Here is a 144,179-nt window from a genome sequence, read left to right as displayed (position 1 = left end):
AGCTAGAGTTTTGTTAGTTTTGTTTATTTTTCAAAGAATCAGCTTTTGTTTCATTGATCTTTTCCATTGTTTTTTAAATCTATAATTTATTTATTTCTGTTCTGATATTTATTATTTTCTTCCTTCTAGTAATCTTTGGGTTTGTTTGTTCTTCTTTTTCTAGGTGTTTTAGGTATAAAGTTAAATTTTTGAGATGTATCTTATTTCTTAAGACAGCCATGTATTGCTACAAACTTCCCTCTTAAAACTGCTTATGTTGCATCCCATAGAATTTGGAATTTGTATTTCCACTTCAAAACACTCAGGGATTTTTGATTTTTAATTACTAATTCTCCCTTTGATTTGTTTGTCCACTCATCGGTTGTTCTGCAGCATATTGTTTACTTTGCATACATTTGTTATTTTTCCAGTTTACTTCTTATAACTGACTTCTAGTTTTATACCATTGTGGTTGCAAAAGATTGTTGTTATTATTTCAATCTAAATTCACTGAGACTTTTCCTTGACCTGATATGGTCTATCAACCCAGGCAAATGTTCCATGTGTACTTAAAAATGTATATTTGGGGCACCTGGGTGGCTCAGTCAGTTAAGCATCCGACTTTGGCTCAGGTCATGATCTCACAATTTATAGGGTCGAGCCCCGCATCAGGCTCTGTGCTGACAGCTAGCTCAGAGCCTGAGGCCTGTTTCAGATTCTGTGTCTCCCTCTCTCTCTGACCCTCCCCTGTTCATGCTGTCATTCTCTCTCAGAAATAAATAAAAAATATTTTTATGAAACGTATATTTTGCTGCCTTTGAATGGAATATTCTGATCAAGTACATATGATCACATTTGTCATTTAAAGCCATGGTTTCATTATTGATTTTCTGTTTATATGATTTATTAATTAGTGTACATGGGGAATAAAAGTTCCATAATATTATTGTATTGCTGTCAATTTTCCCCATTAGTTCTGTTCATATTTGCTTTATATAATTAAGTGCTCTTATGTTGGATGCATAAATATTTACAAATGTTATATCTTCATGTTGGATTGACCCTTTCATCATTATGTAATGATAAAATGCCCTTGTTTGTTTTTTATTAAAGTCTTTGCATTAAAGTCTATTTTGTCTGATATAAATAGATTTGCTTCAGTTTTCTTGTTATTTTCATTGCCTAATATATAATTTTCCATCTTTTCACTTTTAATCTACATGTGTCCTTAGATCTTAATTGAGTTTCTTGTAGGCAATATATCATTGCATACTTTTTGATTCCTATGGGCACTCTATGTCTTTTGATTGGAGTTTTTAGTTCATTTATATTTAAAAAATTTTTAAATTGTTTTTATTTTTGAGAGAGACAGAGAGACAGAGAAAGAGGGGGCATGAGTGGTGGATTGGCAGAGAGAGTGGCAGGAGACACAAAATTCGAAGCAGGCTGCAGGCTCCGAGCAGTCAGCATAGAGCCCAACACAGGGCTCAAACTCACAAACCATCAGATCATGACCTAAGCAAAAGTCAGATACCTAACTGAGTGAACCACCCTGGTGTCCCAAGTTCATTTATATTAAAGTAATTATTGATAGGCACCTACTTATTGCCACTTCGTTGACTATTTTCTGGCTCTTTTTGAAGTTTATCTCTGTTCTTTTCCTCTTTTGCTCTCTTCACTTTTGACGACTTTTTTTAGTTTTATGTTTATATTCCTTTTGCATTATCTTTTGTAGATCTACTATACATTTTTAGGTAGTAAAGCTTTTTGAATAATATACTGAAGGAAATGAAAATATGTTGCTTCTCTTCACAATATTTTACTTAGTTCAACTAATTTTAAGCTAAAAGAAATTTTAAACCAAAAGCTTCTGTGAGAAAGACTGTCTGTTTGTGTATGTGAACAGTTCAGTATATAGAGACGTACTTTGTGGAGACTACTTTCCTGGACTCACTTTGTACAACATATTCCATCTTCTTTTTTTCCCCTTAAAAAAAGTTTTCTGTAATAAAAGTCAGGGCAGAAATAAACAATATAGAAACCAAAAAATCAGTTGAACAGGTCAATGAAACCAAGAGTTGGTTTTTTGAAAAAATAAACAAAATTGACAAACCTCTAGTCAGACTTCTCAAAAAGAAAAGAGAGAACACCCGAATAGACAAAATGATGAATGAATGAAATTATTACAACCAATCCCTCAAAAATACAGGCAATCATCAGGGAATATTATGAAAAATTATATTCCAAAAAATGGACAACTTAGAAGAAATGGTCAAATTCTTAAGCACACATTCACTACCAAAACTCACACAGGAAGAGATAGAAAATCTGAGCAGATCCATAACTAGTGAAAAAAATGAATCAGTTATCAAAAAAATCTCCCAACAAATAAGAGTGCTGGACCAGATGGCTTCATTGAGGAATTCTACCAGATATTTAAATCAGAGTTAATACCCATTCATCTCAAGCTATTCCAAAAAATAGAAATGGAAGGAAAACTTCCGGACTCATTATATGAAGCCAATATCACTTTGATTCCCAAGCCAGACAGAGCCCCACCAAAAAAAGAGAACTACAGGCCAATATCCTTAATGAATACGGATGCAAAAGTCCTCAACAGGATACTTGTGAACCGAATGCAACAGCACATAGGAAGAATTATCCACCATGATCAAGTGGGATTCATTCCTGGGTTACCGGGCTGGTTCAATATTCACAAATCAATCAATGTGATACATCACATCAACAAAAGAAAAGATAAAAACCATATGATCCTGTCGATAGATGCAGAAAAACCATTTGACAAAATACAGCATCCCTTCTTAATAAAGACCCTTGAGAAAGTCTGGATAGAAGGAACTTACTTAAACATCATAAAAGCCATTTATGAGAAGCCCTCAGCTAATATCATCCTCAATGGGGAAAAACTAAGAGCTTTCCACCTGAGATCAGGGACATGACAGGGATGTCCACTCTCACCACTGTTGAACGTAGTGCTGGAAGTCCTAGCGTCAGCCATCAGACAACAAAAGGAAATAAAAGGCATTAGAATTGGCAAAGAAGAAGTAAAACTTTCACTTTTCACAGAAGACATGATACTCCACATAGAAAACCCAACAGACTCCACCAGAAGCCTACTTGAATGGATCCATGAATTCAGCAAAGTTGCAGGATACAAAATCAATGTACAGAAATCAGTTGCATTTTTACACACCAATAATGAAGTAACAGAAAGAGAAATCAAGAAACTGATCCCATTCACAATTGCACTCAAAAAAACCATAAAATACCTAGGAATAAGCCTAACCAGACATATAAAAGATCTGTATGATTTTAACTATAGAGAACTTATAAAGGAAATTGTAGACGACACAAAGAAATGGAAAAACATTCCATGCTCATGGATTGGAGGAATAAATATAGTTAAAATGTCATTACTACCCAAAGCAATCTACACATTCAATGCAATCCCAGTCAAAACTGCACCAGCATTCTTCTCCAAGATAGAACAAATTATCCTTAAATTTGTATGGAACCACAAAAGACCCTGAATAGCCAAAGTAATACTGAAGAAGGAAACCAAAATGGGAGGCATCATCATCCCAGACTTTAGCCTCCACTACAAAGTGGATCATTAAGACAGTATGGTATTGACACAAAAACAGACACATAGACCAGCGGAACAGAATGGAGAACTAGGAATTGGACCCACAAATGTACAGCCAACTAATCTTTGACAAAGCAGGAAAGAGTATCCAATGGAAAAAAGACAGACTCTTTAACAGATGGTGCTGAGAGAACTGGACAACAACATGCAGAAGAATGAAACTGGATCACTGACTCACACCATTATAAAAATAAACTCAAAATGGATAAAGGACCTGAATGCGAGATGGGGAAATTATCAAAACCCTAGAGGAGAAAGCAGGAAACAACCTCCTTGAACTCAACCGCAGCAACTTCTTAATTGACACAGCCCCAAAAGCAAGGGAATCAAGAGAAAAGTGAACTACTGGGACCTCATCAAGATAAAAAGCTTCTGCATATCAAAGGAAACAATCCATAAAACTAATAGGCATTTGACGGAATGGGAAAAGATAGTTGCATATGACATATCAGAAAAAGGGCTAGTATCCAAAATCTATAAGGAACCCACCAAACTCCACACCTGAAAAATAAATAATCCAGTGAATAAATGGGCAGAAGACATGAACAGACACTTCTCCAAAGAGGACATCCAGATGGCCAACAGACACATGAAACAATGCTCAGCGTAACTGATCATCAGGCAAATACAAATCAAAACCACACTGAGATACCACCTCATGCCAGTCAGAGTGGCTAAAATGAGTAAATCAGAGTACTCTAGATGCTGGTGAGGATGTGGAGAAACGGGCACCCTCCTACACTGTTGGTGGGAATGTAAACTGGTACAGCCCCTCTGGAAAACAGTGTGGAGGTTCCTCAGGAAACTAACAATAGAACTCCCCTATGACCCAGCAATAGCACTGCTAGGAATTTACCCAAGGGATATAGAAGTGCTGATGCATAGGGGCACATGTACCCCTATGTTCATAGCAGCACTCTCAACAATAGCCAAATCATGGAAAGAGCCTAAGTGTCCATCCACTTGATCCACTTCTTGAATGGATCAAGAAGATGTGGTTTAACTATACAATAGAATACTACATGGCAATGAGAAAGAATGAAATCTGGCCATGTGTAGCAACATGGATGGAACTTGAGGGTGTTATGCTGAGCGAAGTAAGTCAGGCTGATAAAGACACATACCATATGCTTCCACTTATTGGAGGATTAGGAGAAACATAACAGAGGGCCATGGTGGAGAAGACGGGGAGAAATGGTTGTGGAGAGGGAGGGAAGCAAACCATGAGAGACTCTTGAATACTGAGAACAAACTGAGGGCTGATAGAGGCAGGGAGAGAGGACTGGGGTGATGGGCATGGAGAAAGGCACTTGTTGGGATGAGGACTGGGTGTTATATGGAATCCAACTTGACAGTAAAGTATGAAAGAAAAACAATAAAGGGATACCATAAACAATTGTATGCCAATGGGAAAAAAAAGTTTTCAGTCACTCTTTCTGCTGACTCCCCCACTTTGATATGATGAGCTTCATTTTCTTTTCAAGTAGTTTTTGCTATGTCTGTCACTGCATTTTATCAGCTTTATACGACTTCACCTTTGTAAATGAAAGAAGAGAGGATAAGAGGAGAAAGCATAAAGTCCATAATATTCTTCTCAGTGTACATTTGTTTATATAATCACAATACTTATTTACGGTAGTAATTAGCAGTCTTGAAATAGTATTTCTTTAATTCTTATTATTTGACTTGAATGCTGGAAGCTATAATACTTTCTTTTTAAAAATCAGTGAAAAGTAAGAAAAGTATAAATACTCCTTTTGGTCTTTTTTCATAATGCTTAAGTCAAAGTTTTATTTTGCTTTTTATAACTCCAAATATTTTTTGTTTAATATACAAAACATTGAATTTTAATAAAAACATGAGAAACTCTAAGTATTCATAGAAAGATTTACCTTTTTTTCCCCTTTCTCTTTACAATATGCATGATTTGGTTTACCCTCATTCCCAGCATCATACATACATGTATTCTACTTAAAATAATCAAATAATGGAGTCTATCACACTAGTTTGTAAACCAAATTCCCCCTTCATTTTTTTTAAGTTTTTATTTAAATTCCAGTTAGTTAACATGCAGTGTAATATTCATTTCAGTTGTATCTAATTTTTTTTTAACTTTTCCCCTTACAAGTGTTGTTAATGTTAAGGCTCATTTTTATGAGGATAAAGTTTATAAAGGCAGCTTTTATTTCATTGTAATTTATTTTTTAAATATTTTTATTTATTTCTAGGAGATAGAGACAGAGAGAGAGAGAGAGAGAGAAAGACAGCGTGATCAGGGGAGGGTCAGAGAGAGAGGGAGACACAGACTGAAATAGGCTCCAGGCTCCGAGCTGGCAGTCAGCACAGAGCCCGACGCGGGGCTTGAACCCACGAACCGTGAGATCATGACCTAAGCGAAAGTTAGACGCTTAACGGACTAAGCCACCCAGGCGCCCCTATTTCATTGTAATTTAAAATATAATTTGTTCCTTCAATTCTGATGAGAGAGATGCTTTATAGGGGAAAAATGGGTAATCTCATTTTTTGTAAATCTCTTTACAAAAGACTCAATATTCTCATCTGTAATATAATTAAAAATGACATCCTCCTCAAAACATTATTTCTCAAGTTTATATATCATAATGTCTGTAATATAATTTTATATATGATAAATCGATTTTGATTCAAGTTGGACACTATCTCAATCACTGAGAAGGAAATTGCACTTGAAAAATGCAAAATAGACATTTGAAAAATCAGGGTAAAGATCTAACAAAATATTGTCTGGACTGTCTGTGTATTTTAAGTTTCAATAACTTTATGAGTAAGTAGGGATAAAATAAAACTCAATTTATGAGGCTAGTTTTAGGATTTAATGGGATAATGTATCCAACAATTATAGCACGGAGATTAGCACATGATAAGCATTCAATACAGTTAAACTATTTTTGTTGTTGTTGTTTCATAAATTATGTATGTTCAGCCTATGTTCCCTGCCAATCAACAGATAGAAGAATATTGGAGATCCAGGAATGTCACGGTCATGACTATAAAACCAATAATTACTGTATTTATAGTTGTTACTATATTCCCCAAGATCTAATTTTCTGTGTAAGATATTAGCATATGGAAGCAGCTATAATATTGTGATAATCTAGGTAATTGAATATATTAGAAACCATAGAAATCTCAAATACTTGTAATAATTGTTCCTTAATGATGAAAGTTGGCTACATTATAATTCTAAAAGGAATTTGGTTATATTATCCTCAGTCACCTGCAATGATGTTAGGTTAACACCATTGTCCAAGAACTTGTTATGAGGACTTATGATTCTATAATAAGTTGGTATTTAGTGACTTAAAACAAGTTTAAGTATGTTTTATTTTTTTAAATTTTAAATGTTTTTTAGATTTATTTTGAGAGAGAGAGCAAAAGAGTGGGAGAGGGACAGAGAGAAAGGAGAGAGGGAATCCCAAGAATGGAGGTTGATCAGGGGTTCAAACTCAGAACCCTGAGATCATCACCTGAGCTGAAATCTGGAGTCTGTTGTTTAAGAGACTGAGCCACAAGTATATTTTTAATTAGTATATCAATGGTACATGCATGTCAAGTGCTGGAAAACAGTTGTTAATTTAAATATTTTAAGTACTTTTCCTAAAATATCATTTATACATTTAATTTTAAAAGTTTTGATAATGAATAAGATACACAAACATGTGCCCATATAATTGTTCATGATATGGAAATGGTAAAACAAAAAATATTACATCTCAATTACTTAGAATAAAGATTTTAATTCTTTTTCAAATGGAATTTTCCCAGTAATATTCTAAATTTCTAATGTGGCAAAGTAACAATTAAAAAGCAGTAGTTTAATTAACTTGAGGTTATATATATGGAATTGTAGGTTTTTATTTAGAATTCAGAGGTGCTTGGATCTGTTTGGTTTTGGCAGGTTATAAAGTGGCAATAAAGTCAGTTATCATGTAAATTGCTTATTACTCTTAATTTTTTTCTATTTTTGCACTAGTCTAACCATGAGCTAAAAGTGTACTGAAAAGCCTTCTTTCTTAGCTCTAAAAAATTCCAATTAGCAAATGATATTTTCACTGGGCAGCCTAACATATCATGTTAATAATGGACTATGAGAGTAAATTTAGTCAATTTTCATCCTCATGTTGTGTATATTGGGATTGATTAGGACACCTTGTAACATCTTTCACCTAAATCAAAGTGAATTATAAAAATCAAAACTTTCTGATTAATTTCCAATTGTTTTAAGTATATAATTTGATCAAGTCAGAATTGCGCTATTATCTTATTTGACAAACTGATATTGTTGCCATGCAATACTTTCAGTTAGGAGACAGGTATCCTTAATTAGATCAATCATCTTTTATTACTAGGTATTTTCTGTAATACTAGTTTTATGTTAGAGATAAAGCCCACAATATTTTAGTTGATTGGATTTGTACATAATAGCAATTAAGCATAATATTGTAAGAAAAATATTACTATCTGAACAGTAATATTTTGCCCTAGCTTGAGAGATGACTGATGATTTGACACTTGATCAAATTTCTTGCAAATCCAAATCAAGGATCTAGAAGGAATATATTAGATTTAAGGTAAATGAGAGTCCAATTCCATTTGTTACATATTATATATTAGAACCCACGCATGGTGAGTCTACTTCTGGAGAATGTTTATGTGTAACTATAAAAGCGGGCTCAAATTCATATGTAGTTCTGTACCATGTATTAGCCAACATCCCTCTTGATTCTGTTTCCTAGGTCTAGACTAGACCGAAATGACTGAACATATGATCGTCTGCCCTTCCCACGCACTTCCACTCTATCAGATTATCATTTGATTTACTAAATGTGACAAGAGGCTTCCTTCACATCAGAACTCCTCAGGGATGAAGTGGGGACTGTGTGTGGGAGATTATTTTGGAGTGAGATATAATTATGTTCCAAAATTTTCATTTCTTATCAATTACTGCTTCACTCCATATATTCTGACAACAAAGAAACAGAATTTCTTCCCTAGTGTGAGCTTTTACCCTTAGGATAAATTAGCTTAAAGACTCAGTGCAAAAAATTAAATCACAATTAAAACACTGTGTATAAGCAAAATTATTTCTCTGTAAGTTGAAAATCGTTTATAAAAGAAGACAAAGCTATTGATTTTACAATTAGAATAAAACTTAAACTTCACATGTAGGAGATAAGATGAATAAGATCTTTCACACTTGAGAGGAGAGATGTGAGTATTATTAACTATTTTATTAACTGTTTTGTTAATGTATTATTTTATCATTATCTTTTTATTATTATTATTATAAGTTCAATTTGTTCTCAATTGAATATAGATGTGGTATTTTCCACATATTCCGTGGTGTAGTTACTTTTATGCCCATTTCATATTTATTAGGTTATTCCTCAATGACATTGATACCTTTTAACTCTTATGAAAAGACTGACAAAAATTGAACTAACCAAAGTGTAGCTCAAATTACTGATATCCTCACTAACAAATTACTTATGGTTAAAAAAAATTCAGAGTTTTGGAAATAGGTTGCTGTAATCTTATATTATCTTGTGCTTATGCCCCAAACACACCTTTTGTTTGTGAGTTTGTATGAGGGAGATGACTGGTTGTCTTAAAGGAAGGACAAAATTGTCAAAGCCCATCAACCTAGAAAAGTTTAATCCTAGGACGGTAAATGAAGGGAGATTCATGTTACAAATATGTGAGGACAAACTCCATCCTCTCTGTGACATAGACTATGAGGTCCTGAAGTGCTTTGTACTATGTGTTTGGAAGTGGGCAGGAGAAATGGAGGGTGCAGCTCAGTAAGAACCCTGATTTGGGTGGACCAATACAACATTTAGAAGTTAACACATTGTTGCCATTCTTTTCCTTTTAATCTAATCCACAGAATTGTGATTTGTATGTATGATCTTTGCAGTGCTGTGGAGAATAAAAGCAAAAGGTCTTGTTCAACAGAGGACAATGTGTATAGAGAGGAGCCATTCTCTGTTTTCAAAGTTTAGTAGACTGGAAACAGTTGTGATCGGGGCTTCAGGAGACAGACACCTTGCCAAGTAATACCATCAAGAGATTTGGGTGGCTGATTTAGCATTCCAGCAGAAGGGGAGGCAGCTGGATCAAGAGGATTACTTAAGCCTTTTCCTGAGCAGGTCAATCAGAAGCTTGGGGAACTAGTAGAAGGGGCTGAAAAGGCTTATTGAAAAAAGTTAACTTCTGTCAGTAAAGCTCATTGAGAGTAAGAAATTATAATTTAGGTTACATACAGATTAGGACACCAAGGCTCAGAGAGGTTAAATAATCTCCCTAAAGTTATAGAAAACAAATTACGAAATGATTATTTCAAGAGTGTGCTAAGACTTTTCACTCTCACATAATCTTCAAATTTTATAAATTATGATAATTCAAAAGTTGATGTTAACGGAATCAACTATTACTTATGGCAATGCAGTAACATTTATAGATACTGGTATTATATACTTGAGACCATTTTTTAGAAGGTTGAGGTAGTATTGAGAAATTAGGAAGTAGTCAGGTAAAGTCCAGAAATAACCTGAACTTATTTTGCAGTTTTGTTTGCACTGGTTGTCTTATATAATGACTTTGAGAAATCTATGGTTTTAATTGGTCCTGGTGATTAACTCAGTTTTAATGAAGTTTAACTCAGTTTAAAATGAAGATCATTTAAAGAAAATATATGATCTTTGTAAATTAATCCGATTTACGGTTTTTATCCCAATCACCACTCACAAAGGTCATCTTACATAGAGAATAATTTATGCGCACAGAAGAGACAATTTATAAAAAGGAAAATGTCAACAGTTATTTTCTTATTTATTAATGTCTTATTTTCAATATTAAACTTGTCATCACTGTACTTTAGAATAATTTTGTATTGGTAAAGTCTTTTCTTCTTCTCATCTCATAAATAAATTGTTTCTCATGAATATGTATGAAAGAAATTAACCAGGGTTCCGCCAGAGAAACGGAACCAGTAGGGTAGACAATCAAACCTTGCTTTTTTACAGGTTCCGTAGTTGCACATTTGCCTACTCATTAAAAAGAATTTGTCACCCCAAAATAAATACTCCCAGTGCTTTCCTGGCCGTGCATGGACTGTCCAAATAATACATGAAAATAAATATCAGGAATTTTACAACGTTTCAACTTACTTTAATATTGAAATTTTAAAATTAATTGGTCTAGAAAGGTTTTTATCCAGGAGTAATTTTTCCCATGCTTGGGCATCTTTGACAATGTCTGGAGACATTTTTGAATGGAGTTCACGTGCTAATAACACCTAGTAACGGCTATAAAGGATGGTACTTGAAAGAGTAAACTATTGATTATGAAAACAAAATAGTGAACCTAAGAATTTGTCACGTATGTTGGCAAGATTTGTATATTGTGAAATGATTTTACAGATAAATAGTGGGAAGAGAACTAGTCAATAAATAGCACAAAAAGGCATGTGGTTACCCTTTACAAAATAATAAAATTTGCAATTTTGCTTCTTCATACGTACCAAAAATTTCTAGGTATATAAAATGGCTAAATATGAAAAACAAAATGATAAAACCTTACAAGAAAACATGAGAAAAATTAAATAGCAATAAGATAAGGCTTTTAAAATCATTTTAAAAGAAGGAAGGTAATTAATTCCACTAAATAAAACATTAAAAAATGTCTCTATGCCTAAATAACAACATGAGAAAATGGAAAGAAAAGCAAAAAATAGGGGAATTAGTTACTTGAAGAAACATATGACTGAAAAAGGATTAGACTTCAGAATATATAAAGAGCTTTTAGGAATCCATGAGGAAAAGAAAATCCAGTAGAACAATAACTCTTGGAAGCCATACACAAAGCTGATTAACAAAGTAAAAGAGGTTTAAACATGATCAGAGGAATGCAACTTAAAATACAGAGAGGCCATTTCATACACTTACATTGACCAAAAACAAAACAAAAAACTGGCACCAAATATGTTTATAAATTAAGAAGCATAAATGGTCTCAGTGTGGTTGCTTAGTTTATTAATTTAACTTTTCCTACTTTTTTTTTCTAATATAAGTTTGAAATTTTACCAGTGTGAAATAAGCAGGAAAGAAGTCAATGCAGACACTTGGATTTGAGGCCTTGATACTTGGGGCACTGGCATTAAGCTAAGCTTTGCCTCCTGAATACTACCTTTGCTGATACCTCAAGTTTTGATATTTTCCTATTGAAATTATAGCTTGCTTCTAATTAAAAAAAATCTACCTGAAATTTTATCATGAGATTGTTATAAATACATTATGATATTTAGAAATGTAACAAATGTAAATAACTATTTGTTATTTTGATCTCTCACATAAGCATCTTGTTTTCAGAATAGACATCAATTATTTAAAACATCTTGAGGGCTGCTAGTGCCTTTTCTAAAACTCTTGGCTACATCAGTGTTTATATTCATCTTTTCTCATAAAGAAGCTATAAACAAGCATACCTCTATTTCTGATAAATGTTTCTTTTATTGCACTTTGCTGTTACTGCATTGAGGAGTCTACCAGTGCCATTTTTCTATTCTTTTTTTTTAATGTTTATTTATTCTGAGAGATGGAGACAGACAGAACATGAATGGGGGAGGGGTACTGGAGACCAAAACTGCACAGGTCATCCCTGATGGCAAGGCCCAGGGAAAAACCTGTGGGAAAAGACTGCAAGGCAGTCAGAAGAACCCCCTGAAGAATTCTTCTTCTCTACTTAGTCTGTACCTTTTACTCTCACTTCTGCTGTTAGTCTATTCTAGGGTTAATATGAAACCAGAATCGCCCAAAGTTCCCACCCCACCCCCGCTTCCTCCAAAATGGAATATACCTAAATATCATGCCCGCCCCCTCAATCAGATGTTGTCCAATAAATATTGTAGCAATTAGCAAAATTGGAGACAGTCCGGTATGCATGGGGTCTATAAGAGACCGAGAATTCATTTTCCTTGTATGAGTCTAATTGCCAGTAAGAACATATATTATGCCATAAGCAGAGACAAAAACAAGACTTACTAGTTGTGGAGGACTTTCTCGGAAAAGTGTTAGAGAAATATTTGCCTGCTGACCTCAAGCCTGTGAGGCAACTTGTGGATTGTTCTGGCCAGAGAATGAGATTGGTAAATGCAGAGACCAAATTCTAGTTGATCCACGTAAAACATTTCCATACGTCATCTATGATAAATGTTGACATTGTTCTTTCTTAGTAAGGGGTTGTGAGAGTCTGCTACCTACACCACGGGTACAAGTATATCCTGTTTTTGCATGCCCACTGAATTTAAACAAAGGGCGCTGTGATCTCATGTATCCTGGCAATATGCTTCACTTATCCTTAGATACCCTGCCATACGTAGTAAAGAATATGTAAAACTTTGTTATGACTACCTGGTTAAATTTTATTGGTTGAAGTGGAAATTATGTAGTGGAAATCACTGTTGCCAAGAAAACTTAGAAGTGTTAAGTCCTATGACTGTACTCAAAAAATGTAAATTGTTTAAGCATGATTGTTTGAATTTGCTATATAAAAACCCTAAGCTGAAAAATATATTTGAGCAGTCCACCTGAAGAGGCTGGCTCTGTTTCTTCTTTCGCCGACGCCAACCATCACTCTCCGGGGCAACCCTGGCCTGCAGAGGCTGGACCCCTGCAGAGGGGCAGAGAGAAAGACACAGAATCTGAAGCAGATTCCAGGCTTTGAGCTGTCAGCACAGAGCCTGATGCAGGGCTCGAACCCACCAACCATGAGGTCATGACCTGAGCCAAAATTGGACGCTTAACCCACTGAGCCACCCAGGTGCCACACTGTGCCATTTTTCTAGCAACATTTGCTAACTTTGTGTCTCTATGTTACCTTTTGGTATTTCTTATAATATTTCAAAATTTTTCATTAATATTATATTTGATTACATTTCATCTCATATTTGTTTTGTGATCAGGGATTTTTGAGGTTATTATTGTAATTGTTTTAGGGTATCACAAAGCAAGACATTATAAAATGAAAAACTTAATCAGTAAATATTATATTTTCTGACTTCTCTATTAAGTGACTATTCCTCTCTCTGTCTCCTCAGGTCTCCCTAATCCCTGAGACATAATAATATAGAAACTAGGCCTAATAAGAACTCTAAAATGGCCTCTGTGTTGAAGTGAAAGGAAGAGTCAAACATCTCTTGCTTTATTTTTTTTATTTTTTATTTTTTATTTTTTATTTTTTTTTTACAAATAGTTAATTGTCAAGTTGGTTTTCATATAACAAACATCTCTTGTTTTAAATCAAAAGATAGAAATGATTAAGCTTAATGAGAAGGTATGTCAAAAGCTGAGACAGGCCAAAAGCTAGGCCACCTGCACCAAATAGTTAGCCAAGTTGTGACTGCCAGGGAAAAGTTCTGGAAGAAAATTGTTACTCCAGTGAACACACAAATGATAAGAAATCCAAACAGTCTTATTGCTGATAGGGAGAAAGTTTCAATGGTCTGAATAGACGATAAATCAGCCACAACATTCCCATAAACCAAAGCCTATCCAAAGCAAGGCCAACTGTCTCCAATCCTATGAAGGCTGTGAGAGGTCAGGAAACTGTAAAAGAAAAGCTGGAAGCTCGCAAAGCTTTATTCATGAGGTTTAAGGAAAGAAACCATCTCCATAACAAGAAAATGCAAGGTAAAATGGCAAGTGCTGATGGAGAAGCTACAGCAATTTCTACAGAAGACTCAGCTCAGATCATCAATGGAGGTGGCTACATTAAACAGCAGGTTTTAAACGTAGATGAAATAGTTGTATATTGGAAGAAAATGCCATGTAGGAATTTGCCAGGTACAGAGGAAAGTCAGTGCCTGTCTTCAAAGGACAGGCTGACTCTCTTGTCAGGGGCTAATGCAGCTGATGACTTCAGGTTGAAGCCAGTGCTCATCCACCATTCTGAAAATCCCAGATCTCTTAAGAATTATGCTAAATATATCCTGCCTTTGTTCTATAAATGAAACAGCAAAGGCTGAATAACAACACATCAGTTGTCAACATGGTTTACTGAATATTTTAATCCCACTACTGGGATGTACTGCTGAGAATAAAAGACACTTAAAAATATGACTGCTCATTTACAATGCACTTAGTCACCCAAGAATTCTGATGGAGATGGATAATGAGATTAATGTTGTTTATACGTTAAAACAAAATCCATCCAGCATCCCATGAATCAAGGAGTAATTTTAACTTTCACATTTTATTATATAAGAAACACATTCTGTAGGGTTACAGCTGCCATAGGCAATGATTCCTCTGATAGATTTTGACAAAATAAATTGAAAACGTCTGGAAAGGATTCACCATTCTAGACAACATGAAGAAAATTAGTGATTCATGAGAAGAGATCAAAATATGAACATTAACAAGAGTTTGGAAGTAGTTGATTCTAACCTTTGTGGATGATTTTGAGGGGTTAAAGACTTGAAGTAACTGCAGATATGATGGAAATATCAAGAGATCTCGAATTAGAGGTGGAGCCTGAAGTTGCTCGAATTACTACAAGCTCATGATAAAACTTGAACGAATAAGGAGCTGCTTCTTATGGATGAGCAAAGGAAGTGTTTTCTTGAGGTGGAATTTACTCCTGCTGAAGATATGGTGAAGATTGTTGAAATGACAACACATATTTAGAATATTCCATAAACTTAGATTGATAAAAGCAGTGGCAGGGTGTGAGACGATTGACTCCAATTTTGGAAGATGTTTCACTGTCGGTAAAAAAACTATCAAACAACATTGTAAGCTGCAGATAAATCCTCCACGAAAGGAAGAATCAGTCACTAAGGCAAACTTGATTGTTATCTTCTTTTAAGAAATTGCCGCAGTCACCCCAATCTTCAGCAACCACCATCCTAATCAACCAGGGAAAGGCCTTCCACCAGCAAAAAGAATATGACTTGCTGAAAACTCTGGTGATGGTTAGCAAATTTTCGCAATAAAGTATTTTTTAAATTTTTAATATTTTTTAAATTTATTTTTGAGAGAGAGACAGAGCACAAGAGGTGGAGGGGCAGAGAGAGGAGACACAGAATCCAAAGCAGACTCCAGGCTCCGAGCTGTCAGCACAGAGCCAGACATGGGGCTCGAACTCACGGACCAGGATCATGACACTAGCTGAAGTCGGTCGCTCAACCGACTGAGCCACCCAGGTGCCCCACAATAAAGTATTTTTTAATCAAGGTATGCACATTGCTTTAAACATAATGGTGTGGCACACTTAATAGACTACAATGTAGTCAAACATAGCTTTATTTTGTACCAGAAAAACAAAATGTTCATTTGAGTTGCTTTATTGTGATTCATTATTAACTAAATAAACCCACAATACCTCCAATGTATGCCTGTATTGTATGTATATGCATTTCCCATCTCAAATCTGCTCCTGTTGTAGGCCTCCTCATTGTCCTCAAAGTTATCACTATTCACCCAAATAAAAAGGCCTGAAATTCAAGTGTCATTATTAAGTCCTCTTTTTACATACTTAACATTGACAAAATCTGTTAGAACTACATTTAAAATAAATCCAAATTCAAACACATCTTACTGCCTGTCCATATATTCCTCACCATTATCGTCTCTTTTTCTAAACTGATGACAGAATCTACTAGTTGCTTCCATTCTTACCCCACTTTCTGAAAGGTACTTGTTTTAGCTTGCTTGTAGAAAATCCTTCAGCTGGGGCGCCTGGGTGGCTTAGTCGGTTAAGCGTCTGACTTTCGCTTGGGTCATGATCTCGCGGTTCGTGGGTTCGAGCCCCGCGTCGGGCTCTGTGCTGACTGCCAGCTCGGAGCCTGGAGCCTGTTTCAGTCTGTGACTCCCTCTCTCTCTGACCCTCCCCTGCTCACGCTGTCTNAAAAAAAAAAATTTAAAAAAAAAAAAAAAAAAAAAAAAGAAAATCCTTCAGTAGACCATCACAGATTATGGGCTCTACAGAGATAGTCTTAGCTCTTTTCCATCAATATCACTTTCTAATTTTTCTCCCCACACATTCTGCTGTATCATACTGCCCTTGTCATTCCTTCAGCAAGTCCAGTTCATTTCACAACAGAATTTTGTACTTGCCATCAGGGTATAGTCTCCCTTTTCATATTTACATGGCTCTGTTCCTTATTTTCTTAGATCTTTAAACAAATGTCACTTCCTAAGTGAATCATTCTCTCACTGGGTCTCACTAACCCATGTCACTCTTAGCCATTATTTTGTCTTCATGCAGTGCTTTATTCCAACTAAAATTATATCTTTTTAAAAAAATTTATAATCTGTGTAGCGTCTATTTTCCTCATTAAGATATAAGCCTCTCAGGGGGTAAGACTTGATCCTCCTTGTTCACAGGCACTAGAAAATTCCCTAGTGCCTGCTAAGCATTTGTTACATTTTTTGAAATAACAAATAAATAGTGCTCAATTTACATGACAGTAATGGAGTGGCAAACAATTTACTCATACGGTGTTTAGTAAAACATTAAAAACATTTAAACTATACTTTAAAGATTCCCCAGGGGAAATTTTTAAAAAATAATCCCATTTTGAGAAGTGCCCTTTTAACTTCAGTTTGCAAATTTCAAGCTGAGTTAAACTTGGATTGGTATTACTGCTATATGTGATGGGACTTTTGACCAATTTTGAGCACCACTGATTCAGAGTGTAGTTTAACTAAGTCTGAGGAAGCAAAATACAGTTACTTTGTGCATGACCAATGTATTCCTTGGCAGTAATTCATCTACACTAGGCAAAGCCACCTACTGCTTCAAGAGCACAACCATTTCATTCTATTACTGCAATCACATTATTCCAGAGCTTGGCAGTGATGGATAAGTATATCAAAAGATTGAGAATTTTGTGCAATGGTGATATTGCAGACCGGTCTGTCAAATAGCCACCTGTCTTTTTCTGATAGGAACTTGTAATTTTGGTACTGGTCAGGGAACAAATAAAGAATAAGGAGATCCATTTTTTTTGTTTATTGATGTGTTATTTTTAAATAAGAGTAATAGCTAATACATTTACTGCAGACTTACTAAAGGAATTAATTTATAGGTTAAGACTGCAACTCAGAATCAAACATTCTAATTAATTGCTAATCATGATGTTATTAATTAATTTTACTGTGTATTCTCTTCCTTTACAAATCTTGTGCCATAATGTCATAGGAAAAAAGCTGACACAAGTGAGTAATGGAGCACAAGAGTAGGATCATTAACTGACTCCATGGACCATCTCCAAGGCAGTGAGATGCAGAACTTGTCCTAATTCCTGGCCATACCACCCTGGCCCTTTTCATGCCTCATCTAATCTGTACATTCTTAAACAGATGAAATCAGGAAAACTGGAACAGCATTAATAATATTGAAAGAGAAAACCTCAAAAAGCCCATATATATACATTAGTGGTTTATACAGCAGATAGGTTCACTTGTTTATCTTGGTGCAGGAGGGAGATATAATCATTTAATTTGATGCAAATATCTGAGCTTCATTCACTGGGTCTTTTTTTGTTTTGTCTTTATATTTCAATTTGAATGTTTTTTTTTTCTTTTGAGCATTTACGGAGAGTACATTTTCTTCTCATTTTCTGTTTTCCTCTCTAAGCTATTCCCCTCTTGTCATCACTGAAAGGTAGGAGGGCACTTGAGATACAAAGTCTATTCATTCATTCATTCATTCATTCATTCATAATTACTTATTTATTCATATAACTAACATTTGATGAGCTCTATGTAATGTCATGAACTGGTCTGACATCTCAAGTTATAGCTTGAAATAGAAAGGTAAGATTCTTGTCCTGAGGATATTCTTTGCACATTTAAGCAAGCTATTTCTTACTGTGATAAGGTTTAGATAGGAAACAGAGTGATATGATTGAGAGCAAAGTAGTTTATGTGTTTTTAGGAGGTTGCTACTTTATATAGGATGCTTGGAATCTGAAGTGATTACCTTAATTTGTCTCATTTTATAGTAGGAGCTATAAATGAGAATACTCATGGATTCATGTTTATTTTCTTTCAAGTACCATTCAATAAATATTTATTGAGTGACTACTTTTTGTGAAGCATTATTCTAAGTGATGAGAATGCAGCTACAAATAAAAAGGCAAACTTTTTTTCTCATAAGGCATAGATTTGAAAGGAGGAAAAATATATTTATACAAGGTAAATAAAATATATAGTTTTAAAAATTGTTTTACAGTCTAATGAGAAAATTATAGCAGAGCAAGGGAATAGCAAGTACAAGGTTGAGGTCCTATAATATAAGGTAGGTAAGATCTTACTGAGAAGATGACCCAAGTAAAGACCTGAGGGAAGTGAGATACCATGTCATGTTGTTTTCAGAAGACCAGTCCAGTCAGAGAGAATAACACATACAAATGCCCTGTGGTGGGGCCATCCCTGTTGTGCTCAAGGAGGAACAAGGAAGACAAAATGTCCTGCTAACTGATAATGGAGATCAGTAAGAGGTGAAGTCAGAGAGTTAATATTGGCTTGGTCCCTTTGTACACAATATCAAGGACTTGGGCTTTTATTCTGAGTATGATGGGAAGTCATGGGGAGGGATGTCATGATCTGATTCATGTTTTAGTGTTTTTATTTTGACATCTTTGTGGAAAATATGTATAAAAGTAAATATGGGCAGAAGCAAAGTGACCAACCAAGAGGCTTTCCCAACCGTATAGCAAACAATGATGATGGCTTAGACCAATGATTGTGGAAGTGGTAAGAAATTTTTCAACTCTGGATAAACATTCAAGGAAGGAGTGGACAGGATATTAGGGGGGGAACAGTTGATAAGATATTTTTGTAAGACGTTTCTAATTATAAGAGGATAATAGCTATTATTGTCATGCATTATAAATGTTAAAATTTATCCTGAATTTGTTTGACCATTTAAAATCTTCACATTCCATCCCCCCATCAATTTTTAAAATAGGTAGTAAAGACGCGAAGTCTATAATTTTATAAGGAAACTGAAGCACAAAGTAGTTTTTCTTTAAAAGAGAAATAGTAGACATTGCAAGGATCGCCCATAAGAACAGGGAATTGGTTCCCTCTCCAGACATCATTTTTACCTAAGTGAAATGATCTGTCCTTAGAAGATGCTTAATAACTGAAATAACTTACTGTAGATCATGAATTTCTATTTGTATAGTTTAAATTCTCATTTTTGATTTTTAACCTTATAAATTCCTTTAAATCTGGAATATTTAAATTTAAACATTCTGTGTTTACCTCAATCCATTGTTAAATACAGAATATTTAAATTCACCAGCACTTGAACCAAGCAAAAATTTAGCATTAAATAATTGCAATACAAGCAAACTAAAGTGACCAAATCTACCTCTTCTTTGAAATAAAGGTAGCACTTATACATTCTTATTCTTCTTTTGGTTCTCTTCTCACATCTACACACCTTGCTTTCCTATTCTATCCTACTGAGTACTTATGGACTGTTATTTTTCATATACTGATTATTGTTAGTATCTTTGGCCTATTTTATCAACTATATTTTAGAGACTTCCAAAAATAGACTACCACCTCTCACCTTTGGAATCATTTGGCATGTTAGAAGGTCTCGATCTTCTCATATCAAAATGGCATCTACACTGCATATGATTCTGTGAGCCTCTCATTCATAAAAACACACCTCAGTGAATTCTTGGTAGAAAGGATGGTCAACACTAGTATTCCAGGCAGATTTGGATTGTTTTGGAATATTTAAAAAAAAACTTTTCTTAGCTTTAATAGCTTCAGATATTTGAAATAAAAATTTGTACTTAGAACATTAAAAGATGAAAATGCCACAAGAGACGAGAAAGGCAAGAAGAAAGAGGTATGCCATAAAGAGTATCAGGGAAGCCAGCACATAAAAATATATCAATACCAGCTCTGTGGGTGTCATGCTCTATCTTCTGGTTAGATTCTGTACTGAACAAATTTTACTCTTGCTTTTATAATTTGTCTTCTTTTTTTTTTTTTTTTAAGTTTATTTATTTTGAGAGAGAGAAACAGCAAGAGTGGGGAAGGGGAAGAGAGAGAAGGAGAGAGAAAGAATCCCAAGCATACTCCATACTGTCCCACAGAGCCTGATGTGGGGCTGGAACTCATAAACTCTGAGATCATGACCTGAGCTGAAATCAAGAGTCTGCAAAGCAGCAAAGCTACCCAGGCGCCCTATAGTTGGTCTTCTAATGTATATTCATCATAGCATCAACAACAACTATCATGACAACATATTAATACTGTTAAAAGGTTTCCTCTTTTGGAGTATATATTCACAAGCATTGTGGTAGGCAAAATAATGACACTCCCCCCACCCCAAAGAGAGTCATTTCCTAATCCTAGGAACCTGTGGATATAGTACTTAGATTGGAAAAGAGATCCCGAAGATAAGGAAGTTGTCCTGAATTATCAGGGTGGGCTTAATCTAATTACTTGAGCCCCTAGAAGTGTGAACTCTTTTCCAGATGAAGTAAGACAGATGAGACTAAAGAAAAGGAAGGATAGATTCAAATCATGAGAGGAACTAGCACTTTTGCTAGCAAGGAGGACAGATTAGGAGGCCACAGACAAGAAATGCAGCAGCCTCCAGAAGCTGAAAATGGCTTTCTGTTTATTTATTTTGCTGTTTATTGTCAGCAAATAAATGACAGGTTGGTCCTACAAGAAACTGAATTCTGCCAACAATCTGAAAGAAGAGGAAACAATCCCTTTTCCGAAGCACCCAGAAAGAGCCGTAACCCTGCCAACACCTTGATTTTAGCTCACTGAGATCCATTCTGAACTTTGGTTCTATAAAACCGTAAGACAATAAATTTTTGTGTTGTTTTAGCCCACTAAGTCTATGGTAACATATCGTAGCAACAACAGAAAGATAGTACAGGGAGCAACTACTTTTTTCTTGCCCACTCTATCCATACCACTGATTTAAAAAATGGTGTGAGAAAGAGTCTGGAGGTGAGAATCAACTGCAGATAAATTTAGAAAATGAGACAATACTTCCATGATTGGGAATTGTGTTTAGTAGTAAATTACTAGCTCCATTAGGTAAAGGTCTTTTCACAGAGTTTAGAGACTCTGTGAAATGGAGAAATGGAGATCAGATTCTAATATATTTTGTTTTAGCTTTCAGAAATTTGCTGTTTGCTTCAAACAGCAATTTCAGAAAATCCAGGGGGAAAAAAAACAACTTCCTATGGATTCAACAAAAGTTTCTTCACTTCCTGGGGCATTACTCCAGGGTGGCTCAGTCGTTTGAGTGTCCAACTTTGGCTCAGGTCATGATCTCATGGTTCATGAGTTTCAGCCCACATGGGTTTCTGTGTTGATGGGTCAGAGCCTGGGGCCTGCTTCGGATTCTGTGTCTCCTTCTCTCTGTTCCTCCCCCACTCACACTCTGTCTCTCTCTTTCTCTTTCAAAAATAAATAAATATATTTTAAAAATTAAGTTTCTTCACTTCCTATAATGGAGATCAAAGGCATAAAAGATTTCTCAAATGAAGATTCAAAAGAAATGCATGTATTCCCTTGAAATGAAGTTAATCTCCAACCTGTTTCTAAATAGGCAGTTAAATATCAAGAGTAAATACTGACATGAGTTTATATACCACTTCCTTAGCCATTTGAATACCTTTGTGAAATTTGGTCATTTGTTTCTCTGATTCCTGCTTGTGTCAATCTACTTCATTTTATTAGTATACATGATTTGCTTTATCCCTCTGCAACTGAGCTGAACAATTGTTTTTAATTCTTGAGCATTCATCTAGGCACAGAATCTGTCTTCCAAACCTCTTAGGACTTGTATCCAAGGGTGAATTCTTACCCCTCTATCTCTTGTCCATCACCAGACACACTATTATTTGCAATGTTTTAACCATAATTATTTAGAAGTTATTAATGAGCCACTGCTTAGGCAGATACCAGATGGAAATAGAAATGCCATTCATCTCTTACAGTAGAATTTTTATACATTATTCTCTTGGAAGGTAAAAGATTTTCTGCTTCTTACAATAGGGAGATGTGAGGGAAGAGAACATATTTGATTCAATTACCCTGATCCTTCAGAAACTCACCCTTTCTCTTCTCAGACTTCCCAGATTTAAATTGACTATTGTGAAGATGTGGGGTAGACCAGTTCTACAAACCTGTGCTTTTTTTTTTTGTTTTGTTTTGTTTTGTTTTGTTTTGTTTTGTTTTGTTTCAAATAAGTTTTACAAGATGTGATACATGTTATTCATAAGGAGAAATTTTATTTTAATGTTGGATTATTTATTATCTTTTGTTATTAATTGTGAGAATCAGACCATTTCCAGAACGAGAGCTAAATCTCACTTGCCTCTGATTTCTGCCTCCTATAACTCTAAAAGAGCACACTGTGAGAGTGTAAATCTGACAGAGATCTTACAAGTTTTATTGGAAAATTATAGGACTTAAATATCTTCAAAGACAGATGTGGGAGTAGGGAGCTTACAGAAGACTGGATATAGAAGAGCACAGCGTGTTTTGCAGGAACAACGAAAACAAAAGCTGTGGTTTGATACACAAAGGATATAAGGGTGGGGGAGTAGAGAAGATAAAGACTGGAAAACAGGATGAATTGTAAAACACTTTTATTTCTTTTTTGAGCAAAGCAACATTTAAGAGAAATAACTGATTGGTATAAAAGTTTTCTATAAAAAGATATTGGCTTATAGATTGTTGTTAACTTAAATGTTAATTAATTACCTGATTACAGGTAAAGACTCATTTAATAAATTTTTATATCATGTAAACTATTGCTTATTATGATCAATCTCCATTTGGTATGAAAGTACATTGATTCTACTGCTTTGCTCAATTGATTGTGCTTGGTTAGAAAGTTCATGAAGCATGGAAACCAAGTCACTTAAATGAATATGTTGGTTCTTGTGACTTGAGATTTTAATTCTTGAGATTGATGCCCTGAGCATTAGAGAACTTATTAGTGGTTTCTGCAATGCAGCTTTGTTTTTCACAATAATAAATTACCACTAATTTAGAGTTGTGACAAACTTAATCTGCTGCAAAAGCCAGGTCATAGATTTGATGTAAATGATTATTTGCCTCATTCTTTTGTTGCTGTGCTTGACATTTGTTTTCTTTCAGAATATTTGAGTCAATTCCTCTGTTATTGATTATTATAAGTAATATTATTTTAGACCTACATTTCTTTATTCCTTGAATAATAGTATGTAGTTTATTCTATAATGAATTTTAAGTGCTAATCTCAATGAAATTAGCCACAGTCATATAGTATGATTATTTTAAATAAACATATTATTTAAAGGGAAGTTAAACAAATAAATATGACCTGTGGCCAGAAGAATTGTTTCACAGCCCTTTTAATATATTAAATATTAAATAAAAATACAAGACAATGTTTATCATGTATGTGGGATCATAAATAGTATTTATTATCAGTTTGATGTTTTCTATAAACCAAATAAGTTTAAAAGTTGAGAGTAAAATTATTATACTGAGGGGATTTATTCCAACATAAGAAATGTGGATTTTTATTATCTTTGTGTTTCTAAGGTTGATGTTTTAAACACTTTTGTCTAATAACCTAGCACTACTGCAGAGTGGCTTTTATAGGTAAACAAGGATTAAGGATCCTTTAACACCAAAAAATATAAGAAAAAAATCTTGTGTTAATTACATAAATAAAAAGATGACTGAAATGGAAATAACTGTTCAGTTCTCTACTCTTCACTGCATGCATCAGAAAAGGATAACTTTTTATCAGAAGGAGTGTATCCTTGGGTGCCTCGATGGTAATGGCTTCTGGTGGAACATGGCTCAGCTTTGTGAAAGCCAGGGAAAACAGGAAAAGTTAGTATCTAGAATTCTTCTCTGGGGTGGGTACAGTACTACCTATAGTAACCCCATCTTATATAAATAGCATTTCTGGGAAGGTAGGTACCCTCATTATCCCTAATGAATGATAAATAGTGGATTGGTTATAAAAGGAGCAAGATTGCCTATATGTTAATATTTTGGGGGCTAAATAATAGGTACATGAGAATTCCTTATACTTGTATATATCTCTAAAAACTCTACATAATAAAGTGTTTGAAATGTAAGAATTTTTAAAAAATATACTTCATATTCTACTGTGCTGATGTTTCAAAAGTTATTCAAGCAAGTCTGTTAATAATTCTATGTTGTACTCAGGTAAGGGGAAAAACTGTATAATATCTGTTTTTGAGAATCTGTTGAGACTTACCTGTTTTTAATAATTCAAAGCTGTTTAAGTGATATGCATAATTTTGTTGGATAAAAAGTTATCTGTTCAGTTTTAATATTTGTCTTTGTTAATTTTATTTTGTTTTTTTTTACATTTAAAAAAATTTTTAATTTTTTTAAAATTTATTTCTGAGAGAGACAGAGAGAGACAGCGTGATCAGGGGAGGGCCAGAGAGAGAGGGAGATAAAGAATCTGAAACAAGCTCCAGGCTCTGAGCTAGTTGTCAGCACAAGGCCCGATGCGGAGCTCGAGCCCATGAACCATGAGATCATGACTTGAGCCGAAGTAGGACACTTAACTGACTGAGCCACCCAGGCACCCCGTTAATTTATTTTGAATGATTGAGGTAGGCTGGCTGAATCTGATGACTCAGAGGAGTTCCTCCACTACCAACCTAGAGGGTCCTTGGCCTTGGGCAGAATAGAAATCAAGCATGAGCCAAGAGAAAGTGAGACAGAGTTTATTGAAGATTTAGAGTGCAGATACAGACAGTGTCTAAGAGACTCAGAAAGGAAAAGAAAGTGAGTCTCATCTTTACTTCAGGTCCGGGGTTTTACTGAAGAGTGTGGTCTGGTGCATGTTTCTCTTAGGCATCCAGAAACTGGTCAAAACAAGAATGAGTGTTCAGGTGTTCTCCATAAGTCACTTATGCCCTGGATCCAAGGGCCTTGGTGTCAAAATATCTGGAGACTGGTCTTGGAAAACATGCATGATGACCTTACCTTACCACTTCTTAGTTGTTATCTAATGTGTTGGAAGGCTCCAAAGAAGCTGTTAACTCCTTGACCCTTACAAGGAGGACAGGACATACTTATCTGTTCTATAAGGCATGTATAAGTTGGTTGCAGTTCCTAGCAGGAATGGAATCAGAAAAAGAGGAAAAAAAAGGAATTCTTTGTGGAGTCTCTTCAGTTTCACTCTCTCATGATCACATGAGGTATTCTGGGTCAAAACCTGATTTATTCTGAAATACTTCACTGTAAATAGTTCATTGACCCTCTACTTGCTCTAGGCCTTATCCCTAGGGCAATGGGATAAGTGCCAGTTCAATTGTTTTATATGATACTTGGATGCCCCATAAGCAAAAGCTGAAGAAAAAATATTATTCTCTGCTTATAAAAAGGAAAGGGACAGCTGTCTTTCTCCCTTCCTGGAAAGGTGTCCTTGTAAATATAAGGGACTTTAGTCTTAGCAATAATCATCTAGTTAAATAAAATCTATCCAGCAGTCATATAATCTCTTTGTGTAATCTTTTCTTACTTAAAGATGTTTTCTGTTCTAGGCCTTTCTTTTTTCTATTTTTTCTTTTCTTTTCTTTTCTTTTTTTTTGGGGGGGGGGTGGTGGTTATGTCAATATGTAGAAAAATAATGTTCCAGTCTCCCTGGCACTTTAGGGTTTACCTTAAGAACTGAATCTGGGCTGTAATAATTCAGCTCTCTCTGGGAGATAAGTTTCACTATCCTTTTCAATAAAATCAGTAAACTAGACAACCAGCCACCAATCTAATGCTAATAGCATATGATGAGTGAAGTATTTCTGGGAGAAATGAAAGCAAACATTCTCTGTCTTTATATCATATACATATCAGGAGGCCAGCACTTCTTGCAGAAATACTGAGAAATTCAGAAAACTTTATCTTCCTCTGTCTCTCTAATCTGTTTTGTCATCCATTAGGTCAAGCTTATTTACGTTCCTAGAATTTAAGCTTGGTCAAAGTCGAGATTTTGTCTTTATTACTTTTGTTTTTGTTTTAATATTTTATTTATTTTTGAGAGAGAGATAGAGACAGCATGAGCAGGGGAGGGTGATAGAGAGAGAGAGAGACAGAATCCGAAGCGGACTCCAGGCCCTGAGCCAGCTGTCAGCACAGAGTCCGATGTGGGGCTCGAACCCACGAACCGTGAGATCATGACCTGAGCCGAAGTCAGCCACTCAACCGACTGAACCACCCAGGAGCCCCAACTTTTAAAGTGAAGTTTTAAATGTCGTCTTCAAACTCTATAATATTTCTTTTTTGTTGATTTCTTTGCCAGGTTTTGTAGATCAAAATAGTCAAATAGGGGTGATTTCATATGTTTCAATAAAGTATTTCATGGCAGAGATGTAGTTCAAATTCTGCACTTTCATTTTGTATGTGTAAATTTCTCATTTAATTTATGGTTTTTCTAGTAAAACAATTGAGAAATATGAGATGAGATACAATAATGACTATTCATTTTTAACAATGGATTAAATCTTAACCAATGTAAAATATAATTCTTGATTTTTTTCTACTACGAAATGTGTATACCTGAAGGTATTGAGGCCTAGAGTTTTATTCTTTCTTAGACCTAATTTTTGTTTTGCTGTAGTTTATTCAGATTATTTTAGAAACAGATTGTTGATTGTAAGCCTACTGTCTCCTTAGGTTTTTTGTAGTTGACATATATTAATCTTATCTGTATATCTTATTAAGAATTTTCTCTTTGTCTTCAGAGCCTTGAATTTCCTTCCACAAAGCTATATCAAATATTGGGGTTTAATATTTAATAAGAATTAAAATCAATAGTGTTAATACTATAATTTTATGAGCATATAAATTAATATTCAGTGCTAATACTAGTATAAAATAATAATATAATTATTAAGATAACATCATCACTGTGATTTTCATTAATAGTATTGATATTTTACATTTGGAGAACAATCTACATTTTACATTTTCTCTTTTGACTGATCATACTTACCCATATGTCTTTGAATCATATACCATTAGGTTAGTGACACTTGAATAGATGCTTTAGATAAAACCACCTCTGTGCTTCAGGCTAAACCATCAACTACTTAAGTGATCTCTCCATCTTAGTACTATAAATACTTCTTAAATTATGAGTAAAATTGAGCTCTTCCCTTTGCCAAAACTATTCCACTTACAGGCTTCTTGTCTTAGCAAGTAGTCTAATGGCTCATGTCAGAGGTGAGAAGCCTATCATCTTTGATTCTTTCTTTTCCTTAATTCCCCTTCATCTAATTGTGTCAGCAAATTTGCCCCTTCCACCTCAAGACTGCATCTCAAATCCATCCCTTCTTTCCATATAATCTGTATCACTACTATGCAGGCCAGTATCACCACTCACTTGGACTTGTATCAAACTTGTAACTTCCCTCTCTGCCGCCACTCTTGCATACATAGAGGTGGAAGATGTTACAAGGAAAATCTTATTTTTTTCCAAGTAGTCTGTTTGAGGCTTTGTTTTTCTTAATCCAGTTCCATACAACCTCTTCTTGTGCAGCATAGACATTGTCAAAGTGAAAAAGAAATCAGTAATTGGATGAGCATAGATAAACAATTTGAAGGATAACATTTACTGTTAAACCAACACCATAATAAACCAGACCCAGCACCAGGTTTCTTATGTGTAAAACCAAGATGTTGGACTAGGCCACTTAAAACTATGTATCATTTTATTTTTTATTTTTTAAAGGTTATTTATTTATTTATTTATTTTGAGAAAGATAGAGACAGTGTGAGTGGGAGGGGCAGAGAATCTCAAGAAGGCCCTGTGCTGCCAGTGTAGGGTTAGAACTCAGGAAACCACGAAATCATGACCTGGGCCAAATCCAAGAGTCAGATGCTTAACTGACTGAGCCACCCAGATGCCCCCAAAATATGCACCATTTAAAAAATCTTCTGTTTCAATCTTCAACCTTTTAAATATCCTCTTGGCTTTTTTTTTTATTCTCCATCACTACCATATTAATGCCAGTATTGTTATGATGGTGCTCATGTGAAATGGATTTTCATAGCTCTGTACTTGATTTCTTTTCTCATATTTTGATGGTTTTCCAAACTCAGTGTCATTTCTTGAAATATATAAAATAGATACTATACACACAACACAAAATAAGAATAGAAAAAATTTTTTTCTCTAAAAATTTTTTTCCCTAAAAAATTATTTTTTTCCTCTAAAGTATCTCTTCCTTCTTAAAACAAATGTAATTCAAATCTTAGAATAACTGAATAAAAACATTTTTACTTTTAAACAAGGTAATTTAACTATGACACATTAATTAAATTAGCAATTGTCAAAATTAATATTTTGTACTGCTGATATACTAAGCTAATACAACTTCGTGAAATATTATGATGAAAGTTATATTCAATTCTAATTACCTAATTGTACATGAGGGAAACTTTTTTTTAATTTTTTATTTTTTCCTACAAATAGTTTATTACATGAGAGAAAAATTTTAAGGCCCTCAAAAAGATTGCTGTGTAGATTTCCATATTCACTGGAAATTGGTGAAAAAATAAATTTTAGGTAAGTTTAAATACTAAACGTAAGAAAAAATTGAAGACGCACCTAGGTGACTCATTTGCTTAAAGTGTCTGCCTTCAGCTCAGGTCATGATCTGACCTGGCTCATAAATTTGAACCCTGCATCTGGCTCTGTGTTGACAGCTCAGAGCTTGGAAACTGCTTTGGATTCTGTGTCTCCCTCTCTCTCTGCTTAACCCCCACTTGCACTCTGGTCTCTCCCTCTCTCAAAAATAAATGGATATTAAAAATAACATTAAAATTATATATATTTGTTTTTTTAAGGTCTACATATCTGTAATGAAATACAATGGTAACTTGTAGTCACTCTAGGTTCACAAGTTAGAAATAAACAAGAGAACACTATTTTTTCAGGTACATTGTAAAATACACGTAAAATATAATATTTTATATATATTATTCTGGCTATGTCTTTAAAATGCAACAAAATTATTATGAATAATAATGATCATAAATAATAATTATTATAAATAATAAAAATTATTATAGATAGCAATAGTAATTTTGTTGTATTTTTTAAGGATATAGTATATATGGACATGTATATACATATAAATTTGTATATATAAATATAGAAAAATAAGAAATGATTATTTTCTTGAAATTCATAGTTTTATTTGAAAATCTTAACAATTGCCTTTTTTATTATAAAGAGAATGGTTTTCAAATTTGACAATTTTTGCTACACTTCTGTTTCATTGATGGGTTAAATACATGTAATAATCTCCATTTGTGTTGATTTCTCAGAATTTTGTATTTTACTCCAATGAGAATGGTTGTGCTGTGTAGTATGATATGGTAATGATTTAAATTCATATATAATTATGTTTTCCTGATTTATAATTTAAATGATTTAAGATTTTAGTAAAGTTACATACAAAAGATTCAATGTGCTGCTCAAAAATATGAGCTCTGTAGCAAACAAATTCCACTTCATAATAGCTATGTGACTTTTTGTCATTACATTTTTTGTGCCTCAGTTTCCTAACCTGCACAATAGAGATAATAGCACCATAAAGAGCACTTAGAAGAACCTCTAGCATTTAATAAGCACCTAATAATTGTAACCATTTTACTATAAAATGAGAAAAATAAAGCAATCTACTCACATTTATATCTCTATTCTTTGATCTAGATTACACTATAGAATAAAGAAAGTAAAAATACTGAAAAAACACTGTTCAGGAATATACATTCTCTGATAATGTCTTCATTTGACAAGGGTATAATTTTGAATAAAACTATTTATTCAATGTAGGTTATATGAAAACAACCTGGCTTATATTTAAGTTTAATAACATTAATAGTTAATGTTTATTAGTAGCTGATATTTGCTGAGTGTTTTCTACATACCAGTAACTTGTCTAAGGGATTTATACATATTATCTTATTTATATATAATTATAAATCATTTGGGGGTGTTTTTATCTTCATGTTTTCAGATTAGGCAGTGAATGAAGGAAAATTTAAGGATTTTCCTCAACGTCATTCTGATAGGAGACAAATATTCTACCAAATACTTAGCCAATATGATTCAAGAACTCAAAACTTCAGTTCTGTTACTCTGGTTCCTCCTAGTAACTAGTGACTAATATAGTTGTGAAGATATCATTCTCTTTACATTATAAAATTTTAAGGATGAGTGTTCCTATAGCAAAAGATTCATAACTAGGGACCATATAAATGTTAAGAAGGCCTTCACAAAATTGTGAATTTGTAAGTCAAAAACTCTAAAATAATTAAGTTGCTTAGAGATTTTTAGAGCAATGAGTTAATAATATTTTATAATACACAATCTAAACACTTAAATGAATGTTGTGATTCTTCTTAAGTTTATTTATTTTGAGAGAGAGAGAGAAAAAGACCAAGTTGGGGAGGGTCAGAGAGAGAGGGAGAGAGAGAATCCCAAGCAAGCTCTGCACTTTCCCGATGTGGGGCTTGAACTCATTAACTGTGAGAGCATGACCTGAGCTGAAATTAAGAGTCAGATGCTTAACCTACTGAGCCACCCAAATGCCTCTGAATATTGTGATTCTTAAAAAAGTAATTACCAAATAATACATTTTTCAAGTAATGTTGTCATATCTCAAGCCATTTTGAAAAATTCTGTATTTGATATTGCTTCATAGACATGTTCCCACTTTATTCTCTGTGTCAATACATCAGATTTACATCTGAATAACATTTTCACATACACATGCACATAGACAAGCACACACACTTGCCTGCAAATTAGCTGGATTTGGCAAGTCGGATGAAAATGATTCTAGACAACGTGAACTAGTCAGACTTTTCCTTATTTCCCTAGTTAGTGGAGCTAAAAATCCTAGAAACTATATATACAAAATAAATATGAAGATTCTGAAATGTGGAGAGGAGGCAGGCTGTTAGAAACTGGGGTAATCAAGAATGACACAGCAGTGACTTTCCTGAGTTTCCTTTTTTGCCTTATTTATCCCAGACTTGATGATGAAGTCAGTAACCTGGAAATGTCAATGCCCATAAGCCAAAATGCCCATGAAAATCTTACTTTCTCCAGCTCAATGACCAGGAAAGTGATGGCCAAGGAAGATATAAAGCTTTCAGGCAGCGACCATACTATTCCAGAAAAATACCAAAGAAAAATACTATAGTGTTACTCCCACTCCCATCAGCAAAGACTGTGGGGAGACTAGACTTCCGTCCTTACCAGACTATTATAAGAAACTCCTAACCACCTACTCTCTGGCAGAGTGGTGTCAGAGAAGGCTAAATGCAGTGGGAATTCAGGATATTTATCCCTTCTTGGAAGTAATATGCTCCTCCCTTCTGGTGCCAGTGGAGAATCTGTGAGGAACCTAGTCTTTACCGCCACCGAATAGCAACAGAGCATCCCTTCTCCTCATTGGAGGTGTCAGAGAAGGTTCAGAGGAGATTCCGGACTTTTATCTATTCCCTGTCATGTCAGTGGAGGCCACATGGGGAACAATGACACATTCCTCTCCCTCCTAGTTTAGATGATGTCAGTGGATATTTATTGCAAAGCCTGAAATTCCAGCAGTAATGGGGAACCCTCTATCCCCCTGTGGTATCAAAGGAGGCTGAATGAAGGCTCTGGACTCTCACCTCTGCTTGTCATTTCCCTCCATGGAACACTATCCTAGGAGAATTGCTCAAACAGATTTTAATAAGACCCAATTTTTCAACCATAATACCCCAAATATCCAGAACATGGAAGAATCATTCATCAAACTATAAATCAGGAAAGTCTCTATTTGAATGAGAAAGTATGGCCAATATATGCCAACTTGGAAACAACTCAGGTGTCAGAATTATCTGAAAAACATTTTAAATCAACTATCATATCAAATGCTTCAATGTGCAATTATAACCATTTTTGAAATAAATATAAAATGGAAAGTCTCAGGAAAGAAATTGAAGATAGAAAAAGCAATTTTAGAACTGAAAAATACTGTAATCAAATAAAAATCTCAAGGGATAGGTTCAATAGCAGAAGAAAGAAGGCAAAGAAAATAATCTGTAAACTTGAAGAAGAACAATAGAAATTAACCAAGTCAGTGCTCACTTTGGCAGTACATATACTAAAAGTAGAATGATACAGAGAAGAATAGCCTGGCCCCTGCACAGGGATGACACACAAATTCAGGAAGCATTCCATATTTTTATGTATAGACAAACATGGTTGGACTGAAGAACTAAAGGACCACAGCAGTGTGAGTTGACAGGGTGGAAACGCCTTTGGATGAGCCACCTGAGTGATGTTTTCAAAAAGTAAACAGGATGAAGATGTAGGAGATGAAAAGTATGAAGAACGAACCAACACAGATAAACTCACTGTTAACAGTGACCATGAACTGCAATCTGTCCGTATCTGTACAGGCCAGTCTGAGGAGCCAAGGAAGGTCACAGTAAAAGCTGTCCAATGCATTAGTACCACAGAAGGGTAAATTAACAATAAATGCTAGTTGGAACTGTGAGTGACTGACACCAAGGGCCCAGGCAGCAGCCAGAAACAAAATACGCATTCGTGGGTTTTCACTGGTCAAGTAGTGGAGAGGCTTACAAATGGCACCATATCTGTCAAAGGCCATGGCAATGAGCAGCACCATCTCCACACCACCAATGACGTGGATGAAGAAGATCTGGACAATGCAGCCTCTAAAGGAGATGACTTAGCACTTTCTGAAAAGGTCATAAATCATCATGGGTGAAGTGGCAGAGTAGGCTCCCAAGTCAATGAAAGAGAGACTGGCCAGTAGGAAGTACTTGAGGGAATGTAAGTGAAGATCAATGGTTACTGAAAACACAATGAGGATGTCTCTAGTCATGCTTGCCATATAGACCACAGAGGAGAACACCAGGAGGAAAAGCTGGATCTCCCATGAATGAGTGAGTCCCAGAAACACAAAGTCAAGCACGCTCAAACATAATCAAGTGATTCCCTCCATCCATTGATCCAGCTAACGGAGCTGCCACTGAAATGATAAGAACTAAGAACAGGAGGAGAAAATGTGATTATAGAGATGATAGTATGTCATAGAATTACCAAAGCTTCAATATTCTTATTATGAATAAAAAGTAGAGAGTTATCTACTTCCTCACACATATAAAAAAAGAAACAGAAATCAACACATTATCATCACATGTATGAGTTAAGACATAATTTGAGCCTATCACTAACACTCTGACTGCAACGTTCTATTCTCAAATTAACAGATTGGCCATGAACATGGACACATGAGTATCCATGACATCACTTCTGAGGGGCACCAGAGTGGCTCAGTCAGTTGAGCATCTGACTTTGCCTCCAGTCATGGTCTCACAGTTCATGAGTTTGAGTACCACATTGGGCTTTGTGCTGACAGCTCAGAACCTGGAGCCTGCTCCTGATTCTTTGTCTCCCCCTGTGCCCCCCTCCACTCAGACCCTGTCTCTCTCTGTTGGAAATACATTTTAAAAAATAAAAAGAAATTAAAAAAAGAAATTAACCAGCCCAAATAACACAGAAAATAGACTTTATAAAAGAATAAACAGGCTTCAGTGGCCCAGAAGACTATCTCAAAAGATCTAATATTTGTATTATGGATGTCCGAGAAGGAGAAGATGAGATTAGGCTGAAAATTTCCTAAATTTACCAGCAGACATAAACTTACAGATTTGAGAGCTTATGAAACTCACATAGGATAATTCCGATGAAATCCACATCAAGATTTATCACAATTAATCTGAAAACAAATGGCACATACAAAATTTGAGAAAGCGGTGAGGAAGAAATAGTATCTTTCTGAGAGGGGAAAATGTAATTCAAATGGCAGCAGATAATTTCATCAGAAACCATGTCAATCAGAAAAAAATGACATGGTGCTGTACAAATGCTGTAATAAAATAATTATCATTCCAGTATTCATTTTTAAACATTTTTTAACATTTTATTTTATTTTTTGAGAGACAGAAGCAGAGCACAAGCAGGGGAGGGGCAGAGAAAGAGAGACAGAATCAGAAGCAGGCTCCAGGCTCTGAGCTGTCAGCAAAGGGCCCAATGTTGGGCTTGAACCCACAAATGCAAGATCATGATATGAGCCAAAGTCCGATGCTCAACTGACTGAGCCATCCAGGTGCCTTTCATTCCAGAATTCTATCTCTAGTAAAGATATTCTTTAAGAATATCCTTTAAGGATATCCTTTAAAGATATCCTTTAAGAAGAGGAAAGCAAGACATTCTCAGATAAATGAAAAGTAAGAAAATCTGTTAGTACATATACCCTAAATAAATGGCTTGGCACAGAATGCACCCATTGAAAATACAAAACAGAATACAATAAAACAAATTTGGAAAACCAGGAAAGGAGAAAAATATAGGTAAATAAAATAGATTGATCTAAAAAGAAACACATGAGTTGGCCCAGTGGTATGGTATGGGTCATATTAACTATGACTATTAGTCAATATTAACTATTAACAATGGGATCTCCATTGGTTGGAGACCCTTGATTTGCAGCATTTGACAATTTATTTCTGAGGTATATATACTCCTACAAATGCGAATTTTAAGCTCCCAATATGGAGTATTCACAAACACAGAGTTGGAAAGTGGTGAATGCAAATAACTTGAGCTAGTGCCAGCCAGCTCCCATATACCACTGGGTAGACATTAAAGGTAATACTAAAAATAATGTTTTTAGCAACTGTAGTATAAGTGGAATGGCAACAAAGTTGTTTTATAATATAAATATTTTTGATGAAGTTTTTGTTAATTTGTATTATTTCATAGTTACTTCAAACAAAAGTCCACATAATAGTGGGTCCCTTTATTTAAACAAATATACACATCATCCATGTAAATTATGTTTGGCGTTATGAGTTCTTGATATACCCTACAGAAAGATCATGACATTGGCAAATAAGAGAGAAGCATGTCTTAAGGTATCCATTAGGTCTTACTTTTTCCATGAGATAATACATTCAACCAAAGGCTTTTTCCCTAGGAAAAATGAGCCAAAGTTGGGGAGCTATCTATTCTATCAAAATTAGTTATAATTTTAGTCACTGTGAATAATCAGAATAAACCTTGGTATTAGTGTCTTTCTCAATATGGAAGAGAAAAATTAAATCGACTGAAGTATTTCCCATTAACACCAAGATTATCATATAAACTGAAATTTAATGACTGTGTATGGATCATAAGGTATAATAATCACAGTGCTAAGTGTTATTACTGACTACGAATTTAACTGGGCCAATTCTCAGCTTGTGAGAGCAGCTTGACATTATTTCCAGTTGAGAAAATACAGGTACCATTATAGAAATTTACAGAACTACCAGATTTAGAATCACAGTGTTAAAAAAAAAAAAAAAAAGTCAGTTTATCAAAGAGAATTACATAACTCCTCTTTCTCTTTCTCCCTCTTTCTCTACATACACGAACACACAAACAAAAATACACACTATCACTAAAGAATAGATGTAGACAGTAATCCCTCTATCATAGAAATTGTTTATGATTTTTTTAAAAGATGATAGTTTCTGAATGCTTTGGTTGCATTCAGAAATGACTAGTTAGGCTTTTAGAAACAAATAAAGATTTCAGATTAAATAGTTTTCTATGCTCTCTTCTAAGATAATTTTTAGAGTAATTTCCTCTGTGAAAGCTAATAATCTGGAATTATGTCCTATTTATGTGATTTATAGCACAGCTCTTTTTCCCAAATATATTATGATTATTTTTCAAAATATGTGCCAGAAACGTGTCTTTCCAAATTCAACATTTATAGAATATTTATAAAATTATTCATTCTAATATATTGCTAACACACTTCCTCTTTCTTATCAAATTTTGTGTTTAAATTTATTTATATTTTACTTCAAAAATAGCACATGTGATTTTTTTGTCTTTCATTGTTAGTTTTACATATTTGGTGTAACTTTGCTTTATGGAAAAATGTATTAAGCAATAGATTCATAATACGTTCAAATTTAATGACCACTTTAAAATCTGTAAACCTATTTTATTCAGGCTTAGTAACAAAAATACGTTTCCTTTATTTTTATAATATATTTATTACTTAATATAAATTCAGTTACATAAGCAGTATAAATTCTACAATCTTAAAAGTCTTGAAATTTTGTTATTCTACTTTATGCATTATTGAAGAATAGTATTTCCTTATTTAGAGAGGTACTCAGATTTTATTCATAGTAGTGATTTCACAGTTAATTGACTTTGTGTCTTTAAAGATGAGTTCAGTTTACTGTACTATTCTGGTTTTGGAGCATAATCCTCTCTTCTGGTGTTTTCCATTGCTCATGGCTCAGTCTCCTGTGTCCTTTCATCTAAAACGCAAATAACTTTAGTAAGCATGTGCATAATGCCACATTCCCTATCTGTAAAACCAAGGTGTTGGAAGAGAGCAGGAGTCAGCAAAATATGACAGAGATGAGCAGTCCAAAATATGGACCATAGAGCTTACGAAGCTTTACATACTTACATTCTGGCCCTTTAGAGAAAAAAAAGTTATCAACTGATGTTAAGCCACTCAATGTTGGATGCTTTGTCACATAGCAAAAGCTAGGTCATACACATAACAAGAAGAAAATATGAGTACATTCTCCATTGAAAGTGAAGAAAAATTGCCCATGATTAAAATTTCAGAGAATGTAAGGGAAATAAATGGTAAGTGAAAACATTAAAAAAGAAAGTGATTTCTCCTGTATAAACAGATGGTAAAATAAGAAAACATATATGCAAATAATGTCACTAATAGACTTAATATAAACAGATTCTAAAAGTATATAAAAAGATTCTAAAAGTAAGACAAGGAAGATATTAATAGGTTCTAAAAGAAAAGAGTGAGATATAAGTAATAAGTAAAAATTATCCTTAAACATAAAAATAATTATCAACCTTGCATATAATAAAAGAAATACAGGTTAAAACTACGCTAAGATACCATTTCTCACCTATTAGACTTTTTGCTTGTCTCTATATTTTTCTGATGGCCTGGCCAACAGCCATGGGTAAGTTTTCAACCAATAGCTACTGTCTACTAACAGCTTTATGATGATTACAGTCCTCAACATCTTGCTTTCTAGCTTAGACCTCCAATACTGTGAGAAGAAGCAAGCCATCTCCACTGTTCATTGTCAAAATTTTTGGTCCATAGAATTAAAAAGCATAACAATGATTGTTTTATATAATAAAATTTGAGTAACTTGTCAAGGATCCATCATAATTGGACATTGTATTTCAGAAAATATATTGAAAAGAGTATCTTATGTAAAATCTTCTCAAAAATAAATTTATGTAGGAATCTATAAGTGTTCTGAATTAGTTTAATAATAGCATTTTCACAATTAAGTATTTTCTACTGGACCATAAGTTATGCAACACTGTGAGACATCCCTAGAATATGATCCTATAAACTTAATACTTAAAATATTTGAAAATAAAGTTTGAAGAAATTTTAAGGATTATTATGCTTTGAGGTTTCTTATATAAAGTACAGTTGAATAAGGAATAGTTATAAACATGAAAACTTTTTTATTTATTTTTTTAAACTTTATTTCTAAAGAAAATATTCATACTTTCTCATAGAAGTAATTTTTAAATGAAAGCAATATTATTTTCTATATTTCATATTAAGATTTCTTATGGATCTAGTCACCTTGGTAACCAAACTCTGTAAGAAAATGAATATAAACAATATGAGATGTGGCTTTTACCTTTTTTCTTAAGGATAAGCCAAGACAAATACTTTAGAATTTGAAGATACTAAGGAGGCAGTTAAAACTTTTTGCTTTTGAGAATATTGACAAAAAATAACCAATAGAAAAAAAATAAGCTTTGAATGGGTTAGAAGTGAATTTCCCTGAGCCACAGGTTTCTCATCATTAGAAGGTGAGCCTGGGCTTTCTTATACAATGGCAGTCAGAGACTTTGTAAGATCATCAAGTTGACAAGTCCCAATATGCATGTGAAGAAGCCTAAACTAACTATATAGAGACAGATGCCATGCATAGTAGCAACAAGTTGCCAGATACTTGAGTAAAGCCTTCTTGGACCTTCCAGGCCAGTGCAACTGCAAGTTGAATTCAGTCAAGTGAATTATCCCAATCAACCTGATAGGGAAGAGAAAATCACCTAGATAAATCAAGTCCTAATTCTTGACTAACAAAACCATGACTGCATAAGTTTGAATAATTGACTACATCAAACTAGGTAACCCAAACAAAAGCTGAATAGCATTTCCACCTGTTTTATTATAATAGAATATTGTAAGTGCAAAAGTTTCTTTTTCCTTCTTAAAGAATTTCGATCTATTGTAGACCAAGTATGTGGTATAATCATTAGTACAATTCCTTTAAAAATGATCACATTTCTGTGAATCTGATTCAAGTGCATTTCCTGTGCTCAAAGCCACTTCTGTATTCTTTAGAGGAAAGAAAGTTTTCTAGAAAAATATATCAATCTTCAGTAGAACACCACGGAAAATACTAAGTCATTTTGTCAGACTTGTCTGACAAAGGCTGTTAGACATTAACTCAAATTCAGTAGTGATCTTTAAAAAATCTTATGGCCATATCCATGAATTTGATCTTTACCCTTAGACCTTGCTTAATATTTTATTTGGTGAGATTTTTACTGACTAGAGTGTGGAGATAAGAAAACAGATTCACTTATCATATTTGCTACTGCTCTAGTATCTCTAAATTCTCCTTGCAAACCGAATATTTCATTCTTCCTTTCTATCTCTCTTTCTGTATCTTATCAAAGACAGTTAAAACAAATGAATTGACACTTTTAGATATTTTTCTTATAAATCATCTTTCCAGGATGATAGATTTTATTAGACATTTTTCCATCTTCCCAGTTTACTGTTGATAACAGTTTGTACAATTGTTCTGCAACTACAAACACAGGTCACCATGCTTACTACTTGCCACAACAATTTATTGGCTTTTCAGTTTCCATGAATGGTTAGCTTACCTTTTTTTTTTTTAACTTTATTAACAGTTTCTTTGCTACATTCTCTGCCTCATTCAACTTTCTCATCACAAAATCAATACCACCTATTTTGTGCTAAAGTCATTACTGAGTCTTCTTGAAATTCTACATATATGGACGAGTCAGAGTTTGCAGTCTAATAATGCAATAAGTCAATCATATTTAGTCACAAAGTGAGACCACTTATCTTTCTGGCTATTGCCTTCAATTTTCTTTTGGTCAACTCTAACAAATTCATGGTGAGGAGATTCTGAAAAAAAAAAGTCAAAACCTCAATAACATTTTAATGTTTTCTGATGAAATATCTGTTACCTTTTGAGTTGCATTTTCCCCTCTTAGAAATTCATTATTTACATACAACACCTTGCTCATCACAAGGGCCCTCCTTAAGACCCATTGGCCATCTAACCCATCTCCCACCAACCTCCTTCCTTCAACACTCAGTTTGTTCTCTACTATTAAGAGTCTCTTGTGGTTGCTTTCCTTCTCTTTTCCCCCCTTTCCATATGGTCATCTGTTTTGTTTCTTAAATTCTACACATGAGCAAAATCATATGGTATTTGTCTTTCTCTGATTGACTTATTTCACTTAGCATAATACATTCTAAGCCTCTTTGAATCCAGATTTTGAATCCAGGTTACTTGTCTTTCTCTTGTGACAGAGCTCTTAACTATCAGATACACTACTTCAATTTGACCATGAAAATCTAAGCTTGAGGTAAAGTGACAAAGTAAAATTTTGTCTCTCTGTCTCAATCTCTAACAGGGTGTTCATGAGCAAAATGGAAGAAAAGAAGTGGAAATAAGACTTAACATATGATTTAGTTTAATCTCTTTTGTCAGTCATATAGGAAGCAGGAAGCAGATGTGAAGAACCTATCTGACTCTGACATTCCCCAGTCAAGTAATAACTGTTAACTTAATCTAAAATCTTGAGTGGCCATTTAACTCCATTGAACATAGAAAATAAGTTTGAGGAATATATTGTTGGCATGTAATTAAAAGTAGATACTGCTTATGCAGTATCATTTAGTGAATATAAATTGGACTACTTCAATTTTTATGGTGGCTTTGAGAGCATATTAATATAGTAATTACCACATTGAGCTATATATAGTCATATACTAGGTATGAAAACTGTATGTAATATATTACCACCTAGAGACATATTTTCCTGGACTCTCAATATTTCTTTCTTCTGAGCCCACTGAATCAATGCCTTAGTAAACTCCAGTATGCTCCCTCTTAAATGTCTATGTTGGGATTGTATTCCTGCTAAAGGTGTGGATATCTAATGCCAAGAATTCAAAAATCAAAAACAAAAACAGAGCAAAACAAAAGCAAAAACAAACAAAACCAAGTAAGAAAGAATACGGAAAACAAACCCCTTTAAAACCAAGACAAATTCCAAGGTTTTCCCAAATCTTCTGTAGCTTGTATTGTTGCTTCCTTTTCTAGTACACATGGACCTTATACTACATAATAGTTAAACCATATATATGTGTGAATAGCAAATTAGCTTCCTACGTCCTGATTTTTCTTCTGACTACTGTAGAATTTTCTCAGGATGAATTTGTACCATTTTAATTTCAGAACTGTTTTCAGAGTTTCTCCAATCATGTCATGACCTCCATGTCTTAAGATCAGGGTTTGTGGAAACACCATGAACCTTATCATTAAACCTAATATTAGCAAGACTTTTTTTTTTTTTTTTTTCATCTAAGGGTTGAAGAGATATTTTCTGGCTTTATTATTAAAACCATTTAAAGTATCTGAAACTTTCCTGGATGCCCATCGTTAATACTTCTATTTTTCCCATTTCAAAATAACTAATTTCCAGATTTTGTAGGATTGTCTCATTTCTTAGTTACCTTCCTCTCTGTCTTTATTCAATCCATCCTCTTGAATCTTTGTTTGGATCAATAAAATCCAATGTTAAGTGGAAAACAACCTTATGTTTATTTTCCAACCTAATATTTGTAAGGTGTGTCTAGGATATTTATACTCTAGAAAGGATTGAATTAATTTTCCAAGCTTGTAATTCACTATTTATGAGTAATTTAAGGACCATGCAAAAACAGTTAGAAATGGGTTATTTTAATTTCTTCCATTACCTCTCCCTCTTTTTTTCATTATCCATGTAATCTGAGTTGTTTCTCATAGAACTGACAAAATGTGTTATAAAAATGACTGCCTAAAACTTAGACCCTCTCAAGAATCTACACTTGGCTCAAATGCGTGGAAAGAGTGTACAGTCATGGCTTCAACAATAGTCTCCTCCCACCTTGCCCTGAATAGAGAATATCACACTGACCATTGATTTCATATTATGGATATTTCTCTTTGTGGAGTATGTTGACTTACTCTGACTGAATCCAGTGATGTTGCTCATGTGTAAAAATATGCTGTCAACTCAGAGCCACTGTATAAGCAAGATTGTTTTTTTAAGGTAATTGTATTCATTGATAGACTTAACAGGACACAGAGCCATGCTAGCTAGAGAGAAGTGTAATATTAAACATTTCCAGCAATAAAAAAATCTGTGAAAGATAAGTTGGGCTTGACTCATGAAGACCATCTTCAGGTGACGGGTTTTGGTATCCTGAGTTTAACTTTGATCTCATGGAGTCTGACTGATACTTGTGACTTGCGCCAATTTTGGAATTCTTGATTAAGGTAGCCCAACAAAATATGCCACAACAATTATGTTAACATTCAATGTGTTTTGATTATAACAGATGTAGAAAATCAAAATGTCTTCAGGCATATTTATAGAAAATTTCTACATGTGACTCAGAATCCATTTTTGTGCGTGTGTGTGTGCATGTACTTAACAAGTTAAACAGCTCAAATTGTGGTGCAATCATTTGTTAGAATGTTAAAGTATGAGCCAAAGAGCCAAATTTCTTGCATTTGGATGATAGACACGTTGGTAAATGAAAGTTAAGTCTAAACGAATATATTGCACATATGCACAGTCAGGTTTCTGAAAAGATAAAGGTTAAAATGATTGCAGTACTAAAATGGACATACTTTTGGAGGGGTTAGTTCTAAGTAAACTAGATGTTTTAGTACTAAGTAAATATTAAAGCAACTGATGTAATTTTCTATTAACACATTTCTATCAAAGTAATTGCTATTTCTTTAGATCAGGTGAAAGTGTATTACAAATTTGTCATACATTTAAATAAAAATTTTAACCTCAGACTGAATCTAAGATTTTTTTAAACAGTTCATTTTATAAGGTCATTTAAATTTCCACATCTAATTTTGAGTATATGGCATTTTTAGAGAGCAATGGTCATACAAATTCAAAAGGCTTAAAAGATAATTACATATCTAAAGATTGTAATTGCAATTACAAATCTAGAGTTACTCCTAACATGTCTCGTACTTCATTACCTTGCCCTCAGAGAGTATTATTTAACCATAAGCAAAATAATTTTAAAGAAAATTAATATATGGCTTTCTTAAACAATTACCAGTACACTTGGCCTTTTATTTCATATTTAAATTACCCCACAGACGCTACTATTTATCTTGCCCTATTTTGTTTTAAAATTTTTTATTGTGTTTCTTTATTTTTGAGAGGCAGAAAGAGACAGAGGGTGAGCAGGGGCGGGGGCAGAGAGAGAGGGAGACACAGAATTTGAACCAGGCTCCGGGCTCCAGGCTGTCAGCACAGAGCTCAATGCGGGACTCGAACTCACGAACCATGAGATCATGACCTGAGCTGAAGTCAGATGCTGAACCGAACTGAGCCACCCAGGCACCCCACCTTACCCTATTTTGTACCCATATGCTATTTTTATCTAATAGTTGTCAGATTAATCATATAATAATGTGAAATAGCATCATAATGATACCGTGAATTGAGACCAGTTAGAGGTAATTGGCAATAAAAGCTTTTTTTTTTAAAATGTTTTATTTATTTCTAGGAGAGAGAGAGAGAGACAGCATGAGCAGAGCAGGGTCAGAGAGAGAGGGAGTCACAGACTCTGAAACAGGCTCCAGGCTCTGAGCTGGCAGTCAGCACAGGGCCCGACGCGGGCCTCGAACCCAAGAAACGCGAGATCATGACCTAAGCGAAAGTCGGACGCTTAACCGACTAAGCCACCCAGGCGCCCCGTCAATAAAAGCTTTACAGGGTGAAGACTTTGTCTTCAGACATGTTAAATTTGCAACATATGCATTTTTAAATTGTTTAATGTTTATTTTTGAGAGAGAGAGAGAGCAAGTGGGGGAGGGGCAGAGTGAGAGGGAAACAGAATCTGAAGCAAGTTGGTTGCTTAACTGACTGAGCCACCCAGGTGCCCCTAAATCTTTGATGTCAACCAATTTCCAATAAAAACATTGATGAGATAAACCCTGCTTCTTCTCATCACTCATCTCTTTGCTTAAAATAATCTTCTCAGTGAGTTGTTCTGTCATTTTCTATACTCTTACCTTTCTCTATTTCCATCATAGAAATTAGCACTATCTGAAATTACATTATTTTTTTACTTCTCAAAATCTAGAACAATATTTGATACACAGTAAGCATTCAATAAATATTTGTTACCTGGATAAATAAATAAATTCAGATTTTACTCAATTATCATCATAAATTTGCATGCAAACTGACATTTTCCTCAAATCTAGTTTGTTCACAAGTTACAGTCAACTCTTTAGGCAAGAATATGGCTATCGCCTCTAAAGTGGACTGCTGGTTGTTTGGCATGTGGTGTGTGTGTGTGTGTGTGTGTGTGTGTGTGTGTGTGTGTTTGTGTGTGTGTGTATGTTGCAGAGAAGAGAAAATGGACCTTTTTTATACACAGTTTTAATTATGTTACTCCTTTTTTGGCAGGTTTAACCAAGATTCTATATTCTAACAGCAATATTACATAGTAAACAAGCACACTCAATGGAAGGAGATGTTTATCAAGGTAAATTGGTAAGCACTAATACATTCTATTTCTGCTAAATATATATATATATACATATATATATATTTCTGCTATATATATATATACATTTTACCAAAGAGATGCTTGCAAATTTTATTTTTGCTTTCTTAACAAGAGATAACCATAAAAATTTGCTCATTACTCCTTAATGAGACAGAACAAACTATTAATGGCATATTGAGTTATAGGGAAGTTTTAGTGAATTTCAGGCTTACAAATAAAAAATCGTATTATTACTGTCATATCCTTCATAATCTATATACATGTAAACAACCACGTTTCCCTTTTGTAAAAATTATCCAACTCAGAAGTTACCAAACTGTCTAATCTACACAAGAAAAGAAACCTATCATGATTTTAAGAACATGGGTAGTTAAGGGGTGCGTGGGTGGCTCAGCTGGTTAAGCATCTGACTTCAGGTCCAGGCATGATCTCATGGTTCATGAGTTCGAGCTCTGCATGGGGCTCCGTGCTGACAGCTCGGAGCCTGGAGCCTGCATTGGATTCTGTGTCACTCTCTCTTTCTGCCCCTCCCTTGCTCATCCTCTGTCTCTGTCTGTCAAAAATATTTTTTTAATGTTTTATTTATTTCTAGGGGAGAGAGAGAGAGAGAGAGAGAGAGAGAGAGAGAGAGAGAGACAGTGTGAGCAGGGGAGGGTCAGAGAGAGAGGGAGTCACAGACTGAAACAGGCTCCAGGCTCTGAGCTGGCAGTCAGCCCAGAGCCCGACGCGGGGCTGGAACCCACGAACCGCGAGATCATGACCTAAGCGAAAGTCGGACGCTTAACCGACTAAGCCACCCAGGCGCCCCTGTCTGTCAAAAATAAATAAACGTTGAAAAACAAAACAAAACAAAACAAAAACTTTGGGTAGTTAATATTAACATACTTGTAGTTAAAAATTACAAAAAACAGGATTTCTTCTAAACTAAGAATTTCTTTAGGGATTAGATATTTAACCACAGAAATAAGTATTTTTATTTCTCCTGGATAAAAAAATTACAATAGATTTCTAGATTATATGATAAATAGGCATATATATATTAGAATTTATAAGACTGATTTTGAAATAATATTAACTTTTGCATTTTTTCACCAACAATTCTTGAGAGTCACACTTACTCTGCATCTTTACCAGCATGTAATGGTATATTGCTGTGGTTATAATTATATTTTCCTGAGTGACTAATGATGTTAAGAAACTTTTTACATACTTATTTGCTATCTCTGTTTTTTCATAAAGTACTATTCAAATCTTTATTTACTTTTATTGCATTGTTTTTCCTCTTATTATTGAGGTGTGTTATAATAAAGTATTGAATATCTCATGAACTTTATGAAATATAATGCTAAAAATGAAATAACAGAATTGTTATATGGATAAAGAATGGTTTTATCAGTTGTTCACTCTCATAATCAATGGGAGCTGCTACTCACTGACACTGCCCAGCATCATGAGAGTATCATCTGCCTATCATTAGCCTTGGAAAATATCAAAATTCAAAATATGATGTCTACTAAATATGTGTTTCTGTCACACCATTGTAAAATCAAAACATTGTTAAGTCAGACCATGAGTTGATAGTCAGTTGAGGACTGTCTGTACCTGAGATTATCTGTCTATTTATTCTGTTGTTTAATGAGAACAGAATATTGGCTTTTCAACTATATTTCTTCTTTAGTTCCATCATTAGATATTTTAAAGCTCTGTTATTAGGTGCATACACATTGAAAATTGTCATGTCTTCTTAATGAACTCACCACTTTATCAGTATATAATGTCTGTGCCTATCCTTGGCAATATTTCTTATTCTTAAGTCTACTTTATTAGACAATATATCCATGTCAGCTTTCTTTTTTATTAGTGTTTGCATAGTGCGGCCTATGCATATTTTTACTTTTAATGTCCCTATATCTTGATATCCAGAATGCTTCATTCAGATAGCATAGAGTCAGATCCCAATTTTGAATTGAATCAGACAATATCTGTGTTTTAGACCATTTATACCTGGGGGTTTTCAGCCATTTATATATAATCTAATTATTGATATGGTTATACTTATATTTGTCATTATGCTAGTTGTTTCTATTTTATCTGTTCTTTTTTTAAAATAAAAAATTTGTTCTTATACTCATCTGCTTTTATTGCAATTGAGCCCATTCACTTCACTACTCCTCTCTTCCAGGTTTTTGATTAAAGATCACACTATACATCCTTTTATTTTGTGAATCTCTTGACTGATTTTTATCTATACGCTTAATTGTACTGCTTTTGTGCTTCCTACTTTCTTTACTTTTGCTTATGTTCTTTCTGTTCCACTCAGAGTCCCTTTTAACATTTCTTGTAGTTCTGGTTTAGTGGTCATGAATTCCTGTAGCTTTTGATTTTCTGGGAAACTCTTCATCTCTCCTCCTATTCTAAATGATAGTCTTGCTAGATAGAATATTCTTGGTTGCAGATTTTTTTTTCCTTTCAGCACTTTGAATGTATTATGCCACTCACTTCTGGCCTGCCAAGTTTCTGCTGAAAAATCTACAGATAGCCTTATGGGCTTTCCCTTGTGTGTAACTGTTTTCTTTTGCTGCTTTTAAAATTCTCTATTTTTCACTATTTCTTAATTACTATATGTACTTGTGGACTTCATTAGTTGATTTTGTTGGGGAATCTCTGTGCTTGTTAAATCTGGATATTTATTTCCTTCTCCAGATTCATGAAGTTTTTACTTATTACTTCCCCAGTAAAATTTCTGCCCCCTTTTCTCTCTCCTAGAATTCCTATCATGCAAGTATTATCATGCTTGATGGAGTCACCGAGTTTTCTGAATCTGTTCTCATTTTGGATATATTTTTCTTTCAACTGCTCAGCTTGGTTATTTTCCATTACTCTGTGCTGCACATTGCTAATTCATTCATCTGCTTTCTCTAACCAGCTATTTTTACCATTAAGTATATTTTTAATTTTACTCAGTGTGTTCTTCATCTCTGATTGGTTCTTTTTTATACTTTCTATCTCTTTGTTAAGGGTCTTACTGAGGTCCTCCACTCTTCTTATGTCCATTGAGTATTTTTCTGATCATTGCTTAAGTTCTCTATCATGCATATTACTTATACCATTTCACTTAGGTCTCTTTCTGTAGTTTTGTTCTGTTCTTTCATTTAAGCAGATTTCCCTGTCTCCTTATTTTGTCTGTTTTTATACATTAGGAAAGTCGGCTATGGGGAACCTGACTGGCTCAGTTGGTTGAGCATCTGACTCTTGATTTCAGCTCAGATCATGATTCCAGAGTTGTGGGATCAAGCCCTGCATTGGACTCTGTGTTGAGTGTGGAGCTTGATTAAGATTCTCTCCCTCTCTCTCTCTCTCCCCTCCTCCATGTCCTCTGCCCCCCTCCACACACACATTCTCTTTCTCACTCTCTTTAAAATTATCGAAAGAAAGAAAGAAAGAAAGAAAGAAAGAAAGAAAGAAAGAAAGAAAGAAAGAAAGAAAGTCGGCTACAGCTCTTGCTCTTGAAAGTAACGGGCTCATAAAGAAGATCCTGTAGCACCCTACATGTAGTATCCCCTGTTCACCTGAATCTCATCCTTCAGGGATATCTTCTATGTGTGTTGTGTGTGCCCTGCTATTGAGTCATGGCCACTTTCTCAACAGTCATCTGCAGAGGCTCCCTTTGCCATTTATGGGCAGTATTTTGTCCCCATCTAGGGTATGTGCACAGTCTGCTTACAAAATGTGACCTGACCCTGCCATTGCCAGAACCAGGGCTGCATGGATGTGGTGTGTAATTTATCATGGTGTACCTCAGTATTCTACAGGACTCACCACCACTGCTGCTGGGACCAACGTCCCACAAAATGCATAAGTTGGGAAGATTTATGCTGGTCTTCTGGGGGAGGGGACCTGAAGCACTTGGACTGAGGCAAATGTAATGGGGAAGGGTGGATCTGCCAAAGTGCAATGGGATGGGCTGTATTTAATGTCTTATTAAATCTTCAATATCACTTGTAGTAGAGACTTAAGTAAATTGTATATACCTGAAAATAGGCATACTTCTTCTTTCATTTAGTCACTGTGGTGGTTTTATCAGTCTAGTCTGGAGCTTAGCTGAAATGACTTTACTCTATACCTATGCTTTACATTTTGCTAGCAATATTGGCTGTCATTGCCTTCAGTTTGTGATTGAGGCTGGGATGTTGAGGTATATTTATCAGTATTCATGTTTTATAGCCAGTTTTCATTTCTATCTACATGTCTTTACCATAAAATGAGTCTCTCCCATGCCGTTGCCCCTCTGGAAAAAAAAAAAAAAAACTAGACATTCATTTGTTTGCCATTTGAATGATTACTAAATTTGTCATGGTTCACAGATATGGTTGTTTTACTAATCTAGCCACAGTCTTAGGGGAGATTTGAATGTCTGGATCTTTGGGGATAAAGCTTATTCATTGTTTCTGCCCTACTTCCTATGCTAGATGAATATTGCCTTTTTTTCCTGACTTTTATATTTTTTATTGTGCAGGAGAAAGTTTCTCACATCTCCCACAATAGTGGCAGATTTTTAATGGTATTGGTTTAAGATACTGTGTCTGAGACAATGTCCTTTACTCCTCTTCCCATCCCTTTGGCAAAGTCCTTTTTATTCCCCTATTCCCGTCTACACTCTGGCAGCCAGAATCAATCTTTTCCTTTGAAAGTGAGAGGGTTTGCTGTCAGTTCCCCAATACTTTGTTTTTGCCTTGTGTGAGAGATGAGTTCAGATATGCCTTTCAACCAGGAGCTTCTAATCATCTTCTGTACACCAGCATCATAAAGGAAAGTTCTCTCTAGTCTCTTACACTGCCTATAGTCTTTTTTCTGAGCACCTTAAGGAGTTTTGTGGAAAATAGTCCATGGCTGCGGGTGAACTATTGTTCTGTTTGAAGTTCTATTGAGTTTTAAATTTTCATCTTTATTAAATTTTCCTGAATGTGAACACGTGATGTTCTGATCAGACACCTGTTTCTTATTATCTTATAATAATAAGTGAATCAGTCCTCCTTTCTGTAGATATTACTCTTGGTGTGATGAAACAAAAGTCAGATGGGAACCCCTCCTCATGGCTATCCAACACTCCATATGTAAAAGGTGGAGAAGGACAGACTGTCTCTATTTACATGCAGCAAGAGACAGAAGTCCCTTTTTCTCCCCAAAAGGGAAATTAAAAAAAAGTTTTTGCTTCTTCAGAATGAAATGGAAAGAATCTTGGATTCTTACTCTCATCTTATGGAATGTAAATACATTTTGTTCTGAGCCAGATAAGCTTCAGATATCTCCAGTTATCATAATTGAAAAGTATCTCTGAGGTTTATACTACATACTATTTGAAATGTAAATAGCTAGGGAGCAAGCACTTCAGTTCTTCCGGCTCTTTGGGGCTTAACCTAGTGACCCAGTCCAGGTTGTAAACATCTGTCTTTCTGTGAAATAAGAGATGTTTTATTATCCTTTTGGATGAGGACAATAAAATAGAAAAATGGCTACTGGCTTAATTTTAACAGTATATGAAGAGTAAAATGCTCCCAGGGAAAATAAAAGCAATATTTTCCTATTTTTACATCGTCTACATTTCCCTGTCTCACAATAGTAGGGCTATTTACAGAACCACTGAGAAAAGCCATGAAAGTTTTATTTCTGAGTAGGTTCCCACAGGTTCCATACTGTCATACTAGCCCATTTGGCTCTTAACATATTTTTAAATGTTTAGCTAATTTTTTCTTACATACTTGTGGAGTAGCTGGTACCTATTATTCTGTGTTCTGCCACACATGTACCAGACTACACATTTCATTTCTCATTGGACATGTCTGTCCTTCTTTTGAACTTTGGTTACTTGGTTGCTCTGAACACCTAGATCTCTGATGGTTTCACTTAAAGTTCTAATTTTGTGCTAAGATTCTTCCCATTGTTAGGTTGAGTGCTGTACTCTCCTCCTCCCCTTCCGCCTCCTTCTTTTAGTTTCTATCCTCAGTAGAAGCAGAATATGTATCTAGCATTTATTCTTTGGTGTTTGGTTTCTTTGCTCAACTTTACGTTTGTGAAATTCATGCATGTTTCATGGAATACAAGTCCGCTTTATTGCTAGTAGTGTTCCATATTAATATCTTTAATTTATTTATGTTTTCTACAGTTGATGGATGTTTGAATAATATCCAATTTGGGGCTATTATAAATAAGGCTGCTCTGAATATTTTTATGCAGATGTTTTGTGTGTGTGTGTGTGTAAATACAGTCACAAATTTTGGAATGGTTACTGCCTTGACATAAGTATATATATGCTTATCTTTAATGGGTAATGCAAATAGTTTCAAAAAGTGATCATAGAAATTTGCATACTTAATGCAAAGTGTGACAGTTTCAGTTCTTTTAAACCCTTGCCAACATTGATATTGTTGGCCTTTCAAGAGTTAAGTTTAATTATTAACTTAACTATTAGTAATAATTGTGAATAGTCTCAGTTTGAGTTTATGCATTGATTGTAGAGTCTAACACTGGCATATAATTTTGCTCCAGTTTATAAATCTAAAACAGTTATTTGCTTTTTTGGCACCTTGTACTACCCTTTGACATAGTCAATTGAGAGAGATGAAGTGAATCTGATTTCTTGTAATGCTTATACTTTTAAAGATGAGGAAGGTTTTAGAATAACAAGTGAACATAGAAAATAAAATTTGCAGACTGCCTCTGAATTTTAAACTGTTTCTTCATTTCTATGAATATAATATAGGGATTATATTTATAAGACAATTCCAGTTCAAGTCATTCAATAATACTTCCCAAATGGGAGCTGAATTTTTATTTAGAGGAAGTTATTCAGAATATGTATATGTGCTCTGCATATAGTTGAAATAAAGTCGTTTTAAAGTCAATATGTCAAGGTTGTACCATCATGTTTTAAGAAGCAGGTATAAATTGATTAGCTTTCCCCTTTTAGTGATTTGTCATGGAACTAAACTATTGGTTTGAGCTTACATGTGGCAGTTACCTTCTTATCAGTGCAAGAATAATATGCTAATATTTGAATTTAATCACATGCAATAATTTTTCTGATTTCATACCCAATATTACAGCACATAGAAAGACAAAAAACACATAAATAAGTATTTGTCTTTAGTTTAAGGGTTGGTCAAGTATGCACTCACATTCTATATGTAATAAAAGAAAAAAAATCTGTTAATCTATCAAAAGGAAAGATGCCTCCAAGTTAAGGTATGTTTGAATTTTTTCTCCATATTAGTCACAGCAATCTGTCCTTGATGCCAAGGATTCATCAAATGATAAATGCCTGATATTCAGTGAATTTGACATTTAAAATGGAAATAATAGAGGTCTTGGGGCCTTGTTCTAGTTTCTAGGATTGAAAAAACATGCAGAAAACATATCCATCCCATGACTAACCATAGCTTGTTATCAACTGATCGTGCATGATGAAATATTAGTTACATTGTGAGAAGCCAAATGAAGTACATGACAGAAAAGCCAGAACAATAAGCCACGTTAATATATATCTCTTTCCAAACTTCATTCTGTGTTCTAATATGTATAATGTACATATGTATATGTATGTATATATATAACAAATTTGTTTTCAAAGTAATAGTGCTTAATCATTAGATAGTGATAGGTTCCATGTATATAATAAATCTAATCTGTTAGATCATGGGCCCTTGAGTATGGGGATATCACACTATTCAAGGAATGGCAAATGTATATCTATATCTATTTGCATCATCTATATTTATATCATCTATATCTATATCTTGTCCTAACTTCTCAGTATGTTAATGTGATCATCTTATACTACTGTAGTTACTACAAAATTCACTCTTCATTTTACCATTTTTGCAGAGAGATAGGATAAGTTATGAGCTTTAAAATAATTAGTAAAACATGGGGCACCTGGGTAGTTACACATCTAACTCTTGATTTTGGCTCAGGTCATGATCTCACGGTTTCTTCAAGCCCTGTGTTGGGCTCTGCACTGGGATTCTTCCACTTACCCTCTCTCTCTGCCTTCCTCTGCTCTCTCTCTTTTTGTCTCTCTCTCTCTCTCTCAAAATTGAATACATAAACTTTAAAAATAAAAAAAATAATTAAGAAAACAATAAAATAAAAAAATACAGTAGGAAATTTCCCTTTACGTAGTAAAATGAGACTCAAGGTCAGTGTTTGCAATATCAATTATTAAGAAATATTTTAAATTACTAATTAATAATGATTTATGATCAGGACATATCTGATAATGTACATATTTTCATTGTATTGACTAGTATATATGTAAAAACATGGTAGTGCAGGGAACAAAAACAAAATCTATACTTCTCATAAAAGTGTCAGTCATATTTTATTTAATAAAGTATAAAATGGAAACGAAGTAACTGGATTTTCAGTAACAATGAACTGAAGACAGTCCCTTCAGAAACTGTCAGTGAATGAAAAGTTTTTTGTGTTTCAGCATTAAACAATTATTCTGTACAAGGAACAATTCAAGGTGATGGGGAAGCAGTGCACAAAACAGATAGATCTCTGCTTCCTTTGAGTTCATATTCTTAAGCAAGGATGACAGCTAATCAACAGGCAAGCAAGAAAATACCATATGATCAGGGCAAAGATAAATTTTACTAAGCCAGTAGAGAAACGATGGAATGTAGATACTGGACTGGGTATCAGAAATACTTTTGAAATTAAATTGACAGGATTTTTACATATATGGGTGTCATGAAATATGATATGTTTGTGCACATTTTATAGACACAAATATAAAGACATAATTGAGAGCTTAAATTCTGTTGCTTTCAGTTATATCATTTATATCATCTCCCAAGCTCTGTAGACAGAGAAAACATGTGATACAACTTGCAGGGGATTTCTCTGCATTTCTCTAAGTGTTTAGATATTACCTTTACTTCATTGTCCAAGCAATTATCTTCATTATTACATTAGAAAAGTTTGTTCTTTGTGATCATAATAAAGAAGGTTGTGTTTAGCACATGAAGTAAAAAGGAAAACAGGAGATAGAGCATTCTTAAGATTCAATGCATGATCATATTCACAAAATTAGCCACACCATTAATTTTTTGCTGATATTCCAGCCATGCATGAATATTTTAATTTTCAAAAACCAACTAGGGGGACTTATGATCGTCTGAACAGTGGCCAAGTGGCAACTCATCATTTTCTCTTTGTCATCTTACTATCTACTTCTGCTTCCTTCCTGTCTCTTTTACTCTTCTTCATGATATTTCTTCTTCCTCTTTGTGTGTGTGAGTGCGTGTATATGTATAACTCTCCCTTTATGTCTCCTCTCTCAATTTCTGTCTTTCTCTTATTTCTCCTTCCCTCTCTATACTCCTTAATGTCATTAAGTTCATGATTTTGGTCATCTGATATTCTTTTATTTCTTCATTTCTCCATCCTGCTTCCTCCAACTTCCATCTTTCATGTACTCACCCTCTATCTAGGTCATCCATGTACATGTGTATGTGTAAATCCCCCCCCTTTTAAATGACCAATATCTTTGGCTATATTAATAAATTAAAAAATGGACATCTGACTCAATCATTGGGCAATAATTAAACACCCCGATGTATATAGTTCCTAAGGTTTGTGCATGCATACACTTACTTGGCCAAAGAATTCTTCCTGATCCTAACTTTTGTGTGAATGTTGATTTTTCATAGTGGTTTCTACAATATCACTTGCTAACTAAAAATAATTGGAAAGTTACATACCTGAGCTACATATCTGAAATAGTCACTTCGGCACTCCTAAAATGTGAAGTCTCATTCCACCTCCAGACCCACAATCCATCCATGTGCTTATATAAAACAACTATGTGATTTTTTTTTTTTATCTGAATGTGGTATGCCTGTCTCTATGACCCATTCTGATGTGCTGTGCCCTTCTTTTTCTATGAAGACTATGTTTTATGTTTGTTGAAACATGCTGAATTTGCCTGAGGACTTTCATCAAGGATGTTTATATTGGGAGATAATTGCCTTAAGTCTCTTAGTAGGAACAAGCAGGGCATCAGAAGTCACTGAGAGGTTCTGGACAGGGAACAGGTCCACGCTGCCCTCTGGTGGGGAGACATGGTGCTAAGGAGACTGAAAAGAATTTTCAGAAAACAAAGATAAACTTGAAAATCAAATAAAATTCAAATTAGCATCATTTCCATAGGCCAAGGAGAAAATTCAGGAGTTCATCAGAGTAGTGACCTGGCCTATCTACCTAGTAAAGCAGAGACTCTAGGAAGCAAGACTAGAGAGGTGCTAGAGGTGGAATGCAAAATCTGAATGCTCATTTATTGTGTTCAGGATCCTCAGATCCCCTTACCCATAAGTAGAAGGGGATAGGTAGACAATGAGCTTGTTTGGATGGAAGCGCCATTTGCAAGGGAATAGACAGATGATAAAAATTTCCTTTATGGAACCAACAATTATGACAAAGAATATCTCACATCACATCACTGTGAGTTGCAGAGGGGTCAGGAAAGATCCTCCTAACAGAACATGGAAAGTAGCTATCAAAGGTCAAGTGAAATTTTACTGCAGCTGAAATAGAACAAGTAAATAAAAGTAGTCATCAGTAACCAGTTCAAATTCCAGGCAATTTGACTATCAAATATCCAGTATCAGTGAAGGTAACGAATACACTCTTACTCATGCGGCACAGACATTTAGTATCAAATATTTGAAATGTTTATTTTGGGGGGTGCCTGGTGGGTCAGTTGGTTAAGTGTCCAACTTCGGCTCAGGTTATGATCTCACAGTTTGTGAATTCAAGCCCTGCATCAGGTTCTGTGCTGGCAGCTCAGAGCCTGAAGCTCGCTTCAGATTCTGTCTCCCTCTCTCTCTGCCCTTCCCCCACTAGCACTCTGTCTCACTCTCAAAAATAAATAAATAAATACATAGATAATAAATAAATGAATAAACACATGATTGAAATCTTTATTTTGGAATTAGGAGAAAAATAAATTCCATCTGAGTATACCTCATAGCAATTGCCACCTGGAAAACTCTGTATTCTTACCTAAACTTTTAAACTTCAGGAAATAGAAGATAATTTGTTTGGAAATAACTGACTGCTAACTGAAATACAAAGTGTATGTAAAAATGCAGTTATAAAAATCATTTACGTGATACATACCCAGATGTTGATGAAGAATCTGTCCTAGCTTAACCATTACTTAGGTTTTGTCAGCAATTCCTATGATTAAATGTTAAAGATAGAAATTTACCTAATTTTGTTTTACATTATTTTCCATGGCATATTTTTGTCATTCATGCTGAAGAAATAAAGAACAATTAAGAACAGTATTAGGGATGCTTATTATTTGTAGAACCACCACAAGACCTGGACATATGCCAGTAATTCAAAGTACTTTCTACCTATGCTTTCACCACAGGGTCCATAATGCACTTTAGGAGGCAAAGAAATGGTGTGACCCCCTTCCCAATCAGTCACCCTTGAGCCCGACTGGTGTACAGATTTATGAGGGTGCAAACTGCACACTGGTGGTCAATGTCTGATATGTGGAGAACACATTTGAATCAGTAGTCATTTAGACACCTGAGTCCTGAAAGCAAAAGTTACCTAGTAAATGCTGTTGGAAAAGCCACTGCCTACATTTTAAGTAGAATTGATTCACATAAATACAAAACAGTCTCACTTCAAGTTACTGGTGTACAATTTGGAAGTTTAAGTCCTAAATGGTTGAGGACAAAAATCCTCATTTTTGATTTCAGCAGCTTTAAGTGCATGGACCATATCTTTTGCTGACTGTAAATCCCTGTGGCGTGGAGGTTGGCATCCAGGGTATAGTTAGCACAAGGTAGTAGATGAAACTAGATCTTTCTCCAGCTAAGACCTGATAAAAAGTTCAGGCTTTTGATTTTTGGATTTAACGGGAGAGCTTTCCTAATAAAGAATTGTAACTCTGGGTAATTGTGAAAGTCTGGGATTGATGGTCATCAGGAAACAGTGTAAACTTTGTTGACACTTGGTTAATTTGATTTAAAGTTGTTGAATCAGTGTGCAGATGTTCTCAATAGGTCAAAATGTAGAGTGAGAAATAGTTGTTACAATGCTATTTTCCCCTAAATTATTTCTTACCTATCAATGAGATATTATAGCTAAAATATGGATTAATGCAAAAGAATAATCTATGGTCAGGTTTATATTAATAAGAATACAAACAAGAGAAAATTAATAGAAGAATCCTTACTTCTCTGTTCCTCAAACCTCAGATCCAAACACATTTCCTTCATTCATCACAGATGATTGCATTTTAATTCACAGACGTAATAGAATCCAGAAGACCAGAACTTTCACAACTGCCTACAAACCTAAAATCCTTTTATAAAACTTTCAAAATTGTAGTAACATACATGCAACATAAAATTTACCATCTAAGCCATTTTCAAATGTACAATTCAGTCACATTGGAATATTTGAATTATTGTGCCAATATCACCACCATCCATCTCTAAATTTCTTCTCATCTTGAAAAACTAAAACTCTACCCATTAAACAGTAACTCACCATTACCGTCTTCCCTAGTGTCTGACAATCACAATTCCATTTTCTGACTCTATGAATTTTTCTACCACAGGTATCTCATATAAGTGGAATCATAGAATGACTGGCTTATTTCATTTAGTGTAAGATCTTCAAGTTTCATCCATGGTATAGCATGTGTCAGGTCTTTCTTCCTTCCTTCCTTCCTTCCTTCCTTCCTTCCTTCCTTCCTTCCTTCCTTCCTTCCTTCCTTCCTTCCTTCCTTCCTTCCTTCCTTCCTTCCTTCTTTCCTTCCTTCCTTTCTTTTTATAATTTTTTAATGATTATTTTTGAGAGAGAGAGAGAGAGAAAGAGAGAGAGTAAGGAGTGGGAGAGGCAGAGAGAGGGAGACACAGAATCCAAAGCAGGCCCCAGGCTCTGAGTTGTCAGCACAGAGCCTGACATGAGGCTCAAGCTCACAGACCACAAGATGATGACCTAAGCCAAAGTTGGATGCTTAACTGACTGAGTCACCCAGGCACCCCCAGATTTTTCTTTCTTTCTAAGGTGGAATTGTATGTATAAGCCCCATGTGGTTATTCATTATCTATTGTGGACACTTGGGTTGCTTCCACCTTTTGGCTATTTTGGCTAATGCTTCTATAAACATGGGCTTCCATAAACTATCTGTTCAAGACTCTGTTTTCAATTCTTTGGGAGTATATGCCCAGAAATGGAATTTCAAGATCATAAGGTAATTTTAATTTTTAAATTTTTTTGAGGGAACTGCCATACTGTTTTCCACTGCAAATGTATAATTTTATATTCTCAACAACAATGCATATGGTTTCCAATTTTTCCACACCATCCCTTACAATTTTGATATCCTGTTTAATAGTAACCATTATAATAGGTGTGAGATGGTATCTCATTGTGTTTCTTTTACGTTTATTTTTTATGAGGTGGGGGAAGGACAGAGAGAGAGAGAGAGAGAGAGAGAGAGGGAATCCCAAGCAGGCTCTGTACTGCCACAGCACAAATCCCTCCATGGGGACCCCATCTCATGGACAGTGAGATCAGGATCTGAGTCAAGATCAAGAGTCAGATGCTTAAAGACTGAGCCATCCAGGCACCCTACATTGTGGTTTTGATTTGCACTCCTTAATGATGTTGATCATTTTGTTTCATGTATTTTTGGGCTTTAATAATCTTATAATTTTAATTGTATGCCCAACTATACTTTCAGTTATTAATATTGTTGTTTTATTTCACTTTTTAATATTATAATAATAACAATAAAATATTTTGGAGGTTTACTATGCAAGAGATGCATGAGTGCATTACGAGCACTTGGCCCACTTGATCCTTGCAAAAACCCCCTTAAAATGTGTTTTTAATGTTTACTTATCTTTAAAAGTGAGAGACCAAGAGTGAGTGGGGTAGCAGCAGAGAGAGTGAGGCAGAGGATCCAACGCAGGATCTGAGGTGTCAGCATATAGCCTCATTGGGGGTCACAAACTATAAGATCATAACCTGAGCCAAAGTTGGTCGGTAAACTGACTGAGCCACCCAGGTGCCCCGTGAAAATCCTTTGAGGTATATATCATTTTCCTCATTTTCCAAATGCAGAAAGTGAAACACAGATTAAATTGTTTAAACCGGGTTTCACAGCTAGTAAGACTTACAAGTTTGGACTCCAGGTTCTAAGTCACAGAGGTGTCCCTCCTACTGGTTTTGGTTAATTCATTTACTTGAGTTTAGAATCCCATTTTTTCACACTTATGTAGGCCAGTAATTCATAAACTATCTCGTTTCTCCTTTATTTAACATTTTACTGGTACCTTGTATCACCTAGTATTGGTACCATCCATTTAAGTATAGGTAATTTTATCTCACTTTACCTTACTTTAACTTAATTCACCTTACCTTACTTAATGTTATCAAAATTCAAAACCTTCTCTGACCCTATATTTAATTGCAATCCATTCAAGCTTGTCTTCATCATCAAATTCCTTTGCTTACTGTTATTCGCATTATTTCCCAGTGTCTCATCACCTCACTGCATCTGGTCTCTGCATCTACCAGTCCTCTGACATGGATTTCAATGAAAGCTCCTCTTTGCTAAATATAATAGGTATTTTTTTATCTTTCTTGAATTTTTGCAGCATTTGACTCTCTGACTAATTGTTCCTTCCTGAAATTCCTTGTGGGTCCAATGAGACTACACTCCTTTGGTTGCTTCCCACTTTTCTGATGGACTTCTCAGTGTCCCTTTAATATTATTTTTCTTTCCCTTAAATGCTGAAGTTCTTCAGGGTTTACCTTGACCCTCCTTTCCAGTCAGCCCTGTCTTCCTGTATCATTAATTATATATCCTAGCAATTCCCAAATTTGAAGCCTTCTACCTAATTTCTCTCTGACCCATATCAGTCCATATATCTTACTGCTCATTGGTCTTCCTTTTGCTTGTCCTTCAATATTTATAATATTTTCTTCAAAAGCCATTTATCTACTCTTTGTTTGCTATCTAATTAATGTGAAGTCTACACAGGTGCTCAAGCCTGAACTTAACTCTAGGTCTTTCTCGATCCCTAACTTTAATCAGTCATCAGTTTCTGGTGATTTTCTGTACTAGGTAATTCTCTCTATCCATCTTTCTCCTGCAGAAAGGAGAAACATTGTGTAATGCTTTTATTCCATTCATCTTAGCCCATTTGCTGGTTCTTGAATATGCAAAACTAGTTTCATTCTTTAGGTGTTAGCAGCAGCTGCTTCTATCCAAAATATGTTTCTCTTCTATTTCATAGACTTGCCGCTTTTCAAAATTTCCTTTTAAAGATATTTGATTTTTATGTTTTACTTTAAATACAACTTAAAAAACTCTAAAATACTTATATAGTCATGTTTCTTTTGTTATTCTTTGGCTGAAATACAATCTACTGAACTATAAAAATCTTTTATTCTAAAGATGGTCTCAATAGAAAGCCAGTGTATTAGATAATAAGGATTTATTACATCATCTTTTTATTGTCAGATAAATAACTTACCACACCTTATATCTTCCTATATCAGTGCTATAACTGGCTACTCTGTCACAAACTTACACATTTTCTCCAAGCAATTTTTTGTTTTGGATTTTTAAAATAGGCAAGATCCAATTTTTATTTTTATGAGTTTTATTTGCTAAGTATTCATTTCCTTTTAGTGTTGATCATAAAAATTATAAAACATATCATTTAACTTAGTAGAATTTTATTCTTTAGGGAACACAAAACGAATTGTGAGCTATTTTTCTACCTTTAAAACTTAAATTAAAAATTTAAAGTCCCAGCCAAAATGATCTCTGCTGTTAAAATCTGTTTTTAATGCAATAAAGAGAAAGTATTAAGAAGTAATTTATTTTGACAATTATAGACTAATTTACGCACAAAATAAATGGAAGATGGAAGAAAATATACTAAAACTGAAGTCATACACATGTACTGTTGAAAATATTTACCTGCAACCTGGAAAATGGTTTTTGGGAATTCTAAGGACTTTAAGTTTTACTTAATCTGGAACATTTACATGAATTGTATACATTTTCAGTGTATTCCTTTTATGAGCAGTGTTAGGCTCCCAGTAGAATGGGGTAGAAAGCACAAACATTTCGAAAAAGCTCCCTGTCCCTTATATGCATAAACTCTTCATTTTCCATATCTACCCCCAGAAAATTTGTTATAATTGATGAACTTACATTGACAATTATCACTGAGATTCCATAGTTTACATTAAAATTCACTGTTGGCATAGTACATTCTGTGGGTGTAACAAATCCATACTGACATGTATCCATCATTGTAGTAGCCTGCAGAGTAGATCTCTGCCCTAAAAATTCTCCACACTTTGCCTATTCATTTCTCCCTCCCCTTTAACTCCTGGCAGCCACTGATCCTTTTATTGTCTGTGTGGTTTTGGCTTTTGCAGAAAGTCATATATTTGGAAGCATACAGTAATTAGCTTTTTAAGACTCACTTCTTTTACTTAGAAATATATATTTAAGTTTCCTCTTTTCATGGCTTGATAGGTCATTTTCTTTTAATATCATTTATTTAGTCTTTTTTACATCCATTGTATGGATATACCACAATTTATTTATCCATTCACTGACTGAAGGGCATCTTGGCTGCTTCCAAGTTTTGTCAATTATAAAACAAACAAACAAACAAACCTGGTATAAACATCTGTATGCAGATGAGGACATAAGCCTTCAACTCATTTGGATAAATACCAAGAAGAATAGTTGCTGGATTGTAGGTAAGAGTATGTTTAGTTTTGTAAGAAACCACCAAAGTATCTGCAGCATTTTTACATTCCTGTGACCAATGACTGAAAATTCCTGTTGCTCCACATCCTCACCAGCATTTGGCTTTGTCAGTGTTTCAGATTTTGGCTATTCTAATAGGTGTGTAGTGATATTTCACTGTTTTTTCCTTAAACATTTGTTTGTTTGTTTGTTTGTTTGTTTTGAGAGAGTGTGTATGCTTTGTGCTTGTGCCAGAGCAGGGGAAGGGACTGAGATGAAAGAGAATCCCAAGCAGGCTCTGGTGGAGCCCAGAGCGGGGAATCAATCTTAGAAACTGAGATCATGACCTGAGCCTTTATCAAGAGTCAGATGATTAACTGCTTAATTGACTGAGCCACACAAGTGCCCTCATTGTTGTTTTAATTGCATTTTCCTCGTTTTTTGTTTTTTTGCATTTTCTTGTTGACATATGATGTAGTGCATCTTTTCATGTGCTTATTTCATATGCATATTTCTTTTTGTAAGTTTCTGTTAAGGTCTTTGAGCCATTTTCAAATCAGACTATTTATTATTGTTAAGTTTTAAGAGTTCTGTTTATATTTTGTATAATAGTCCTTTATCAGCTATGACAATTCATTCTTCAAATAGTATTTCTTAGCTAACGAGGATATAAATGAATGGAATATGAAATACTAAGTACTTTGTGATTTATTTTCAGGCAAGTCATAGGTCTTTGTAATCTTTAAAAATATTGAAAAATTAAATTAGATTTCATTTTAGTAGGAGATATACTACTTATATTAACTGTGCCTAATCATTTGACACTTTGGTTGCATTAGTATTTCTGTAAATTCTAGGAAGATTTTTTTTTTCATATTTGATCACAGGAGAAAATGGTGTTACTTATATTTACCATTTGAGAAAAAAGTAGGAAGTACCAAGTAGTAGTTGTGTAAGCCTGAATTTTAATACTTCTTAGTGGTGGCTAGTAGCACACAGAACTTCTCTGTGTGTAGTTGCTACAGCTTGCTTTTCTAGATTTCTTAAAATAAGTTAGGGCTCTTAGAAATTTGCCTCTTCGATTGCTCTGTGATATTTTGAGTGATGTTCTCATTAATTTGGATTTAAGCTTAGTGAGTTGAGAATCCATGAAAACAAAGTAGGAGGATTTGATTCTCTGTGGCTCCAGACAAAACCTGTGGGGTTCAGATAAAGCACAGAAGGGACACTTGGAATAGCAAATTTAATTCCTCAGCATAGAGAAAAGGGATTTTTCCTACCTAGAAATTGGGTATTTGCTATTATTGACCAATGGGGAAAGAGAACATTAACTTATGTATTATGCAGATGGCAGGCACTAAATGTGAGGGCAGTCAACATTCCAAGTACTTGCTTTTGTAAATTATATTGAGCTTTTATTATTGAGAGCCTTAGGAGACAACTGAGTTTTTTTTTTTTTTTTTTTTTGAGACAACTGAGTTTTTAAATGCTACAAACCTAAGTAGAATATATTTGAATTGATGAACGTTTTCCCCCCAAAATAACATATAACAATTTTTTGAAAGTTAATGTCTACCCTCATGACTCTATTGATGTTTGAAATGATTTTAATTGATAAAATGTGAACAAATCAGTTCACTGGATTTTGAGTGAAGTCTTTTTCATACAGAATAGAATTATCTTTTCTCCAATTATGATCAAACTTATTTAAACAATAAATGAACAATGAAGATTCCTGATCAGGTGGTTCCTGATCAGGATGTTTGATTGTGATTGATGTTTTAGATCCTCGCTAATTCATTCTGAACATTAAACCAGCAATGTTTGTCCATATAACTGGCTTATGAAATAGATTTGATGAGTTAACCAATAGAGAATGAAATATTTCCAAATTGCTTAAATGTGAGTGTGTGTGTGTGTGTGTGTGTGTGTGTGTGTGTATTTAACATGAGAGAAATCCTAATATGTCTAACTATAGAAAATAGAGAGGAAGGATTCTTAGGCTCTTAGTCACAAAATAAAATTCAATCATCAGTATCAGTGGGTGCCTGCCATTCATGCTCAGCTGTGGCTGCTGTCTGAGTATATTTTCTCAGACTCATATATTTATTTGCTTGTCATGATTGTTTTGATATTCAGCTGACAAACTATACCAAATGACTGACATGAGCAAATACCAGGGGAATGTCAAGAGCAAAATAAGATGACATTTGAGTATATTACCATTTTAAATGGATTGTTTTACTCTGCTGAATGCTGTTGTTTTTTTGTTTTTGTTTTTTGTTTTGTTGTTGTTGTTTTCCTAACTTTCATGCTTGATTGACTGGATCCCACTTTAGGTGTGCAGTGGTTCAAGGTATACTCAGTGCTCTTTATTTAGCCAAATGCAGCTTCTGTGATGATGAAAACATTAAGATTCACTTGCCTTTCATTCTCTAGCTCCAGAATCAAAGAAGGCCAGTGGGATATGGGAGACAAAATCTACCTCTGACCAAATTTTAGGAATCAATTTTTATAAAATGTTTATTAATTTGGACAATAGTAAGCACATATAAGGATGCTGATACTCTGGATTTTTTAAATGATATACAGGCAAATATTTAGTGTCATCAGAATTAAATGAAGATATTTTAGGATTAAATGTTCAGACATATGAAATATAATTATGATCTTATATTTTATCAAGATAATTTTTTTTTATTTTTTTTAATATTTTTATTTATTTCTAGGAGAGAGAGAGAGACAGAGACAGCGTGAGCAGGGGAGGGTCAGAGAGAGAGGGAGTCACAGACTGAAACAGGCTCCAGGCTCTGAGCTGGCAGTCTGCACAGAGCCCGACGCGGGGCTCGAACCCACCAACCGCGAGATCATGACCTAAGCGAAAGTCGGACGCTCAACCGACTAAGCCACCCAGGCGCCCCGTATCAAGATAATTTTTAATAAAAATTGATCCAAACATTTCTGCTCATTCACTATTAAACATGGAAAACTAAAATTAATTTTTAAAAATTCTTTTAAAAATATGTTTATTTTTGACAGAGAGAGAGTGTGGGGGAAGGGCAGAGAGACAGGGGACACAGGATATGAAGAAGTCTCCATGCTGACAGCAGAGAGAGTGATGTGGGACTCAGACCCAAAACCCTGAGATCATGACCTCAGTAGAGATTGGATGCTTAACTGACTGAACCACCTAGGCACGCTTTACAAAATTCTTGAAAGCTTAAAACTTTATATTCTTTTCCTTTGAGTTGTTAGCTTTTACTTCTTACATTTTGCTTTTGTCCCTGCTTCTAATTGTCTCCAAGGTTTTATAGTTTGTTCCCCTAAGCTTTTATAAAATTTCCAGAAAGCACAAAAAAAGAAATATGAATTTGATTGAATTAAGAACTTAGGATCTAAAAGCAAAACCTATAGGGGTGTGTGTGTGTGTGTGTGTGTGTGTGTGTACTCACACACATGTGCAGAGGTACCGTAGGACTGCTTTTCTGCTTTTGAGATCTCACTTTTGTGAATTTTGAGCTTTTTGGTTGTTTGAGCTTTTGGTTGTTCTCAGCTGTAGAGTTTGCTGGAGGCAGAGTTCCCAATAAGTGGTATATTATGAAAAAGTTTGCTTTTTATTCCTCAAATAATTTTCTAGAATAAGAGACAAACCACAATAAAGACGCAGTAGTTCTCATCAGGGTTTAGATATCAGGCTTGCAAATCAAAATATTGCCTAGAGCCAAAGCAAAAAGATTCCCTTTCTTTGCATTTAAAATTCATGAAATGACAGAAAAATTAAATAGGGTCATAAATCAAATAATATATAAACAGAGTATAAGCTCACATTGTATCTGACATTCTAAGTCTCTTAAAATTTAAGTGATTTTATAGAAGCTGATTTTCTACGAAGTTATTCTGTAGTGGCATTTCACATAAAACTTGAAAGAAAATTTAAAAATTCAATCCAAAGAGAGACTGCTTTATAGATCTATGCAGAGTCAAGTTATTTAGATATGTACTCGTTCTCAAATATCGGTGTACATGAGAATCACATGGACACTTCTTTAAAAAGCAGAGTCCAAAGTAACTCAGTAGGTCTTAAGCCCTAGAATCTAAATTTTCATGATGACCACAGGCAATTCTAATGCAACTTATTCTTACACTACACTTTGAACAATTTGGTCAAGAACCGGTGATAATGGTATAGTCCTCCTATTGATAGGACAAGTCACATTTGGGAGCTTGTTGGAAATGTAGAAATCTCAGGTGCCACCTAAGAATTTCTATTTTAACAAAATCCTCAGCTGATTCATAACCATGTTAGAGCACTAGAGTAGAGCCTATTACTTATGAAGTCAATTAACTTTGTAAGTTTTAAAATAATCTTAAGGGTTACTTTAATGGATGAAAGGGAGTGAGAGGTACAGGCTTCCAGTCATGGAATGTATAAGTCACAAGGATGAAAGGTACAGCATAAGGAATATAGTCAATGATATTATAATATTGTTGTATGGAAACAGATGGTAGCTACTCTTGGGGAGAGCATAGCATAATGTATTGTTGAATCACTATGTTGTACACTTGAAACTAATGCAACATGTGTCTCAATTATAATTCTTTTTTTTAATTAAGTAAACTTGGAGTCTATATTAAGATCAAAAATACATATTTAGATCCAACCAGCTGCCTTAGGGAGCAACGAACAATGCATCAGTCACAAGGAAGATGCCGAATGCTGTTGAGTTCAGGTGTTCATGTCAATGCTAACGCTGGAATTTCTTCCAATGTGGAATGTGCAAGTCCTGCAAATCCCCTTATTTGCACGTGTACTGAAACTTTTGTTCATGAACTTCCAAGGGAAAGAATTGGACATGTGAATTCCAGCAAGAATATTCGCTCTTTGTCAGAAATATTTATAGTTCCAATAGTGTTTGTAACTTACTAGTTCCCTTTGAATGAAAGGATCATGGTTCTTATGGCTCTCATACGTGGAAAAAGACATTATGCAATTAAGACAATTTTTTAATAGTAGTTCCATTTCACCATCTTTAATTAATAAACTTTATTTTTTAAGAGTGATTTTAGTTTCACAGCAAAATGGGGTATAAAGTACCTAGATTTTCCATGTAACATCTGACCCCCATATCACTTTCCTGGGTAACATACCAAACACAACCTCTCCTACTATCAACATCCTGAACCACTGGTACATTTGTTACAATTGATAAATGTACACTGACACATCATTATCACCCAGAGTCCATAGTTTATGTGAGGATTCATTCTTGGTGTGGCCCATTCAATGGGCTTGAAGGACGCATAATGATAAGTATCAACCATTAAAGTATAATGCAAAATAGTTTCCTCTGTTCTCTGCCTATTCATGCTTCCATCCACCTTCCCCCTGGCAACCAACTGATCTTTTTACTGTCTCCATAGTTTTACCTTTTCCAGAATGTCATTTGGTTGGAATCATACAGTAGGTAGACTTTTCAGAATAGTTTCTTCTTGGTTTATCAGAAACACTAAATAAAACATTTATAATTGACTATATATATACATATATATTTATTTATATGAGGCATATTTTGGTAATAGGTATAACTCTGTTTTTGAACATGCCTAGATACCTTCAACATTGAAACTTTTGTTTCCCCAAAACATCTACTACTATGTATTTCAATCTAATACCTCACTTATAACTTTAGAATCCTTGAAGCTAAAAACAAACAAAACAGCAGACCAAAAAATGGAAATTAAAAGATATGTTAAATACAGACAAAATTTCCAAAAGATATATTTTCTTAATAAAATTAAGGAATAGAGAAAGCAGAAGCAAACCTTTTTAGTTACTTGTAGGAACATCTTGATTTTTTCCAGACCTTGAACAAAAAATTAATTTTATGACTGAGTTTTTGATACTCATTTTATAATGCTGAGATGAGTATTTCCTTTGTACATCTTCTTGCCAAGTTCAAAAACATCCTAAAACTATTAAGATCTGTCATTACGGATCATAAAGACGAAGAAGAACAAATGTTCCACAAAATTAAAGACTCATATAGCTGTATTTCAACAGAGTGAGAAACATACTACATCAATTTTCCTACATTATAACCATGTTTTGGTAAAACTAAAGCCTCAAAAATTTACTGTTTTACTAATAATTAAGATTTGGAGTAGAAAGTATATATATTTTGTAAAACTATATTTTTTCTCCAGTTGTAAAAGCAATATACATTTATTACAGACACTTGGTGGTAAATTTTCAATACATAATGAAGCAAATATAAACCACCCATCATGGTGACTCTGCTATAACAGATGAGAAATTTTATCCTCTTGGACAACCAGGATTTCTTTCCGTTAATGTGGATGGAATGGTTTGTGAATATGCTTATGACTCATTGTATCTTCACTAGCAGAGCAGGAAGGAAGTCACCAGAAAGTCATATAAAAAACAATTCAGGAGAGAAAAGTAAAAGTACATATTCTTAGGATATTATTTTGCCATTAAGCAGAAACCACGGGTACAATTACTTATATGGAATATTTATTCAAAGGCAAATATTGGGCAATATGCCTTATGTATATTGTCACATACAATTCCCACACTTTCACTTATTCAATGAGAAAATAGTTTCAAGAACTTAGTAATTATCTGATATCACAAACTTCTAAATGGCATTTACAAGATATAAATAGAGATTGCTATAATTCCAAAGCCCATGATTCAAAATGACATTAATTTCTATATGGTAGGACAACCATTAAAATATTTAGTTCTACATTTACAACTTTGTTCTTCTTCTTCCTCACACTATACTACAAAAGAAAGAAACTAGAAATAGAGCTCCTTTTAGGAAAAAAAAAAAGTTGATCATAATAATAGCATTAGGATGAACAAAACGACTTATAGTGAATGAATGGGAGGAAGGTACCTAAGAGGAAATTTAGTTGTTTATTAACAAATAGAGAAGTGGGGAGGCAGTTAAGGACAGCAATTTTTATTTTTAATTTGTTTGTTTCTTTATGCTTCTTGACCTGCTTCATCCATTTCTCCTACTCTACTATATTCTGGAAACCTTACTGATAACATAAACAATAGATCAACACATATTTTGTATGTTATATGTATTATATACTGTATTTTTCTAACAAAGTAAAATAGGAAAAATAAAATGTTATTAAGAAAATCATAAAGAAGAAAAAATACATGAATAATACTGGATTGCATTGATCAAAACAATTCATAATTGGGCCTGCTCATTTCAAACACTTGTTCAAGGTCAACTATAAATACCATATTTCCTTTATCCAGTCATTGTCAGTGTACATTTAGGCTCTTTCTATGACTTGGTTCCTATAAAAAAGGATGCAATGAGGGGCGCCTCTGTGGCCTACTCAGTTAAGTGACCAACTTCGGCTCAGGTCATGATCTCATGGTTCATGGGTTCGAGCCCCACATTGGGCTCTGTGCTGACATGCCAGCTCAGAGCCTGGAACCTGTTTTGGATTCTGTCTCTCCCTCTCTTTCTGACCCTACCTTGTTACTCTGTCTCTCTCTCTCTCTCTCAGAAATAAATAAAAACATTTAAAATTTTTTAAAAATGGTTGCAATTAACATAGGGGTGCAGGTATATTTTTAAGCTATGTTTTTGTTTTATTTTGATAAATACATAGAAGTGAAATTCCTGGATTATATAATTCTATTTTTAATATTTTGAAAAACTTTCATACTGCTTTACATAGTGGTTGTACCAATTTACATTTCCTCCTACAATGGAAAAGGATTCTTTTTTCTCCTCATCCTCACAAAACTGTTATTTCTTGTATTATTGAAAATAACCATTCTAGGGGCGCCTGGGTGGCTTAGTCTGTTGAGCGTCCGACTTTCGCTTAGGTCATGATCTTGCGGTTCGTGGGTTCGAGCCCCGCGTCGCGCTCTGTGCTGACTGCCAGCTCAGAGCCTGGAGCCTATTTCAGTCTGTGACTCCCTCTCTCTCTGACCCTCCCCTGCTCACGCTGTCTCTCTCTCTCTCTCTCCTAGAAATAAATTAAAAAAAAACATTAAAAAAAATTAAAAAAAAAAAAAGAAAATAACCATTCTAACAGGTGTGAAGTGGTATCTCATCGTGGTTTTATTTTGCATTTTTCTGATCAGTAACGTTGAGCATCCTTTCATGGGTCTGTTGACCATCTGTATGTCTTCTTCAGAAAAAAAAAAGTTTATTCATATATCCATTGCCCATTTTTAATTAGATTTTTATATAGAGTTGTATGAATTTTTTATATATTTTGGGTATTAACTTCTTATCGGATATATGGTTTACAAATATTTTCTTCTATTCAGTACATTGCTTTTTATTTTGTTGATGGCTTTCTTTGCTTTACAGAAGTTTTTAGTTTAATGCAGCCCCACTTGTTGATTTTCACTCTTGTTTCCTGTGCTTTTGGTGTCAAATATTTTTTTAAAATGCCAAAACTAATATCAAAAAGCTTACTACTTATGTTTTCTTGTAGAAGCTCTGTGGTGTTGGGAATTATATTCAACAATTTAATCACATTTGAGTTTATTTTTGTGTATAATAAATGATAATGGTCTAGTTTCGTTCTGTTGTATGTGACTGTCCAATTTTCCCATTACCATTTATTGAACAGGCTATCTTTTCCCCATGTATGTTCTTGGCTCCTTTGTCATAAATTAGTTGACCACATGCTGGGTTTTCTATTTCTTTCCATTGATCTATGTGTCTGTTTATGTGCCAACACTATACTGTTTTGATTACTATAGCCTTAAAATGTAATTTGATATTAGGGAGCTCTGTTTTTATTTCTCGAGATGGCTTTGGCTTTTAGTCTTTTGAAATTCCATACATTTTTAAGATGGTATGTTCTGTTTCTGTGAAAAATGCCATTGGAATTTTGATAGGGATAGCTTGGAATCTCTAGTACTTTGGGTAGTACAAACATCTACCAGTGTTGATTCTTTCAACTCATGAGCATGCCGTATCTTTCCATTTTTCATGTATTCTTCAATTTCTTTTATTAATATCTTATAGTTGTCAGTGTTTAGACCTCTTACCTCCTTAGTTAAATTTATACTTAGATATTTTCTTCCTTTTGAGGCCATTATAAATGAGTTGTTTCCTTAATTTTTTCTGATTACTTATTGTTTATGTACATAAATGTGGCAAATTTTTACATATTGATCTATATTCTATAACTTTAATGAGTCTGTATACCTTAACAGATTTTTGGTGGAGTCTTTAGAGGTTTTTATATATAATATCAAGTCATCTGCAAATAGTAGCAGCTTAACTTCTTCCTTTCTGATTTAGAAGAATTTTATTTCTTTTCCTGCCTAATTGCTGTGACTAGAACTTCCAATACTATGTTGAAAAGGTGATGAGAATGGACATCTTTGCCTTCACCTTAGAGAAAATGTTTTCAGCTTTTCTTTTTGAGATGATAGCTGCGGGCAATTATATTGGTGAGGTACATTTACTCTACCAGATTTGTTGAATTATTATCATAAATAAATGTTGAATATTATTGAATACTTTCTCTGTATCCATTGAGATAATCATATTATTTTTATCCTTCATTTTGTTAATATGGTGCATCACATTGTTTTCTGGGTATTGAACCATGCTTGCATCTCTGGAATTAATTCCATTTGATGATAGTGTATGATTTTTGTTAATGTATTGTTGAATTGGGTTTGCTAATATTTTATCGAATTTTTACATCTATGTTCATCAGGTGTATTGGCTTATATTCTATATTTTTCTGGCATCCTTGTCTGGTTTTGGTATCAGGGTAATGATGGCTTAGTAAAATTAGTTTGGAAGTGTCTACCACTTTTCTGTTTTTTGGAAGATTTGAGAAGAATTGGTAATAAATTTTTAAATGTTTTGTAGAGTTAACCAGGGAATCCAATGATCCTGGAATTTCTTTGTTGGAAAGTTTTTTTAAATTACGTATTCAATTTTACTAGTAATCATTTTGTTTATTCTGTTTCTTTATGATTTGGTCTTGGTAGGTTGTACATTTCTCAGAATTTGTTCTAGGTTTACAATTTGCTAGTGTGTAATTGTTTACAGTCTCATAATCTTTGGTATTTCTGTGGCATCAGTTTAAACATATCCTCTTTTATTTGATATTATTTGAACCCTGTATTTTTTTCCCTAAAGAATCTACCTAAAAGCTTGTAAATTGCATTTATTTTTTTCCAAAAAGCCCTAAGTTTCATTGCTATTTTCTATTTTTAAGCCTCTATTTAATTTATTTTCACTTTGATCTTTTTATTTCTTTCTGTCTACTAACTTTGGACTTTGTTCTTTTTCTTATTTTTTGAGGTCAAAGTTTGGTTATCTATTTGAGATCTTTCTCATTTCTTGAAGTACACATTTATTGCTATAAAATTCTATCTTAGAACTGCTTGTACTGCATCTCATAAGTTTTGATAGATTCTATTTCCATTTTCATTTGTCTCAAGCTATTTTTAAATTTCTCTTTTAATTTCTTCATTGATTCATTGGTTGTTCAGAAGTGTGTTGCTGAATCTCCACATACGTATAAATTTTTCAGTTTTAATGTATCTAATCTCAAATTTTACATGATTGTGGTCAGACAAGTTGCTTTCTATTATTTTAAAACTCTTAAATTTATTAAGACTTCACTCATATGAGGACTTTAAGATACAAAGCAGATGAACATAAGAGAAAGGAAGCAAAAATAATATAAAAACAGGGAGGGGGACAAAACATAAGAGACTCTTAAATATGCAGAATAAATAGATGGTTTCTGGAGGGACTGTGGGGAGGGAAATGGGCTAAATGGGTAAGGGGCATTAAGGAATCTACTTCTGAAACCATTGTTGCACCATATGCTAACTAACTTGGATGTAAATTAAAAAGAAAATTAAAAATAAAAAGACTTGCTTGCAGCCTCCTATGTAATCTATTCTGAAGAATGTTCCATGTGCACTTGAGAAGAATGTGCATTATCTTGCTTTTAAATGGAATATTTTGTATATTTTTCTTAATTCCAGCTGGTCTAATGCATTGTTTAAGGCCAATGTTTCCTAATTGCTTTTCTGTTTGTAAGTTTATTCATGATGTAAGTGGAGTATTAAAGTCCCCCACTCCTTTTAGGTGTGTTAATGTGTGTGTTTTATGTATTTAAGTAATCCCCTGTTGAAATATTTACAAATATTATATCTTATTGTTGGATTGACCCCTTTATCTTTATGTAATGACCTTCTTTCTTTATACAGTCTTCGTTTAAAAGTCTGTTTTGATAAATATAACTTCCCCACCTTTTTAGTATTTCCATATTTTTCCCCATGTGACGTTAAGAGATCTAGCTCTCATTATTCTGAATATATTTAACTATTTGATTAATTACCTTGTATGTAACTGCATAAGCAACTATTCCCATATAATGTCCCTATAAATTTAACAGTTTTAAACATTATATATTTGTTATCTCTCACTTTCTATGGATCAGAAATGGATCAGATACAGGTTAGCTGGGTCTTCTGCGGGGTTGAGCATTAGAGAGATGATCTCATCTGAATTCATAAATGAGGAAAAATCAACTTCCAAGCTTACTTAGGTTGCAAAAGAAATTAATTTTCTTATACTTGTCAGACTGAAAAACTCATTTTCTTCCTGGATATTGCCTACAAGCCACCCTTAAATCCTACTCTACAGTTCCTCATTATATGGGTTTTGCTTCCTTCCTCAAAGTTAGCAAGGGAGATAGAAGCTTCAGAAAGATGAGTATCACATACTTATAAAATAAAACATATAAATAATCATGCACATCTCATAGCCATTGCTAGAAGCAAGTCATAAGTCTCTGTGACATTCAAGGTGAAGAAAGCACCCAAGAACATTAACACAAGGAGTCAGGGATCATACTGTTCTGCCATAGTAATGGTGTTCTCTTTGTACCATTACCCCTGTCTTGAGAATATGTTCTCCTCACCCCACTCCCGAATCTGACACCCTGAGCCACTCTGCTGCCTCACCCAAGTGGACTCTCAAATCACACAGACTCTTTCTGCAACCTGCCCATGCTCCAACAACCCACTCCATGCAGCTACTCTCCTGCCATTGTGTGGGCTGTGACATCTCATTTAATTCTACCTGCTGCACAGACGTTCTGTTCATTCTGTTTTTGCTTCCATACTTCACGCAAGACAAATTACTTCTGAGGACACCCTTCTTACACCACTCTAATTCTGACACGTTTGCTGGGTTGTATCTGTGATAAGACATCTTCCTCACTGCCTGGGCTCTAACAAACTGATCTGGAGCACTAAAGCTTCCTTCCTTCCATTGGGGTAAATGTATATCTTGTCTGATCAACAAATGTATATGTAACTGACTTTTTCTGGGAGAAGGGAAAAGAGTAGGAATCTGAGTTTCTGAATAACCTTCCTCCTCCCACACCATCACCAGGCTAGGTTGGAGTACAATATAAGCCAAAAATAAATGTTGTTAGTTGGTTTAAGCCACTGATATTTTTAAGCTGTGTATTTGTGTAATTAGCTTACCTAATACTGTTCTTTAGTAATCATCTGAAACATAACATGTTGTAAACAGAATTGTTCATTTCTATATGCCAACCTTACTTTCTCCAAATATTCTTCATTTTATTACAGGGGCTATCAATCACCTAGCTTTTCAAGTCTTGAATAAAAAAATGAGTCTTCTATTATTCATATGCCACATGGGATTTGTGAACAATTCCTTTCCAAAATAGTTTAATTCTGATTATTTTTCATTACTTCTATTGGTTTATCCTACTATTACTTCTTGCCTGCTTTATGATAAACTCTTCTCCTAACTTCTTATGCCCCCACAGTGTGTTCTGAATAAGACAGAAGAATGATTTCTAAATATATACGTGATCATGTCACTTCTTCATTCTAATGGTTGCCTAATGCTTTGGAATAAACTCCTAAATCCAAGAAGCACCTGCGTGTGTTCTTTGGTATCTGCCTGAACTTTTCCCCTACGATGTTTCTTCTTAACATTATATACTCATGCTATGGAGACTTCCTTTCCTTCCTAAACACAACCAGCATTATTCATTCTGCCTGAAGTAATCTTCTCTCAGTTATCCATATGATGCTTTTCTCATGGAATTTAGGTCTCTGCTCCAATGGTACCTCATCAGAATAGAAATTGCTTCTGTCTCCCCCTCTTTCCCTGTCTTATCTGTTCTTTACTTCTCATATCAGTGTCGGCTATTATATTGTGTTTTCATTTATTGTCAGGAATACGTGACAGTTTTCTATCTAGTAATCCAAATGCCCACAGGAGCACTTTTTACTCAAGTGCCAATTAAGTAAATATTTGTTGACTGAGGGAATGGGTGACAAATTAAATCAATTGCTCTCCTTAAGACAAAAATCCTTACTATCAAATTAATTCCACAACTTTTATTCAGGGCATCTGTACATGCAACACAAAGTCATGAATAATTAGAAAAATCCAAGACTTATTAGATTTTCTAACCACAAGAAATTCAAAATCTAATTGGATAATATGACAAATATTTGAATTCCAATACAAATTAAAAATGTATGTAGGTCAAAAAGGAAAAGTTATATCATGAGACAGTAGGTGATTAATAGTTTTAATTGTTACATTATACAGAACATAATTGCTATAATATTTTAGAGGGGGAACTAAGCACTTTAATTTGAACTGCTAAAGGAAGATTTAATAGAGAAATTGCAGTTGAAAGAAAACCTGAAAATATTAACACAAAACAAACCCCAGGCATTTTTTACCCCAATTACTTTACTGAAGAAGCTATATGAAAATTAACAAAATTCCAAGTAACTTGGTCACAATCGCAAAGCAAAAATCAAATTAATGTTTCTATTTTTCCTTTTTGCTTTCTGGTATCTTTCTGTATTATACAATCTTTTAAAAGTATTTTCATACATAGAAACATATTTTCTGTTGATATATACCATATCTATTTTACTTATTTATTTCTCTTTTACAAAGTGTTTTCCTTTTCTCTTCACTGGAATTCTTACTCATAAAGTAGGATAAAAAGCTTGGCATATATCTTTCCACATCACTTTCCACGATATTACAAGCATATATGAAATAAAAGGGACTCGTTTTGGTTGTTTTTCTAAAAAGTGGGATCATGCTCCAAATATCTCCCTACATTTTTCCTTTGTTATTTCAAATGTATTATAAAAAATCCTTCAGATTCATAGATCTTGATCTACATTATTTTAAGAGCAGTATAATATCTTGTGCAAAATTACTATTTAACCAACTGTGCCTCTTTTTAACAAATTCAGGTAATTTCTAGTTTGTGTTTATATTGTTTTGTTTTTCTCATACCCTTTATTTTATGCAATTACTGAGTTAAAATAAATGTGCATGTGACTAGATATTGAGATTTCCTTTTGTTTTGCTTTTTTAATGACGTAGACAATCACTATTATCTTAGCTTCAGCTGTTCAACACATTGATTCAATGTGTATATACATTATAAAATGATAATGACAATAAATCTTGTTACTATGTTCCCATACAGTTATCATATTAGTATTGACTATATTACTATGCTGTATTTCACAACCCTGTGACTTACTTATTTTATAAATGGAAGTTTGTGCCCCTTTGTCCTTTTACCTATTTTGCCCATCCTCCCACCTCTCTTCCTGTCTAGCAACCACCAGTTTATTTGCTGGATTTTTAAGTCTGTTCTCTTTTGATTTTTTATATTCCACATATAAGTGAAATGATAAGGTATTCTTTTGCTCTAACTTATTTCACTTAGCATAATACTTTCTGTGTCCATCCACTTTGTCACAAATGGCAAGATTTCATTCTTTTTTAATGGCTGAGTAATTTTCTGTTGTATATGTGTGTGTATAATCACACACATACACACACTTATACCAAATTAATGTTTTAGGGCTTTCCTTGGATAAATAGCCAGAGTTAAAATTGCTGAATTATTTGGTATTTTTAGTTTTAGTTTTTAAAGAAATTCCATACTGTTTTCTATGGTGGCTACACTAATTTACATATCCACCAACAATACCCAAGGTTTCCTTTTTCTTCACATTTTCACCACTTGTTATTGTTTGTCCTTTTGATACTAGCCATTCTGACAGATATGAGGTGATTTGTATTTGCCTGACCATTACTGATTTTGAGCATCTTTTCATGTGTCTATCGTCCATCTTATCTGTATGTCTTTGGGGAAAAGATGTCTATTCAGATGCTCTGCCCATTATACAGTGAGATGTGTGTTTGTGTGTGTGTGTGTGTGTGTGTGTGTGTGTTTGATATTAACCCTTTATCAGAGAGATTCAAAAATCTCTGTCCCATTCAAATACATCACCTTTTCATTTTGTTGATTTTTTTCCCACACTGTGAAACATCTTTTTAGTTTAGTGTAATCCCAATTCTATATATTTGTTTCTGTTGTCCTGGCTTGAGTGAACAGACCCCTAAAAATATTGCTAAGGCTGATGTCCAAGAGTTTGCTGCTGATATTTACTTCTAGAGGTTTTATGATTTCAGGTCTTATATTTAGGTCTCTAACCCATTAGGGGTTTTTTGTTTGTTTGTTTGTTTGTTTTATTTGTTTGTTTTTGTACATGGTGTATGAAACTGGTCCAGTTTAATTATTCTGAATGTAGCTGTCTACTTTTCCTAGCACCATTTATTGAAGAGACTATCCTTTTATCATTCTATATTCTTGCCTTCTTTGTGATTAATCAACCACATAATGCCATAATGGACTATATAATGATTGATTAACCAATATGTGTGGGTTTATTTCTGAGCTATTTTGCTTCATTGAGTCATGTGTCTATTTTTGTGCCAATACCATACTGTTTTGATAACATAGCTTTGTAATATAGTGTAATCTCTGGGAGTGTGATATCTCCAGCTTTGTTCCTTTTCAAGATTGCTTTGGCTACGCAAGTTCATATGTGGATTCATACATATTTTAGGAGTATTTGTTCTAGTTCTTTGAAAAATGCCATTGGTATTTTTATAAGGATTACACTGAATTTGTGGATTCTCCTGGGTAGCAGGTACATTATAACAATATTAATTCTTCAAACCATGAGTATGGTATATCTTTCCATTTATTTGTGTCGTCTTCATTTTCTTTCACGAATGTTTATAGTTTTCAGAGTATAGGTCTTTCACATCCTTGATTACATTTGTGGTTGGATATTTTATTCTTTTTGATTCAGTTGTAAGTAGATTTTCTTCCTTAATTCCTTTCTTGTAGTTATTAGTGCATTGAAACACGAAAAAGTTACATATATTAATTTCATATGCTGCAACTTTACTGAATTTATTATTTATAATACTTCTTTGGTGAAATCTTTAGGATTTTCTGTATCTATTATGTCATTTGAAACTAGCGATAATTCTACTTATTTCTTACCAATTTGGATGACTTTTACTTCTTTCTATTAACTGATTGCTGTGGCTAAGAATTCCAGTAGTATGTTGAATAAGTGGTAGAATTGGGCATCCTTGTCTTGTTCCTGATCTTAAAGGAAAAACTTTCAACTTTTCACCATTGAGTATGAAGTTAGCTGTGAGTTTGTCATAGTTGGCCTTTATTATATTGAAATGTGTTTCCTCTATACCCACTTTGAGAGTTTCTCAAGTGCTTTTGCTGTAACTATTGTGACAATTATATAATTATCATCCTTAACTCTGTTAATATGACATATCACATTGATTGATTTGTGGGTACTGAAACATCTTTGGATTCCTGGAATAGATCCCACCTGATTGTGGTAAACGATCCTTTCAATATATTGTTGAATTCAGTTTGCTGATATTTTGTTGATTATTTTTGCAACTATATTCATCAAAGATATTGGCCTTTAATTTTATTTTTATTCTTTGGCATTGTTTTAGTGCCTCTTTCTGATTTTTATATCAATGTAATGCAAACTTCCTAGTATGAACTTTGAAGCATTCCTTTTCATCAGTTTTTTTTAATCGTTTGAGAAGGATGAGTCTTTCTTCTTATTTAAATATTGATAATAATTCATCTGTAAAGACCTCTTGTACTGAACTTTGGTTTGTTAAGAATTTTTTGATTACCAATTCAACTTTATTACTAGTAATTGGCCTGTTCAGAATTTCTTTTTCTTCCTGATTCAGTCTTGGAAGACTGCATTTTTCTAGGACTTTATTCCTACTGTCTTTAATTTTTATTGCTCATTGCTGATGTAGGGAAACACAGTAACTTCTATCTTGAAACTTTGCTGACTTTGTTAGCTCTAGGAGCTTTCCTGTGGATTTGGGAGGATTTTCTATATATAAGATCTTGTTATCTGCAGATAGATAGGGTTTGGCTTCTTCTTTTCCAATGTGCATATCTTTTATTTCTTTTTTTAAAAAATGTTTTTATTTATTTTTGAGAGAGAGATAGAGACAGCATGGGTAGGGGAGGGTCAGAGAGCGAGGGAGATACAGAATCCAAATGCAGGCTTCAGACTCTGAGCTAGCTGTCAGCACCGAGCCTGCCGCTGGGTTCGAACCCACGAACTGGATATCATGACCTGAGCTGGTCAGCTCCTTAACCGACTGAGCCACCCAGGCGCCCCGGATATCTTTTATTTCTTGGCTAATAACTGTGGCTAGCAATTACAATGAATGTTGAATAGCAGTCAGTGAAAGCAGGAATCATTTACTGGCTTCAGATATCACAGAGAAAACTTTTATTTTTTAGTTTGAGTATGACATTAACTGTAGATTTTTTAAAAAATCAATATCTTTTATCATCTTGAAGAAACTTTTTTCTAGTTCTAGTTTTATGAGAGCTTGGGTAACGAAAGAGTGTGGGTTTTGTAAAATGTTTTTTCTACTTCCATTGGCATGATCTTGTGTTTTTCCCTTTTTATTCCTATTAATGTGATATATTACAATGATCAGATTTCTTATATTAAACCACCCTGTATTCCTGGGATAAATCCCTCTTAGTCATGGGGAACAATCCCTTTAATATGCTCTTGGATTTGATAATATTTTGTTGAGGACTTTTCATCTATATAAGGAATATTGGTATATACTTTTCTTGATATAGTTTTCTCTATTTTTGGTATCAGGATAATGCTAAACTCATAAAAAGTGTTAAAAAAGTGTTTCCTCTTCTTCAAATTTTTGAAAAAGTTTTAGAAGGACTGGTGTTAATTCTTCTCTAAATCTTTGGTATAACTCACCAATGAAACAACCTGGTCCAAGATATTTCCTTTTTGGAAAGTTTTTGATTACTGATTCAATCTTATTATTTCTTATAAGTCTGTTGAGATTTTCTATTTCACTTTGAGTCAGTTTAGGTAACTTATGTGTTTCAAGGAATTTTTCCACTTCTGGGTTATCTAATTTGACCTACAATAGCTTATATTATTATAATATCATTTATTTCTATAAAGTTGGTGGTAATGTCTCTATTTTCATTTCTGATTTCAGTTATTTAAATCTTCTCTATTTTATCACTGTCAAGCTTGCTAAAGTTAGTCAATTTTGTTATCTCTTCAAATGTCCAACTTTTGGTCTCATTGATTGTTTATATTTTCCTATTGTCCATTTTCTTTCTCTCCATTCCCATCTATTATTTTCTTCCTTCTGCTGGATATTTTTTTTAATGTTTATTTACTTTTGAGAGACAGACAGAGTAAGCAGGGGAAGGACCGAGATAGAGGGAGACACAGAATCCCAAGCAGACTCCAGGCTCTGATCTGTCAGCACACAGCTGACACAGGGCTCGAACTCATGAGCTGCAAGATAATGATCTAAGCAGTAATCAAGAGTTGGACACTTAACTGACTGAATCACCTAAGCACCCCTGTACTTTTAAGCTTCAGATTTTCTTTCTGGTTCTTTATAATTTTTACTTATTTTTTTATATTCTCAATTCCTTCACACATCTTTTCCTATGATGTCTTCCTTAGCTCTTGAGCATTTTCAAGACAGTTATTTTAAACACTTTTCCATTAAATCTGATGTCTGAGCTTCCTCAGGCATGTTGTCTGTCAACTTACTTTGTTCCTTTGAATAATCCATGCCTTCCTGTTTCCTTGTGTGCCTTGTATTGTTAAAAAAAAAATCATTTGAATCTTGTAATGTGGTAACTCTGAAACTCAGATTATTTCCCATCCACAAGGTTTTCTGTTTGTCACAGTGTTGTAAATTTTTTCTCCTGGTAACTAGCCTGAAGTGAAAGGTTATGGTCTTCTCAGATCTTTTCTAAGCTTGACTCTCTCCTTGAGAATATGCAGTGACTTTCTAAATATCCCTGTATACTCTATTTTTGAATATTTAAAAAAAAACCCACAAATGTGGCTCCTTCAAATCTCCTAGAGACCTCTTCAGCAAGTAGGGTAATAATGGTGAGACTCTGCCTGTATCTTGTCAACAAGAGACAACTATCAGCAATCAGAACTCATAAACCCAGTATTTGGAAGACAAAAGCTTAATTGTCCACACTGGCTTCAAAAAGCCTTCCAGAAGACAGGATGTCATATCCACAGCTGTCTGTTACAGAGATCAGGGATGTTGGATGAATAGCCACTATTATATTTAAGACTCAAATCCATCAATAGTCACTGTAACCAGTCAAGCTTTCGCCTGGAAATTATAAGTATTCAAAGAGAACTCAGTGTTTTAGGACAGTCTCTTCAACCATTTTGTGCCATACATTTATTTTCTAGGCAGAGAAAGAGATTCCTTGCACTTCCTTCTGAAGTCATCATTTTAAAAATAAACTCTAGCCCAATATGGAGCTACAGCTCGCCACTCTGAGATCAAGAGTTGCATGCCATACTGACTGATCCAGCCAGGCACCCTCCACCAATTTTCTTTTCCACGTCACTCTGGTGACCTGATATTTTGTCACATAGTTATACAATAATATTTTAATCATTCAGTAAGTGATCAATATTAGGTTATTTCATGGTTTGTATAATGTTAAAAGTAATGTTATTTTTCCACTCAATTTCTTTTTGTTTATTTTGAGAGAGAGAGGGTATGCATGCACAAGCATACACACACACACACACACACACACACACACACGCGCGCGCGCGAGTGAGGGGCAGAGAGAGTGGAGGGAGAGAATCCCAAACAGACTAAGCTATCAGCACAGAACCTGAACCAAGGCTTGAACCCATGAACCATGAGATCATGACCTGAGTTGAAATCAAGGGTCAGATGCTTTACCTACTGAGCCACCCAGGTGCCCTACTTACTCCCAATTTTTAAAAATATCTATGACTATCACCTCAACATCTTAGCAGATGCTATAATATGTGTTTGTATCTTAAATTTTGGAGGGTGTTTATTTTTGTGAGACAGAGTGTGAGCAGGGGAGGGGCAGAGAGAGAGAGGGAGACACAGAATCTGAAGCAGGTTCCAGGCTCTGAGCTGTTAGCACAGACCCTGGCCCAGGCTCGAACTCATGAACCGTGAGATCATGACCTGAGCTGCAGTTGGACGCTTAACCAACTGACTAACTGAATGACATCATCAATAAATTATAGGGAAGAAAAAAAACAAATTATGACTGCAAAAATATTTTCAACACAGGATAGATACACTCATTTGTTTCTTTGGATTCATTTATTTAATATCAGAACTTTTTTTACTTTATTTAGGATTTTGTAGAGATAATGTGTCATTGGTCATTTGAGTATAAAAAATAATATTTACAACCTAGAAGAAAACAACTAAATTTATAAAATATGCTACAATACTATTGTTTCTTAATTTTACACATAATGTAACCAACTTGGGAGAATTTAATGATTTGCCTAGATTGCCAGAACAAATGAGTGGTAAAATATATTAAAGACATATTGCTAGAACACTCTGAATTTCACAGATAAAATAAACTGAGAACATAAAAGAACACACAGCACGAATCCAGGTGGTGCTTCTATCAAATCATCTTAAGAAGCACAAAGAATATTGGAAAATATAGTTATATTTATTTAGTTATTATAATTACATAATTTGTCATATTTTAAATTAAATCCCGTATCATGTAACATGCTAAGATAAAAAGGTGCTGCCAAATATAAATGTTTGCATATTTTTAAGGAAAGTTTATTTTCAGTAGATACTAAATATTTATAAACATTAAGCTAAATGTAATTTTAAACTGTGATATTTTGCTGTAACACATTTTTGCCTCCTGGGATTTTACAACATTAAGAGTGCATTTTTCTACAAGGATATTTTTGAAATCTCTAAAGAACCATGTATGTATGATGATACAGAGGTTGCCATGGAAATAAGGTATTCAAAATAACAAAAACAATAACAAGTTATTGATAATGTATTCACAAGCCTCACATAATTATAAACACATTTTATTTCTATGTTTTTAGTAATTTGGCCACCATTTCCTCCTATAATTAGTTCAACTTTGTATCCTAAGTTATTTTTGTTTTTAATGTACTAAAATTGGGTCTGTGGGTAATTGCTCTTTCTGATAATGTGTTTTTCTCCCCTCAGTTAATCTATATAAGAAAAAAATTATATTCCAGGGATGGGGGTGTGGGAAGGACGGATGATAATTTCTATAGAATCTGAATGTAAGTAAAAGTAAAATAAAGCATTATTTGTAGTTGTGTTTTATTAATAATTTTTACATGTATATTTTTTCCTGTGCATGAACTGAAATACTCATAAACCTCTTTTCTAATATCAGAAACTCCTAAACAGAGAAATGCTTCAGAAAACATGTTTTGGTACAGTAACAGACACTCATTTCTAGGTAAGACTATTAACAATAACAACATGCCTGGCTTTCAGTTCTAAAGATCTCTTAATCCAGTCCCTTAATATGTTAGAGCTATCTGAAAATAGTACATCATGTATACTTGTATTTATATATATTAATATTCATATATATTCAGATTACATAAAGCTTATTCTATAAATGGGTAGCAGAAAAAGTGGTCATGAGAATGATTTAAGGAATCTGGTGGCTAATCGATCATTGTAATGAAATTCATGAGCCAACTAGTAAAATGTTACACTGTTTGTTTAACTATAAATACTCCAGTTAGAGGACTTGAATCCTGCTATGAGTCACCAAAATGGAGATTAAAGAGCTCTCATTCATTTTTTCCAACACAGTCCTTTCACAGATCAGAGTTGATTTCAGGGTACTCTTAATTCAAGGGTAAGCCATGTCCCTCAGAGGAAAGAACCTACATTGCTTTACAAGTATATACATGAGGATAGCCTCCTTGCTCAAATTCATTTGTGGAAATGGTCTAGAGTGACAATCTTTTTGGGAAAAAATAACTCAAAATATAAATTATTAACAGACACTAGATTCTGAATTTGTCCAGCTTGAATTTGAGGGATACTACAAGATTTACAACATTAATTTTTTAAAGTCTTTAGATATAAATTAGCATGCCTTAGTTTAAACTATAGTTATCACCTAATATTCTAAGTATTCAAATAACATCATTATATCGGGGTGCCTGGGTGGTTCAGTTGGTTAAATGCCTGAATTCGGCTCAGGTCATGATCTTGCAACTTATGGGTTCCAGCCCTGCATCGGGCTCTGTGCTGATAGCTGGAGCCTAGAGCCTGCTTTGGAATCTCTGTCTCCCTCTCTCTCTGCCCCTCCCCTACTCATGCTCTGTTTCTGTCTCAAAAATAAACATTAAAAAACTTTTTCTTAAAAATAACAAACCAAATAACATCATTATATTTTTTAAGCTTATTTATTAATTTTGAGAGACTGAGAGAGCGAGAGACTGGGGGAGGGGCGGGGGGGGGGGAGAGAGAATCCCAAGCAGGCTCTGCACTTACAGCACAGAGCCTGATGCAAGGCTCGATCTCACAAACAGTGAGTTATGACCTCAGCAGAAACCAAGAGTCAGATGCTTAACCGGCTGAACCACCCAGGCACCCCTCCACTTTTATTTTTAAAATGAACACATACACAGTGGTATGGTTTGCAAGTTGAACCAACTTATTAGTTCTGTCAAACACAATTTTCAGAAAACTAAACAGAGAGCTTCTGGATTCTGCCCAAGTATAGAAAGCTAGAGAGAGCCTTTTGACCACTCCAACAATTTAAAAAAGGTGATTCTAAGAATCATAACTTTTTGTGAATCCATCAGAGAGCCGATATTTCAGTTCAGGCAAGAATCTGAAATCTAAGATCAGTGTCTCAGAACTAAGAGTTGGTCCCACCAATTTTACTTTACTTCCCACTGCAATGCTATAAACACAAAACACAGGTTGTTCCCTGAGTGTCTGAGATCAGCTCTCCATCCCTCTACATGTTGACAGTTCAATTTACAGACTGTCCGAAAGTTTCCAGGTATATGAATAAAAAACCAAGTAGATGAAAGACTTGTCACTCACTTTGGTTGTTTTACATTATTTTTTATGTACCTAGTATAGGTTTTTGATTTAGGATTCATTGCATACCATCCTATACGTATAGCAATCTGTATTTAGCTGATGGTCAGTTAAGTTCAAACACTATAAAAGCACTAAATTTTTACTCCCCTCTCCTTGTTTTATGTCATTTCTTACAACTTTATTTTGTGTATCCTTTGACTAATTTTTGTAGATATAATTAATTTTACTACTTTTGTGTTTTAACATCTAATCTGACTTTATAAGTGATTAATCTATTACCTTTACCATATGTTCACTGTAAACAGTGAATTGTCCTTTTACAGTTTTCTTCTAGTCATGACCTTTTCTTTCCACTTGAAGAATTCCTTTTAACATTTCTTATAAGACGAGTTTAGTGGTAATGAACTCCTTTAACTTTTGTTTGGGAAACTGTTTATCTCTCAATTCTGAATGATAAGTATTCTTTGCTGCATGGTTTTTTTTCCCCTAGTAGTTTTAATATATCATGCCACTCCCTTCTGGCCCAGAAGAATCAGATGATAGCCTTTGACGTTTCCTTTGTGTGTAACTGTTTGCTTCTCTCTTGAGGCCTTTAAGGTTATTTCTTTATCTTTGCTTTTTGCCATTTTAATTAATATGTGTCTTGGTGTGGACTTTCTTAAGTTTATTTTTTGGGGAACTCTCTCTGCTTCTTAGTTCTGGATGTCCATTTCTTTTCCCCAGTTAAGGAAGTTAGCAGCTATTCTTTCTTCAAATAACTTTTCTGCTTCTATCCCATTCTCTTCTGGGATCCCTATAATGTAAATGTTATTACATTTGATGATGTTGTAGAGTTCCCCTAATTTGTTTTTGTTCTTTATTTTTGTTGCTCAGTTTGGTTGTTTTACATTACTCTGTCTTCCAGACTGCTGACCCATTCTTCTCATCCTCTAATATGTTGTTGATTGCCTCTGGTGTATGTTTCATTTCAGTTATTGTATTGTTTAGCTCCCTGTGCAGCCATCCAAGGGGCCCACTTTCAAGAACTGTGGTCACATTGGTGTATGAGACTATCTCCATCCATACCCCAGGCACCTCTTTGATGGGCAGATTCAAAGGGAAGGGCTGGGGCATGACATCCAGTACTAGTAAGATAGATGGGGAGTGTTAGAGCTGGTTCCCACAGGAGCTTGAGTATTTAGGCTGGAGGATGGCAATAAAACTGGTGCCTGCCAGCAGTTTTATCCCCAGGCAAACATGCAGATCCCTGCCCCTCATGCATATGTATTAAAATTAGTCAGTAAATTTCCATCTATAAACTAGGCACTTTTCAAACTGCTGCTTCTGTGCTGTCTCCAATCAAGCTAATTGGTGTTCTTACCCTTTAAGGATGGAGACATGACTTCCTAGGAGCCTAGGAGCCCTCTGGCTCTCCTGGAGTTAAGCCTCATGGATACTCAAAACCAGACATTTGGGGATTTGTCTTGCCAGTGCATATTCCCAGGTTTGGGGGTGTCTAGTATGGAATCGTATCCCCTTGCTTTTCTGTGCTTGTTATATCCCTCCTATTCACAGTAATTCACACTGAGGCTTGGGTTCCTGACCACATTTTCACCCCTTCTATCCTATGGCTTTCTTTCTATGACTAGCTTTGGAAAATCTGCTCCACTAGTATTCAAGTCAATTTCAGAGTTAGTGAAATACATACAGTTGTTGCCTCAGTGTGTCCATGGGAAAAGGTGAGCTCAAGATCAACCTACTTTGCCATCTTCCTTGTTTTTCTCTTTTTAACTGCAGAATCCCTAGGTACCAAATAGCTGATATTTACTTTTTCATCAACTGAAAGTTAGATAAGAAGAATGTTTAGATTTTACTATTACAAATATGATATTGTATATTATCTGATTACATACTGTTTTGCAACTGTATATTTTGATTCAATGAGAGCAAAAATATAACATAGGCACTCATCTAAAATTCATACAAGTGTATTGCATGTGTGCTTACAACAGTGTACTAGTTTGTACAGTTTTCACTAAGCAGATTTGCAGGTTTGGCTTTTAAAAAGAAAACAAGTTCCTACCTCTAAAATCAAGGACACATATATAAGATGTTCATATATATGCACAAGTATGGATTTATTTTGAGGTCTATACAGTAGGTTAATATTAGTATGTAGTCATAAACTTTGTTGGTCTATTAACTTATTTAAGTGTTGATTGATAAATGTTAATTTCAATTTAAGTGTCAATTGATTTAGTTTAGTTTCATTTGAAATGCAAATAAGATGGTTGTGAAACACTTGCTGAATTTCTTCTGAATTTTGTTGTTTGAGGGAACACAGTTTTATTTTTTTAAATATGGTTCTTTAAAAGAAAAAGTTTATTTATTTATTTTGAGAGAAAGAGAATCCCAAGCAGGCTCCATGCTGACAGCACAGAGCCCAGCACAGGGCTTGAGATTATGACTTGAGAGAACAAACCATGAGATCATGACCAGAACCAAAATCAAGAGTTGGATGTCTAATGCTTAACTGACTGAGCCACCCAGGTGCCCTGAAGGAACACAATTTTAAATCACTAATGTAATCTTTCTGCATTTTTCAATTGGTGGGCAAAATGTGGCCTAGATAAATGAAATGAATTGTTTAAGGGATTTAAAGATTGTTCAAGATAAGTTTGATTGAGAAATAATAGAAAAATTAAATATTAATTGGTTAAAGTAAAATTTGAAATAACTACAAAATATGGAGTACTTTTTAAAAAAGTTATAATCTGTGTTTCAATGAACCTTTTATTTAATAAATACATATTTTCCCTTAACATTACTTTAAGCTTCTTTAAAAATTTTACCATTATTTCGGCTAGTATCCAAAATCTATAAGGAACTCACCAAACTCCACTGAGATCATGACCTGAGCCGAAGTTGGACACTTAACCGACTGAGCCACCCAGGCGCCCCTTTATTTGTTTGTTTGTTTTATGAACAGCCACTTCTCCAAAGAGGATATCCAGATGGCCAACAGATACATGAAACGATGCTCAGTGCCCCTCATCATCAGGGAAATACAAATCAGAACTACACTGAGATACCTCACACCAGTCAGAGTGGCTAAAATGAACAAATCAAGAGACTATAGATGCTGACAAGGATTCAGAGAAACAGGCACCCTCTTACACTGTTGGTGGGAATGTAAACTGGTACAGCCCCTCTGGAAAACAGTGTGGAAGCTCCTCAAAAAATTAACAATAGAACTCCCCTATGACCCAGCAATAGCACTGCTAGGGATTTACCCAAGGGATACAGGAGTATCAACAGGAGTGTTGATGCATAGGGGCACATGTACCCCAATGTTCATTGCAGCACTTTCAACAATAGCCAAATCATGGAAAGAGCCTAAATGTCCATCAATGGATGAATGAATCAAGAAGATGTGGTTTATCTATACAATGGAATACTACATGGCAATGAGAACGAATGAAATCTGGCCATGTGTAGCAATGTAGATGGAACTCGAGGGTGTTATGCTAAGTGAAATAAGTCAGGCAGAGAAGGACAAATACTATAGGTTTTCATATATAAGTGGATCAGGAGAAACTTAACAGAGGACCATGGGGGAGGAAAAGGGGAAAAAATAGTGGGGAGAGGGAGGAAGGCAAACCATGAGAGACTCTTGAATACCGAGAACAAACTGAGGGCTACTGGGAGTGGGGGAGAGAGGAGGGGGGTGATGGGCATGGAGGAGGGCACTTGTTGGGATGAGTACTGTGTGTTATATGGAAACCAACTTGATGGTAAATTATAAGAAAATAAATTTACCTTGATTTCAAAATACCAAAGACATCCAAATTGTATAATTATATGAATGTTACTCTCAGGAAAATTAGTTGTCCAAAATGGACATGATGCTTATCAATAGCTCAGACTAAAATTAAAGCAGTTCAGAGGAATGACATCCCCAAGATGGTAATATAGGTCTTTCCCAACTTCACTCCCCATCACAAGAACAAGAACTATTCATGAGTAAGAGATCACTGTTAGAATCCTAGAACATAGTTGAAGTATTCCCTTTTCACCACAGAGACTGAGGTGGATGGCATTAAAAAATAAAAAGAGTAGCTGCAATATGAAAGCCCCTTCTAGATCAGAATAACACCATATGAAGAGGTTTCAGTGGGAAAAAGCCCAGTGTGGACATCCAGCTGCTCCAGCACTGTGATTCACTTCTCAGTAGGTCCAGTGTGGCCTCACATCATGGGATCCTGGGAAAATCTGCAGGGCTTGCTCATTAGGAATTGGATTACATCAGAGGAGGAGGTGGAGTTTGGAGCAATCAGCTCTCAGCTCTTGGCAAAGTTTCTACCTGTAGTATCCAAATAAAAATCCCAACCAAAGGTTTTGCTCAATTGCAGAGCCAGGACAACATAGCTAGATCAAGGAATTCAGCATGATACAAATCTGCCTAATTTGGGAAATCAAACAAAGATCCTTACTTAGTGTGAAACCTAGTCTGCCACTCTGCTGAGGAAGGGAGCTGTGTCATAACCTCATGCATCTCGGAGTGTGGATCTCAGTCCAAACCACCCAAGAAGTTGGGCCTGAAAAGCTTCTTAGCCTAGCAGCTCCTGAGCAGAGAGTCTGGCAGGCAGTACTGATTGCCTGTAATGCAAACCAGTGACTCTATTTGGCCAGGGAGTGGAAGATATGATTCCACTTGAGTAAATCCCCCCCCCCCCCCGCAAAAGAGCTTTCCTGGCCTTGAAGCTAGTTCTGCCACTCCACCCAGGCAGGTGAGCTAATTCATAGCCATGAACCACTGAGAATAACTCCCAAGCTCTCTCAACCAGAAAGCCTATGCTGAGTACCAGGAACAGAGAGCCAAGTCAGCAACCCTGTTTGGTGCTCAATTCTGCCTGATTTGTTTCCCAAAAGTCTTGTGGGCCTTGGGGCCTGTTCTTATGCCTGTCCCCATCATCCCTGGCAGGAGAGCTAATCTGTAGCCCTTCCTACTGCTGAATACAGTGTCTAATTCTGCCTCTAAGAAAACCTAACCAGAGATCCCAGGATTCTCACTAGCCTACCCTGCTGATTTAATTATAGTGGCACTTGAGCAAAAACCATGACCAGCAGGCCTGCATCTATGGAGCCAAAAAGAGCCTCTATAAGCCGGGGAGCATAGCATTTTCTTATTCTATCCCCTAACAAATACAAATAGCCTTGGTGTCCCCAGGGTCTTGGCTGAAGCCTGGCCCAAAGCTGAATACAGCCTCCAACCCAACCTGACCAGGAAACCTAATTAGAGCATAGCTGGTGGCCCCACACCTCTGCAAAGTTAAGATGTTGGCCCATCAGGCTAGGAAAATTGGTGCACAGTTCTGCCTAATTTGATCTCCAAACAAGAAACTTTGTGGCCTTTGGACCTGTACAGGGACCCTCTAGGACAGGGAAATTAAATTATAGCCCTGCCACTGCTGAATATAGCCTTTAGCTGGCCCAACCAGACAACATAGCCAGGGCACATGGGGGACTGTGTAGCCCGTCCAATTGCCCAGTTTATAGTAGCACTTGAAAAGAGATTAGCCTGTAACTTTCCCTACCTACAAAGTAAAACTAGTAGGCCTGTCTAGCCAAGAATTCAGAGCACAGTCTTGTCTGGTTCAGGTCCCCAAGTAAGCCATGCAGGCTTTGGGGACCATTCTGCTGTGCCTTTGGGGCAGAGAAGTAATTCATAGCCCTGGCTACTGCTGACCATCTAGAAAGCTTGACCAGAAAAACCTAGGCAACTGTGGAGCCCATTCTACAGCCATTCTTGGCAGAGAACCAAGCCATTAGTCCTATCCATCTGTTCACACCCAGTGGCACTCTTCCACTCACCTCACAATTTGGGCAGTGTTCATGCCCCAAAATAGAGCCACCTGCCCAAGAACAATACCAGCTAACATCAAGAACTACAAGATGAGCAGACTGGTGAAGAACCATCTCTGCCAAAATAAATTGGTAAAGTTTAGAAGAGGAGACCACTTACTCAAATACACTGATATCAATGTAAGTACTCAAAGATCATGAAAAATAAGACAAACATAACACCACCAAAGGACATAACAAATATCCAATAATTGACCATAAATTATGAAGATCTATGAAGTGTCTCATGAAGACATGGTCATGAAGATCTATGACCATAAAATATGAGATCTATGAACTATCAAATAATTTAGAATCATACCCTTAAAAATGTTTAGCAATATAAGAACACACAGACAAAACAAATTAATGATGCATGAACAAAATGAGTTCAACAAAGAAACAGAAACCAAAAGAAAAAAAAAACAGAAGAACAAGATACAGTCCAAAAATATATTGACTGAAATGAAGAATTTAATAGGGAGCTTCAATATCACATTCAATCATATGGAAGATCAGAAGCTGAGAGGAGAAGATGTTTAAGATTATTCAGAGGAGCAAATGGAAAATGAAAAAGAGTAAAGAATGCCTGTGGACTTATAGAACATAAAAGAAAAAAAAATAAAGGCGCCTGGGTGGCTTAGTTGGTTAAGCGTCCGACTTTGGCTCAGGTCATGGTCTCGTGGTTGGTGGGTTCAAGTCCCATGTCGGGCTCTGTGCTGACAGCTCAGAGCCTGGAGCCTGTTTTGGATTCTGTGTGTGTCTCTCTCTGACCCTCCCCTGCTCTCTCTCTCTCTCTCTCAGAAATAAATAAAACATTTAACAAAAGAAAGAAAAAAAAATCTGCATTAAGGAAATCCAAGGAGAAGAGGAAGAAAGTATATTTAGAATAATAATGGCTGAAAACTTCCCAAACCTTGGAAGAGAAATGGACATCCAGATCCATGAGGCCCAAAATGCCCCCACATAAGTTAAATGTGAACAGGAAGCATGAGGATATATTATAAAGCATTAAGAGAAAAGTGACCTCACATACAAAGGAATCCCAATAAGATCTTCAACAGAAATCTCAACAGAAACATTTCAGGCCATGAGAGAATGGGATGATATATCAAATATTGAAAGAAAAAACACCTGTCATCCAGGAACTCAAATGAAGGAGAAATAATTTTGCAGAAGAAAAAAAAAAACAAGCTGGGAGAGTTCATTACCATTAGACTTGCCTTATAAGAAAAGTAAGTGGTATTCTTTGGGTAGACATTAAAAGATACTAATTAACATTGTAAAAACAGAAGAAGGTAGTATAAAACCCACTGGTAATCGTAAATATCTAGCCAAAGTCAAATTATCTCATATAATAATGGTAATGTGTAAATCAAATGCAACTCTAATTTAAAAGTTTAAAAATATCTTAAAAATAACCATAATAATCTATTATTGGACAGTCATTATAAAAATATGTAAACTGTGACATCAATAACCTAAAGTGAGAAGGGGAGGAGAAAAAAAAGCGTAAAGTTTAGAATGCTATTAAAGTGAATTTGTTGGTTTAAAAGAAGGTACAATTTTTAAATATTTTATTTAAGCCTCCTGGTAATCACAAGGAAAAAACCTGAAGTGGTTACACAAAAGATCATGATGAAGAATTCAAAGAATATGGGTGGAGACGCCATTGAATCACAAAAGTCAGCAGGATAAGAAGTAAGCAACAGTAGGATAGGAAGGATAGGAAGTAAGAAAACCTACAAATAGGGTAGAAAACAATAACAAAATAGAAATAGTAAGGCCTCATCTATCCATAATTACTTAATTTCAATGGATTTAATTATCCAACCAAAAGACACAGAATGTCTGACTATATATGTTTGTGTGTGTGTGTGTATTTAATATAGATATGTATTATGTCTGACTATATATATATATATATATATATATATACTCCAATGTCTGGATTTAATATTTTATGTTTGACTATATATTAAATCCAATGATATGCAGCCTATAAGAATCTCAATTTAGCCTTACAGACACACAGACTGAGAGTGAAGGGATGGAAATAGGTATTTTAAACTAAACAAAACAGGGATAGCTATACAGTCAAAATAAACTTCAAACTAAAAATGGTAAAGAGAGACAAAACAAAGATCATTAGATAATGTAAAAGGATCAATCAATCAAAATATAACAATAGTCAATATTTATATACCTAACACTGAAGCACAAAAATATAACATATAAAGCAAATATAGAAATAAAAGGAGATACACACAGCAATGCAATAATAGTTGGGGACTTTAATATCCCAACTTAATGAATAGATCATCCAGATAGAAAATCAATAAGGAAACAGGAAATTTAAACAACACTGTGACAAAATGGACCTTACAGATGTATATAGAACATCTTATCCAACCAAAGCAGAATACACATTCTTCCAAGTCTATATAGAATGTACTTTAGAATAGATCATATATTAGGTCACAAAACAAGTTTTAATGAATTTAAAATGGTTAAAATCGTGCTAGTATCTTCTTTGACCACAATCATATGAAATTACAAATAAATAACAGGAGAAAAACTGAAAAGCTCACCAATACTTGGAAATTATACACTTTTTAAAATGTTGATTTATTTATTTTGAGAGAGAGAGAGAGTGGGTGAGGAGCAGAGAGAAAGGGAAACAGAGAATCTCAGGCAGGCTCCACACACTGCCAGCGGAGAACCCAGCGTAGGGCTCAAACTCTCAAACTGTGAGATCGTAATCTGAGCCGAAATCAATTGTCAGATGCCGAACTGACTGAGACACCCAGGTGCTCAGATTAAGTTATAAATAATTACTGGGTATGTAGTATACAACATAATGAGTATAGCGAACATTATAGTTTCAGTATATATGAATGTTGCTAGGAGTTCTCATCAGAAGGAATAAAACACTTTTTTCTTTTTTTTGTATCTATGTGAGGTGATGGATGTTAACTAAATTTTGTGGTAATCATGTCACAATACATGTCAATGAAGTCATTACACCATACTCCTTAAACTTACAAAGTGCTGTATGTCAACTATATCTCAATAAAATAGAGTGAAAAAAAAGTGAAAAAAATAGGAATATACATAAAATTAGAATCTCTATAAGATGAATCCCTTATTGAAATTCACATTTGGAAGATGCAGAGTGATGCACAGAGGCATAAATATTTTCTGGAGGATGTATTAGTTAAAAGGCATACTGAGAGTGAGTTTCAAGGTTTTATTGACTTCTTAGTATCTCTTAAGCTTATTATGCTTCACTTTCCTTTTTTTATAATTTGTTTTTTTATAGTTTATTTATTTTTGAGACAGAGAGGGACAGAACATTAGCAGGGGAGGAGCAGAGAGAGAGGGAGACACAGAATCTGAAACAGGCTCCAGGCTCTGAGCTGCCAGCACAGAACCCGATATGGGGCTTGAACCCACGAACCAAGAGATCATGAACCAGGAGATCATGACCTGAGCCAAAGTCGGACACCCAACCAACTGAGCCACCCAGGTGCCCTTACTTTCAAACTTTCACAGCCAATGCATACAAAAAGGAGGCCACACACAGAGCAAATGAATGTTAACAGTTATTTAGTAACTTTACCTTCCCACTCTAGCTGTTAACTAATTGATCTCTTTTTGGAATGCACAAATAGGAGGAATTGAATGTTGAGGCTTCTGAGAACACTATTATTTTCATTCCAGAAGCAACAGAACACATCATAAAAAATGGATGGTAAAGGGGCGCCTGGGTGGCTTTGTTGGTTAAGCGTCCGACTTTCCCTTAGGTCATGATCTCACGGTTTGTGGGTTCGAGCCCCGCGCCGGGCTCTGTGCTGACTGCCGGCTCAGAGCCTGGAGCCCATTTCAGTCTGTGACTCCCTCTCTCTCTGACCCTCCGCTGCTCATGCTGTCTCTCTCTCTGTCTCCTAGAAATAAATAAAACATTTTTAAAAAATGGATGGTAAATCTTGGAGATTACAGAGTTTAGGGAATAGATAGATGAGAAAAAGTATATAAAATAGATAAGATGGATAAGATGAACTGTCAGGAAAAGAAAAATACTGTATACAGAAAAAAAAAACAGAAATGGCAATCAAATCTTTATATCTTAAGGCTAAAATTACAGGGTTTAATATCAAAGAGGAAACAAATATCAGTTTAAAATATGTTCTTAAAAATTTTAACGATGTCGTTTATCTTTATAATGGAATACTACATGGCAATGAGAACGAATGAAATCTGACCATGTGTAGCAACATGGATGGAACTTGAGGGTGTTATGCTGAGCGAAATAAGTCAGGCAGAGAAGGACAGATACCATATGTTTGCACGTATAGGAGGATTAGGAGGAACTTAATGGAGGACACTTGTGGGGATGAGCACTGGGTGTTATATGGAAACCAACTTGACAATAAACTATTAATAAAAAAACACTAAAAGAAAATTTTAAAAAAGGTAATTTATCTCATATATTATAAAATAATTTATAGAAAATATATGCAAAGTTTGTGGCAGTTAGTGCTTAACCAGAGAAGCAGAATTAAGAGATTGCATTTTTATAAGACTTTATATATTTTTTGATTACAAAGAATTGACTTACACAATTGTTGAGGCTGATCAAGCTAGTCCCAAATCCAAAGAGTTGTCAGAAAGAAAGAATCACAAGCAAGATTCAGCTCCACAATCATAAGCCAGGGATATTGTCCCCAAAAGGAATTTATCTTCTGTATCAGGGAAGTGGAGTTTAACAAAACAGGGTGTCACTGAACTGTAAAATATGGACAAATTTCATGTATGCCATTTTCAAGTTTGAATACAAAACCTCTTTCACTGTGGCTTTGGGAAATAAATTAAATCTTAAATATTGTGAAAAAAAGAATTTATGAAAAGATAACATGATTGCTTATATAGAAAATCACAAATAATCTAGAAATACCTCTTTGATCTACTACGTGACTTTAGCAAGGTTATAGGATATAAAATCAATATGAGAAAATAAATAGTAATTCTATTTAATGTCAAAAACTATAAAGTGAAATTAAAACTATTCATTATAGCACCAATAAATATTTAATGACACATTTAACAAAAGATGTGCAAAATATCTATATGGAAAGTTGTATGTTTTGAAAGAATTCAAAGAAATTGAAACAAATGGACTCATAATTGTTATAGACTATCTAGAAGACAAATATTGTTAAGTTGCCCATTTTATTATAATGATCTATAGATTTAATAGAATTCTAATCACAATTCCAATAGATTGCTTTTAGCAGAAAGGGAGAGATTAATTATAAAATTGATATGGAAATAAAAGGAACTTAAAATAGCCAAACAATCTTAAGAACGATGTTGGAGAACTTCTACTATGTGATTGCAAGTTTGACTATAAATATACAGCAATTAAGACAGCATGGTATTGATGAAAGAATAGACAAATAGACCAATAGAACAGAATACGGAATTCAGAAATAAATCCGCACATATATGATCAACTGAATTTCAACAAAGTTGCCAAGGCAATTCAAAAGGAAATCTCTTTTCAACCAGTATTACTTCAACAACTGAAAACACAAAACCAAACAAAAGTATAAACAACTTCACACAATACTTAAAAATTTGTTTGAGATAGATGATATACCTAAATGAAGAAACTAAACCTATAAAATTTTTGGAAAAAAACAGGAATTCATTTTTGGTTTGGCATAGACAAAGATCTCTTGGCTATAACACACACACACACTTATTATAAAACACAAAATATTAATAAATTGTACTTTATCAAAAATATAAACTTTGACTCGTAAAATACATATCACTTAAGTAAATGAAAAGGCCAGCCACAGAGTAGAAGATTTGTAATTCCTCGGTCTGACAATTTTTCTTTATCCAAGATACATAAAGAAATAGCACAAATAGGTAATAAAAGAATTGATCCCATTAAAATAAAGATTTAGACCTTTTCTAAAAGTTTATACAAATAGCTAATGAGCACACACAAAAAAACTGCTCATCATTATCAGTCATCAGTACAGTGCATATTAAAACCATAATGACCAGGTGTCTAGGTGACTCAGTTGGTTAAGAGTCCAGCTTCAGTTCAGGTCATGATCCATCTCACAGTCCATGACTTTGAGCCCGGCATTGGGCTCTGTGCGGACAGCTCAGAGCCTGGAGCTTGCTTCAGATTCTGTGTCTCCCTCCATTCTGCCTCTCCTGCTCATGTTCTGTCTCTCCCTCCTTCTCAAAAATAAACATTAAAAATTTTTAAAAAGAAACATAATGACCATATCCAAATGACTGATATGGTAACACCAAATGTTGCTGAGAATGTAATGCAATTTTGTTACTCAAACTTTGTTATTGGGTATGTAAAATGGTATAACATTTTTGGGAAATTGTTTGGTATTTTCTTTTCAAGTTAAATATACATGAAATCTATGACCCACAAAATTTCCTATTGATTTTTTGGTCTCATTTTTTTTAACTAAGAGAAATGAAAACATATTTGCACAAAAAGATTTCCAGGGGCGCCTGGGTGGCTTAGTCGGTTAAGTGTCCGACTTTCTCTTAGGTCATGATCTCTCGGTTCTTGTGTTTGATCCCCTCGTCGGGCTCTGTGCTGACTGCCAGCTCAGAGCCTGGAGCCTGTTTCAGTCTGTGACTCCCTCTCTCTCTGGCCCTCCCCTGCCCACGCTCTCTCTCTCTCTCTCTCCTAGAAATTAAAAAAAAAAAAAAATTTTTTTCCAAAGAATGTGCCCAGCAGCTTTATTCATAATAGTGCCAAATAAGACAGAAGGCACAGATACAATCAAAGGAGAATAGATTTTAAAAATTTCTCATAAGGGTTATGTTGGCATGATGGAGGTCTAGGAAGTTTCACCTCTTCTTTCTCCAACAAGCACACATACACATGCACGCGCACACACACACACACACACACACACACACACACACACACAGGGTAAATAACTACAAACAGTAGTAGCTGTTAAAATGCTGCAAAGTTCAAAGATCAAGGATGGCCACATAGAAAAGAACAGGGAGCATTTTGTCTGTGTCTCTCCATTCACCTCAGAAGCAGCTCTGCACCAGGAGGAACCCCTCCCCCGCCCTGGGGAGGAAGTTCACCACATGGGGAGATGAAGAGCAAATGAACCCCAACAAAATTCATCATTGTGGTTGCTCTCAGCTGTTGCAATGGAAGCCTCCCACAGTCTTCACTGACATTGACAGCAGCTGAAAGAGCAGCCCAGAGCACCCTCTTTCCTGTTTCTACTCCCAGAGTCTGGGACCAGAGGGGCTGACTGTGTTTGATGTTAGGGATCAGGCACCATAGTACCTCATCATACATGAGACTGGGACTGCCACTGCTCTTCTCCCATTCCTGTCCTGAGGTCACAGCTTTGTATCATCACCAGGACAGTCTCCACTGCCCTGAGCACTCACCCTATGGTCTCCAGTCACGTTTTGGATGTTACCTTAGCACCAGTTTTTAAGTCATAGCTCTGAATAGCCACTGCCAGGGGTGCTTTTACTACACTGAGCACCACCCATTTTGGTACGCCAAGGTTCTGATCCATCCACTGGCTAGTCCTGCTACTACCCTGAAGTATACCTTCATTCATATTAAGGCTTTGAACCATCATTGCTAAGGCTGTTACCACTGCTCTGAGCCCCACCTCTGCTTCCCAGACCACATCTCTGTCACTGCCCTCTACCCCACTGCCTGGGTCCTAGGTCAAATCTATGACCTAGTGGGGTAGGGGCTTGGGTGGGGTACCTGGGTAGCTCTGTAGGTTGGCTCTTGATTTCAGCTCAGGTCATGATCTCATAATTTGTGCTGACAGCACAAAGCCTGCTTGGGATGCCCCCCCCCCTCAAAATGAATAAATAAAACAATTATGAATTTATAAGCCATTGCCAGAGCTGCCCCTCAACTCCAATGACATGGCTCTGAACCATCACTGACAGGATCATACTGCCAATGCTCTCAGCCAAACTCCCCAGGTCCTAACAAGTAGCTTTACTAGATCGCCACTAGAATTATACTTCTCCTATATTGTGACCACTCCTTGGGGCCAGAGTTGAGACTCTGACCCACCATTCATAGGCTGTGCAACTTCTTTCCCCAGGGTCCAGGCCAGTGCTTCATCTTATCATCCCTGTGCTTTTGGTGACTTATCCAAGAATTCATTGCCTAGACCAATGTCAACAATGTTTTTCTCCCCTCTGTTTGCTCTAGAGTAGTTCACTTTCTTGAGTCTCTACAGTATCTGCCACTATTAACTATCACTTTCTTCTTAACACATTATCTTCCTTAGCTGTGTGATCACTCTCTCAGTTGGGCCCGATGAGTTCAGATGACTTTTTCAGTCTTGTTTCCAAATGCCTCTTCTGTTTATTCCTTAGTAGTTATTCCCTGTGATTCCATATTTAGTTTGTTCATCTTATTCTGTGCACTCTACTTATTCAATTTCTTCCACAACTATGACACATTAGTAACCCACAAATCTCTTTTCATCCCAGGCCTCTTTCCTAAATTCCAAGTTAATAGGGTGTGTTCACCTGATAATCTGATATTTTATAAGTGTAGGTCTCTATAATCACATGTATGTGATATCTTCTTGAGTTCCTAAATGATACATAGTTGGTGTTTTGTAGAAATTTTTAAAAAGTTTAGTGAAAGATAAAAAAATAAGGGACTTTAGAATGGAAATAAATGGTTAACGACACACCATAACAACTTAATTATTCCAATCTTACAGATGTTACTTTCTTCAAGTGTAAGATAAGTGTGTGAATATGTTTTATTTTACTTCCTTGGGGACCTATGATCCTCACTTTTACACTTTACATAAGGCCTCTCTACGAATTTTATCATTTACATGCTTTTGATTGTAGATCCGCTTTTAAATCCAACTAAACCCATGATTAAAATTTCCCAAATATAATTCTGAAAAACAGTTTGATTTATAAACCTATTAAAAAGCAACACTCATACACACAATAATATTTTAGGAGAAATCATGGCCAATGGTAATGGGGAACATACTTCTCCTGGCCAGGTCTTAAATCAATTACTTCTTATTTATTTTTAGAAGACACTCAGTTAATGATTAAGGATTTCAAGAGATACTTTACATTAAAAACGTCCTTTTCATTTACAATTAGGAAATTATTTAGTGGGTTCTGGTTTAAGATGGAGACATAGGAGGATTCTGAACATACCTCTTCTCACAAAGATATACACACTAAATCTATAATGCTGTTTGAAATAATTTTCTCTGAAAGAAACACAAAACTAACTGAGTGACTCCTACATATGGACCAAATGAGAAAAATTCATACCAAAGTGGGCAGGAGGGGCTGAGACACAATCTCACCATAAACCTCACTCTGTAGTAACCTCCCTGATGAATGTGGTGACCCATAATCAGGAGGAAATTCATAATTCCAAGATTCTCCTTGAGGAGTGAAGGGTTTGAACCAAACATCACAACTTTTAGGCCCTACCTCTGAGAGATGACATCCCCGAAACATCTAGCTTTGAAAGCCAACAGGTTTTATGTTCACAAGACCCACAAGGCTATAGCCAACTGAGAAACAGTTCTATAAGGGCCCATGCAAATTCACCTGGCTACACTTCAGAAACCAGCCCAGAGGAAGCTAACTGAAAAATACACAATTTTTCTGTGACAAAGGCCTTTTCATTTATCTTAAGGCTTCAGCCCAAGGGTTAGACCTCTAATTTAATACAAATCTAGCAGCCTACTGCAATACTTCCAAAGATGGAATCTGTCAGATGTATTCTTCATGCTCCCCTTGCCATGCTTTGGGTTGCCAGTGTCTCCTGGAAAGGAGCTTGCACATTCATCTGGCACCATAGTTGCCAAAGCTGCCACCCAGGGGATAACACTTGATAATCTCACTCTGCTGGCTGGGTTTATGTTCACAGGTCCCACAGGACTATAACAAATGAAGAGAATACGTTACCAGCTATACCCGATGGCATAGGGGAGAGGCAGCAGACTAAAATGCCAAATTTTTCTGTAAAAGAGGCCTGTTAGCTTATCTTCATAGCTATGGCCTGAGGGGCAGTCTTCTAATTAAACACATATGTAAGGGCCACCTGTAATCCTACCAAGAGTCTTCAGCCTCTCCCGTGACTCCAAGTTGCTGGTATTTCCTGGAAAAGAGCTTGTGCACAAGTCTTTGTGAATCAATTTTTTTGCTTCCTCCAGGGGACACCTTTGAGATGGCTTTTGAGGCCAGTAAGCTTATGATCATGGGTCTCATATGATTGTAACAAATGAAGAAACACTTCTTAACTGGTTACAACCCAGGGCACAGCAGAGAGGCAACAGACTGAAACAGTCTTTCTATGAAAGAAACCTATTTGCTTGTCTCCACAGCTTCAGCCTATGGGGCAGGTTTCTAATGAAACACACATTTAGGGGCCAAATATAATTTTCTTCTGAGACCAGAGAAGTCAGCATGTACCATCTTGGTGCTCTCTCTCTGCCTAACCTTAGGTTGCCAGTGTCTCTGAGAAATAAGTTCATGTATAAGTCTGGCACCCTGGCTTTTGTAGCTACCATCCATAGGACTCATCCCTTCACAGCCTAACTCCTGTGGCCAGCAGAGCTTCTAGTCATGGAATTGATATGGTAGTAGCAAACAAAGAAACAGTTCTTTACGGGCTATCACCACAGGGTTCAATGCAGAGGGAGCAGATAGAAATCCCATTTCTACTCTTTCTGTGAGGGTCTGGTTCCAAATACCCCATTCTGATTTCAGCTGCTAACTTAAATCTTTCCCAGTGGGACACTGACATGTCCTGACATAATCATCATCTACTGGGAATCATTGAGAATAATTGGTTGGGCAATCACAGATATTTGAAAGGCAACCAAGAGTTAGGGCATAGTTGAAAAATAAGGTTTATCTTCTATATGAGGTCATTCATTCAAGACTGGGAGAGGAGGCCTTTTTTCTAATGCACAGAAACCAACACAGATATTCACGGAAAAAAATAGAGAAGTAAAGGAATATGTTGCAAATGAATGTATAAGATAAACCTCAACAAAAGACCTTAATAAAATGAATATCAGTGATTTACTTGATAGAGTCCAAAATAATAGTCATTAAGGTGATTACTGAACTTGAGAAAAGAATGGATGAATTTAGTAATAATTTCAACAGAGAAACTATAAGAAAGTACCAGAGAAATCACAGAGCTGAAAAACACAGTAACTAAATTGAGAAATATAATGGAAAGTTTAACAGTAGACTAGATGAAATAGAAAAACAATGAGTTAACTCAAAATACAAGGAAGTGGAGCTCATCCAATTAGAGCAGCAAAAGGAAGATTGAATGGAAAAAATGAAAGATGGTTTAAGAGACTGAATGAATATAAAACCAAAATTAGTCTATATACTTCCCACTAGGAATTCACTTCAGATATAAGGACACATAGAGAATGAAAGTGAAGGGATGAAAGAGATATTCCGAACAAATGGAAACTAAAAGAAAGCTGTGATAGCTATATTTATATATAAGAGACAAAAAAGAGCATCACAAAAAAAAGGTCATTACAAATGATAAAAAGATCAGTTAAACAAGAGGATATAACATTTGTAAATATTTGAGAACAAGTCTAGAAGAACCAAAATATAAAAAGGAAATACTAACAAACCTAAAGCAGGAAGTACATAGGGAAGCAGTAATAGTAGGGAATTTTATCATACCACTTTCATCAATGAATAGATAATCCAGACAGGAAATCAATAAGATAACACTGGCCTTAAATACCATTTTACATGAGATGGACTTAAAACATATCATTCAAAAACAATGGAATACATGCTCTTCTCAAATGCTTGTAGAACATTCTCCAGGACAATTATATGTCAGGCCACAAAAGAATCTTAATAAATCTAAGAAAATTGAAATCATATCAAAAAATATTTTCAAACACAGTGGTATGAACTAGAAACCAATTACAAACTAAATCTCAAAATTTAAAAATATGTGGACATTAAATAATATACTATGAATAACTAATGGGCTGATGAAAAAATTAAGAGTTGAAACAGATGAAGATGAAAATACAACATACTAAAATTTATGGGATGTAGATAAAGCAATTCTAAGGGAAAAGTTCATAGTGAACTTTCAAAGTGAAAGTTCAAAGTTCAAAGTCCTATCTCAAGAAATAAGAAAAATCTCAAACAAGATAACTTTGCACCTTAAGAAACTAGGGATAGAAGAACATACAAAGTTAGTGAGCAAGAATGGAAATAATAAAGATTAGAGTGTAAATAATATAACAGAGACTGAAAAAGATAATATCAATGAAATCTGTTTCTTTGAAAAGATAAATAAAACTTAAAACCCTTAGCTTGACTCATCAAGAAAAAAGACAATTCAAATAAATCAAATGAAAAATTAAAGAGAAGATGTTATATAGCTGATATCGATAGAAATACAAAGATTATAAGAAATTACTATGAAAAATTTTATGCCAACAAATTAAACAACCTAGAAAAGAAAAATTTCTAGAAATATACCATCTACTAAGATTGAATCATGAAGAAAAAGAAAATCTGACAGAGAGATTAATAATAAGGATATTAAATAGGTAATCGAAAGCATTCCCAACAAATAAAAGTTCAGGACCAGATGGTTTTACTGGAAAATTTACCAAATCTATAAAAAAGAATTAATCTGATCTTTCCCAAACTCTTCAAAAATAGAAAAGGAGGGAAGACTTCTAAACTAATTTTATGTGGCTAGCATTATCCTGATACCAAAATCAGACTAGAACACCACAGGAAAAGAAAATTACAGGCTAATATCCTTGATGAACACAGATACAAAATTCTCAAGAAAGTATTAGCAAACCAAATTCAAGAATATATTAAAAAGATTGTACACCATAAACAAGTAGGATTTATTCAAGTGGTGCCAAAATTGTTCAACATTCAGCCACAATTCCGTGTGATATATATACCATATTAACAAAATGAAGGTTAAAAAAATCATATGATTGTTTCAGTAGTTGCAGGAAAAGCATTTGATAAAAGTCAGCATCCATTTATAATAAAAACTCTCACCCAACAGGATATAAAGGGAACGGACATAATATAGGCCATATTTGACAAACCCACAGCAAACATCATACTCATAGTGAAAAGCTGAAATTTTTTTCATCTAATATCAAGGAAAGGATGCCATTTCTAAGACTTTTATTTAACATGGTATAGAATATGCTAGCCAGAGTAATTAGGCATAACATTTGAGCAATCAAGCCAACACTGATACACTTTAGTTGCCTCAACAGCTTCAAAAGGGGTAGTATCTTGGCCTTGGTGGGACTCACTTGTAAAGTTGCCAAAGACTACCAGGGATTTAAGGGCCATACTTTGACAAATGTTGCCACAGACAGGTACAATGAAAAGTGTAGAGATTGGAAATGCCAGGGGCATGAGTTTCAAAATTAGAAGAGCTTATAAGGGGAGGAAGAATAATGATTTGGAACTAATGATGGTTAACCAGAGGAAGGCGGTATCAAACCCCTTGGGCTATCAGGTGTGGGAAAATAATCAAGTCCTGTGGAGTTACCTATAACAGAAGCCGTGTTGGGAGATAAACTTTGATTGCACCTTAGAGTTGAAGAATCCTGCAGAAAAGGTCAGACTAAAGAATTTATGGCACTACTGGAAGTGTGAAGAGCCTTCTGATAACACTGGTGAACTGGAAAAATATTTAAAAATGACTGAATAAGAAATTTAGAAATTTGTTATTTTAGATGCAAAATTGTTCTTCCCTTCTTTTGACTGAGTTAAGGTTGGAATTGCTTTCCACCTTGTCCATTCTGTCACAATCATCATGCAGCTCTTGCCTTGATCATTACAACTACATTCTAAGTAGCCTCTTTACATTCAGGTTTTATCTTCTTCAATTTCTTTTTCTTTTTCTTTTTTTTTGTAATGTTTAATTTATTTCTGAGAGAGAGAGAGAAAGGCAGCATGAGCAGGGGAGGGTAGAGAGAGAGGGAGACACAGAATCAGAAGCAGGCTCCAGGCTCTGAGCTAGTTGTCAACACAGAGCCTGATGTGGGGCTCGAACTCACGAACTGTGTGATCATGACCTGAGCTGAAGTCGGATGCTTAGCCGACTGAACCACCCAGGTGCCCCTTCAATTTCTTTTTCAAAGGGCAAACAAATTATCTATATTAAATGTAAACATGATTCTCTCACTTTCTTATATTAAGGTTTTTTAAAAAATCATTTTCTTTAGGATTAAGAGTAAGACATTTACCAAAGCATACAAATTCTACAGTCATTCCTTCCTCTTTGTTCACATTATTACTCCTGAAAATTATGGACCATGACGTCTAATCATTGATGTCTCCTCCTGTTTTGTCAGTCATTTGTTGACAACTGTTACTTGTTGACAACTAATGTATAGGAAAGAATATAGAATATTTAATGGCATACAGGACAGACCCAACAATTTTTTAAAGTTGTCATGTTTTTAAAGAAATTGTTTATGATCTGTTGATTAAATCTGCAAATTGTGATGATGGATGGATCCTGTGATTCTTCTTAGCAAACCTTTACTCTACTGTGCTTCAGTCCTTACTATCATCTGTCTAACTTTAAATTGGTCATTTCACCTTTTTGTAAACTCGGCTTCCTCAAATATAAGTTGGAAATAATATTTAATGCACATTTCACAGAGTAATTAAAAGAACTGAATAAAGTAAAGCACATTAAGAAATTAAATATAAATATCCCAGTTAATGAAAAATAGCATTGCGAGAGTCCTGGGCAAATGATAATCTTTATATCTTTGTTTGTCATAGCTCTATCTTGCATGCACATATTATTCTGAAATGCAATACTTCTAAAATAGTTGTGCAAAAGAGGTAAAATGTGTATCTTCATCTTGTATTTAGGTTCTTTCTCAAAATCAGGATTTATAATCTTTCCATCATAGTTAGGGTTTTCCTAACAGGTCAGGAAATGAGTCTCTTATAACTACAGGCTTTTGCAGAATGAATCGTGCTGCTCTTCAGAATAGTTGTAGCCTGACATTTATCAATGAGAACAACCAAAACAAAAGACTTCCTCAGACTCATGCTATACCCACAGGTATGAATCCCAGAAAGGTTGGGCACAGTAGTAATGATATTACTGACCACTTGTTAGGCAGCATGACTCTAGAAAATTAGCTTTCTTGAGAACATAGGAATTTACATATAGACTTAGCAGTAAAGAGTTTTAAAAGCAAGTATTCTTGGTTATGGTGCAGGAAGCCAAGATTGAAAAGATAAATGTACAGAGTTTTGGGGGGTAACTTTGATGATCTGGCAACAGTACACAAGAAATTTTCCATCCATAAGATTCTAAAATTCAAATGGTATATTCTTAAGAGCCAAAAATATTAATGTTTATGGATGAATTTGTGCATTTATGTTTACTATGTGAATAAAGCACTAAATATATGATCCTTAAGCATAGGCAGCAATAGACAACAAAGAATGTAGGGTTTGTTTACATAGAATGAATTTAAGAAATCATCTGAAGAGATAGAATGAGATAATGCTGCTTTTACTGTTCAGATCATTTTGTATCAAAGTATCTTAAAACTACGCATTTGTAAGTCATAGGATAATTTAGTAATCTTGAATGAGGAATATGGTTCCATTTTCTCTGAGGAGAAATAACTGCTGTCTTAGGTTAGACTTTTCAGTGTTCTGATAGTCTTAGGAATACAAAAATAGCTATCATGCATTTGAATCCTTAAAGGGATGACAGTGGTTACCTAAGTTAATCATGGGAAATAAATATTTATGCTTTTCCATTTGCTTTCATCAAAACTGTTTCCTGCTAGACATTGTTTAGCAAGATAATAATCTACCACTTTCTTTTCATTCAATTTTGCCATAATGCTGACCTCCCCCCACCAAAAACTTTTACTAATCATAACTCAAAACCCAAAACTGGGTATCTATTTTTTGTTTATAATTTAATCATAAAGATGAATTATAGTGTTACTGAATCCATTATTCATTTAAGAGATGCAATATTTCTTCATAACTATGGAAATCTAAAAGCCCATACCCAGATTTCCACATGTAAAAAAATATTTCTAATGTTGGTGTTCATGGGCAAATCCTGTAAATTCAAAAATTTTATTTCCAAATCCTATAATTTCTAATGTTAAAAAAGCATTATTTATTTCACTGTCCTTATGGGCACATTACCTTCATGTCACAAGGTGAAAATTAAATGTTGGCTGTAGGGTGCAATTTATGTAGTCAGAACACAAAAGGCAAAATGTGGAACTATTGCAAAGCTAAAGGAAAAGAAAACAATATTGGTTCTAATGGATTTTTGATTACCAGTTGCAATATTCTTGCCTTCCATTTTCCTTGTGAAGTAAATGCTACTTTCTCAATGGGACACATGCATAGCTATAAGCAGTAACAGTTAATGTTATATCCAATAATTACTGATACAAGTTCTCTGACTAGCAAATTGAATTTTGGTTTCTAATATGACTAATGTATGCTAATACGACTCAAATTACACAGAACTGAAAAATGGGTGCTTTTATGCTGTTAGAAAAACCATTGGTCTTAATTTCATGGAAGGAATTACTCCCATGTTCTAAAAATTCTGCACCAAAGGTGTTTATGTGCTGAATAGATTTTGTTTAAAAGTAGCAATTTAAATATAAGATTTTAAGCTGATAGTTTAAGTCACATTTGCTGTAATCTCTAAAATATAATCACTCTTATTTTGCTGAGTTACCATACCAAATGAGGAATTGGAGATTTAATTCTATTTGGAAAAGGATTTGTCTTGTTTAGTCTATTCCTAGCTGACGTTTTTCAGCTAAAATATCAATCTTAACCAAAAAATCAACATTTCATAAATATTTATTAAAAGGTTGTCCAGTTTATCTTTTAAGCACCATTTCTTTGAATCATATTAATAGGGCAGAAAAATATTTCATAGAGGCCTCCAGAGTAAATTCTAGAACATTCCTTGACAACACCTCCTGGGATTTAATAACTTCACTCACAGGAAAATCTTACCTAATTACCTACAAATCATTTGTGCTCCAACCTAAATACCTGTCCCCTGGTTTCATCTTCTATAAAAATTGAGAACCACTGGCCAGCAGCTTTTTGAAAAATAACTTTTCATATACTTGAATTTCTTTGCTAAATCCTAAGTCAATAAAAAAAAATCTATTTGTAAAAGTTCCCTGTTGAGGCCTCCTGGGCTGCATGATGTTATTAAAATAACAATTTTTCCTATATATACAATAGAAATATACTTAGCTTTAAAAAGTGCATGAAAGCCCATCTTTTTACCACTGTTCAGAATGCTTGTTAGGTACATCCATGAATTTTACTTTCAAAGTAATGACTTCCAATTTCTTTGTGTAGTTTCATTGTGGACATTCAGCCCTCTGCCTCAGCCATTGCCATCGTCTTTTTATTACATGTTTCTTTGGGAATTCTCTCCTCTCTCATTTTAGCCTCGTGTTTCCAGTGGAATAAATTCCATGATTAGCTCAGGGGCAGGCCCTTAAGGGCTCAAGTTAATCATGGCATTTTACTCCTCCCCACTCCACCCTAGCATCAACACATTAATTCACTGATGAAAGTGAGGCTACATGGCTCAACTCAGGACAGTGACATGTGAGTTTTACTTCTGGGGCTTTTGTAAAGAAGCATTTTGTCTGTCTCCATAATAGGACCAGAACAGATGCTCTCTTTTCTAAATGGCATGGAGTGAGTGGATGTCGTATGGGCCTGCACTACTGCTTCTCTGAGATTAGCAACACTGGAAATGAAGCTAAGAGAGAGGGCAGAATCTAGAGAAAAGTATCATGAATCTCTTGATAGAGGTGCATTTGAAACTTCCCGTGGGCTGTTCTACTAAATTCATTTTTTTAATGTTTATTTATTTATTTTTTTTGGAGAGACAGAGAGACATAGTGTGAACTCGGGAGGTGCTGAGAGAGGAGACCCAGAATCTGAAGCAGGCTTTAGGCTCTGAGCTGTCAGGACAGAGCCCAATGTGGGGCTCGAACTCACTAACTGCAAGATCATGACCTGAGCCGACGTCAGCTGCTTAACCAACTGAGCCACCCAGGTACCCCAGTTCTACTAAAATCAAACATGGATATAGCTTTGTTTATACATATTTTGGATACACATACATTTTTGTGCGTTTTGGTCAATATCAATTGATTTTTCTGTCACTTGAATAAAAGACTATCAATTCATAAAATATTCTGGTTAAACTTTCTGGTTTTAAAAATTGTTTCTTTGGTAAACCAGACCCACCTTGTAAATGTTTGGGGAAAATATTAAAAAATATATGTGATCTTGAGATTAACTTAATACTGCTAACTAACAGTATTATTTCTGGGTAATACTACTCAGAAATGTCTAACTACAAATTTCTAAAAATAATTAATGACTATGATAAAATTCTTCAAAAGAACAAACTTTAATCCTCCAAACATGCCAATCTTAAATTATTTGATATACTGAAGACCTTTATATGATTAGATGCAAATAAGAAAGCAATTAAGTCATTATTCATTAGTACTAATGAGCATGTTATTCAGGCTTATTTCTCAAGTAAAAGAAAATAAGTGATTACGAGAGAAGAGTGACAACAGGATTTGTATCCTAAACAACAGTCATATTGCAGTGCATGATAGGTATGGAAGGATATACAAAAAAGCTATCTGGGGTGGTGGGGTTCCTGGGGAAGGGAACTAAACAGCCAAGGAACGGGGTGCGAGGGAGACAACGTTCCATTCTATATTCTCTTGTACCTTCTAAATTTGAATAGGTGCACTTACTACCCATGCAATTGTAAATGTTTTAAAAGCACAAAAAATAACAACAGTAGTTATAGGTCAATTATATTTCAATAAAACTGGGGAAACAGTCACCTGCCACTTGCCATCATTTTGGGGAAATAAATTATTGACAGTCAGGTTTGCATTTTCTAAGTTAATAGATTCTTCATACTATTTTGTCTTTTATAAATATTTTAAGACTTCTTTTCTTTGTTCTCTGAAAGGTGTTTTATTATCCCTGAAAGTGATTTTCCCTATTTTTCTCTATTTTTCTCTAACAATTCTTTATTCCCAGTCATAATCTTCTTCTCTAAGCACTGTCTACACACTGTCTACACAGACTTCGGCTTCCTTTTTCTTCATAAAACCCAGAGACAACTCCATGCTTTACATACATACACACATACATCTTTTTGCTTTCATTAAAATAATGTTCCATAAATCTGGGACTATGCAATCTGCTGATGGATTTGATGGCCGACGTTCATGAGATTGATTTTGACCAACCTATTTCAAATATTACAAATATGTATCATCATTTATTTATCCGGCAAACGTGCATTATCTCTTTTGTTACTGGCGTTGTCTTTGACATTGCAGATATAATTACAAATGATCAAGTAGTTTTCACCTGTTAACATTTAATTAATTTACATTATACAGAAACATTCTTAAGAACTTTAGATATTATCTAAAACCAGGATGTATGAACTTTAAATAGCAGTGACAATATCATTTATTTCATTTGCATCCTTGCAGCAAAATCTAGAAGAAAAGGTTGAAAGAAAGATATTGGAAATGAAAGCATCTGGAGAAAGGTTGTGGTTGGATTTAGAATTACTTGAAAAAATGCTGCATCCTGGTGTTGCATAATTGGAGGTATACTCCTTTGCTTGAAATTTAAGAAGGAATTTCCTATAGGAAATTTGATCCCCTGGAAAAAGTATTCCATCCTATTATCTCATCCTTCACAAAAGATCGTCTTGAAACTGTAGTCACCAAGGAAATGGGTTTTCAGGTTAAAGAAACCCTCTAATGTAAGCGTTCAATTTACTTGATCATAATTTTTACCTGGTATGGTTTGTGGAAAATAGAGATTTACCAAGTACCCCCATGATTCTTATGATCAAACTGTTTTTTGGAAACATTATGTACGTGAAGCATAAAAAGACTGACTAGACTAACTGCCTTCAGTGTTTTATTGAATTTATCCACTTGAAATCTACTTATTCTTAAAAGTAGAAATGATAAATTTCAAGATTCTCCTATCATTTACATTTCTGCAGCTCCATTTCAAAAACCAAGGTGAAATTATATTTCATCCCATGTAACTTAAATTATAACCAATTTTCATGTATAAGAAAATACAGGATACTGAATACTATTTTATATAGATAATGTTTAATTTTCTTTATAATTTCAGTATCTCAGATATCATTAAATTTAGTCCTTATATCAATGCATTTGAAAAATGTACCCATCATCTTCTTTATTATGCTTTCTGATCTCATTGATCTTTTGTAATTACATTCTTTGAGAGTACTTTTCACATATCATATCAAGCTCATACACAAGCATCAATATTCTGAATTTCCATATAATGTTTCCATAAATATCCTCCATTAAAATTAACCTCTTTTTACTCTGATGTATGTTATTTGGCATATTTCTATTCCTGAATTTAATAAAATACAAATCTTTTTTTTGATTGAAGTCTATCTCAACCTTTTCAATAGTCTCCTATTTTTCTATATCAAGGATTGTGCTTTTCTTTCTATGTAGAATACTTCACTTTTCTCTACACCCTGAGTTCAAAAGCCACCCCTTAAATTTTTTGGAAAATTCTGACAGACTAATAAATTTGTTAAAGAAAATTATGTATATTATAGAATTTCACCATCTTTATAGCCAAATAAAGCTTTCAGATTGTATGCGTTTAGTAGCCACTCAATATAATTTTGCAGAATGAATAAATAAGTCTATTTAAATTTTAGTATCCTTCTATATTTCTGCTATTGTTAGTCTTCGCTCTATCAGTAAATAATAACTGAGCTCAATCCTTTCTTAAATCTCATTTGTTTAACTAGATAGTTAAACAAATCTCCTTTCTCAGATAACCTGACTTTTAGTTTGTTTGACTTCCATGATGCAGAAGAGCTTTTATCTATTGTAAAAACTAAAAAATATATGTCAAGGTTTATTTTGAAAATGTTAACTATGGGAGCATCTGGGTGGCTAAGTCAGTTAAGCCTCCAACTTCAGCTCAGGTCATGATCTCACAGTTTGAGAGTTCGAACCCTGTGTCAGTCTCTGTGCTGACAGCTCAGAGCCTGGAGCCTGCTTCGGATTCTGTGTCTTCCTCTCTCTCTTCCCATCCTTCATTCATGCTCTCTCTCAAAAATAAATAAACATTTTAAAAATGGTAACTGAATACAACTTTGTTAAACATATTTTATCATATACCTTGAAAACCAACAATAAAGAATTTAAATGCCCCTAATTAATTTCCTTATGCAAATGGATCTAATAGCCAAATTCAAGTTATGCAATATATATATATATATATGATATCTTTCAATGCTTCTAGAGTGAAAACACTCAAAAACTGGTAGCTGCAATCTCTAAATGGATTGGTCTTTGGTTTCTAGGAAAATATATTTTGAATATACAATAAAGGATAAAGATTGAGTTGTTGAAAGACTGATTCACTAAACCATCTGATTTTGTAATATAATCCACTTAAAAGATATGAAATTCTTCAAATTGGCAGTGATCTGAATGTTTGTGCTACCCTCCCCCATTTTTGTATACTGAAATCCTCACCCCCAAAAAATGGTGGTACATGTAAGTGGGGCCTCTGGGAGGTGTTTATGGAACGAGTGTGGAACCTTCATGAAAGAGATTAGCTCTCTTACAAAAGAAACTCCACAGAACTCCCTGGCTCTGTCTACCATGTGAGAACATAGAAAAAGCTGTCACCTCTGAACCAGGAAAAGGCCCTACCTGACCACACTGGCGCCCTGATCTCAGACTTTAAGCCTCCAGAACTGTGAGAAATAAGTTTCTGCTTTTTATATATTACCTAGTGTGTAATGTAATGTGATATTTTCTTATAGCAACTCAGCATAATAAGACAAAGGTACTATATTTGCTTCATGTTTAATGTATCAGTAGTCTTTAACTACATTATTTAATTTATATATGCTGATGTTTATTTCTCACCATATACACTAAACAGTTTAGACTTGTGATATATTCCTTTCTACATAGATATCAAGACCTAAAGCCTGGAGCCAAACTCCACTGACAGCTCATGTCTACTATGTACTCTAGACCTTGAAATCATTGCCATAATTTTCTGATGGTTTTGTAGTAAATCAAGAAAAAGAAAAGACTGAATCTCTTATTAATGATGATGACATCCTCCCACAGTGCTGTGACTCTCCATCTGAGGGCTTTTTGTTGGTACACATTAGAGACAGGTAATGAGTGCTAGGGATCCAATGCTCCCAATGGCAGCTGTCAGCTAATTTCATTTGGAAGTAAAAAGACACATATATTCTAGTATTTTTACCTCTTATTCAGAAAAATACATGCATTCTAGTTTCCTCGCCCCTTATTCAGAAAACTTTGGAGGCAAAGTTGACATAATCTCCCAGATTTTCCAGAAAGATTGATCTCTAGTTGCCCACAGTAGTAACTGGATTGACAACTCTTTTGTGACTTTTTTAACTTGCTTATTTCACCTATCAAACAGATGTGTTAAACTCAAATCCTTGTCTTATGATCTGCTTCTGGAGATATCCCAGGCCAAGACAGTTGATATTAGAATTGGTCCTGGAAATATTGTATGATTCTTAGATAGCACTTAGACAGATTTGGTCATGTGAAGTTAAAGACCACAATTTTATAATGGCATGAGTATGTATGTATGTATGCATGTATGTGTGTATATATTTGTGTATATATATATATATATATACACATATATATGTGTGTATATACGTGTGTGTGTATTTGTATATATATATATTTGTGTGTGTACATATACACACACACACACAAATAAGAAGTAAGCTAGGGGAGCTAGTGTGGCTCAGTCAGTTAAGTGTTTGACTTTGGCGTAGGTCATGATCCCCTGGTTCATGGGTTTGAGTCCCACATCGGGCTCTGTGCTGACAGCTCAGAGCCTGAAGCCTGTTTTGGATTTTGTGTTTCCCTCTCTGCCTCTCCCTACTTGTGCTCTGTCTCTTTGTCTCTCAAAAATAAATAAACACATAAAAATTAAATAAATAAATAAGCCAGATATCACTTTTTTTCGATATTGGAAAGATAAATTGTGTTAAATTATAGTGTTTTAGAAATGTACATATGTTTGATGAGATTTAGAAAAATAGGTGTGGAGGCTGCTTCTCTGTGTTAAACCTGAAATAAGTTTTAAAAATATTTTATCAGTTTTTCAGTCTTTTAACTGCAATTGACCTGAGTATGGCTCATTATGGCACTGTCTGGATTAACTTTAGCTATAGAATGCTCTGATTCTACTCAAAAGATGGTTTCAAGATAAAATAAGATCTTTTTAGCAGTGTAGACTGAATCAGAGTTTTGAGTCTTGAATCTAAGTGTTGTGTATAAAGTATACATTGTGAGTGTTAGTCAGTGTGTTGAATCTAGAAGTGTGACAATGCCATGGTTCAGTAGATCTGTGTCTGAATCATTGTCATGATTGTCACAAAATTGCTTTGCACATAAAGTTACTTATTCCAAAATATCTCATTTTTCCTTGTCATTTTTTACTTCCCTCTATCCATTAGCTTCCCTCACACTGTATACCCCAGTGTGTCCCAACCCTGCCCTCTTCACAGTCCTATCACCCTAACAAGAGTTACAAACTTCTGCTGAAACAATAGCTTCACAACTGCTGTTCTTGCCTTTATCATTTATTCTCTATTCATCTATTTACTACAAAAAGCTTTACTGTTACCTTTCCAAAGTCTCAAGTGGCTTTGTACCACACTTACACTCAAAGACAGCTGCTTTCTCTAAGATTAAAATGCCCTACATGATCTCTCCACACTAACCTTGACATTCTCATTTTGTACCTTTCTCTTGAGCACCAATTACATGTCAGGTACCTCAATTTTCTGACTATTATTTCAATCCATTTTGTTTGCTCCTGCCTTAAAGTTTTGTTCCAGATATTTCTTCTTCCTTGAATGGTATATCTCCTAGGCACATATAGTCTTTCTTTCTATTCAGATCCCAACTTTAACTCTATCGGCTAAACCAAGAGGACAAACATTACCTAACCTCTGAATCTAAAGTAGTCACTAAGTCACTTTCTAAAGCATGACCAAATTTTATTACTCTGCATGTAATGTATTACCATCTGATAGTTTTCTCATTATGTATTTAATACGGTTATTTTGTTTACTCCTGAACCAGAATATGCACTCCCTGAAGGCAAAGGACTAGTCTGTATGCAAGGCACTGTGTTCTCAGCATCTAAAATCGTGAATAAATTAATGAAGAAAGTCAGTAAATATACATGAAAGTAAAATGAAAACAATTTAAAACTGTTACATGTTACATCAATATTACTATTTTTCAGTATATTTTATGTAATGAGGTTTAATAAAATGTGAGAACTGAAATACTAACATTCCTCAGTGGGAATAAAGAAAAATATCTCAGGTTTAAACAGCGTATAGGGTAATAAAGACCTTTACTGTTATCATGCTTTCCAAAATGCTAATTATATCTCAGATTTCAATGAACATGTTAGTTAAGAGTTTCTAGCTCATTTCTGAAGGAAATTTTTTCAAAAATACAGAATATTTAAAACAATTAAAAACAAGTGCTGTTACCCATTGCTTTAAATCTTAAAAATTCTTTGAAGTTGTCCCTTAGGAAAAATGTATTTTCAAACATAAAAGGATGTTTCAAAGCATCATCTCTTCTGTCTACAACAGCATCAAGGTAGTTCTTATTTGATTTGAAAAATTGTAGTGGCATTCCCCTGCTTTATAATAACATTTATGTTACATAGACATGCGCTCAAATAGCAAAATTCTCAGAATATTTGCTGGAAGCACTGTGTCCATTAGCATTTTATGGATGACATGGGAAAGTTTCAGTAGCTGATGTGTAAAATTACTATTTCATATCTGATGGAATAGTATTAACAAGAGTAATAATTAGTAGTAGTAGGCTCAGAAATAGGACATTGTCTAAACAAGTGCTCCATTTAAAGCATGTTCCTCATCTGTAGAAATACTAGAGTCAAGTATAGTATATAGAAAAATAAAAATTTCTACAAATCATAGATGAGAAGCATAGTTCCTTTTTTTAATGTTTATTTATTTTTGAGGGAGAGAGAGAGCATGCACACAAGGTGGCGGTGGGGAGGCAGAGAAAGAGGGAGATGTAGAATCCCAAGCAGGTTCCAGGCTCTGAGCTGGTAGCACAGAGCCTGGCACGGGGCTCAAACGCACAAACTGTGAGATCATGACCAGAGCCATAGTCAGACGCTTAACGGAATAAGCCACTGAGGCACCCTGAGAAGTGTAGTTCCTGATGTAAGATGAAACATGCCTATGGCAGACATTTCTAGTTTAGAATGGCATTTTTTCAGGACAGGTGATAGAAAAAGTAATTTATATTAGTGAAAATATTTGTAAGTATGTAGACCAGTATCTCATGCCAGGAAAGACCAGCGGCATTTTCATTCTACTATTTTAATTAATTAAATTATATTTTGTAAAGTTCAATGCACAGTTAGTTGTAGCTAGTTAGCTAGTTATTACTAGTATCTTAATCACATATATTTTGAAATGATCCCAGTACTGTAAGAGCAAGAGAAGTATATGACTCAAGCAGCAATTGGCCCTCATGCATGGGACTACTATAGTTCTTTCCATGAAACACTCAACTTTTTATTTATAACCAGCATTGATATATGCACAGCCTGGTTTATTTAAAACTCTTTCACTTAGATTTTCTTCATCCCAGAATCTATACTCAAGCAAAATCTCCCTTCTCTGACTCAAATTTCTGGTACCAGAATGGGATCTCTGTTGCTTATAATTTCTGCCTTTCCCGACCAAATTTTCTATAAGATATTTTTTTCCTGAGTCTTAAAACCTGACTTTAGCTTTGTCTTAGAAACATGCTTGTCTGACTGATTGCAATTGTGAAGTAAAATGAATGTGTGTGTTTGTGCGTATGAGGGCCTAAAGTACAGATGCTATAGTAAATTTTGGTTTCATGATCAAAGTTTATTCATTACATCTATAATAAAATGAGGTGATCTCAAAAAGTATACCACCTGTAAAATCCACTGCTTTCATTTGCATCTTGTAGAAGTATTTGATTGGCTGTTTTATACTTTTGAGTTTTAATATGAACATTCACAATGTTTACAATTTATTTCAAATAAATATAGAAAATGACAATTCAAAGTCTCTTTAGGAGAGTAAGGTATATAAGTGTGATACAGAAACAAGAAAATGTAAAAGTTATTGATGAACAGGTATAAAACATCTAACACACAGAAACATGTAAATATCTCCCAGATGCCTAGTTTCACAGCTGTACTAGTCTCCACTTCCATGTCTCTTCTCAAACTTTGCCCTGACATCCAAGACTACCTCCTTAGTTTACCCCTCAGAACACTCATTATTCACACATCTCTCATTTTTTTTATTATATACAAAAATGCTTAGTATCATGTGTGGTTTCATGAACTTGGTAGCATTACCAAAGTGTGAAGAGTGACAAGGAAAATTCTTTCTTTTTTTTTTGACATTATGATGACCACCTTCTTTCTTTCAGTCATTTTATAGAAGCCTGTGTTCTCAGCACATGACCACCATGCTCTCTATACATAGTCTATAAGGAAGAATAGTCTTTAAGAATAGTCTTTAAGCAACAAGAAATGTCTTTCCAATGAATCTATTGTTTTCTGGAACAATAATTCAAAAAGTTAGTTAATAGGTCTTGATTTAAGACTTTTGTTGTACAGGTTATTACCTGAATGATACTGCAAAATTGACTAAAAAGTGAAATTGGTGAGCTGTGAAACATTAGAAATTTCCTACTGTGATAAGAAGGGTAAATTCTTAAGAGCTCTCCACCCCCATACACATACAAATTTATAAAATCATCAAGTTCAGGTTCTGAACATATTACATCTGGTTAATTCTTTAAACAAACACTGAACAGTCAATCTCACAAATTGGTAGCGGTTACCTCAAAGGTTGCTCACAGTAGATTCTGGAAGATAGATTTTGTATCTAAACTATGTACATTCAAATTTCCAGTCCTTCTATTTAATTCACTATGTGACTTTTGGCAAGTACTCTAACTTTCAATTTCTCTGTTTTTTTCCTTGACAAATAGTTACATCTAACTTACTGTTTTATCACGAAGAATTACTTAGCAATATTTGTAAAGCACTTGAACATATTTACTATGTAAAATTTTAGTAGGTAAAACATATGGACATAGAACTTCCAATGAGTTATTGGACTGTCTGTTTTTTTCAACATTAAGAAAGGAAGATAAAGTTGCAAAGGATTTAAGTTAGGCCATTGCTATTGTTGCCATTTAATTCATCAAACTTAGGATGTCATTGATTTCAAGGCATGCTACTAAGAAAGCCACGAAGACAGAAAAAATATATATTGAAATTTCTTTAAAATCATCAGGAAAGAAAATTACAATTAGACAATGATATTGACAGTCAAGCTTCTTACATGTTACATGTAAAGCAAAACAAAACAAAAAAAATTACACCCCAACAATCATGAAATACTATTGGGAGATAAAGTGTTCAGGGCAAACTTGACCATATGCTCCTAGACTCTCCCTAAGATGTCTACATTGTTCACAAGCCCATAAAAGAAGACTACATTATAATGGCTACAATTGCCCTCCATTGTAAACAGTAAACATCTTCACCTTCACTCCAGAAGTGAGAAGGGGGAGGACCATTTTATGCTTTTTTGTTTTGATGACCACATCTCAAATAATTAGGCTTTTGACTTACTTCCTCACTGAATTGTTTATTCATTTAGCAATCATTTACACAACATTGTATGTCACTACTATCTAAAACTAGTGATACAAATATCCATAGTCTAAGAAAACATCTTTTTGTTACATACTATGTTATATACTTGTACATAAGTGCAAGCCAGATTTTGATAACACAAGAAAAGAAAACCAAACTATAGCAAAATATTAAAATAGATGTAACTCTCTATCCCAATTTTAGTTTCTGAAAAACAATTTTTAAGAAAGTATTAAAAGTTATTTTCAGAACTATCATTGTTTTATATATTTTCTGAAGTAATTGTAAAGTCACATGGTATTTATTCCATAGGTCCAGATGAAACATTTTTGATCCTCATAAAGTCTCAATTGAAAAAACAAACAAACAAACAAGCAAACTCTCTTCTACATATTGTTACACTAGATTTCTGTTTTTTATCATATTAAATATTCTGGTATACAAAGCTAGGACCTTTTCTCAAAAGGTTTTTATGTACACTATGTCTTTAATTTTTATAATCCTGTGTAGTAGATACAATTTGTTATCCTTGTTTTTACTTGTGAGGAAAGTGACTATTAGAGAGATAAAGATATTGATGCACAGTCATTGAACGTGTGAATGGCAAAACAAGAATTTCTTCTAGCCCTTTTATTTCATATCAGGGATGATCCCATGGTAGAAACTTGATAAAAGTTTTCTTTATTTACATGAAGATGAAGGTATGAATATAGTTTCATCCTCTATCATTCTTAAATAATGTTTACATGAATTTATTATGTTTGTCCAAGAAAATAACAATGATTTTTATAAATACTATACTAAATCTTAATGGACAAGAGTTATACACATTAACATACTCAACCTGCAGATGGATAATCTCAAAATGCTTGCTCGAGGATTATCTAATTGCTGCTTTGAGCCAAGATAAGGAGCCTGTGACTTTTACTGCTGCTGTCTAAGGTAGGTCTTTTCTGGCTTCCTTAAATTCTATTTTACGTACTGTGGTTCTATAGCCTGATTTTCCATTTACTAGGTTCATATAAAATCAATATTTATTTTATATAGTACCTAGCACTTCAAAAGATTCAAAGTAAATCAATATGTAGGATTCATTCCAGAAGAAGAGTAATTATGCAGTCCCCCAAACATTGCAGTAACTGCAGATTTGAAAGCTATAAATTGTCCATGTCAAAAGAAAAGTCACCTAGGTTATGCTAGTACCTTTCTAAAATACAACTAAAGGTGATTTTATTTATTACCAAACTCTTGCAATAAAGAAAATCAAAATTGCTAAAGGATCCCAGTTTTCAGTTTTGTTTTTAAGTGTGACTTTAGGTGAACAGAACATTAAAAGGGAGGGAAGGAGGAAAGGAGGAAGGGAGGGAGGAAGGAAGGAAGGAAGGAAGGAAGGAAGGAAGGAAGGAATTATCAAAATTATTTTAGATAATACAAGTAATACCAAAAGGTTGCTTGCAGTGGAGTCATGAAATAGAATGTTAATTTTTATTTATTTTTTTGAGTGTAGAATTATCACAATATAATTTCTTAAACTTAACATTTAGCCTGTCAAATAACCAAGAGATAATTATTGCATCTTTTAAGGACTATTTCTGAGAAAAGAATAAGACATTATAATAAGAGCTGACTCAAGTTGAAAGAATATTAAAGAAGTCATGGCTTTGGAATGAAGAAGAAAATATACTAAAAATATTACTGTTCTACACTCTAATACAAAGATGTCACCATCTACCTTTGAAGGAATCCAGCTCATCTTTCAGCTGTTTTCCTTCCTTCCTTCCTTCCTTCCTTCCTTCCTTCCTTCCTTCCTTCCTTCCGTCCTTCCTTCCTTCCTTCCTTCCTTCCTTCCCCTTTCTTTCTTTCTTTCTTTCTTTCTTTCTTTCTTTCTTTCTTTCTTTCTTTCTTTCTTTCTTTCTCTACAAACTACAATTGGAATATTGGCATTGGATCAAATCCTTCTACTTTGACAAATGCAATAATCTCTCCTCTTTTAGGATCTTCCCTGCCCCTGGATTTCTAGAATTTAAATTGTCCCTGCCCTACATTTTACTTCAAAATCCTTGTTTTTGTGATTTTCTGTAAGCATACTTTTGACGTCCATATTACTCAAATAGCACATGTTTTATCTTCATTGTGCTCACTACAATGGGATGGAGGTTCTATGAGCACCTGGGTCCCAGCCCATATTTACTGAAATATTTAACACTTTTCAGTAAATCCAAATGGATATCCCCTTACCAAAAATGCATGTAGTTGAATCTTTTTGGGAATTAATTTTTTTCAGATTTTAGAAAGGTGGTCTGATGCATAGGCTGTTAATTATGTCACATAATTAGATTACATAGATTATCAACTATATAAAGAAAAGTAAGATTATGAATAGAGTAGAAAAAGAGTGATAAACAGTTGTAAGTCAATTCAGGTCAAGTTTTGCCACCAAATTAGCTCAGATCAGGTTGTTTTTCAAAGCTTCTTGGATTATGAAGTGAAAATTAGGGTTTGCTTGTCTCTTTGAGTAGATGGCTCTACACTGTCACTGTATATTATTCTCTACCCATTACTGTTTCATCCATAAATGTTTTGTCCCAGCTTCAGTAATCTACTCACTGCTATTGATCTTAGGACTGAATATTAGTAATTCTCTAGAAAAAAAAGTTCTTTATAGCATGAAAAGGAAAATGGAATTACATAATTTGTGTGTTAGAAAATGCATTTCTGTTTATAGTGGTGAAATATAACTTTTGTTGTAAGCCATTAAAAATTTGATGTGTTCTTTAGATGACAATAACTTAGCCTAAGTTGAATGAGATAACTAGAAAAGGAAACTTTGTATTAAAATTAAATATGAATAAAACAAAAGACATCTGCCTGAAAATACATTTTTTCTCTTAAGAACAAAAGAACTTGCATTTCTTATCATTTCTCAAATTTACAAATGTGAAAATGTTATTGGGGTTTGAATGAAAAAGCTGAAACAAAAATGAGGTCAATATGTTAAAAGTAGAGTCACCCTAAATCCCTGTATTACCAAGAGAACATAGAATAATCACTATGTCAAAGTAATTATCAAAAAAAATTCCAGAAAGTTTGATTTCCAAATTCAGGGCCACATATCACAGGCTATGAGAATGAATAGTAGTATATTGGAGAACTTGGAGACATATGGTTATTTAGAATTTTAGAGAACTCTGTACAGTACCGGTATAAACTTTTGAAAATTATTTCCTCTGTGAATTTCCTTATATAAATCAAGAATCTGAAATTACCTTCTAAAATCTAAATAGCTCAGTATGCAAAAAGGCTTTTTCATGCTACCTGGAGTCTGGCAAAAATATTTTTGTCTCTGCCTAGTTAGAACCTATTATAAGTACTGGCAGAAATAGAAAGGAGAACAGAAATCTTATTGTTTCTAACCAATCTACGATTGATACAATTAACCATATAATAAGAGATTTGGATGATTTTACCAAAATGCTAAGAAAATCACAAAGTGAAATTAGGAGGGCAACTATTAAGCCAAAACTCCCTCTAATAATGGTTAAGTCTTAATGCCAAGTTACTCATAATACCCTGAATTACATAAGTAAATACTAAAGAGATTTCTTGGGGCACCTGGATATCTCAGTTAAGCATCTAACTCTTGATTTTTGCTCTGGTCATAAGTTTGATCTCACAGGTCATAAGTTTGATCCCCACAATGGGCTGTCTGCTAGCACAGAGGCTGCTTAGGATTCTCTCTCTCCCTCTCTCTAAGCCCCTCCCACACTTGCACTCTCTCACTCTCTCAAAAATAAATAAATAAACTTAAAATTAAAAAAAATTTCTTTAGCAATGGAAAACTACACCAGATAGAAGCACAGACCTATAGGAAAAATTATGAACAATGGGAAAGACAAACATGTAGGAAAATCTAAGTTAATATCATAGAATAAAAAATAAGAAACACAATATATGTCAGTAATATTAAATGTTCACATTAAAAACTATACCAAATAAATGCCAAAAATGGACTTTAATAAACTGTATGTTACTTATAAGTGATACACATTTACTATAAGGATATAACATGGAAATAAATAATAGAAAATATCATTTTCTATAAATAAAAATATATACCATTTAGAAACAGAAGACAAGTCAAAGCTGATACAACAATACTGACAGATAAAAATTTCAAGGTTAAAAAGCATTATTAGAGTTGAAGATGGATAGTCAATGACGATAAAATGTAAAATACACCAAAATAATATAATAAATCTAAGCTTGAATATACTTGATAACATAATCTCACAATATATTTAGCCAAAGTCAACAGAAATCAATAGCATAATGAATATATTCAAAATCTTGGAAGAGAAGTAAACAGAAATTCAGTAACTATGTAAAAGATTTGAACATTAGAAAGATCAGACTTGACCTAATTAGCATACAAAGAAACTGCATCCCAAAATTACAGTGTATAGTTTTTAAAGTTCACATAGAATATATTTTTTAATATTTTTATTTATGTCTAGGAGAGAGAGAGAGACCGCGTGAGCAGGGGAGAGTCAGAGAGAGAGGGAGACACAGACTCGGAAACAGGCTCCAGGCTCTGAGCTGGCAGTCAGCACAGAGCACGACGCGGGGCTCGAACCCACGAACCGCGAGATCATGACCTAAGCGAAAGTCAGACGCTTAACCGACTAAGCCACCCAGGCGCCCCAACATAGAATATTTTTTTAAATGATTATACACTGACTCACAAAAGAGATTCAACACATTTCAAAAATGTAAAGCCATACAGAGTACCTTCTCTGACCACACCACTGAATTAATCTAGAAACCAACAGTAAAATACCTAAAAAATATCCAAGTGTGTGAACATGTTATTACTATTCTAAATACAAAATGATGAAAGAAGATATCATACTGAATATAAGGGTATTGTATGTACTGAATGATAATGAAATACACAGATATAAACTAAAACTGAGAATCAATAATATAATATACGTATGAAATTGATTTAAAAATAAAACTAATTTGCCCCAGGTAGGGTTTGTTTAGTAAATTGGAAAGGAGAATTAAAGTTCAAATCTTCTTAAAATTCATTTTATTATATAATGATTAATTGAATAAATGCTACTGATGTCTGTGTACCAGACACTTTTCTAGACTCATGAGGTGAAGAGTAAGAGAGATACAGCAGGGAATACAGTAGAAAAAATATCCCCTTATCAATTTAGTTATATTTGTGAAGACACACAGACACTATGCCAGATAAGTAAGTAAAATATGGAGTATAACATGTAGTGCTAAGGGCTGAGAGGAAAAGTAAAAGTGAGAGAAGATTATTAATACCAGAGTGTAACACTGTAAATAGGGTGGCCTTCTATGTAGGTTACCTTTGAGTTAATACCTGGAGTGAGTGAGTAAATGTTTGACTATGTCTGTATCTTAAGGTTGAACATTCCAGGCAGAGAGATAGCAAAGCAAAAGTATACATTAATATTAGAGGGGAACTACGCGAGGCGTCTGTTCAAGGAATAAAGAAGAGGCCAGTGTGGCTGGCATGGAGTGAGAAAGGGTGAGAATAGCAGAGTGAATCCAGGTGTTTCTGTGTTTTGCAGACTATGACATAAACTTTGGTTTTAATCTGAATGAGATGGAAAATGATATAAGAGTTTAGGGCAGATGACAAAATCTAGCGATTTCTTTTAAGATGGCTTTAGTATCTATTCTGAATTCATATTAAAGGGAACAAATCTAAAAGCAGGGAGGCTATCAGAAACCCCAGTCAAGAGATAACAGAAACAGGGAGAGTTAAGGGATGGTCACAAACTGATTATTTTTTTTTTTTTTTTTTTTTTTTTACAAATAGTTTATTGTCAAATTAGTTTCCACATAACACTCAGCGCCCATCCCCCCTCCCCCCCACATCCATCAGTCCTCAGTTTTTGTCAGCATTCAAGAGTCTCTCATGGTTTGCCTCTCTCCCTTTCCCACACCATTTCCCCCTTCTTCTCCCCCTTGTTCCTCCGTCAAGTTCCTCCTAATCCTCCTATACGTGCAAACATATGATATTTGTCCTTCTCTGCCTGACTTATTTCCTTTTGAAAGTAAATCAGATAGCATTTTTCAGAGGGATTAGATGTGGCTTGTGAGAGAAAGGAGAGAATCTAATCTTTTCTATGCCCTGAGTAACTGAAAGGATTGTTTCTACTAGCTGAGATACAAAAAAAAAAAAAAAAAAAAAAAATTAAACAGGTGTAGATTTAAGGCACTATAAACACTCTAGTTTAGAACATGTTAAATACAATTACCAAAAAATTCATGCTTGTGTGTTGACTGAGTGGCTCAATTGGTTGAGCATCTGACCCTTGATTTCTACTCAGGTCATGATTCCAGGGTTGTGGGATTGAGCCCTGTGTTGGGCTGTGCATTGAGCATAGAGCCTACTCGAGATTTTCTCTCTCCCTTTGCCCTTCTCCCCTGCTAATGTTCTCTCAAACGAAACAAAACAAAACAAAAACACAAGAAATACTTTATGCTTGGATATAATACTTTAATGAATAGTTTAATGAATAAACTGAGAAAGCTAAGAAATAAATTTCCTTCATGATTATGCTTTCCTATCCTCATCATCTAGGATTTCAGAAATATAAATTTTAGCAAAATTTCTATCCTGACTTCTCCCCAGAAAATAGAACTTGACCCAAGGACCTGAGTACCAGTGGTCTGGTACTCTTTGAGGAATGAGGTGACTCAGAAGAGGGAGAGATAGGGAAAGAGGAAGGCCAAAATAATGATGGATCCTTAGACTAATTGTCACTGTGGGCAGATGGAGCTGAACTGGCAGGAATGTTCTGAGGAGCCATGTTGAATCAATTCAGTATTATTTGCTCAAGGTACCAAAGAAAGGAGTGTGTATTCATGGGTACCCATTCTCCACTGGCCAAGGATAACCAACAGTGTTGTAAGCTCCCTTGCACCTTTGTGTGTGCTGTGAATGACAGGCCAGATGTTCAGGAAACAGTGTGATGTGTGGTGAAATAAGAATCAAGTGAGGTCAGGTTACACTTGCAGGAAACAGTTGCTGTGGTAACATCTGAGTAGGTTGTGAGGATGAGATGTTGTCTAAGGGGTGTATAAGCCACGGGGTATCAAAATTTGAATTTTTCTAAGGCAGCTAGAAAAAGAAACAATGGAAATATTTTCTAGAAATTTACAGAGCTGGTGGCTCCGTTCACATCTTGCAATTAGTGTTCTGAAAATTTCGTTTTCTCAGATCCTTGGTGACTCACATGATTTCATCGTATTAATATTTGAATATTTTGAACATAAGACTGTTAGACAACTGAAAAACTTTAAAAGCAAACAGAAGCACTAAAACTGTGCATGTGGATTAAGTATATGGGAGCTGAATTTTATCTTTTATCCCCATACCATATTTAAGAAATGGGTTTAGTTCAAAAGAATCACTGAATTGAAAGCAATTTGGAATTTCTTGGTGGAATCATGAATATGGTTTCGAGGAATTTCATAGGTTTTGAATGGTATGAGCCATTATTTAAGTTGCAAGTCTGATTTTTAATAGCAAACCTCATTTACTGTCTGATCATACATAATCGTTCTTGTCATTGAGGGTGACCTTCAAAAGAAAATTTTTGCTCTGAATATAAACTATAAGAAAACACAGTATCCCTATAATTGTGAAAGCAAACATAGGAGTCTCAAACATATATTCAACAGTACTTCTCTGAAAAGTTTTGGATTTAATTGGGCCTACTAGAATGTGCTCTTTTAGACAATTCTGGATTTGAAGCAATGATTAAGACTTAGAATTAAATGTACTTCTCACTAAAAGTACCCCATGGCTCTGTAAGAAAGTCCCATTGGCCCAATGACACCACTCTCATTTACTTGACAAGAATCCAGCAGTGACAGCACTATACCCATAGGTGTGCATATAAACTAGATTTCTAGGTGGAATATAAACTGCTTGTTAACAAGCTAGATTAAAATACTTTATCTGGCTTTAGTTAATGATTGCTAATAAGATAACCACTGTTAACCTACATTCAGCAAATCTTGTATTTTCCATGGGTAAATTTCTGACAATGCACTCTGTGGATTATTTTTTTACTCTAAATAAACTGATGGCTGAAACATTTTACTTTTTGTTGAACATTTTAATTTAATGACAAGAGACTAAATAGGGAAATAGCAAAGTTTAAAGCAACAATCTATTCTTCCAGTCGCTGAAATGCTAAGCTGATAAACTGTTTTCATATAGACTGTGTGCTAAAAAGTAGATTTGCTTCAATGTAGGTAAGAAACTTTGAAAAACAACCTAAACTAAATTTATAAGAAAATAGACCCTAAGCTTTTAGTTATAACTTAGAAAAAAAACAGACAATTACTGCATATTAATTACTTTTGGAAATATTCACCCAATTTGTTGTAAAGAGATTAAAATGATATTGCAGGTTAATAATCTTTTTTAAAAATAAGATATAATTATTTTCTTACTCTATGCATATAAGAAACCAGAGTGGTTTAATATACATAAAATATGTTTTAGGCAGTCCTGAAACTAGAAACAAAAACTTTGGTGTGTAGAGAAACAGAAAAAAGAGGGGAGTGAATGGAAAATGCTATATAAAAGAAATCCTGAATAGTACAAATTGACCGGAATATTTGCTTAAAAGGCACAAAATAATTAAAAGTTATAAAGCCTCAAAGGATATGAATAAAGCAAATATGATACTGCTTGCTGGATTCTAAAGAACTGGAAATAGAAAGTTATCAAAAACAATGTGTTATTTCAGATGAACTGTGATATAATTTATATCACAGGTAGTAACTTACAGTATTCCTAATGCTGAGAAGGTCTAAAAATATATAAAAGTGTAGGATAATTTCTAATAAACTTATAAGTAATGAATCAATTCAGTTAGAAAAACCTGTATTTAATTATGAGTCAAGCAATAGGCCAATTAGCATGCAGTTCATTAGTAGAAATGGGAAAATAAGCAGGTATCAATCCAGTGTTACAGATGAAATGACAGATGTATAGACAGCGCATGGTGCCTCTGCCTTTGTTTGTGTCTGTCTGTGGGTAAGTACTTATGTGAGGTGAAAGGTGTTAAAGCTACCAGAAAGGTACAGTGACTCAACAAATATTTAGAAATAAAGGAAATGAGCAAGAAGAAAGGAGGGGGTGGAGTTTCAAAGGCGAGAGAGTTTCAAAGGTGAAGGAAAGAATGCCATATAAGAGAACAACTAGATCAGTATAGTTGCAGCCTTACATCCCCGATATGACGAGTGAGAGAGATAAACAGGTACCTGTTTGCCATATTACAAATTTGGGCTTTATCTTATGGGGAATGAAGAACTTCTAAAAATTTTGAATGATTGGGTATAGAGTAGGCATATGACTATCTTTGTCTATTTCTTATTTTTATCCTTGGCTAAGTTATAACTATTGGCCTAAAGATGGATTTATTCACTGAAACAACTAAAACAAATGATGAGTAAGAGAGAAAGATTCAGAAACATACAAATTAGTGTCATATAACAAACTTTAAAAACTCTTTCTTAAAAACATTATAATTTTTCAAGTTATAATTAAATAAAAAATACCATTAGAAGTTGAGACAAAACTACCTTTCCTAGAAGTGCGGTAAATGATTTTAAACTATTGGTAAAGGACTTTGTAGAAAACTCAAAAATAGCCCTAAGTTTCTGGGTATAGGGCTGCCTGGAAGAACAGGCAGTGGAATGGTATAGATGTTGCCAATTTAAACCCTCCTTTACCTGCCAAAGAGCAATAGTACTGGCAAGAATGACAGAGAAATACTGGCTTCTTGCCATATTCTTTTCTTGGACATAGTTTTTATTATTGATACAGTTTTGGTCAGACATGAAATGGAAGGAAACCACTCAAGGTCTGGAGGCTGTGGTAGATTTCAAATGGGAGAGAACAACCTCTAAGGAACAAATTCTAGGAGTGTCAATAGCAAAAACATGACTAGAAGAAAGAAAGATATTTCATCCTGTTCAACCAAACTTAGGTGCTTCCTTTTAAGTCCTAATGAAAATTTGTGGAACATCTCACACTAGAATGAAACTAAAACTAAAAAATGTCCATTCTCTAACTTCAGCAAGGAATATGCCTCTAACATAGCAGGACTCAGTACTAATGCACAGTTTTTAAGAAATATAGGTACAAAATATGGTGATTGTGGAATACATGTCCTTACTGTAATGGTCAATTTTCTAAATTATCTGCTCCCCACCCCAACACCAATCTCACCTTAAGCTTTGTAAAGAAGCTGAAAAATTATCCACTCATCACCATACACTCCCGTCCTTACTTCCAGCTTAAGTGCTATGACACAAGAGTTTTAATAATGTTTAGAAACAAATGGAGAAAGAGGGTGAGCAGAAGAAAGGGGGAATTAAACAGCACCATATAGAAAAGATTACCCAAAGATAAGTAAGTAAAAAACAAAGTAAGTTGTGGGCTTTCTGCCATCTTTCTTCCATCATAAGAAAATAAACATAAAATTAAGGGAATAGAGAGATAGTATAGTTCTTAAAAAGATACACCTTAGAAAAACTTTAGGAAAAAGCTCATAACTTGAGAAAATTTAAATTTATTATGAAATGATGCAGTAATACAAGGAAGCAATAGAAAAGATTTATCATAACTGTCGGTGGCAGGACTAAGGAAAGAATTAAAGGAGGCAAATAATGTTATTATATATTATTAAGATGACATTAGAAAGAGCAAAGATTAGAACTGACCTTTAAAATTCTGTATCTGTGATATGTAAAGCAGCCTTGAGAAAATTCCCTAAAATGTAGTGAAGGGGGATAAAAGAGGCAAGCAGTTGTAGGGAAAACAGTAGGTATAGAATTGTAAATCATGGTGAGGAAACCGGATCATAATTGACCTTCTATGTAAATTAAGGTAAAAATAAACTAGAAAAAATGGAGCGAGATTTTATTCAAAGATGAAATGGAAATTAAGGGTCTGAATATGTAGAATAAAAAGGCTCACTGTGTACATGGCATTATTATTGAAAATTGACATTAATAAATAAATTGGTAAAGTTATTGAATCCCAAAGGTAAAGAAAAAATTCTCCATATATTCAGATACCAGACATAATTTACTTAAGAAAGAAAAACAATCAAGCCAGTTTCAGACTTTGTTCTTAGAAACTTTCCTACAAAGTTTTGGTAGGAAAAAATATGGTATGGAAATCACTATACCTAACCAAGCTGAAGTTCATGTGCAAAAGAGAAAGATTTCATGTGTAGATTCTGGAGTTGTTGTCCATGCACGTATCCTAAAAATTCTGCATTATGATGTAAACCAATGGCAAAATTAGAAAATGTCGGATAGAAATGGCCCCATAGACAATCCTTTGGTAATAATATTCAGATTTCTTCTTTCAAAAGTCACAAACTCAGCCCTGCTCAACTACTAAATTGGCAATGAAGCCAAATGTAAAAGGGTAAGAATTTTATTATTTTTCCATATTTCAAGTTTTTAGTTAAATTCTAGGTAGTTAACATATAGTGTAATATTATTTTGAGGACTAGATTTAGTGATTCATTACTTATATCAAACACCCAGTCTTCATCACAAGTGCAGGATTTTAAAGTGGAAGAATGTTGGTGTTATAGGGGTGTTCAATGTTTATCTCTTCCCTTTCTTAATTTTATTTATAATATTGAAGTCAAGACATTCTATCTGAAAGAGCACCGTGTAGCTCAAATTCGAGTATGTTGAATCATCTATGTTCACTAACAGGATACTTGCTAAAATCTCCTTGTTATCTCCCTTCCAATTTTCTTCTTCTTTCTATGTTCTTTCTTTGCTTCCTTTTTTTTTAATGTTCTCTCTTTTCTTTCGCTTATAACTGAGAGATCTCTGTATAAAAAGCTTTATACTAATGAATATAATGTAAAACAACTTTTATGTCTGACTTTCAAAATTAGTATCATTTCAGAAAATTAGAACCCACCTCCTTTACCTTGATATTAAAATAAGAAAAAGGATTCAAATTTGTATTAGCAGGATGATTACATTTGCAAAAAAAAAATTAGACAACAAAAATTATTAAAGTAACAGTATGATAAAATTTGACAGTAGTTTTCTAAACAGTAAAATAATACAGGAGCTTTTAATACAGGCAATTCTTGTTCTACACAATTCCAATATGCATAAATTTCAGTTATCATGGTTTAATTAAATAGAACAAATCACTTAATATGGGTCAAATTTCAATTATCTTCGTATATTAACTGTAAGTATATAAAGTACAGCTTTTGCTGATGTTCTGCAACTTAAAAATTACTATGTAAATAATAGATATACAACCTGACCAATGAGCAATCACATCACCTCTTTCAAAGTATATTCCGTTGTTTGGGGCACCTGGGTGGCTCAGTCAGTTAAATTTCTGACTTCAGCTCAGGTCATGATCTCACAGTTCGTGGCTTCAAGCCTTGCATCAGGCTCTGTGCTGACAGCTAGCTCAGAGCCTGGAGCCTGCTTCAGATTCTGTGTCTCCCTCTTTCTCTGACCCTCCCCTGCTCACTCTCTCTCTCTCTCAGAAATAAATAAAACATAAAAACAATCGAAGTATATTCATTAATGGTCACTATAAATCTGTTACTCAGTTCATGTCCAGACAGCAAAGCATATAGTTGTTTACCTGAATAAACCCATGTGACAATTTTCAAAACTGCATAACTGAAAAAGGAGAGTAGCCAATAAAGATGAAATTGCTGTAAAAAATCCAAAATTTGGTTGTACGAAGTGAAATTTTATTAGAACTAAATAAAGTTTTAGGAAAGATGAGCAGACTGTGGGAATGTTAATACTGCTGCCATTTGAGACACTTTAGATATATAACCAGAAGAATTTAGCGAAGGCGTATGAAGTGGTTGTTACCAGACTCAAAACCAAAACCAAAAACAAAATTTAAAAAAAGAGAGGAATATACGCCAGAGAAAGTAATGCCTGCAAAAATATTAACTCTCAAGGAATCCTTGAAATTGCAAGGAACAAAGTGTTAGAAGCTAATCTACAATTAGAAACAATTATTATCATTTACCAAAGCCTAGAAAATATGCCTATTTCATATTTTATGTTATATGAAAAGAGAACTTATTTTATGTTATATGAAAAGAGTATAGTATCATACTATACTAAATAAATAAAAGATATTAATTCTCAATGCTTCTTACGTTTTAAACTATAAAGTACTAAATAAAAATCAGATTTTCTATTTTTGTTCCTTCCCTTATATATGTGACCCTTAAATATCACAAGTTTGAACTGTGCATGTCCTCTTATACGTACATATTTTTCTATAAATACAGTATTGTACATATATTTTATCTTCCTTCTGGTTTCCTTAGTAACATTTCCTTTTCTCTAGTTTACTGTAAGAATAAATGCTATAATACATAAAACACACAAAATATGTGTTAACCAGCTGTGTATGTCATTGGTAAGGCTTCTTCTAATCAACTGTAGGGTGTTAGTAGTTAAGTTCTAGGAGAGTCAAAGTTATACACTAATTTTCAGCTGTGGAAGTGTAGAAGGGAGTTGATGTCCCTAATTCCCACATTGTTTCAGGGTCAACTGTACATTTACAAGTGTCAATGAGAACAATTTGAATGTTAAATCACAAAACAATTAGAGTTTTTGCTATTAAATGTTAAGATTACTTTGGGATGCCTGAGTGGCACCTGAGTGGCTTAGTCAGCTAAGCATCCAACATTGGCTCAGGTCATGATTTCATGGTTTGTGAGTTCAAGCCCCCTTTGGGCTCTCTGCGGTCACAGCAGAGCCACTCCCTCTCTTCTCCCTCTGCTCCCCCCCCTCCCCTGCTGGCATGTGTATGCACTCTCTCAAAATAACTAAACACTAAAAAGAAAAAAAACACGACATTATAAAAGCATTAAAAAAAGATCACTTTGCACAGCTTCAGCTTGCATGGTCATTTTTACAAATTCTTGCTACCGTTCAAAATGAGAACAGCTTGTCCTTATTTTTGCAAAATTTCTTTAATATATTTTGTATGTTATATTTAATATATTAATATTATCATTTAAAATATATTAATGATATAGTTAATATTTTACAATGGGATCATTATTTAAGGAGACATAATTTAAACATGTCAAAAATTTTCAAACCTTCAGTCTAATTTGGGCATTCAAGTAAGTATCATTTTTGTGATGATGGGTGAGTGGAAGGAAAAATCCCACATAAAACATTTTATCCTAAGTATATCAAGTCTTTTGAAAAGTTTTGTTGTCTAATTCTGGGGGTTAAAAAGTCTATACATTTCTAGATCATTAAATGTAACATTAAGCGGGCTTAGACATTACTTAATTCTGTAATTATTTACAAGGGATTTTCTTTACAAATATTACATCCTGAGTACTACACTGCCAAAAACCCAAAACCCCAATAAAATGCAAAATAATGCTTAAATGCAAGTAATTTAAGTCAGTGACTCTAGCTTTTTTTTTCTTCTTTTAAAAGATGAACAAATGACAAATGTTAAAATGAAAACCACAGACCTGAAACAGCATTCCTTAGGCGAAAGGCCCACATCAGTAAACCAGGGCCTAATACCTAATCTAATTGCAGTTTCAACCTCTTCCAGAAATGTAAGCCTTAACTGATGAGTCATGAATTTTATAATAGGCACCAATGAGGTAATCTTTTGCTTGGGTCCCCTCTACTCCACAGAGGATGACCTGGTAATATGCATAATAAAACCCCTGTCCTTCTTCCTAAGGGAGGGTGATCTTGCCTGAAACAATCCTTCTTTTCCTTAATTTACAACTTTCTTGTTCCATCCCCTTTCCTAGAAAAGCTTTCCATTTTGTACAACTTCTTGGAGTCCCCTACATTTGCCAGATGGGATGCAACCAAATTCATGAATTGTTTAATAGAGCCAATTATCATCTTCAAATTTATTTGAATTTTTGTTATTTAACATTACAGCCATGTTTTTTAATTGTAGAAGAATTTTTCTCACCTTCTTGAATTTCTCTTTTGAATAAAAGAAATAAAATTTTTAGTAAGACAATTTGTTAAGCAAATTGTACTGAAAACCTCTAAGTTTAAATCACTGAGCCAAAGTGCCAAGACATGGGGTAAAGAAAGATGAGTCACAAGTGCAGACAATATAAAAGCCCTATATGCAGGAGCTCACCAGTGATGTTTGGTATTTTCTGCCCCATTCCTCTCTGATACATTCTCTGTATTTCCCTGTCCTTCTCCATGCCCAGGAAGGCTCACAAACTGACCTCACCTAGCTTCCTTACAAGTACATTTTTCTCATGGGATGCAGCACTGAGAAGATGGGGGTGGAATGTTTTTTATTTTTTTGGTTTGTTTGCCTCTGCTCCCAACTTCCCAAATTAGCAGTGATTCCAGCATTAATTGCAACCTCCTACAAGTAAAGACCCCCTTAGATGGTTTTTAATCCAAGCTTCTGCTCTCATTAGGTCCTGGAAATGCAATTTTCCTTGTCTATTCAGGCCTGAGGGTAGCAAAGCCTGTTTTACTGTTGTTCTCTGGCTACTTCAATATCTCCTTTAAGTACCAGTAATCCCATTCATACCTCTGAAATTTACCTTTAGTAAATCATTTTAAAACTTCCTATTGTGTCCTGTCAACTCCTCAATAAAAGGGAGAATGAGTACTATAAGAATTTAAATGGAGAGCTATTACTCTATTTTGGATATAGTCATATATTTAAATAAGAATTTTCAGATGTCAAAACAATGGCAGCTTACAAGATGAATTATATCTGAGCACCACTCCTACAGATATATATTTCTTTTAACTCCTTGGTTACTGTTTGGAGACAATAGATCCCTTTGATAAAAGTAATAGGCACTCTAAGTTAAAATTCCTGGCTAACAAAAGCTTTATACCAGTGTTTTGTAATCCTGTGCCTTTTCCCTCTCTTCTGGTTCCTATGGAAGACCTTTCTGAGATGCCCTGAACACTCCCTAAAGAAAGCTGGGCTACTTCCCCAACTCAAACTAGGTGGGAATTATGGTCTCAAAACAAGAGCTATGAAGAACCAAATTTCCACCTATGTTACAGCTTCCCTAAACCATTTACTGCCACTAACAGGAGCAACTCTTCATACCCATAAAAAAGTTTGTCAACCATCCAAGAGAAAAATCAATTACTAATCCTTGTATGTTTTGGAGGTGACAAGTGCAGTGCCTAATACAAGTGCCTTATGAACAAATCACATTTAAAAAGGATGGAGATCAACTCTATGTTGGGAACACGAGCAAGGAAATTTTCTGCCATCTTTGAACTGGTAGACTTAAGTTTACAAAGAATTTCCCAAATAGTCACAGTGAAATTTATACAACTTTAGGGTAATTTTCCCTTTACAAATTAATGGTGATTTTGTTAGAGAAATTTCCCTGTGGCTTAACATTAATTAAAGCCTTTTTTCCTCCCATAGTTGAGTGTGAGCAACAGCAAGATTTCGAAATAGGGTAAGAAGTATAAATGGATTCTGTGCTTATTGCACTAGAGCCTTACAACAGAATAGTTAGCAGTATCAGAAAACAGTATTCTACTAGTTTAAACAGTCATATTAATGACTATTTTTTCCCTAAAAGTTTCATGTCATCTGTCTAGGTAAGCATCACAGAGGTGTATGGTCAAAAGAAAACTTAAAAAAAAGCAGGGGGGGGGTGGTGTGCATGGGTGACTCAGTCAGTTAAGTGTCCGACTCAGCTCAAGTCATGATCTCACGGTTTGTGGATTTGAGCCTTGTGTCAGGCTCTGTGCTGACAGCTAGCTCAGAGCCTGGAGCCTGTCTTCAGATTCTGTATCTCCCCTCTCTGCTTACACACAGTCTCTCTCAGAAATAAATAAAAAACACTAAATAAAATTATAAAAAAAGACCCAGATGTTTCTCTACTCTTAATAATAACATATACTACTGGTAAAATCATTTAATTTTTTAAAAAACTTATTTAAATATATATATTTATCCTGTTGGATAATAGAGCATATTAAAAGAATTAAAAACAACTGATTTCTAAAGATAGCAGTCATGCTGAAACATCAATATCAACATCATGGTGGTATAAAATGCCCTACTTTTTGTTTCCTTCTCTAACTAAAATTCAGTATCCAACCATGAACAAGAGTGCCTCTGTGGAAGTTGTGATATCTAGAAACATAAGCCAAGGAGCTAGAGAGGAGTCTTGCTCACCTATGTATCTGCTAATAAGCAGATAGACCTCAGCAGAACTGTAGAACAAAGAGGAGTCAGTGAACCAGCCCTAGACGCTTTGTTGGCCAGTATTAGGAATACCTGGAGAGGGTTGACTTAGGCAGACACCCACTGATGACAGAGTCTTTGCAGAATTCCAGGCTTCCAGAAGAGAGATTCTGGAGCAAAAGGAAATATGAGTTTGGATGCTCTGAGAAGGTAAGAGAAGCTTTGCCAGTGCCATGCCCACCCCAAGGTGGCACAACACAGAACTGAACTAGACAGCACAGCTACACCATGAGGGAAAGGAAAAGGGGTTAGTGAGTGTCCAGCTTCCCCAGCTGTAAAGGAAGCTGCTGGAGAAACCTGTCTCTCTTCTTCAACATCCAAAGTATTGGGGCCAGAACTCCAAGACTGTGGGGATGAAGAGGGTTAAAAAATAGGCACATGAAAATATCAAAGGGCATTAAAGGACCTGATTCTTGCTGACTGCATTCAGGACTCCAGGAGGAAGCCCACCCATGAGCCACTAGGAAAACTTCACCCAAGTATCCCCCTGACCCAGCATGTGGGCACTCCTAATGCCCAAAATATTAAATCTGTACCTCCCACCACAGTGTGCTGGCATATGGTGAATCCCCCTGGGTGTAGGGGTAGGAATGATCTCCAGAAGACAGTTAGTTCATTCAGATAACAGTCCAGGGTCTGTAGGCAAAAGAGAAACCACAAATTTGAGCTGTAGTTTTACCTCATAAAAAACAAAAGAGAGGTTTCTGGCAGCCAGCCTGATAATCTATAAGATCTAAAGAAGACATATAAACTTAAGAATTTTCAAAGATCAAAGAAGTGAGGTGGAACAGATGTATTTACTCAAGGTTGGAGATACAAGTCCCAGATATAAACAGTACCAACTAAAAGTAACCCCAGCTTGAAGACAAGTAGTAAAGATTGGAAGAGATGACTTTAAATATGGATACAGCAACATAAAGCCCCCCAAGGAACATAAAGAATCAAAACACATGACATTACTGAAAAATCTCAATAGTACTTGAGGAATCAAACTGAAAGACACAAAATGCTATAATTTACATGATAAAGAAATCAAAATAGCTATTTTGAGGAAACTCAACAAGTTACGCAGAAAATAATATATGAACAAATTGAGAAATTTAACAAGAGGTAGTCAATCATAAAAGAAACAAACAGTAATTCTGGAGTTGAATTATTTAATGATTTAATGACGAATAGACTAGAGAGCTTCAACAGCAGAATATATAATTAGTGAGCTAGAAGAGAGAGCTTTGCAATAACTCTGTTCAGAGAAAAAAATTAAGTTGGTATTAATGAATTAATTAATTAAAATAAAGTGAAGAAAACCTATGTAATCTATAGGATAGAGTTAAATGATCAATTATTTGAATCATTAGAGTTCCAGAAGAAAGGGAGAAAAGAGCAGAAAGTTTACTTCAAGAAATAATTTTTGAGAACTTCCTAAACCTCTCAGAGACTTAGACATACAAATTCACAAAGCTACTATATCATTCCATTATCTCAATTTAAAATGACCTTCTCCAAAATACACTAAAATGAAACTATTAAAAATCAAAGATAAAGAAAGAATACTAAAAGTATAGAGAAAAAAAACAACATGGTAACCCACTAAGGAAACTCTATTACACTAACAGTACATTTCTCAACAGAAACCTTAACTATTGAAAAAAAAAATCCAGCCTAGAACAATTTACTAAAGATAGCCTGCAGAAACTGAGAAGAAATAAAGATTTTCCCAAATAAATAAAAGTGGAGGGAGCTTATTACCACTAAACCCGCCTTATAAAAAAGGCTGACAGAAGATGTCCAAGCTGAAATGAAAAGATGTTATTAACATGAAAACATATGATAATATACAACACACTGGTAAAGGTAAATAGCATAGAGTTAGAAAATTCAAATTCTGTAATATGATGGTGTGTTAACCACTTAATTATAGTATAAAGGAAAATTAATGGAAATAATTATAGTTATTATAATTCATTACAAAACATATAAGATGAGGGAGATGTGATATCAAAAATATAACTGAGTAGAGGTAAAAGGTTAGAAATAGAGACTTAAAAAATAGAAAAGATCAATGAAACCAGAAGGTGGTTCTTTGAAAAGATAAAGAAAATTGATAAATCTTTAGCTGGACCCATCAAGAAAATGAAACACTTCAAATGAATGAGAAATTAAGGAGGAGAGATAACAATAGACACCACAAAAACACAGAGGATTAGTAGAGAATTTTATGGAAACTGATATTCCGAAAAACTGGACAACCTAGAAGAAATGAACAAATTCCTAAAAACTTATAAACTTCCAAAACTACATCAGGAAGAAATAGAAAATCTGAACAGAGTGATTACTAGCAATATAATTGAATCAGCACTAAAACAAACAAACAAAACCCCAAAAGTAAACCTCGTAACAAACAAAAGTTTAGGACCAGATGACTTTTCAGGTGTATTCTACCAAACATCTCAAGAGTGTTAATATTTATTCCTCTCAAACTACCCCAAAATTGGAACAGGAAGAAAAGTTTCCACATGCATTCTATGAAGCTAGCATTACTTTGACGAAAACCAGACAAAAACATTACAAAAAGAAAAAAAAAGAAAGAAAATTCCATGGCAAAATTTCTGATAAACATAGATGCAAAATTCCTCAACATAATATTAGCAAACTGAATCAACAATACATTAAAAAGATCATTCACCACAATTGAATGGGGTTGTTAGGATGTCTTCCAGCTTCCTGGGGTCAAGGAGTACCACTGGTATTGATGACCCTGTATGTAGTAGGGCTCCCTTAATTGGATCTAAGGACTTGTTTTTACATTTTTAATCCTGAGCTTTGACTATGTTGGCTAGAGACTCAGTTACTCCTCATTTGTTGTTATGGGGGAAATATAACTAGGATGTCTGTTAACTTTTCAATTAAAAAGGACAAATAACCTATGTGATATGTTATCTTTTTATAATCAGTGATCCCATGTGGGGGTAAAGTCACACTACTTGCATGTAAAAATAATTTAACCTTTAACATTAAAAAGTCTGGCAAAACCTAGAAAGCATCCATCATGAATGCAAGATACTTTCAATAAAAAGTAAGTTGTATAGTAAAAAAAAAAAAAAAAAGGATGTAAAGGTAGTTCAGTATTCAGAAATCAATCAAAGTAATGCATCACATTAACAAGAGAAAGAATAAAATATGATTATTGGAATTGATACAGAAAAATTACTTGAAAAAATACAAAATATAATGATCCTTCATGATGAGAAGTCTCAAAAAAGTTGTTTTAGAAAAACATGTCTCAACATAATGAAGGCCATATATGACAAACCCACAGTTAGTATCATTCCTGATAGTGAAAAACTGAAAGCTTTTCCTCTAAGATCAGGAATAATACAAGGATGTCTTATCACTTTTATTCAACATAATACTGATAGTTCTAGCTGTAGCAATTAGACAAAAGAAAGGAAAAAGGTACCCATATTGGTACAAACGAAAATTTTCACTATTTTCAGGGAACAGGATACCATGTATTGAAAACCTTAATGACTCTGCCAAAAAAACCCTATAAGAGTTGAAAAATAGATTCAGTAAAGTCACAAGATGCAAAATTAATATATAGGAATCTGTTTCATTTCTATAAGCTAATGATGAAGTAGCAGAAAGAGAAATTAAGAAACAATTCCATTTATAATTGCACCAAAATAGAATAAAATACTTAGGAATAAACTTAGCCAAGGAAATGAAATACCTGTACTCTGAAACCTATAAGACATTTATGAAAACATTTGAAGACAACACAAACAAATGGAAAACTATCCCATGATCCTGGGTTGGAACAACAAATACTGTTACAATGTCTATACTACAGATTTAATGCAATCCCTATCAAAACAACAATGGCATTTTTCACAGAACTAGCACAAATAATATTAAATTTAATGTAATCACAAAGTCCCTGAGTAGCCAAATTGATCTTGAGAAAGTAGAGCAAAGCTAGAAATAACACAAACTCAGATTTCTAGATAGACTACTTGATTTTGTAGAAATCAAAACAGTATGATACTGGCACAAAAATAGACAGTGGCTCAATAGAACAGAGAACCCAGAAGTAAACCCAAAATTATATGGTCAATTAATTTATGACAAAGCAGGGAAGAATTTACAATGGGGAAAAGAGTCTCTTCAACAAATAGTGCTGGGATAACTGGATAGTTATCCACAAAAAAATGAAATGGTACCACTTTTAATGCCATCCACATAAATAAACTAAAAATGGGTTGAAGACCTAAATGTGAGAACTGAAACCACATAATTCCTAGAAGAAAACAGAGAGTAATCTCTTGGACATGAGCCATAGTAACATTTTTCTAGATATGTCTCTTGAGGCAAGGGAAACAAAAGCAAAAACACATGATTAAGACTACAACAAAATAAAAGCTTTTGCACTGCAAATGAAACTATCAACAAAATAAAAGGCAACCTGCTGAATGGGAAAAAATATTTGTAAATGATATATCTGGAAAGGAGTTAATATCTAAAATATATAAAGAACTTAACCAACACCAAACCCCCACAAATAATCCAATTAAAACATCAGCAAGAATCTGAATCAACATTTTTTCCAAAGAAAACATGCAGATGGCCAACAGATACATTAAAAGATGCTCAACATCACTAATCCAGGGAAATGCAAATCAAAACCTTAAAGAGATGTCACCTTACACCTGTCAAAAAGGCTAGAATAAAAAAAGATAAGGAATAAGAAGTATTGGCAAGGTGTGGAGAAAAAGGAACCTCGGTGCACTACTGGTGAGAATGCAAATTGGTGCAGCCACTGCATAAAACTGTATGGAGTTTCCTCAAAAATCTGAAAATAGATATACCATTTGTTTCCACTATTATTTATCCAAAGAAAATGAAAACACTAATTTGAAAAGATATGCACCACTACTATGTTTATTACAGAATTATTTACAATAGTAATGATACGGGGTTCTTGGGGGGTTCAGTGGTTGAGCGTCTGACTTTGGCTCAGGTCATGCATGATCTTATGGGTTCGTGAGTTTGAGTCCCATATCGAGCTTGCTGCTGTCAGTGCAGAGTCTGCTTTAGATCACCTGTCTCCTTCTCTCTGCCCCCTCCCCTCTTGCTCTCTCTCTTTCTCAAAACTAATTTAAAAAATACAATAAAAAGATATGGAAACAACTCACATGTACATCAACAGATGAGTAGATAAAGAAGATGTGGTATGTGTATGTGCATGTATGTATGTATATGTGTGTATGTATATATATATATATATATATATGAGGTCTTACCAACTGCCATAACATAGATGGACCTAAAAGGCATTATGTTAATCAAAATAAGTCAGAGAAAGAGAAAGATGGTATGATTTTACTCATATATAGAATTTAAGAAACAACACAATGAACAAAGAGTAAAAAAAAAACCAAAAAACAAAAACAGACTCTTACATACAGAGAACAAACTGATAGTTTCCAGAGAAGTGTCTGGGAAGAGAGGTGAAATCAATAAAGGTGATTAAGAGGTAGATGTTTCCATTTACAAAATAAAGAAATTACACAGGTGAAAAGTGCAGCATAGGAAATAAAGTCAATAAAATTATAACAATGCTTAATAGCAAATGGTAACTACACACTATGATGAGCACTGAGTATAGAATTGTTGAATCATTATGTTGTACACCTGAAACTAATATAACATGGTATGCTAATTCTATGTCAATAGAAAGATCCATCATCCCATATAGTTACCAAAAGAATTATTTTCCCCTCTTATGATGAGAATTGGGATCTGGTCTTAACAACTTTCAAAAATACCATAGTTAACAGTATTAGGTACACAATTTTCAACTGGAGTAAATGTTATAGTCTATGCTATAATATAGGTATATGATAGGCAATGAAATAGATGATGATAGATAGATGATAGATAGATAGATGATAGATAGATAGATAGATAGATAGATAGATAGATAGATAGATAGATAGGCAGATCCCTTATACAACCCTGATGAGAAAGCATTAACCTCATTTTGTGTAGTGGAATGAAAAGGATCAGATGGGCTAAATAAAGTGCCCCCATTTCTTCCTCTGGAAAACCATGACTCTCTATCTGATGCCACAGCCTATAAACAATACAGACTTGTTCACTGACTGTCCAGGCCTAAAATGAGCTGGCTTCATACCTTTGGGTCAGGAAGAACTTTTTTTCAAGTCATTTCTCTCCTGGAATAATCCATAATAATCACTATAGGTAGGTTTCATAAAGTAAAAAAAACAAAAACAAAAAACAAAAAAAAACCCTGTTTTGAGACATTTTATAAAACTATCATTTCTAGTAAAAGAAAATTTGTTCTCAGCTTGTGTTGTTTCATTGCTGAAATGAAAACTAGAGAAATTAGATTTAAATATGTGGAAAGATATTAGGAAGACCAATGATTTTCTAATTTCAGAGTCTCTTTAAACCACCAAGAGTTCTTCTACTTTTCTTCACAAATACCTCAAAAGAACTTTCCCAAGTGTGGCTCCGGTGTGACCAAAAACATGTAGTGAAGAAGAAACATGAAAAAAACTGCTCAGAGAACAAGCAATTTAAATAATATTCAAAGTATAGAGTGAGGCAGTTACGGAGAATGAAAACCTCTTATTTTTAATGTTTCAGATTCTTTATAAAATCTATCTTCGGTCCTAGTTTGTTCCGCTAATGAATGTTTCTGTATCTCCAGTTTGGAAAGTATATAAAACCCTCTAGTAATACCTCTCATTAAAATATCTATAAAACATACTGTAGATGCCCCTGAAATGGGGCTCATTTAACTGACCCCTTTATGAGATTTATGACATCAGAGTCACATCCAATTCCAGCTGATTAAGGAAGTTTTATAGAAGCAGAACCAGAGGAAAATGGGACTATCTGAGCCATGCCTATAAATATAGTGTGCAGCGACAAGCCTTTCAGAAGTGTTTATTAAATGAAAAATGGTTTTTTCACCCTGACTGCTGTATTTCATCAGAGGCCCCAGAGCTCTCTGTCAATACCCTTTCACACATTTAATTGTCACAGGGTAGGCACTCAAACCAGCAAAGGCACCTTAGCCTCAATCATTCTTTATCCTTAAAACTTTGTGGGAAACTATGAATCAATAATATATTTGTAGTCAGAGAGTGGGCTTTACCGGTGATAATCACCTTGATCTTTAACTGCTTAAAGTAGAAAAGAGAAAGAACAGAAGGTTTACAAGGTCCATGACCCATTCGGTGGTGAGCCCAACATGGACAGATGATTTATTATGGACCAATTATTTCTTCTCCACTAAAGCCTGTCACAACAACAAAGTACACTTATTTTAAAACTACTCTGTTTATGGGGTTCTTTTGGTCTTTTTAGAGGTAGCTTAAAGAGAAGTACAATGTGTTTTACGCTCTGAAAATTCCAAGCTAAGATTTTCAATTAATAAGAAAAAATTGAACATAATTCTATCCCTTTAATGGGCTAAGAGAACTGTATTAAATACAGATTGGACTTTTGGAGTTTCTTAATACTTTTGGCAATATTTATGATGCACCTTTGCACATTGCCAGGTTTACGACTTCAATATTTTTATGCGACATTTTAAGTTTCCTGCAAATATTTACAATTAGAAACTAAATACCATTTAAAAGTCAAAATGAATATGATAAAGAATGTAATGGATTCCTTATTCATATTTCTATACCCAGTCAAAGATGATATTTGACATTTGAATTTTTGCTTCCCTGCTCTTTTTATTTTCTGAGTATCACACAACTGTGTATTGCCTATTTTTCTCAATATAGAGCCATGAGTTATAAGACTGTTTATATATAATATAAAATATAAAATATATATTTATGTACTACTGTAACAAATAATAACAGTTTTAAGTTAATGAAGAAAATAGGGTGGACCTATATTGTGATTGCATAGCTCTATAA

General features: G+C 34.5%; 1 non-coding gene and 1 pseudogene across 1 annotated transcript; one reads left to right on the top strand and one right to left on the bottom strand.

Moving 5' to 3' along the window:
- Positions 1–32,867: 32,867 nt before the first annotated feature.
- Positions 32,868–32,974, top strand: LOC120244775. The gene has a single exon (XR_005531633.1). It is a non-coding gene; the product is annotated as a U6 spliceosomal RNA (small nuclear RNA).
- LOC120244770 lies at positions 32,973–98,539 on the bottom strand (annotated as a pseudogene).
- Positions 98,540–144,179: the final 45,640 nt, after the last annotated feature.

The sequence above is a fragment of the Hyaena hyaena genome, unplaced genomic scaffold, assembly GCF_003009895.1.
Source record: "Hyaena hyaena isolate Hyena2069 unplaced genomic scaffold, ASM300989v1 scaffold_391, whole genome shotgun sequence".
In the NCBI taxonomy this organism is placed as follows: Eukaryota; Metazoa; Chordata; class Mammalia; order Carnivora; family Hyaenidae; genus Hyaena; species Hyaena hyaena.
This window is presented reverse-complemented; position numbering and strand designations above follow the sequence as displayed.